General features: G+C 43.6%; 1 protein-coding gene across 2 annotated transcripts; it reads right to left on the reverse strand.

Annotated features, from left to right (window-relative positions):
• Positions 1-4,866: 4,866 nt before the first annotated feature.
• On the reverse strand, positions 4,867-102,584 carry CAMK4 (calcium/calmodulin dependent protein kinase IV). 2 transcript variants are annotated; one of them, XM_081930688.1, is made up of 13 exons: positions 102,431-102,584; positions 98,537-98,804; positions 59,969-60,047; positions 52,477-52,530; positions 49,566-49,628; positions 49,222-49,304; positions 37,492-37,564; positions 14,898-14,988; positions 14,280-14,354; positions 10,306-10,381; positions 7,275-7,401; positions 6,205-6,357; positions 4,867-5,291 (listed from the first exon to the last, which is right to left on the reverse strand). In XM_081930688.1, exons 2-13 carry the CDS (start codon positions 98,758-98,760, stop codon positions 5,064-5,066), a joined length of 1,326 nt encoding a protein of 441 aa, XP_081786814.1. In that variant the 5' UTR covers positions 98,761-98,804; positions 102,431-102,584; the 3' UTR covers positions 4,867-5,063. The 2 variants fall into 2 exon arrangements, with proteins under 2 accessions (XP_081786814.1, XP_081786815.1); XM_081930689.1 differs by lacking the exon at positions 52,477-52,530.
• Between the last annotated feature and the right edge of the window lie 10,495 nt (positions 102,585-113,079).

The raw sequence follows: 113,079 nt of genomic DNA on the forward strand, positions 1-113,079 counted from the left end.
TTGTGCAACATATCTTGGGTTAACCATAACCATTCACTGCTTTACCTGAAAGTGGTCCTAGGTGATAGTCCCACAAAAAGTGCACATATTTCATTAATGGGGGGAAAAGGAAGGTTTTTATCCTTAAGTGCCTTAGGCCACAATCTAACACAGTTAAGTGTGCTTAATCTCATTCATGTTAGTAGGTTTAAGGCTGCAATTTCTATATACCTTTGCATTAGTTCTGTTAACAGTGTTTACTTCTGAGTAGACATGCATAGGATTGTGCTGTTCTGTGTTGGGCGGTCTAGAAGTACACATCCCAATATTGTGCCCATCAAAATCCTGAGCAGGAGAGAATTCCTCTTCCTTCTTCAGTCAGAAGTAATATCAGCATTTATAGACTGTTTTCTATACACTGATATATAATTAGCACAGTAACTTTTACAACAGTCCTGTAAGGTAGGCCTATATCAGGAGCCTATATTGCACATGGTGCTGGAAAGTTAAGGTTCAGAGATGCCAAGGGTGCCAAAGGCCACCTAGAGAATTTGAGGCAACCTGTCTTGATGCAGCCACTACACTAACAGTGCCAAGCTTCTCTAATATGAGCCAATATTAGATGAGAACCCATAAACTACTTTATGGTTGTGCAAGGGATTGCAGCTGTGCAGCAAGCCATTCAATTTTTGCAACGACAATCCTGAAGTGCATTGCAAACTGTTTTTGAAAGTTTCATGGTGCAATTGAGACCTTCCATATCCATGCTTTTCAGACATACTAATAATGTCCTACCTGCATTAGAAATTGGTTATTAACAACCCAGTTCTCTTATACTAGACATGTATTCCATATTGCACACAAAGGCAAATGGGCTGCAGATGCATGATCATGGTTGGGTTTCTGCCATATTCCTTGAATCCCCGTTGTAAGAGTCAACCTTAGGCACTCCTAATCTGCTTCCAGGTCTGTGCAGTCTCTTTACCTGCTGTTCTCAATGGTCATGATGCATGCGGACCCCTGAAATCCTTTCTGCCAGGTTCTTTACTGACGATGCAAAAGAGACACCACAGTGACTGAGCAGTGGAAATTATGTACAGCTACTCACATGAAAATGCAGCACTAGGAGCAGCAGGATCAGTTGCTCTGCTTGAGGGAACCATATGTCCTCAAGGTCTGCAGGAGTACAAAAATATTTAGGGCAACCCCCCCCCCCAAGCCCATGGAGGGCTGGGCTTGCTCAATAGGCATGGGATGCTCTCTGGCTTTTAGAGAAAAAATGGGAAACCAGGTAGGAAGGGGGAATACAATAAAGTGGCTGGAAACTTGAGCAGGGGCAAGCCACACTGCAACATTTAATTGCATGTCCCCTTCACCCCCTATTATTAGCCTTGACATTATGCATTAACCATGGGTGTAGCCTGGCTGAACAGAGACTTAAAATCAGCTTACAGTAAGTCATTTGACTGATTTGTTTCTGTTCTGCAATCAGGAACAGTTGACATGGCGAAATAAGTTAGCACTCACGAGAAACATATTCTGTGAAATAATTTTATAATAGTACCTGCTATACGAGACCCTAATCTTCTCTCACCTATCAGAATAATAAAAATGCCAGTGTCTAATTAACTTTACCGATAGCATGCATTCAATGTTAGTCTACGCCTCATTTTCTTCCCCTGTCACAGTAAGCTGCTATCATACCATTATGTGAAATGGTAATGCTATTCCTTAGGCAACCACAGAATCAAAGTCGCATTTTAAGGCTGCAACCTTATGCACACTGATCCGGGAGAATGTCCCGCTGAATTCTCCAGAGCTTACTTTTGAGTAAGTATACGTAAGACTGAGCTGAAAGACTCTTATAAACTGGAATTTCCATGACCCATACAGAATCAGATATAACACACTCCCTTAATTTGCCCTGATGCTTATTATTAGAGCATATGGCAGAGATCAGAGAATCATAGAGTTGGAAGGGACCCTGAAGATCATGTGCTCCAACTCCTTGCAATGTGAGAATATGCAGCTATTCCATACAGGGATTAAACCTGCAGCCTTGGCATTATCAGCCCCATGCTCAATAACAAACTGAGCTATCTGCATCTGTGTGCACATTTAATACTGAGACTTGCAGAAGGGGAATTATTTCTAACACACTGAGCAGAAATCATAACAAGGATTTAGCAATCGGATCTGGTGAACAGCAACAGCTTCTGAACTGCACCATCGTCTATTAGCCATTACCCCATAACCTTGCATGGGTTTCGTATTCTGGGTGTCTTTCCAACATTTGATTACAGATCACAACCATAGAACTATTCCTATGACATAACGAACAGTAGTAATAAATCCTCCTTAACAAGCAAGGGTGAGATGTTTGTGTCAGGGGTGGCCAACCTGGTGCCCTTCACATGTAGGGGCTACAACTTGCAGCAGCTCAGCCAGCATGACCATTGGTCAAGGCCAGGGATGATGGGCGCCCATGGTCCAACACGATTGGAAAGGTGCCATGTGGACTATCCCTGCTCTAACAGTTTCATTGCCACAGAAAATGGGTAGCACCAATGCAGTGTGGAATCTTGGGTTTCCCAAGAGCACAGATCATTTTGACATACTTGATCAAGTGCTTGTCGTGATCAGATTTACACACCAAATCAAATGTATCTAGAATAAGTATAGCTGAAGGTTCTGGACCGAATTTTGAACCTTCAGGTGTTTTGATTGTCCCCAGACCTCACTGCTACCAAGATGCTGATTTTTAAAAATATATTTTGTGTGGTTCACAGCACGAGTAGCTTCCAGACTTCTGTTCATATGCTACCAGAGAGAGAGAGAGAGAGAGAGAGAGAGAGAGAGAGAGAGAGAGAGAGAGAGAGAGACAGAGACACTAGTTTTCTGGAAGGATTTACGAAGCAGTTGTATAAGAAGCTAGGAAATCACTGCATGTACCCTGTGTTTCCCGAATGGCTGGATTTAAAAACAATTCTGTTTTCCTGGCAGCAATAATCTGCTTCCAACTTCAGGCTCAGTACCCAGAACACATAATGCAAGTCACAGTGTGCAGCTGAGAAAACAGCCCTTGATTCATGTCAAGAAGATATGCAGCTGATTGTACCCAGAAGCTGTGATCTGGCACTTCTGATGTGTGCACAGAACTTCACAGGCAAAGGGGTCGCCAGCCCTCTTCTATATCAACTCATATTGCATGCAGTGGGCAATCTCCATGCAAGTCCAGAGCATTCCTCTTCACAGAAGAAAAAGAACTAGCCCCACCTGCGAACTGCTTTGGTTTGTGCTGTGCTTTTCTAGCTAAGCACTTCGAATTCTTCCTTTTGCCAGACAAGCAAAACACTTACCAAGAACAACATCTTGGAATCAGTTCGTGTGCTTGGGCACAATGATTCCATGTGCAAAACAAATATTTTTTCATGTAAGATCCACTTATTTATCCATTTATAAATGAGTTAAAACATTGTGGCAGCTTTCAAAAGTCATACAGGACACTTTCACTGCAAAAAACTAACTTAGTATTCTGTTTTGTCGTTATCAGAGTTGTTTTAATTTACCAAGTCTCGTTGAAATATTATTTAATTACCTTTCTAACTACAATAGAACAGAAGACACAAAACATGTGCCTCCTCTTGGTTTCTGTAGTTTAACTGGTTCTTGTTTCTCTGCAAGATAATACCGTTTCAAAGGCAAAGAAAAAAGAATGCAAGAAATAGCTAACGTATTGGGGTATTGGCTGTGTTCGTGAAAAGCAACAGAGACTGCAATACTACACCCACTTACCTGTGAGTAAGCTCCACTGATCTCTGTGGGGCATACGTACTTCTGAGTATAGGATTGCACTAAAAGTTAATTGTTGCATGCTAATTTATTTGGATCGTTTGTATCTATACGTTAAGAAATTCAGGTGCTACAAAATGTATTAGAAATGCTATCCATTCTGCTTATTTTCCAACTGGCATAGGTTACACCTGGCAGAGTAAAGATTGTAACAACTATTATACACAAGTGCCTGAATAGAACATTTTCTTTCTTTTTTGCAGTGACAGTGTCCTATCCTAACCTTAACCTGTTCTTTACGGCACACTTATACAGATCAAGTCTACGCTGACAGATCAAACAAAAAGAAACAACAACTGGTTACACAATTCTCATGTCTCTCTAATCATGCAAGCATTTCTATTGCTGCCCATGGCAAGTACCTTGACTGGTATCCTAAAGCAAAAGTATAATGCTGTTGAATATTCTTCTTGCAGGACATTAATTACAGAATCCCCCTCTGTACAAACAGGCGCACAGTTTCATAGTCATGACTAATTCCAATTGTACCTTAACAATGGCACACATACCTGCTCTGTTTGAGTACTATCCTTAACATTGTTTTGTACAAAGTAATACTAGATAGTAATGTGACAGAAGTCTGAAGATATTCTAGTTATCATCAAAATACTGTACAGAAATGGTTACTTATAGAGGTAAGGCATTCTTAAGGAACATAGTTTCATAGCCATTCGAATAAATCTTTCACAGGAATCAGTGGAATGTTTTTTTTTGCATATAAATATTTAAGTTCTCAATTGTAAACAGTTTGTAAATTATCACGGATGAATGCAAAATATTTCATATGCCATTTAAAAAACACTTGGCGGGTCTTAGCGCCCATTGATCTACTGGGTGATTATGAGTTTGAAAAGAAGCAGATTGAAGAAATGTCAAGATCTCTAGAAAATCTTGTATAATAAGCCATAATCATCATTCACTTCAGAGGTTATCTATAAGCACTCTACATGAGATATACATGTTGGTAATAAAGAGTGTTCCCTGCTCTCCACTTCATCTGTTGGTATTACTGTAAATATCACTTTATCCATGGCATGCCATTAAAAGACTGTGAACTATTTATTTTTTTCAGAAGCAGTCACATGCATTTTGAAGTTCAGGTCACCAGCTAGAGCATTTTCCATCCCAAGGCAAAGCCACTCAGAGTAGCCATGCTTGTAATTTGTTTCTGAATGGTATCTTGGCTGGTGCACGGAATGACAGAACTTGGCTGGAATAAGATACCCCAAGATTTAAGACTCCCCTTCAGTTGCTTCTTCGTGAGAGTCCTCTTCATGAGATTCAGTGAAGTTTGCTTCTTCTTCTGCTGCTGCTGCTACTACTACTTCTTCTTTCCCCTCCACGCTGTCCTCTCTTTCTGGGCGCAGAGACTGCCTTTGGCTGGGCTTATTGTTGTCGTGGGTGCTGTGGCAGCTTGCACTCCCAAGCCGAGTTGATGCAACAACAGCTTTCACTGCAGCCTGGGTTTCAATAAAAACAAACAAGAGTGGTTAGATTTCTTGGCACCTATGCTGTGGTTTCGTGGCACCCATCCCATCTGTCTCCACTGTGTACCAACCCAGGCAAGGCTATAATCACTCCCTAGTAGATTCTCTCCTACATAATGTATGAATTAACTCTATTTAGACTTGCAGGGGTTCAGACAGAATGTGTCTCCAAACTGAACAAATCAGTGTAGTCTAAAGAAGGAGAATATTTTGCTAAAAGCCGCAGTTACCAAGACACCAGCCTGTTTCTGCTAAGACTGGGTGATATGCAGCTGTGCATATATAGAGTAGGTTTAAAGGGAATAAGCATGTTTTATTCACACATTTCCACTTTTTTAGGTATTCTTTAGAGCAGCCCCTCCTTACCTTTTCCTAAGTGTGTCACTATGAGGGATGGGGGAGAAATTCAATTCACTTTAAAGTGGTACCTTGGGTTAAGAACTTAATTCATTCTGGAGGTCCATTCTTAACCTGAAACTGTTCTTAACCTGAGGTACCACTTTAGCTAATGGGGCCTTACACTGCCGCCGCGTGATTTCTGTTCACATTCTGAAGCAAAGTTCTTAACTTGAGGTACTATTTCTGGGTTAGCAGAGTCTGTAACCCGAGGTACCACTGTACATTTAAAGGAAAACCTACTTCTCACTCTCCAAAGCAATACACAAACCAAAAGATAGCCACACTTCTCTGAAGTTCTCCAGGCAGGTGATGTGTACAAAAATCCATGCACTTTGGTGACGCATGCATAAAAATACACACATCAGTGAAAATAGCATGCAAGTGTGGTGCTATGTAGAGGAGCCCTTGTGCTGTCTTCCGTTAACAAAGTGAGTTACTTGAAACCATCCAAAAGTAAACAATAACACCCAACCCCCCTGAAACGTACCTTAAGTTTACGTCGAGCATTGAATTCTTGGAGTTTCTTTTGGGCTGTATCCATATGAGCGAAATTGGCTGCCTTGCCTGTGACCCAAGGGTGTTGTAAGGCTTGAAATGTGGTGAGACGTTTCTTGGGGTCAAGCACAATTAACTTCTTAACCTGCATAATAAGATGATTTAAAAGTAAGGGGAGGAATGCATTCCTCAGAAACCTTGTAGGCTCCAACCTAAGGATATATGCACAATTTCATATGCTAGCAACTTGCTACCCAACCAATATCCACTTTTAGCATCAAACAACTGCTTAGAAGCACCTGGTGTGAGTGCTCCACACATATTATGATTAATTATTGCATTTATATCCCACTTTTATTTCTCCAAGGAGCTCAAGGTGGTGTATATATTCTTCTGCTCATCGTTCAAACTCCACAACAACCCTATGAGGTATGTTAGGCTAAGAGGCAGTGACTGGCTCAAAGTCACCCAAGGTAGCTGAGTGGGAATTGAACCCTGGTCTTCCAGGTCCTAGTCCAACACTCTAACCACTGGCTAGAAACATCCAGTGAATGCATGGATAGAAACTCTCAATGCACATTATCCCTCCCTCTCAAAAAAGGAAATGGAAAGGAGTCAGCCAAGCTTGTTGCCAGCTGAATCAGCATATGAACTGGGCCAGTAACGTGCTAAAAGTGCAACTGAACAGTATCAAGATTCAAAACTTTCAGGCTATAATTTTACTGGGTGAAATCCAATGTCACACTAGCAGATTTCTGCTGATGCAACAAGACTTCTCCTTGCTCTTCTGTCTCCTGCAGCCCCATGAATCCCACCTCTGAATCTGTTCCATAGGGTCCACCAACCCTCCACAGATTTTGACGGTGCGTGGGGGCTGCAGAGGTAAGGATAGGAAGGAGAAGTGCCATTGCATTGGTGGAGGTCTATTTTTCTCATGCACAGACACTTTGGGGATATAACCTATAATGAATATACATAAAGTAGATCCCACATGTATAGTACAATGCTGATTATCCTGATAAAATTATGCTGATGGCAAATGGCAGAATTAGCCGAACATACCAAATCCTTGGCGTTTAGAGACACATCATCCCACCAGGGGGAAACGAAATCATATTCACAGTTCAGGATCCTTTTGAACATGTACTGGTCTCCTCTTTCATCGTAGAACGGCTCAAAACCACAGAGTCTAGAGACAAGCAATAAACAAACTTGTTGCATCATTATCAGTGAGATAGCTCAGCCACGTTGATCAGCTTTAGCTTCCTTGACACAAAGAGCATGTTATGTCTGCAAAATATGGAGGAATGTGTAACCTCTGCAGTAATCTACCTTGCCCTGCATGTGCCCACTTGACAGCTTCAATCAGCGAAATTGGTACTGCTACGCATCACGCCACATAATATCTGTTCAGCGTTTGTAAGAACTCAATTGTGTAGTGTGGGAGCATCTACACTTTGGAACTCCTCGCCTATTGAGATCAAGCAGGCAGATTCACTGTACTCTTTTTGGCACCTGATAAAACTATACCTGCTTAGACAAACCCACCCAGATGCTTAGGAAGTTGAGGTAATTTTAAACTGCTTTAGCATTTTAACTTTTGTATGTTTTAAAGTAGGCTTGTAAATTTCTCTTGGTTTTACTGTTCTACGCTTTGTAAACTGCTCTGAGGGGTTGTTTGTTTTTACAATCAAGTGGTGTATTAATTTTAAGAAATAAATAATATTGGACGTAGAATTCATAGCATGTTTAAAAGTCTTCAGTACCAAGAGTCGAATGCAAGTGTGTACAGTAAGGAACATCAGATAGAATGGCCCTTCTCAGACTGTAGGGGGAGTAGTCACATGTTTATCTCCCCATAAAATTTCCCCATGCCTAAAAGAATAGAGGAATAAGTCCTAAACCAGCTTCTTCCTGCTACAGCAGCTTTCCACATATGTTCTTATGTGCTACTCTGTTCAGCCAATGGCTCACGGGATCAGGCCATAAGAGATTAACAGAGCACAAAGGATTTTGCAATAGGTATGAAGGATTTTTAATCTATTTATTTTTCTTCACAACATTTGGGAGGATTACCGTATTTTTCAGCCCATAGGGCGCACCGGCCCATAGGGCGCACCTTGTTTTTTCGGGGGGAAATAAAGAAAAAAAATTCCCCCCCAGGCGCGGGGCTGGGTCGGGGGAAGCCCGAGCTTCCCCCGACCCCAGCCCCCAGAACAGGCAGCTCTCCACAAGCCGTGGGAGAGCTACGCAACTTCGCGCAGCCCTCCCACGGCTTGCTGAGAGCTGCGCAAAGCTCAAAGCCTGGGGGGTGCTGAGCTCAGCGTGCCCTCAGGCTTCAGGGTGGAGGCAGCTCTCCACAAGCCGTGGGAGAGCTGCACGAAGTCGCACAACCCTCCCACGGCTTGCAGAGAGCTGCGCGAAGCCCAAAGCCTGGGGGGCGCTGAGCTCCCACGGCTTGCGGATAGTTTCCTGAAGCCTGGAGAGCGAGAGGGGTCGGTGCGCACCAACCCCTCTCGCTCTCCAGGCTTCAGCGAAAGCCTGCATTCGCCCCATAGGACGCACACACATTTCCTCTTCATTTTTGGAGGGGGGAAAGTGCGTCCTATAGGACGAAAAGTACGGTAAAAAGTATTTAGGCAATTTGAAACCTAAGTATATCTCATACTGGGCTGTAGGTGGAAGCAAAGTAGCATTAGAAATATTCTATTCTGAGGCTGACACAGCAGAAAACCTGATAGGTATCAAGGCTGCCATCTATTGGTTTCTCTGAAAAGTTTCTCTGACAGTTTCCCCATTGCTGTTCTAACGGCACGTCTAGGTTTACAAAATTGCAGCCATGAATACTAAAAGAAGGAGCACCATTGCTGCAATGGGGGTTGCCTTCTCTGTAGATAACAACTGGCTCTATCCAGTGCTATTTTTTTTAGAAAAAGAGGTGCCAGAACTCACCATGAACACCTCCCTCATTCTCTTGGAATGGCAATGGCATTGAGACTGAGTTCCATCAAATTCCGCCTGGAAAAAAGCCCTGGTTCTATCATAGTTAACCAGGCTGAGGGCCTTCTCGGCAGTGGCGCCCTCTCTGTGAAACACCCTCCCATCACCAGATATCAGGGAGATAAAGAATTACACAACTTTTAGAAAATATTTGAGGGTAGCCCTGTTCAGGGAAGTTATTAATGCCTGACATTTTATTATTTTTTATATTTTGCTGGAAAGCCACCCAGAGTGGCTGGGGGAACCCAGCCAGATGGGCGGGGTATAAACAATAAAATTGTTGTTGTTCAGATTTAACATAAGCAGCCACAATACAAATATCATCTCCACTACAATTAAAGACCCAATGCAAAAAGGGGTTTCCAAAAAATTGTTTAAGCTATCTTGAGGAACAGCCCCTCTTTTACTCTGGTGACCTAAACTCCTAGCTCTTTCTGAGGGGGCATTCCATTCAATAGGTTCCCTATTCTCCTGGGAGAGCGCTGGGAACTTACTTCTCAACTTCTCCCACAAACATGAGGCAAATTGGATGACACCCTCACCCTGTTTCCAACCCAAGGGAGTGACAATCTTTGATACTACACCTTCGTGGCTGCCTGTATTGGCTAAAGGACAATGTTGATACCAGAGCAGAGTATCATAAGAGTGGACAAGAGTGGCGTGTACTGCAATCGTACCCATGTTAATTTGGAAGTAAGTTTTTACTGTGTTTAATAAGGCTGTGTAAAGTGCATAAACTGCAGCCAAAAATTAAATCCCAATTGACTCATGATCAGTGTGAGGGAAGCCGCTGATTCCAGTTAAAGATCAGTGGCTATTCCAGTTAAATATAACGGCTATCTATGGGGGGGAAAGAGTAATTAGAAGGAGAAGCATGCCAAAAGACTGCAATTTTCAACAAATGAGGCGAAGTACAATTTTTTAAATGTACAGTTTGAACCATCTTCCAAACACATTTCAGAACACAAAATCTGGTGGCTAGAAAACAAACTAGTTCAGTAAGGCAAAAGATTTATACGATCTGAAGAGAAACCAAGCAAACTAATAAATGAATCACATTTGATTATATAGGGTAAAATTTAGCCAAACTCACAAGATGTAAGTGATTATTCCCAAGGACCACATGTCCACTTCTGGGCCATAGGCACAGCCTCGCAGTATTTCCGGTGCTGCAGATTATAAAAACCTTGTCAATAAAACAAAAATGTAATATAGAAAGAAATAACAGTGAAACAGAGCAGTGGCCAGCATGGATGGGCCCAATGCAGAGGCAGTGGTAAGAAAAAGCAAAATTCTAGAAACCTAGAATTCCTATGTGAGAGAGAGAAAAAGAAAGAAAATAAACAAAGCAGCTTAAGCTCAGCAAAGGTAGACCAATTTCTTTACTGAAATATGCGCATTAATTGTGCATTCATATGTCCTAGGAGAATATGTTTCAGGAAAGAGATATAGTGAAGCTATTCAGAATGAATATTATTAAACTATTATTCTTAGGTAATATTATTATCATATGAAGTGAAGCTTCTTCAGAAGAACAGAAGAAACCACAGCCCCCTCTCAAGCAATTGCCTCCTGCACTTCAATTGCTTGATGATACTGGCTTATATTGTGGGACCTTTTGTTACAACCCTTAATAATAATAAAAAGAAATCTGGACCATGAAATCTGACTCTACAGCTGTGTACTGTATATACTTTCTCTTTAAAGCACGTTCAAAGCACATCCTTTCCCTCAAAGAATTCTAGGTACTGTTGTTTGGTGAGGGTTGCTGAGAATTATAACTCTTTGTAATTACAACGTCCTGTTCGATTGTCTAGTTCCATGTTTGGCAAAAGGGAAAGAGCGAAAAACATTTGGTTCCAGACTCCAATGGAATGTCCCCCAAATAGGTTCAATTTATTTTTGTCAAGGGATAAGGCTCCTTAAAAAAACAAAACACAACTAGCAGCAACCCCTTTTTCTTTTCCCCTCATTCAGGATGCAGTCCTACACACTCTTGCTGGTAAGTACCGTATTTTTTGCTCCATAGGACACACTTTTTCCTTCTTAAAAACTAAGGGGGAAAGTCTGTGCGTCCTATGAAGCGAATGCAGGGGGGAGGCAGGCAGGAAAAGCCCCCAAGAGCTGCACACAAGCTTTGCATGGCTCTTGTGGGCTTTCCCCCAGGAGGGAGAAGGGTCTGACGTAGCCAGTCAGTCCTTTCTCCCTCCTCGTAGAAAAGCCCGCAGGAGCCGCGCGCTCCTTAAAGGGTGTGCAGCTCCTGTGGGCTTTTGCGGGAGGTGGGGGAATTGCCATAGCCACGCACAGCCTCTCCAGCCGGGAGAGGCTGCACAAGGCTAAAGAGGAAGCCAAGGCAGAGAGTGGGATGGATTGCGCTCACTGCCTTGGCTTCTTTAGCCACGCTTCTTTAGCCATGCTGGAGAGGTTTAGCTCCCGGCTGGAGAGGTTGCATGGCTATGGCAGAAGCCAAGATAGCCAGCGGGGTGGATCCCACTCGCTTTCTTGGCTTCTTTGCTCTTTGGGGCTGGGGGGGAAACCCGGGCTTCCCCCACTGCCCAGAGAAGTTCTGGGAGAAGCTTCTCTTTGGGGCTGGGGGGAATATTTTTTTCTTGATTTCCCCCTCTAAAAACTAGGTGTGTCTTGTGGTCCGGTGCGCCCTATAGAGCAAAAAATACGGTAAGTGCCAGGAAGCTCAATGGGACTTAGTTTTGAGTAGGGATGCATAGGATCCCACTGTTAATTATTCATACTTTTAATTTCCTTTCAGATTCTGAAAAGTGAGTTTGTATTCCTTGCATGTCTTAATCAGTGCATTATCTGAGATGTCAGACCTTGGCTCGTTACACATAATGTGCTCAAAAAGTGATAATCTATTATTTCCATTTAGTGGTTGACTTGCCTTGCTACCCTCAGGCAATGCATGACTATTCTCGGAAGTTAATTATTCATGGGCAAGTAACACCACCATTTCTCACTGCATGTGGTTGTTTCAAATTTTCCCATTTGGAATCCTGCTTTTGTCTGGACATTATTTTGCTGTGTTTCTAATTTCTGAATCCCTTACCCTTTATTTACATCTATTATTAAAAGCCCAAGGCTGGTGGTGTGTCGAAACAAACAGATTTATTTCTTCCTATCAAAATGCAACATAATCTAAGCTAATGTTTTAAATATTTACAGGGCAATCTTAAGATTGGGAAGAGAGGAGGATGACTCCAAGGTGGAAAAACCACCACTTCTTAAGCTGGCAGTGGCCAGAGCAGAAAGTAAGTGTGGATGGATTTTCTAGAGACATCCGCCCCAATTTGACTTTTTAAATTCCTCTTCTCACTGATACTGACGGCAGGGGAAATAACTAGCTCCAGGGCTGCTTTACATCTTCCAGCTTTTCTGGGGTGTCAAAGGAACAAAGAGACTTTGGATCCTGTGGATTCGAAGCTCTTCTGATACCCTTCCAGAACATTCCGTTTGGGGGCCGCTACCTACAGAACACTGCCATTGTCACTGCTAGAGCGACGGCAGAGGAGCTTTCCAGTGCCCTAACTGGAGAGCCTCCACCGAGGGCTCAAGACATTTTGCTGCCTGAAGCAGAGCAGCAAACGGCACCCTTTTCAGTCAAGGTGCATACTACTTAAAAGCCAGTCAAGATATTTTGGCATCTTGAGGCAGAAAATACCACAGGGAAGAGGCGATGAGTTCTGCTCAACATGGGGGGGGGTCTTGTCATGTGGAGGGGAGGCCCAGCAGGGCTCAGCCCCTCAAGATTAGGGGGGCCGTCAGCCCCAGCCCCATATACTTTGTGGGGACTGAGCTGTCCTCAGCCTCATAGAGCACATATAACACAGGCACCTCTTAATCTCCTTTGCAGGGGGAAAAAAACAGCAATAAGAAATGAATTAACTAGTCATTTGCTGTCATTTCATGACACTCAGAACCAGCTGCCTGACCATAGCTGTCAAGTGTCCCTTATTTGAAGGGACAGTCCCTTATTCCAGCGCCATGTCCCGCCGCTGTCCCTTATTGATAGATGTCCCTTAAATGATGTCCCTTAAATTTCAAAGGAAGCAGCTCCTCTCCCTCCCTCCCTGCCAGCCAGGGAGGAGGGAGGCTCCAACTGTGTTGCTTGGCTGTGTTGCTCACCCAATAAGAAGTCTAAGAAAGACTGGGGGAGTGGAGCTTGCATGCCTTGTGTGTGGCTAGTTAATGCAAGCTGAGGAGGTTTTTGAATGTTGGACGCCATTTTGTTGCACGTGCTGCTGCAAACTTTGCAGTGCAAAGCCAGGCCGGGGAGCCATCTTAAGTTGAGGCTGCATAGGCCTTGTGGTGCATGTGATTCAGATTCTATTCAGTTGAACCTCTGGTTACAAAGTTGGTTGGACAGTGTTCTCGAAGCTACCAGCATGAGTTTGACCAGACTGCAGGAGGACAGGAAGACTGGAGTGCCTGGAACAGGTGAGGCTGCAGGTCCCTTATTTTGGCTGCTGGTCCCTTATTTTCAAGGCTACTGGTCCCTTATTTTCAAATCTGTAAGTTGACAGCTATGTGCGTGACTTGGCTGCCTCACCCTGCCTGATAGTAAGGCCACAGCTTCCAGTGGCCTTCATTTGGGACTTTAGGAATGCTCACTTAACGTTACCTCAAACAGAAATACCATTAATTTTCCTAAAATGCCTTGTCCTTTGTACTTAACGCCACCTTCTACACTTTACCATTTGTGCATTTAACAGCCTTAAATGTGTCTTTAACACTGTTCACTCCATGTTAGTAGTATTCATTTTGTGATTTATGTTGACAGAAGTTGTGATAAAGAAAATGCAGTACAGAATAGTAATATTCTTGTTCCTCAGTCATAATGTGTATCAGTCATAAATGACGCCCCAAATGGAGGGAAATATCCAAAACCCTTTACAGAGCCCCCTATCAACTGTGCCTTTTTAAAGTGATGCTACAAGTTATTTAATGGGTCTAATCTGACTAAAACTTAGGTGACTACCACCCTAAGCATTTAAGGCAACTGAATACAAATAAATAGATACCTAACATACTGTAAGAAATAAAGGAACATACCACAGTACCCTGGAGTCCCACAGACTGTTTTCATGGTCACTTGATCTGCAACAATCTTGGAAAGTCCAAAATCAGCTGTTACATATAAACCAGAAAGGATTCATTATTTGTTATTATCATTATTTTATATTTCTTGCGTGATACCATGGAATGAAATGAACATAATATTTCGTCATTTGGAAACGTTATATTAATCAACTAACAATCAAACACTAATCAAATTACCGTATTTTTCACTCTATAAGACGCATCAGACCACAAGACGCACCTAGTTTTTGGAGGAGGAAAACAAGAAAAAAAATATTCTGAATCTCAGAAGCCAGAACAGCAAGAGGGATCGCTGCGCAATGAAAGCAGCAATCCCTCTTGCTGTTCTGGCTTCTGGGATAGCTGCGCAGCCTGCATTCCCTCCATAAGACGCACACACATTTCCCCTTACTTTTTAGGAGGGAAAAAGTGAGTCTTATAGAGCAAAAAATACGGTACTCCTCATGTAAGGTACAGGAGTGAAACTTTCTGGTGGGTGAATACATCCAATCCTAAATTCATGGAATGTAAAGTTGTTGCACTAGAACACCAACACGCAAACCAAAACTGGTACAGAAGAACAGTATTTACCTATTTTTAAAGATGCATCTGGAGCTGGTGTTGCATACAGTAGATTTTCTGGTTTCAAATCACGGTGAACAATTCCATTGGCATGTAGATACTTGGAAGGAATAAGTGGAAACGCACAATTTTAAACTTGCATTTGTGATGAGTATTTCTCCCATACCCTCCATAACACTGTGCATTTAGTTACAGATAGGTAGCCGTGTTGGTCTGCCATAGTCAAAACAAAAAAAATTCCTTCCAGTAGCACCTTAAAGACCAACTAAGTTAGTTCTTGGTATGAGCTTTCGTGTGTATCTGAAGAAGTGTGCATGCACACGAAAGCTCATACCAAGAACTAACTTAGTTGGTCTTTAAGGTGCTACTGGAAGGAATTTTTTTTGTTTTGACTGTGCATTTAGAGTACTACAATTCCAACAGCAAACGAACCAATTATTTGAAAAAGAAAATTCTATCTCAAGACATTTGAATGCAAATTGTAACCTCAAGAGGAAACGGAAAATAATCACTTTTTATACAGCAAAAATGTATCAGGTGTGTTGTTGTTTTTTTAAAGTTCTTTTAGAAATTACAATGGTAAATGGTAGCCATAGTTTTCTGTGTCTGCACAAGATGTAGCTACAGTAGCGGCCACAATTGTGGAAACTTTTTGGGAAAAGTGTATTTCCGAGGTTTGATGGCTCGTAACATCTGATTGGCTCTCTAAACACTCATGCTCATTGGCTACATTCAAGTGAAGGAAAGTTACTCCATATCAACCTAAGCAAGTTGTGCTTCCTTTTTCTGGTTATTTGGCTATAACTTTTGTTAGAATACAGATAATTGAACAAACTTTGTTGCTTTACATTCTTCATTAAATTATCTTTCCATTGATATATAATTTTATGGTATTACTCCCCCCAAAAGTGGTGTTATGAGCCATCAAACTTCAGAAATACACATTTCCCAAAAGGTTTCCACAATTTTGGCCACTGGTGTACATTTCTAGCCTTGGTAATGGACTAGATGAGAGCCAATGAACTGAAGCTCAATCCAGGTAAGACTGAAGCAGTGTTAGGAGGTAGTTCCCTATACCAGATGGATGGGAGGTGGCCTGCTCTTGATGGAGTTACACTCCCTCTGAAGGAGCAGGTACAGAGATTGTGGGTACTCCTGCCTCTATTGCTGTTGCTTTAGGCTCAAGTGGCCTTGGTGGCATGGATTGACTTCCATGAACTTCAGCTGGTGACCCAGCTGCACCCCTATCAGAACAGGGATGGTCTAACTTTTGCTATCTATGCTCTGGTAACCTCTAGGTTAGATTACTGCAACATGTTATATGTTGGGCTGTCTCTGAGGACAGTTCAGAAACTTTAGCTGATGCAGAATTCAGCGGTCAGGTTACTCACCGGAGCAAGAAGGTTTGATCAAAATAAAATGAAGAAATATCTAGCCTATTCCTGCATTCAGATCTCATGATAAATCATGATATATCACTATGGGAATGAGATGTAGTGAGTCTTGGGGCCATGTGCTTCACCCTTCTCCAGCGTGGGTGCAAGAAAGGCTTCAGAAAGTTTTGCTTCCATTTTTTAATTAACTGCAGCTCATCATTTTGTCGGTACCCAACAAACTGGGGTTAATTTTAACGTGGTTTGTTTGAAACTTCAAATAATGGTGTGTTTCAAATCTTGGATCGTTTCAAGAAATGATAAGTTAGGATTAACTGTAGTTCAGGGTTTCACAATAATGCTGAACCGTGATTAGTAAAAATAACAACCAGAAATGAAAAACTCCAATCTCCCCACCAAAAAAGGAGAGGCGTTGGTGGGGGCAGGGAAGTTTGAAACATGCAAACCTCAGACATGTTGCTGCTTGATCCTGTGGTTTATTGACATTTGAACAAGCATGATTGCTCTGTGCAAAAATACAATTAGATTTTCTCATTTCAGAAGCTCCTGATGATTTACAATCATTGTTTATTTAAGCTGCAGTCACAAACCCAATTACCTGTTAATAAATTCTAGCAATAACTTGGCTGTAATAACTATGTGTTTCATAGGGAGTTTTGATGTAATGGCTTCATGAACTGCAACCAAAATGAACACAGTAACATTATAAAAAAAATACAAGAAAGTAGATCAAAATATATTCTATTATAAAAAACCAAGATATATTTTAGCGTAATTATTTTATGACTACAAAGGTCAGGCTTGAGGAGATTTATTACATTGATCTTGCTTTCCAACCATTCCTCTGTCATCTGCTATATATTTTGGAAAGTGACTTGTCAATTTGTCCATCCTTCTGTTCTCTATGGTGTTTCTAAAAGAGCACATTCCCCAATATCAACGATCTCAGACCATTATGATCAGCAGGTGAAGCCTTGGTGGTGACTCATGACAACAACGCCTTTTCAGTGGCAGATACTGACTGTGGAATGCCTTTCTTTCTGATGTGTGTCTATCTTTCTCATTATTGATTTTTCAGGAAGACCTTCAAAAACGTTCCTGTTTACTTAGGCATTTGATGGCTGAAAGTCACTGTTCTTGGCAAAACTCAGATCGCCAGCTGAGAAAATGTTTTAACTGTTTTTAGAAGGAACTGTTTTTATGTTTTAAATTGTGGTGTGTTTTTTAGTGCCTTAATTTATGTTACTTATTATTGATGTGCCACCTTGGGCTTATTCAGGAGGACTGAATAAATAATTAAAATCAATCCCCCCCTTTTTTGAAAATTAAATGAATAAATAATAAGTAAATATTATTTGCACTGTTAACACTATAAATCACTGTCTTTACTCCATGACTCTAAAAACATTTAAGCATGGCAGATTTGTCTAATCTAGTATTCAATGTCTAATCTAGTATTCAATGAATGGTACCTTTCCATGGTAGTTAACTGCATTACATTTATAAAAAAAACTAGTTTATTCTGTAATATGAACTTTTAAAAATGTGTGCATACCATACATATGAATGATTGGAATAAAGCAAAATCTTCAGCTGGAAAAGAAATTAATTTACCAGACTTACATCAAGTCCTAAATATATTACTTGGAATTAAGTTGCACACATTTTCAACGTAGGTTACATTGAAGTAATACAATGCAAGTTAAGAATTGCTTCCATTATGAAAATGAGGTAAAAAAAAAACCAGAAGCTACAGGTTTAGTCTCTCTATAATAGATGTAACCTGCTTTGGAAGGGAAGGGGGAAGTGGAATCTAAAATGACACATGAATAAAATGATGTGTTTTCTGCTAGTGAATGCTAGGTGATTTCTGACTGCTTCTGAATGCAAGGGAATAATTCACATCACACCAAGTGTTAGCAAATTTGACAGCCTTATTAAAGTCCTCTGGTTTTTTTGGATGACTAATGCTACAAGGTTAGAATTTTAAGTAGTTGTGAACCTAGAATACTAACTATAAGAAGATGTTGACTTTTTTGGATGTGGATTTCTGCTGGACCTATGAACATGTCACATGACGTTGATCAAGATAATTTAATAAAACACCTATGCTTATTTATTCAAGGCAAGCGTATGCATGCATTGATGTTTCTCTCTGTTGAACCTCACAAAGCAGTTCACATTTAAAAGACTTAATAAGCATCAATAAAATGTATATAAAGGGGGGAAGCATGGTATTCAACTGAGCTTTAATCAAAGTACCATATTTTTCTGTGTATAAGGCACCCCCATGTATAAGACGCCTCCTATTTTGGGGGACTCCAAATTAAGAAAACACCCCTCAGCGCTACCCATGTATAAGACGAGCCCCAATTTTAAACCAAATTTTTTGGTTAAAAAACCTGTAGTCTTATACACGGAAAAATACGGTAAACCTTTTGAAAATAGCAGACCTAACTTAGGCTGTGTACACACTATACCTTTAAAGCACATTTGAAGCACATTGTTTCCCTCAAAAAAAATCTGGGTACTGTAGCTCAAACCTCACAGGATCACAACTCCCAGCAATGCTTAACAAACTACAATGCCCATTATTCTTGTGGGAGAGACAAAAGGAATGAAGGGGGTTATCTCCACCTGAAAAGAAGTGGGAAGGTGAAATATCTGCCTAAAAGAAGCAGTATGTCATTCTATTTCCACCCCATTTTTAACATAGCTTCTGTTAATACTGTTTCTTGCTTCTTCTGACCTTTCACTTAATCTCTGCATTTGGATGTGAGGGTGGTCTGACTGTGACATCTGTCACCCCATTTTTTTAGGGGGGGTTATTAAAGATTTTGTTGACTTACAAAAGTGTGCAATATCTCTCGTGGTTTTTTTCCCATGTAACATTTTTACAAATCAGTTTCATTTGTTGAGACATTGGGAAGAAAAGGGGGAAAGAGGTGGAGGCCAACCCCAATCTGTCACCCCATTGATTGCCAGGGTTGATTCAACTGATCTGGCCGGCTAGGTGGGTGTCCCCTCCCTCTCTCACCGGTTCATGTGCGTCCCTCCCGAAGCTGCGTGCTTGGTGGAAGAGGACGACCATCCCAGATAGAAGGAGTGTACAGTGGTACCTCGGGTTAAGTACTTAATTCGTTCCGGAGGTCTGTACTTAACCTGAAACTGTTCTTAACCTGAAGCACCACTTTAGCTAATGGGGCCTCCTGCTGCTGCCGCACCGCCGGAGCCTGATTTCTGTTCTCTTCCTGAAGCAAAGTTCTTAACCTGAAGCACTATTTCTAGGTTAGCGGAGTCTGTAACCTGAAGCGTATGTAACCTGAAGCATATGTAACCTGAGGCGTATGTAACCCGAGGTACCACTGTACCGTTCTTCGACCAAGTCTCTACATTTACTTGAGTTAGCCCTGCCCCTAATTTCCACCCTGTCTTGCTTTTCCTGTTGTCTGATCTTTTCTCTCTTTTGCTTTCATTTTAACCTACAACATAACACTCTTCTTGACTCTGCCCCTTACCCCTCCACTAAAGCCCACTGCTCCCACCATTCATCTCTTTTATCTATAATCTCTATCTTCTGTCACTAAGGTGCATCTGAGTTTCCATTGGGCAAATGAACTTTCTTCACGAAACATGACTGATGTACCCAAAGGAAATTAACGACTTGCTGAGCACTTCGCCACACAAAGCTTTTACTTCTCGCTACTGCAAAGAGCCACTTTTATAGATCTGTAGAGAGTCCTCCTCTCTGCTTTTGACAGTTGCATCTTCTCTGATTTCTTGATGCATCATGATGGTTGAACTGCAAATGCTTCTTAAGAATGAAAAGTATCATATTTCAATTTCTTGCAGTTTTTCCAGAGGTACTGTCAGGGCAGAATGCTTGGGACTTAATGGCCCTTTAATTCCCTTGTCACTAGCTTAATGTAATCAACTAGGCAAGCAAACATCCCATTTTCCACTTGCAAATCACTGCAATACTAATCTGGCAGGGTTGATGGAAATCTCAGTTTTGCCTCACTTCTCTCATGTTAGCGAAAGATTTCTTAGAAGGCACAATTTTTTTAAAAAAAAATCTTTATCAATTCACCAATGTCATTATGCAGCTTTCAAACACTCCATTTTATAGTGCAGTGAGTGAATTAAATTAGAGGATCCAAAATAAGGATGAAGAAGGCAGACATTATAAAGTATGGCGAAACTGCTGCATTCAGACTTTGTTTCCAGGGCAGTCAGAATGGCTGTCTTCATTCTAATATAGCATTGGTTATTTGATTTCATGATAGGATTCCATTCATCAAACCATACTTTTGAATTACAGATATATTCCCCTAAGGTGGGAGGCAGATTTGAAATATAAATTAGGACAGCATTATTTAATCACTGTAATCACAATTAGAGTGCAGGTTACCTAGAAGCAGAAGCTAGCCTTTGGGAAGTTAACGGGGCTAAGGTTAAAATGATATTTTAATTCTGAGATGCCTATTTTCAAGGAAGAATCTTGCAAGAATATTTGAAAAGCAGCAGGTTGTGGACTGCTAATTGTGGGAAATGAATCCACTAATAAATTATGTAAGGAGCACACCTTGTATCCATGGGGAATATGCCTCTGGATGAAAACACGGCTGTTAAAAGTAGCCCTCGTTTTTCAAAACAGAACCTACTATGACTGCGTCATTTCAAAAACAGCAGCTAGAAATCTAATTACTCTGTACTGTTAGACACACAACACACACACACTTGTCCTGCTGAGCAGCACAGCATGGCAGTTTGCTGAAAACCAAGGATTGTATTCAAGTAAGTTTTACTTAGAGTAGACCCATTGAGATTAGTAAACACAGCAAAGTTAGGTCCATAATTTCAGTGGGTAAAACTTACTTGAATACCACCCTAAATGAAGGGAGAATATGCAGTATATTCTTATGGATTTGTGGGTGCTAGATATTTGTAAATTCCTGCAAGCAGTAAGTGATAGAATTTAATCAAGGTTCAGTGTGTTAAAACTCTGGGTGTCAGACCTGTGTGTATTAGGCTGTGTGCTGGACATGTCTAATCCTATAATTAAGCCAAGTGTTAAAAGCTAATTAAGCTAGGCTAAGCTTCTTGTGTTGAAGTGATAGCCTAGGGATGGGCTATTAACAACAAATGATCAAGGGACTCTGTCTGAGACGCAAATGGATGGGCCTCCTCTCTCCCAACAAATAAAGCCAAAGCTTAGAGAGGTTAGAAGGAGGTGTTATGTGACTGGGTGACACAAAGCAGCAAGCAGAGCACAATGTGGGATCTTTGTTGGATCCTAGGCTACACCTATGGAGGAAGCAAGACGCTCTTGGAGTGCTAATGCTATGAACCCCTCCATCGTAGGTTCAGGCAGTATATATGTGTACATAAGCCATATATCATAAAGACACCACTGTCTCCGCTATGCCTCATTTCCAAAAGGAAACAGGGACCCTGGGCAAGTGTGCCTGGAGCTCCTGCAATCTCATATCACAGTGGCAACAATATATTGAGAGAGGTGCATGCAACATGGATAAAATATAACACACATACATCCCAATGGAGTTTTACAATAAATGTCTAGTTGTCAAAGTCAAGTATTGGGCTTCAGTTACATTTTTTAACAGTTTGTTTAGAGCTGTCATACATCCGGATTTTCCCAGATAACTGGGATTTCAAAGGCAGAATTGATATCCATGGGGAATTTCTGAAAGGCAGCGCTTCGTCCTGGATCTCAGGCAAGTTGAGCGAGAAATTGTGGGTTGATTGGCATTTTTGTAAAAACAACAACAGCAACAACACTTTGGTTTGTCTATAAAAAAAAATCTGAAAAACTTGGGGGTTTTCCTTTAAAAAACTCAAAAGTTTTGGTGGTTTCCTTAAAAAAAAAAGTTCAACAGGACATTAGTGCAAGCTCCTGGTTTTTACTTTTTGAAATATGGCAACCCTAAGTTTGTTTATTTAACATATTTGATGAGCTACTGTAGGTCTTGTCTTATGAAACTGCAAGAGGTAGTTGAATCAATGGTAGGAATAAAGAGCTGGATTCAAGGAACATCAAAATAAGCACATAACCAGTCAGGGAGCCAAAGCATCATCAGGGTATGGCTTTTAACATAAGCTGCTTATTTATATTTTGGAATTTGTAATCTAGACCACTGCAACTTTCTCCTAGGGGGTTTTACAGTGTATCTGCTGTATCTCTGCTCTGCTGTTGAATCAGAACATTACGGCTACAGTCAGCTGTCCTCTTCACCCCTGTTTACAAATTTCACCTCTATATATTCCAACGCTTGTGATACAAGTCACTTTCTCATGGCAAAATATCCAGGCCTGGACATGTAAAATTAGTGTTAGTGCTGTCTTACATGGACTGCTGCACAGTTGCACTCCTCATTTGTCATTCATTTCATGCACAGAAGCAAGTGAGAGGATGAGTTTCGCTGGGAATTTAAAATGATCGTAGGCAAATAGCCCTGAAACCTAATCTGACAGGACTGGGTTGTCCAAACAGCTTTCATTCTGCTTCTTCCTCTGCAGGAGTCAAGAATCCTTTAATATTAGTGTCCCACTTGTAAACAATGAAAGCTTCGTACATTTTGGTCTGTATGTTAGCAATAGCTGTGAGAAGAGGTGAAGGTAGTTTGACAGACCCTCCATTGCCCTGGATGTATTTTCTACTCTAAAAACAAAGTTTCCTTATTTCAGATCAGATTATTTCCTTCCCTAGCCTGGGATGAGGAATCCTTTCGGCTCCACAAACAAGATTCTTATCAGGACCAGCCTTGTGGCCACGTTTGGCAGGTGCGCTGGGTGCAGATCTGGGAGGGCAGGCACAAAAATCATGCCTTTCCACTCTGATTTGGAGTGGCTAGGAACTTGCCCACCAGTGTGTGCACTCCCTTTTAGACTTTCAAGTCCATGGTATCTCCCAGTATAGCTCCTTGCCAAGGGTGTAAGGGATGGAGGAGAGGGTCAATACAACTCCTTCTCAGGGGCGCAAGGGAGCCTAGGTACACCTCTACACATGCACAAAAATACATTGATGCATTTTCCTCTACCCTGTTGCATTCGTATTTTTGCAGATTAATATACTAAGCTGGAGAGCAATGGAGTTTGTTATACAAAGCAATAAGGCACCAATATTTCTCTGAAATTGCCAGTGGTTTCTTGCTCTTTATGAGAATGGCAGGCTTTAATTTAGCTTGTACACAATGGCTCCAAATTACCAAAAGTACTAGTACAAAAGAAAATGGCCGAAAGAAAGGAAAGAGTAATTTAAAATATATAACCATTAATAAAACATTGTATCTGAGTTGAATAACTCATAAATATAAAGCAGCTTTTTTGGAATACCAAGTCAAGTGCACTGAACTCAAAGGGTTTCAGAACTGCAGTCTTTGCTTTCACAGATGAAAGGCTTCCTGAGGATATGACAGTATCTGCAGTGTTACAAAGGATGTTCATTTAAAATCGATTTGATGCTGGCTCATATCTAAAGGCAGACCACAACAGAGCTGGCACAATGCTGTCTGCAGCAGGATGTAGAGTCAACAGAACTTGAGATTTAACCTTGCATGTCTATAGTTAGAGCACAAAGTCCTAGCTTATTTGAGAATGCTGGTGAAATCAGCATTACTGATTTTTCAGCTGCATAAAGGTACCCTTTTTGGTATATTTGTATGTTGGCAAGGTTAGTTTTCCTTACTGTGTAGGTGTGCTTCATTTTCAAGTGGACCCACAGAAAATACCTGTATAATTTCCTCAAAACAGAAATGGTTCTAACGCTGTTAACAATTCCACATGTTTTGTGTATTTTAGTGCCTATCAACTTTTGTCAAATTCAGCCAGGAAATTCTCACTGGGCAGAGCAGCAATGGCATTACTACTAGCTGTTCCCGCTGACTAGAGCTCAAGTAATCCCTGGGCACCACAGAGAGCTCCATAAGCTGAAACATCAAGGATGACAACTAAAGTGCAGGTAGAGAAATAATTGGGCAAAAATAACTAAGCAGGTCTAGATTCCGCTTTTGAGCATACTGAGCAGTCATGGTGGTACGATCAATGAAATGATTATGGTTCTTCACTGTTGCATCAATGAAATGTTGGTCATTGGAGCTTTTCTGGGTAATTCTGAGTCTTAGGATATCTGGGGACAATGGAACTAGTACATAGCCATCATGGTCAATGGCTACTAATGCTGGCTGTGTACTGCCTCTGAATACTACGGGCGAGTCCTTTAAAAGAGGCCCTGTGGTTACAGAGTACACATGTTCCACGGGGCCTCTTTTAAAAGACTCACCCTGTATTTGCTGGGGATTGCAGCTGGGAGAGTACTATTGCACCCACGTCCTGCATCTGGTTGTCCACTGTGAGAAGAGAATGCTGGACTACATGGGTTTTTTGTCCAGCAGGGCTCTTCTTAGGTTCTTATGGACTACTCAGCTGAGTGATTACTCAGTGATCTGTTGTAACATGTTAACTAAACACTTTGTGAATAAAATTTATTGCATCCTGCTTTGAACAGCCTGCTGGTTGCAGAGCAGTTTAGTGAAGTGTCATGGGCCTTGTATTAGCACAATTGCTTCGATATGTTTTGTTTGCTATGGACACATTCCAGAAGGTATTAGGTTGATGACCTACACACTCTAAAACTTTGTCCATCATGCCTAATTATAGCTTGCCAGAAGAGAATGGCCAGCTCTGGTAATAGGCCTCTCTGTGAAGACCCTTGGCTTCTCAGTTCTTCCCAACTTCCTAATTCTCCAGCGTCTTTTGTAGCACCCAGTTCCTCCAACCTTAGGTCTTGAGTTCTGCTCTTCCTCTGTGCCAAACTGATCTTCCAGTTTCCTTAAACACAGTTGCAAAGTTTGCAACTGACCTTTGTTTTACAGATGGGAAAAATAAATGGATATTTGGAAGTTGCAATGAAATAAAGTTTCATATTCGACAGTAAGTTGGTTGTCATTCAACTGTATTTCATGTCTGACAGCGTTTGATAGACAACATGCAATGATAATTAGTAGTTGACGGCTTCATGAGATTTCGCATGTTTTGATTTTGACAGGTTTCAGTCAGGAAAATCTGTTAAGGCTAAAAGCATTTTGATTCAAATTGCTGAGGTAAGTGTTTCACATTCAAAAATGAATCTGGATTCTCCATTCAAAATCTGGATAGATATATTGGAAGGTTCATTTTTTAAATCCTAAAATTAATTTTAATGTTTGGTTCGGACCTAATTTTAACAGTTGATATATTTGAGGAGCTGCCTTTATTTGAGCTGGACTTAGGGTCTACAATCCAGTACTGTTTTCCCTAACTGGCAGTATCCTTTAAAGGGGTGAGCTACTTCAGCTGGAGAAACTAGTCATGAACCTGAGACCTTATACATGTGCACTACCACAAAAAATTGCCTCCTCCCTGTTCTAGTGTATAGTTAGCACAAAAAACTATTTGTCTATTTCATTATTATTATTATTATTAAAGCAAGCTAAGATGTGTGTGTTTAAAGTATTCATACGATATAGGTGACCCAACTCTATGATTCTATTACAGTTCAGGAAAAACCAAATTAAGACTACATACTTTGCAATGTTTATGTGCTAATCGTCCATACTAATATTTATGTCCATACTTCGTCATAGAATAAAAGCAAAGGCAAAACAAATCAAAATTGACTCCTGACAATAAATTAATGACCAGAGCACTCAATATTTCATGAAACAAACACTGCCAAAAGTTCAATTTCTGAATGGACACTGAATAATTGCCCAATTTTTCTCATGAATTTAAAACCACTGGAAGAAGGCAGAGTTCTAGGAACCCTACTTCGGTTCCCCAAGTTGATGAATGTGAGTTCTCCTTTTATAGTTTACTTCATTTATCAGTTTTTGAAAGGGGTTCTTAATAGACACAAACAACAGAAAAATAAAAGCCCTTCTATTTAAACTTCGTCCTAAAGGTAAACTTTTGAGTAATGTTTTTACGGAGGATGACGTGTACTGTTTTCCTATACATTTGCTAAAGGACATGAAATAATCATCCAGATCCTTTAAAAAAGTGGTTAGAAGAAGAAAGCGTGGTTTGTTTAACATAGGTAGGCTTTGTTTATTTCCACATAAAAGCGCAATGCACATAACACAGCATTGTGACTGGGCCTTATTTTACCCTAGAACTTCTAATTATATGAATTGTTATATGAATCCCAGGCTCAATCATCATCCTGGATCATATCTACTGTAGAAAATTATGTCCCACAAATCATTTTAACTAGGGTTTAGGTAGGGTGACATGCTAATCCATTCCTGCCAGCTGTGTGATACATCTAGAAAAGCTCACTGTGTGGAATTACCTGCCAAGGAGACTCCTGGATATTCTATAACCTGGATGTTCAACTTGGGAGTCAGGTGCACTGGCAGAACATGGAAATGAGAATAACTCTTACCGACATAAAAGACATGCACATAAGCATGATGAGCTACAGGGAACTGGGGCATGCAGCCAAAGCAGAATTGAACTTCACCTACTGCCCGTCAGCTGTCACCCACCCATTGGAAGAATGTCAGCTGATTGACAGTGGGCGTGGGAGTTTTTTTGGGGGGGGGTGCCCTCAAGAACTAAACTGAGACTCCTGGTGAGCAAGGACTGGCCCGTGGGATGTTGGTTCCCAATCGCCTAAGCCCCAGTGAGGGCTCTGGGGTCCAAGAACCCTAAGTCAGATCTTTCAGAGCCTGCACTCCTGATGAACCAATCACCTCCACATGGACACATATACCCAGGCTGATCTACCAACGTATGTAGTAACACATCTTGAGGGAACTTCTAGGCTCCAAGCCATGTCTGCCCTGGTAGAACAAAAACCTTAAATCCTCTCTTTGTTGGAGCCACTTGCTCACTTATAGCACTCCCAGGGGCTGCAACTACCAGCATGCCTTGTTCCACAATACTGCATTGGTTCCTTGGTTTAAGGTCAGACAAAAACACCCAGCAAACTTCATGTTGAGTGAGAATTTGAACTTCTGCCTCAGTCTTAGTCTTGCATCCTAGCTTTTCCTTGTACTGTGACATTTATTCTAACAAAATACAAATTAACCTTTCGCTAACTTTTTCTTACATGGCTACAAACACGAAGTAAAGGAAGTCAGTCAGAAGCCGTCAAGTATCAGTTCAGTAGTCCTGTGTGAGTCATCGTATTTAAACTAGCATATCATGAACAGGATTCTAATGAACTTCATTGAAAGAGCAACAGAAGATCAATTAGTTCTGAAATTCCTCAGTTCTTACAGAATGGAACAGAATATTCTGGCACTTCATGACCTGACATTTGTAGTATAAACAGCCATATAACCAAGGCAATGGAATTAAAATGAGACACAATGCCTCACTTTTTTTCTCTTTAGTTAAATGAAACATAATCTCTGGTGAATTCCCCCACACTCCACACACACACACACATTTTGGGGCAATTTATTTCAAAGTCTTCCTGTAACAGCCTCTTATCCCTCTGGACATTTTTAATTTCATGTGTTTCCAAGTTAATGTTTTTAAAATAGAATTGTACATACTGAGGCACATGGATAATAAGACTTGAATTCACTGCACAATAAAGGCAAAGGGAGTAGTGGTGGAATATTCCTGAGGTGCAAACCACTGTGGTGATTAAAATAGTTTCTTTAACTTGCAAGGATTTAGCATCCTGCATGCAGCCAATGTATGTGCAGAGATGATGCTGACATGACAATGAATGGGGAAGCATGTCATGACCCTTTATACAGAAACAGACTTGGAAAAACTCTTATAGATGAGGAGAAGCTTGAAGAAGCCATGCTGGTGGGAGTGAACACACAGAAGGAACTCATGACAAACTCTTCTTGTTACTGGATAGCACTCCTTGCTTATTCCTCCACCAAAGAGGAGAAATAATAATAATATATTTATACCCTGCCCATCTGGCTGGGTTTCCCCAGCCACTCTGGGTGGCTTCCAACAAAAGATTAAAAATAAATTAAAACATCAGTCATTAAAAACTTCCCTAAACAGGGCTGCCTTCAGATGTCTTCTAAAAGTCAGATAGTTGTTTATTCCTTTGACATCTGATGGGAGGGCATTCCACAGGGCGGGCGCCACCACCGAGAAGGCCCTCTGCCTGATCCCCTGTAGTTTCGCTTCTCGCAGTGAGGGAACCACCAGCAGGCCCTCGGTGCTGGACCTCAATGTCTGGGCAGAACGAAGTGGGTGGAGATGCTCCTTCAGGTATCAATAAATGACATCTCACCCCCTATTTATGAATTCCCAGGTGTTTCTTCTAGCGTCCTCAGGTGCATCCTCTACAGCCCCCATCCTATCTTCAATCCCAAGGCCAGCTCTTCACATCTCTTGCCACTACAGTGTGTGGTCTGGGCTGATGTTGCTTTGATGGAGAGGTGGCCATTTAAAGAGAGCCTAGCTTGAGCCATAGCTCCCTTTAGCAGTATTTCAGAGCACAGTAGCCCCCAATAATCTCTGAGCTGGAGAAACAATTAAAGCTCTTTTCAGATTTAGTCCTGCACTTTGCTCTCCTGTCCTCTGCCGAAGAACATCATGCCTCACCTATAATTCTGACCACTGAACTGGTGTTTACTCAGATCCTGCTTTCTACTGCAGACACCTCAATGTGACTACTTCCTAGGTGAGATTAAACTGAAGGTACTCTCCACTGCAGCAGCAGCTCCTCCGTGGGCACTTTAAAATGTCACGCTTTTGTTGAAAGTTGTAGTTTACAGCCACAGAAGAAATCTGGTTGTTTCCTGCATCTTTCCTTTGTGTTTGATTATGTGACTCATTCAACTGGGTGGCAGCAGCCTTCATCCACTTTCTGACTGAGTTTAAGATTTGTACACACACCAATCTACTTTACAGATATCTGAGAAGGCCAACACTGTTTGAAAGATCCCTCCAACTCCAAGCTGAAATCGGTATGGGGATGAAGCAGAGCCTTCCTAGTTATTGCCCCAATCATTTAGAAGATAACATACAACCTGATACTTATATTACTAGGCAATATGATAGATGCTGTCAGGGTTTCTGGGAGAGAGGAGGAGATGACAGAGGAGACGGAGAGCGAGTGGGAGGAGGGGCAGAAGGATGAGGAAGAAGATGACGGAATTCTGAGGGAATCCACGAGTCTGAGCAGCGAGTCAGAGGATTCTCAAAAGGGGGTTACCTTAATCAAGCAAAAGGGAGGAGAAGGGAGAAGCGGAGAGGAGCCCAGTGGAAGACAGACGCAGCAAGAGGCGTCTCAGCCGGAACGGAGTAAAGGGGGTGGAGTCGTCAGCCTCTCGGAGGGAGCAGGATTAGGAGAGAACAGAGAAAGGGGGTTGGAGCAAGGTGTTCAGCCGGAAAGGGTGGAGAGCAGAACAAGGGGTGGTGTAGCGGTCGAAAGAAAGGTCAGCAGCAACGTACGCGCGCCAAGTTCAAACGTAGAGGCGCGCGGAAGTGGAGAGAGCTCAGGGGAGGAGCCCGGCCCTAAAGCCAGAAGGAGGGGGGAAGAGGCGGCAGAGGATTCAGCCTCAGGCGAGTCACGGAGAGAGGGAACCCAGGGGGGCAGGAAGACCCTGCGGAAAAGAAAGGAGAGGAAGAGGTGGTCTAGAGCCAGGCTATTAAGTTGGTGTGGAAGAGGGGAGGAGTCAGAGGGGACTTCAGCGGTCTAACGTGACAGACGTACGGCCACGATGCTGAACTGTACGAGAAGCAGAAATCTTCAATAAACTTTTCCTGTAAATAAACTGCAACGGAGTGAGGTCTCTTGTGAGCTGGGACCCGTCCTGGGTGGCCGTGACAGTAAGTCCCCTCACAGAAAGCAAAAATTTTTTTTTGCGAAGCTCACGAACGGGAGCAGCCATGAGCGCTGAGGAGCAGCTGGTTGCACTGCGGAATCAGGTTACCGCTCTCACATCGGCAGTCATTGCTTCGCAGAAGAAGAATGACGACTTGGAGAAGACGTGCCAGGATTTGCAGGCAAGGTGGGAACACGCGGACAGGGCGGGGGCCCCAGGTTCCAGAGCGGAGGGCATTGCGCTTGGACGGAGGGGGGGTGCCCTGGTTCCGCATTTTAATGGCAACTTGCAAGACTATCCCAATTTCAGAGCGGACGTCGTATATGCACTGCATTTACTCCGTCACGATTTTAAAGATGAGGAGGAGAAAGTGGGGTTCATTGTTTCGCACCTGCATGGGGAGGCCAGGGCTTGGCTACGCAATCTGTGGCGCGAAGATGGACCGGCCCGTCGCAATTCAACTGCGTTCATCAAAGCGATGGATTCTTGTTTTCAATCCTCTGTGGATGTGGACATTGCGCGCCGTCAAATGCACGGGCTGAGGCAGGGGAAAGCGACTGTGCGCCAATACCACTCTAAATTTTTTGCATTGCTCACCGCCTTAGATTGGCCAAAGGACAGTAAGCCGGTCAGAGATCTTTTTTGGGAGGGATTGAGCCCCCCCATCAAGGATGAGATCGCTAGGGGGGACAGACCCCAGACCCTAGAAGACGTGGTGCAACGGGCTTTAGCTATTGGAATTCGACATGAGGGACGTCCGTGGCACGAGGAGGACGGGCCCCAAGCGCGTGCGCAAGCGAGGACTCTCCCTTTTGTGCACAGGGATTTCAGCCGTGCGCACCCCTCGCCAATGGGGAAGGACAGCGAGGAGCCAATGGAGATTGGTGGTGCTAGGGCTCAGAAGCCATCCCAGAGCCCTGTCCCTGGTGCAGCCAAAGCGAAGCCTCCTAGAGGAACCAGGAAGTGTTACATCTGTGACAGTGCGCACCATATGGCGAAAGAGTGCCCCCAGAGGCTCCAGAAGCACACTGCAGCACTGGCAACTGTAACAGCAGAGGTGCAACCAGGGGAGCAGTTTCAGGGAAACGACAGTGCCTGGCTGGAAGCAGAGCTACTGGGGCTCAGCCAGGCGGATCTGTAGACAAGCCCCCAGCATCACTGCAGAGCGTGGACCCTTTGCCTCCCAGACCGGCAGTTCTGCTCACAGCAACACTCCAGTTGCCTGATGGGAGACTCCTCGAGGTTCCAATAACGATCGATTCGGGAAGCAACGCCGACTTCGTGGGACTGCAGTTCGTTAAGCAGCACAACATGGCGCTCCTGCCTGCAACGACGCCTCTAAACGTGGTCACGGTAGACGGCAGGAAGTTGCTGGGGGGGCAAGTGGTGCAGCAAACCCCTCCCATGATGATGCAGATTGGCAACCATCGAGAACTTATTAGTTTCAATGTCACCCACTTATCGGACACACCCGTCGTGTTAGGCATGAGTTGGCTGGAGAGGCACAGTCCCGCGGTTGCGTGGTACCAGCGGCAGATCACCTTTTGTTCATCGTATTGTGCTCAGCATTGCTTTCAGACCGATCAGGGAGGAGAAGCCGAGCAGCAGTTGCATCTGGGTATGGTGCAAACAGTGCCTCACAAGTACCAGAACTTCTTGGAGGTTTTCTGTGAGAAGGAAGCTGACAAGTTGCCGCCTCACAGACCTTACGACTGCGCGATTGATTTAGTGCCAGGGGCGCAACTGCCTGCTGCCAAGCTGTACTCCATGTCGGAAGACGAGATGCAAGAGCTTCGGGAGTTCATAGACCATAACCTCAAGCGAGGTTTCATCCAGGAATCTAAAGCAGCGGGTGGCAGCCCTGTGTTCTTTGTGAAGAAGAAAAACACGCCCCAAAAAAGGCTTATAGTGGATTACAGGTTCATAAACAGCTTGACTAAGCCCAAAGCTTTCCCCATGCCCAAGATTGACGACCTTTTAGCGACCGTCAGGAGGGGCAAGATTTTCACCAAGCTGGACCTACGTGGAGCTTACAATCTCATCCGCATCCGGAAAGGAGATGAGTGGAAGACCGCCATGTTCACCCCTCTGGGCACATACGAATACAGAGTCATGCCTTTCGGTCTCCAAAATGGCAGCCACGTTTTTCAAGCATTTATGCACCACGTGCTAGCAGGTCTCCTCTACAAAAAGTGTGTCTGCTTTCTCGACGATATCCTGATTTTCTCGGAATCGCCGGAGGATCACGATAAGGACGTGAGGGAGGTCCTGCAGAGGCTGAAGGACCACAGGCTGTACGCCAAGTTGGAAAAATGCCAGTTTGATGTCAGAGAGGTTGATTTCCTTGGCTACAAGTTGTCCGACGAGGGACTGGCCATGGACAGGGCTAAGGTTCAAGCGCTGTTGGACTGGAAAAGCCCTCGAAATCGGAAAGAGGTCCAGAGGTTCATCGGCTTTGCCAATTTTTACCGCAAGTTTATTAAAGGTTTTGCGAACGCGACGGCGGCTATCACTGACACCCTCAGTTCCAAGAAGAAGAAGTTCGTCTGGACCGAACAAGCGGAGCGGTCCTTCCGGACGCTTAAAGGTCTTTTCGCCTCCGAAGAGCAGCTGCTCCACGTGAATCCCGGCAGACCCATGCGGGTAGAGACCGATGCGTCAGACAGAGCGGTTGGGGCCGTTCTTTTGCAAGAGGATTCACAAGGCAACTGGAGACCGGGTGCGTTCTACTCCCGGAAGCTCAGCAAGACGGAGCGCAATTATACCATATGGGACAGGGAGTTGTTGGCCATTCATGCAGCTTTCAAAGCGTGGCGACACTTCTTAATAGGAGCCAAGCACACGGTGCAAGTCCGCACGGATCACAAGAACTTAGAGTATTGGCGGACGGCTAAGTTACAGACCCAGCGACACATGCGCTGGGCGGAGTTCTTTGCGGATTTCGACTTCAAAATAGAATACATCCCAGGAGACTCCAATGTTATTGCAGACGCGCTGTCCCGAAAGCCGCAATACTTGGAGGAAGCAGCTCCAATCGCAGCAAAGCACATTTTCGCACCGCAGGCGTGGACGTGCGCTACCATCGCAGTCGACCTGGACGCGGTGCGACGCGCGTTGCAAAGGGATCAGTTTGCACAGTCCAAGATGGAGGAGCTACGCGGAGGGTCGCGAGACAACGATGAATTCCAATTGCAAGATGGACTTTTGACTCGTAAGGGTGCCCTTTACGTGCCCACCGACGATCTTCGAGCCAAGGTTCTGCAACAATTGCATGACGCCCCTAGTGCAGGCCATTTCGGCAAAGAGAAGACGATGGAGTTGGTGGCTAGAGACTTTTGGTGGCCCCAGATGAGAGGAGAGGTGGCGGACTACGTCGCCAGGTGTGATATCTGCCAGAGGTCCAAACCAGTGCACCAGAAGCAGGCGGGATTGCTAGAACCGCTGGAGACACCGCAGCAACCGTGGGAGAGGGTAGCGTTGGACTTTGTTACGGACCTGCCCAGCTCCAGAGGTAAGACGGCGGTGTTAGTGGTGGTGGACTTGTTCACCAAGATGGCGCATTTCATCCCTTGTGCCAAGGTGGCGACGGCAGAACAGACCGCAAAGCTCTTCATCGATCACGTCTTCAGAGTGCATGGACTTCCACAGTCCGTCTTGTCCGACAGGGGGCGCCAGTTTGTTTCCACTTTCTGGCGAAAGCTTCTGGGCATCTTGCACGTCAAAATCAACCTGACATCGGCGAGACATCCACAAACCAACGGTCAAGCGGAGAGGGTCAACGCGATCATGCAGCAGTACCTGCGGTGCTACGCCAACCAGCGACCTGCGGCGTGGGTGGACTATCTACCGATGGCTGAATTCGCCTACAACAACACGAAACACGCATCCACCGGGGTGACGCCTTTCTTTGCGAACAATGGCCGTCATCCCAGAACCTTCCCGAGATTTGCGGCACCAGGAGGGGGGGGGCCTCAAGATGCCGACCAGTTTGCAGCGGAGTTGCAAGAGGTGCACGAGGAGCTGCGGAGACATTTGGAGCTGGCAAAACAGGCGTATAAGGTGCAGGCCGATAAGCACAGGAGGGCGGGAGAGGACATCCAGATTGGGGACTGGGTGTGGTTAGCAGCCCACGCGATGCCGGCCAGGTCATTGGCCAAGAAGAAGTTAGGACACAGGCAGCTAGGGCCATATCAAGTTGAGGCTAAGATCAATCCGGTGGCTTTTCGCCTAGCCCTTCCGGAGGGTTCCAGGGTGCACCCGGTCTTTCATAGGTCGGTGCTCACTCCCTACAAAACCCCACACAGGTTTCAAGAGTCAGGAGCACTCCCAGAGCCACGTAGAAGGGCGCCTGAGGGGGGGGAATCGCCAAGACCAGAACCTCTTAACGAGGTCACAGAGATACTGGACTCGAGATGGGGGGAGGAGGGAGTTGAATATTTTCTAGCCAGGGAAGGCACTCCGGCCTCTGCCAATAGCTGGGTGCCGGGTTACGCGTTGGACGAACCCCTGTTGAAGGAGGAGTTCCATGCACTTTTTCCGCACAAGCCCATGCCCGAGGAGTATTTTGATGATTGGCTTTTCACGCCCACTTTGTCAGACAGCACGTTCGAGGGTTTCTCCTCACCCGAGGGCCATACGCCCGAAACAAGCCCGACCAGGGATCCGAGATTGGGGGGGGAGGAGACAGGCCCTTGTTGGTGGGTGGATCAGCCAAGGGAGGCATGGAGTCAGAGATGGATGGTAGGTCCTTGGCAGGCAGCGCCAGGAGAAGCAGTGATGGAGGAAGAGACTGTGAGGTCTGTGGGTGGGGAACCCGAGTTCGAACACACATATACGGAGATGACAGAGGAGAACGTTGAAGTGGACAACTTGTATCCTGAACCGACCCCGGAAGAACCACGTTTTCCTCAACCTGCACCCGGCGAGCGGGAGGGGGGAAGGGGGGGCTTCGAGGGGGGGATGGATGTCAGGGTTTCTGGGAGAGAGGAGGAGATGACAGAGGAGACGGAGAGCGAGTGGGAGGAGGGGCAGAAGGATGAGGAAGAAGATGACGGAATTCTGAGGGAATCCACGAGTCTGAGCAGCGAGTCAGAGGATTCTCAAAAGGGGGTTACCTTAATCAAGCAAAAGGGAGGAGAAGGGAGAAGCGGAGAGGAGCCCAGTGGAAGACAGACGCAGCAAGAGGCGTCTCAGCCGGAACGGAGTAAAGGGGGTGGAGTCGTCAGCCTCTCGGAGGGAGCAGGATTAGGAGAGAACAGAGAAAGGGGGTTGGAGCAAGGTGTTCAGCCGGAAAGGGTGGAGAGCAGAACAAGGGGTGGTGTAGCGGTCGAAAGAAAGGTCAGCAGCAACGTACGCGCGCCAAGTTCAAACGTAGAGGCGCGCGGAAGTGGAGAGAGCTCAGGGGAGGAGCCCGGCCCTAAAGCCAGAAGGAGGGGGGAAGAGGCGGCAGAGGATTCAGCCTCAGGCGAGTCACGGAGAGAGGGAACCCAGGGGGGCAGGAAGACCCTGCGGAAAAGAAAGGAGAGGAAGAGGTGGTCTAGAGCCAGGCTATTAAGTTGGTGTGGAAGAGGGGAGGAGTCAGAGGGGACTTCAGCGGTCTAACGTGACAGACGTACGGCCACGATGCTGAACTGTACGAGAAGCAGAAATCTTCAATAAACTTTTCCTGTAAATAAACTGCAACGGAGTGAGGTCTCTTGTGAGCTGGGACCCGTCCTGGGTGGCCGTGACAGATGCTAAAAAAACAACCCATTTGCTCATGGTTTGGATCAGCAGTGGAATGCAGTGGACCTATTTAAATATGGCGACTCACACAGGACTACTGAACTGATACTTGATGGTTTCTGCCTTCCTTTACTTCGTGTTTGTAGCCATGTAAGAAAAAGTTAACGAAAAGTTAATTTGTATTTTGTTAGAATAAATGTCACAGAATAAGGAAAAGCTGCTCACCTGACCTCCTTCCAGCTGTGTTGCTGCTGCATAAGGTAAAGTTACTCCTGCCCGTACGGGCCAGTCTTGACAGACTCTGGGGTTGTGCGCCCATCTCACTTAAGAGGCCAGGGGCCAGCGCTGTCCGGAGACACTTCCGGGTCACGTGGCCAGCATGACATCGCTGCTCTGGCGAGCCAGAGCTGCACACGGAAACGCCGTTTACCTTCCCGCTAGTAAGCGGTCCCTATTTATCTACTTGCACCCGGGGGTGCTTTCGAACTGCTAGGTTGGTAGGCGCTGGGACTGAGCAACGGGAGCGCACCCCGCCGCGGGGATTCGAACCGCCGACCTTCCGATCGGCAAGCCCTAAGCGCTGAGGCTTTTACCCACAGCGCCACCTGCGTCCCACGTTGCTGCTGCATACTGGGAAGGAAAGGGGAGGGGGAGGCAGCAGAGAGGTCAGCGCGGTGCAAACACATTGGAAGTAGTGCCAGATTGGCTCCACATTGTGTCTGTGTTACCCTTATGTCATTGCTGCATTGCCTGCCCCCCTCCAGAAGCAATGGCGATAGAGGGAGGTCAGGTAAGCAAAGCAGCCCCAATGTGCTGGTTTAGTTTCCACAATGCAATGATCTGCTCCAAGCTTAACCCAACCCTCTGGAGCAGATTTTTGAGGGTGCACAGTGGGCTGCAAGAGGGACAGAGGAAGGTGATGCCCTGTTGCACAAGCAGAAGTCTGTTTCACTTATGCACAGAGAGCATTGGATCACAACCCAATGAATGCAAGGTCCTGGCCTGCAGATTGCTTGGATTGTATAATTACTTCTCAAGCCCACACTGGCAATGGCTCAGGTATGAACACAGGCTAAGCTTTCAGTTTGGGATGAAGCAATCTCTAACTGCTTCACCACATGCCCAGCAAAATGAATCATGTGGATATTAAAACATTGTCCATCAAATGGTAACCAGGGAAGTTGGTGTAGAATGCTATCTGGCCTCACATTCTCCATTTGAGTACAAAACTCAATGCTGCCCTTGAACATCTGCTGTTATTTTGTTAACTCTCTACACAGTAAGAAACATACACCCCAAACTGCCTAAATATAAAAGCAATATTCTAAAGATGCTTTACCAGAACAAACGGATAGCTATTGGCACACAGAATATTGACACAGAAAGTGTCGCTGTCAAAGCTGCCTCCTCATTCTTGATATAAATGACCAAGAGTGAAAATAAATAGGTTTCACAGAAAGTGAGCTGTCATAACAATCATTCAGGTATGCAGCATGAAAGATGACGCTGTCGCAAGATCACTTTTGCCTCAAAGATGCCGCTGATTTAGACAGGTAAGCAGAAAAACAACCCAAGAACTGTAGGCAAGAGCTGTCACACCTATATGTATACTGATTACATAAATTGCTCCATGTAAGTGAAAGATTATTCTGCAAGACTAGTAATGCTTACAGCAACTGCCTCCAGGATTTGTTTGACAGCATCAGCAGCATCTCGTTCACTGTAATATCCTTTTTCCACAATCCTATAAAGAAACAGAAGATTTATTTATTCATAATAAATTTGCATGCTGCCCTTAGCATAAACATACAAACCATACGAAACACAGCATAAACATACAAAGCACATAATAAAAGCAAGAACAAAAGTGAAACACACCCATAACCCCTCCCCCCAACACATTTAAAATGACAAAGATTGCAAATCAGCCCAAGGCCTGGCTGAAGAGGAATGTTTTCACTTGGCACGAAATTTCACTTCGGACTCAACGGTTACAAAGAAAGCACAGTCCTAGGTAAATGTGCAATTAAAAATTAATCACACAGTAATCAGAGCAGACACATCTTATAGTCTAGGAAGAATACTCTTCTGCAGAATAAAAAAAGCCACTTGCTCATGGCTAAAAATAGATTTACCAAGTATACAGCCGCTCTGATTCTCAGCTAATAACAAAAAGATTGTTTTTCAAGACATCAGCTTAGGTGCTATGGGAATGAAATGAATTTGTGCTAATAAATGCAGTATCCTTAAAAGGCTACCGTAAAAAAAAAAAACCTTCATACTTATGAACTCCAGAATTAAAGGGCAGATACACAAACTCCATACTCTTAGTCAGGAATAAGCCCTTCTGAGTCCAATGCTATTTATTTCTGACACTGTGTAAAGGACTAAAGTCATGGCTTGCAAGCTTAACCAAGCTACAATGAAATAAAAGTGATATATAGGAAAAGGCAGGAATAGGTAAGGCCATAATATGCCTTCTATTTTGTGTATATATACACTAGTTTCATTCATTCTGTGATACAGCTTTCAGGTCTAAGTGCTGTTCCGTAGTGCCTTACTTTTACAGAATGGGAGTCTCAGTGTTGCCATTGATAACTACTGAAAAGCTGGGCCACACGGTTGGCTTCCCAAACAACAAAACCATGAACCAGGCTCTATGGATATAGCTGAAACTATTCCCATGGCTGTGTTGGCTGGACATGCATATGGCTGAGAGATTGGCCATACTCCTGGCATGTATTTGGTAACAGTGATTTTATGATTTAGCCTTAAGTAAACCATCTAGCCCTAGGGCAGGTGAGGCAACTGCATACTAAGGCTAACAAAGCAGCAGGGTTTCCTAGAGGTTGTGCAGGGTGCTACTTGCATTCATAACTTTTTAGGAGCTTTTGATTACACTGCAACTGCTAAAAGCTGCAGCATAGGACCAAGCATTCACATTGCCATAGCTCCATTGCGCAGAAGATCATTTTAGAGTAGGGGTAGGCAACCTAAGGCCCAGGGCCCGGATGTGGCCCAATCGCCTTCTCAATCCGGCCTGCAGATGGTCCGGGAATCAGTGTGTTTTTACATGAGTACAATGTGTACTTTTATTTAAAATGCATCTCTGGGTTACTGTATTTGTGGGACATAGGAATTCGTTCATTATTATTTTTCAAAATATAGTCCGGCCCACCAAATGGTCTGAGGGACGGTGGACCGGCCCACAGCTGAAAAAGGTTGCTGACCCCTGTTTTAGAGGAATAATCCTCATACCTTTTACTCTGTGGCAGTTGCAGTGAAATCAATGGATCTACTCCAGAATAAATGATTTGAAGACTGCAGAAATAATCTGTTGTCTCCTGTACAGAAGCAGCATTTTGTTTTCAGGCTGTTCACTGACTGAAGGCTCCGTGAACTAAAATGTGATCACAGCACAGCTGCTTAGAAAAGAAGATTGCTTCCATGCTATAGTAATAACCACAGTACAATGAAAATAATACAGCAAAATAACCTTGAACAATCAATTATTGCAAAGTGCTTCTGAGTTGGAAATAGAAAGAAAGAAAGTTGGTATATTTTGAGGAACTGAGGCATTCGACAGCCGACCTTTCCCACAGACTCACTTTTATTACTCTATTGATCCGAAAGAGAGAGAAAAAGATTAATATGGCTCAGCTCAGAAAAAAAAATAACCACAGAAATATTGTTTTGTACAGGGTTCCCAGCTTTAAATTTAAGAAATATTGGCCACCTGAGTCCATGGGGAGAATCAGAGGACGCCAGAAATGGCGCTTGGCAGGGTATGAGGTAAAATATCATTGCCTGGGCTTTCTCTGCTATTTACTGGGTTTTTAAAGATATTGATTCTAGTTACTTCCCAGAACATTGTTTTACTAATAATAATGGATAGTTTGGCAATGCTGCTTCAGCAGTTCATTAGACAACTGAGACACATGTGAGTATATGGGACACTGAAGAAGTACACTATCTTGTCAGAGGCTACACACACACACACACCCCACACACACAAAAGAACACGTCTAGATCATTTATCAGTGCTCTCACCTTCAATTGTCAGCTCATGCTTTTCTAAGTGCTAAATTATCTGATTTATTGATGTCAAAAAATATCTCAACAATGCAAAAGTTTATGCTATTATTCATCCCCCTACTCCTCAGTTTTAATGAACTAAGAAGGCAAATATAACTTCTCTGTATGTTCAGCAAGGGTTCTCCCTCTCCTTCCACTGAGACATGGCCAATGCAACCCCCCCCAAAAAAACCCAAAACTTATTTCTTTCTGCTCATATGAGGACCTGATAATTATCACTTTGCCTTTTAACCGCCCACACTCAGAATAATTTTTCATGGGGAAGCAGACAATTCAGTGGGTTGTATCCAGTGGTGGCTTTGCCTCACACAAGTCAGGGCATTTGATTTTTTGCCAATCTGCCATGCCCACTTAAGTCCCCCAATCACCCTGGAAACTGGTTATGAGAACTAGTGGGACACCCCCACAAAAAATAAACACATAATGGGATATGGCTCAGAGATCTGCAATAGGTAAAAGGGAAAGCACGATGTCACAACATGCATGAAACATTTCCACTAAGGCAAAATCACATTTGGATTCAATGCAGCATTTTAGATTGCTAAATGACTGGTCCAAAATCACTTAGGACTCAGCTACATTAGTAAAGAAAAACCATTTTATATGCATTATAACACTATGACACCAGATGGCGCTGTGGAGTCCCATCTTTTGTCAACATGATTTTCCTTTATAAAGCTTACAACGCATTTAACTGAAACGCTTCTTTGATGTGTCTAGATCCAGCCTGGGTTATATGAACTTTAAAAAAAACTTTTAAAAAAACAACAAACTGATTTCCCAGGGACAGAAATCAAACATTACTTTTCTGGATCAAATTTTAATAATAAAATACATTATGGTTTAGAGCTGACAGCTATGCGAATCACCACGGAACACACTGAATGACAGCTTTTGCTTTCTTTAAACTTTTGCAGCTTCCATAGTATTTCAAAATTCCATTGAGGCACCATCTAGAGCTGTGGAGTTTGTTGTCATCAATACGCCTAGGACACTAAATTTATATTTAATTAACTTAACATCCAGAACAGCTATCTCAGCTTGAAACCAATGTCTGGAAGCAATGGATGTGGTAAGAAGCAATGAAAAAAGAAAACCCCAGGTGTTTAATCCAAAGAAGATGGAGGTGATGCTGGTGTATAACTTCAAGGATCTTGAAGGACTTGTTAGGAAAGATGGTAATAAAGGTAAAGGACCCTTGGAATGTTAAGTCCAGTTAAAGGTGACTACAGCGTTGCAACGCTCATCTTGCTTTCAGGCTGAGGGAGCTGCCATTTATTCATAGACAGCTTTCAGGGTCATGCGGCCAGCATGACTAAACTGCTGCAGTGCAATGGGACGAGTGCCAGAGCATACAGAAATGATGTTTACCTTCCCGCCACAGTGGTACCTATTTATCTACTTGCACTGGCGTGCTTTCAAAACTGCTAGGTTGGCAGGAGCTGTGACAGAGTAACGGGAGCTCACCCCGTTGCAGGGATTCGAACCGTTGACCTTCTGATTGGCAAGCCCAAGAGGCTCAGTGGTTTAGACCACAGTGCCACCACCGTCCCTAGGAGAGATGGTATCCCATATCAGAAACACTGGGGGATGGGGAAACACAAACTCTTGAGAGTCCCATGGACTGCTAGAAGATCAAACCTATCCATTCTTAAGGAAATCAGCCCTGAGTGCTCACTGGAAGGACAAATCCTGAAGCTGAGGCTCCAATACTTTGGCCACCTCATGAGAAGAGAAGACTCCCTGGAAAAGACCCTGATGTTTTGGAAAGCAGAAGGAGACAACAGAGGATGAGATGATTGGACAGTGTTCTCGAAGCTACCAACTTGAGTTTGACCAAACTGCGGGAGGCAGTGGAAGACAGAAATGCCTGGCGTGCTCTGGTCCATGGGGTCATGAAGAGTCGGACACGACTAAACGACTAAACAACAAATGTGAAGAATTCGGCACTTAATTGAATAAATATTTCTTCTACTCTCCTATTTTAAATCACTTACATTATTTCATTTTTCTAACATTGTATAATAGCTAGATGATTGTCTAAAGCAGAGACTGATGCACAGATTAAACTTGCTACAAAGCAATGCTTTTAAAATTACCGGTATCTTGGGGTTTTTTCTTTTCTTTTGCAGAATGAAACTGTTGAAAAGTTTTTAAAATATTTAAAACAAAATGGGATCTCTTTATTCCGCTAAGAAATCTGACAGCATATGGAAGGCTTCCCCCAGTGCCTGCCATCAGCATTGATGCAGTTCCAGTTTCTTGTTGCCAAGGTATCTTTAGATAGTTACAAAGTGATGTGTCTTTGAAAATGAATTCAGTGCGCTAGTTTTGCACTTACTTCAGAAATTTTAGCAAATGTCAGCTAGCTAGCCTTGTAAGAGATCATATTCTGACTTGTCTAGCTGTCATGAAGGAACTGTGCTTGGCAATGGTGCTTTCTCCTGCTTCTGACACTGCCTACACAGCGTGACGCTGTCTCGAGATCTGGCCATATAGCAAAGATGAACATGAAATTATGTTGCAGTTATATAACCCCAAAGGCCTGGAAACAGTGTTATGTGTTCTGTATACCTCACCGTCATCATGTGAATAACAGTTTACAGCAGGGATGGTGAACCTCTGTCAGGCCCTAGATTGCCATTGCTTACCAGTCATACAACCACTACCACCCAAGCCTTTCAGACTGAAATGTCTGCAAAAATGCACTCAGGCTTTGTCTCTGAACTTCACTGATTGCCATTTCTGCCTTATTCAGCAATGTTTTCCTGCTCAATATTCTTGATTAGAAACTCTTCAGTGCGAGCCTTGAAAACAGATCTTTTTATTTTATTCTTAATCCAGTTTATGGCTCCACACTTAAGAAACAGCCTGTCATTCCTCTGCACCCTTCACAACTCCTTCCTGCACCAGTTTATTAATTTATTTGGGGTGGGGAGTGGGGAGTCAGCTACAGACTAAGCCAAGATAACTCCATTCCATTTTTTTTTTAATATAATTTTTATTAAGATTTTCCAAATTAAAAACAAATTAGATCCAATTCATACACTTTCTTCCAAAACCAAAGCCAGGACTTCCCCTTCCCGCCCCCAATTGCGTTCCAAATCTTCCGAATAAGCAATTAAATTCAACAAGTTTTTATCCCATGACTCACTTAACATCAATAACCCAATTTTTCCAAATTCCCATCCCCTAAGATCGATTTTTTCCCTTCCACGAGTTCCCCCTTTCAAAATTTTATAAAAAAAGAAAAAAAGATATAAAGATAAAAAAAATAATTTTACAACCTTTGGATTCCAAATTTCCCTCCCCCCTTTCTCTGTTGTGTTCCTTCTATCCCTTCATCCTAATGTCTTCCTGAAGTTCCTACCCACTTAATCCATATCCCTCTAGTAGTTTGCCAGTCATATTTAATTACAAATGTCCAATCTTGGAAGGAATCTGTCTCAAAAAGGGGCCCATTTTTTCTATCCAGATTTTTATATCCAGGAGTAAGAAACTCCCATTTAATTTCCATAAGCTTGTCAAATCTGGATGTCCCAAATGTTCCCAATTCTGTCCAGTTCATGATGTTTCCATATTCTTGTCATTCTCTCTCCTCCTTCTGTTTCTCTGTTTTCCCGCAAAAATGTTCTTTTTCCATGACCTTCTTATTTTCTGCAGAGGCTTGTTATTCAGAAGCAAAACATTATGTCATGTCCCTTTCGTTTTCCAACTAAAGAATCCATTGTTTCCTGTAGTTTGTAGCCCTCTGTAGACAAAACAATGTTCCATTTCTGCAGTTCCCAAGAGATTAAAAGTTACAACTGTTCAGGTTTCCTAAGAAAAACACATGCAATGTCGCTCAGCTCCTCTAGGTGGATCGCAGTAACTAAGTTCCCTTCCAGATCAAATCCATTAGTCCAAATAGTTTGTAAATCCTTATTTGAAACAATTTGTATACAATTTAAAACAAATGTAACCGGCAAAGTCCTCAAAGCAAAGTCCCTGCTTTATTCTTCCGTTTTGACAGCCTTTGACAGCTGTCAAAACTCCCGATGCTCTTCCCCAGGTAGTTTCGCGGATCACTCCAGGGATTCCGGGGGGGGGGGGTTGTTTTTTTAATACAAATTCCACTTTTCTCCTCCAGCACAGTCTTATAATTTTCCCTCGCAAAGTTGCTAATTCATGAAGATAGAGATACGCTCGATCTTAGTCGTTAAGTCCTTTGTTTTGGCTCTTCTACAATTAAGGGGTAGGCTGACTTCCTTTTTTCCACCTCCCCCGTTCGCTCCAGATTTTAAAAATTTATCCCTCTTTTTTAATCCATAATCCAATTACTCACGGGTTCTTCTTTTAGGTCCAAATTTTCAATAGAAGAAGTCAGCGCTCTCCGCCGGATGGCATGCGGCTGCGCTCGGCAGGGATAGCAGAGAACTCAAAGCACCACGCTTCTCCCCGGCGCCCGATCCGTAGCCTTTAAAAAGGCTCCTTCACGAGCCGGGAGGGCGCTAACGGTGCCAGCCGAGTCTCCATGTCCACGGCCTCACTCTGGCCGTGGTTTTTGAGGGTCCCCGCATCGCCGGTGCGGTAGGACCCAGCCCCTGCCGAGCAGGCTCCCTCCGGAGCTCGGAGGGAGCCCGCCATTCGGCGATGGCGCCGACCCGGAAGTCCAAGATAACTCCATTCCAGGACCATTCGGAAGGAGGGTGTTTAAGGCAGGGTGGTCCAAAATCATGCACTCTTCTTCTTCTCAGGCTGTGTTTATTTACAGACTTTGCAAGAGACTCAACTGGTTTTGAACATTCTGAAATCTTCTTCTTCTTCTTCTTCTTCTTCTTCTTCTTCTTCTTCTTCTTCCTCCTCCTCCTCCTCCTCCTCCTCCTCCTCCTCCCCTGCCTTTTATCCTGACAGGAACTCAACGCGTGCTTTCGTTAACAATGCAGACAAGCAGTGGGATGTCTGAGTTAGACAATTCTTCACCGATTGACCGATGTCCGCCTTAAGGTTAGTGGTTGACATTCGCAGGCAACTCTCAAATGAATGATCTACCAGGTTGTTTTGAGTTTGGGACTTTATGAAGTTCATGTTTGAAAATGATTGTTCACAGTTCACCCACCCACCCTCTCTGGCACTAAAGTTCCCTTCTCTCCCCCACTAATTGGTGCACCCCAAAGCTCAAACTTCTCTGCATTGCAAAAAACAGAAAGAAAGCAAAGTCTCTCTCTCTCACACACACACACACACATACACCCACACCCACACCATGCTTCTTCTCTGCACCAGTGGGTCATAGAGCACAGCCTATTGGCTGCACAGAAAGCCTCTCCTCCTCACAGAGGAGGCAGAGGGTGTTTCAGCCCCTGCCCAGCTGCTCCAGCTGTCGCACCACACCTCCAGGTGGCCAGCCAATTGGGTGGTGGCTTGGGGGCGGGGTTTAACCGCTCAAATGTGGCAGTGGCAGCACTTCCCAGCCATTGTGCTGCTGGTTTTTGCCTACCTCGTAGCAAATCGTCACAACATTTGGGTATTGGCGGTTAGCCATTGGAATATGGTTGTGTATTGGAGGGCAGGGTGTGGCCATCGCCTACCCCTCCATTTTATGGGTATTCCGGTAAAGGAATCCGGCGGTCGTGAATCCTGTCCAACGCCCTTGCTGGTGGCTAGGGCCATGCCACGACCCCCAGTGACATCAGGGGAAGATTTCAGTTGTATTTGCATCAACAGGCTCCTCCCACTGGTGGTTAACCCTTGATAGACTCACCCTTCCCTGAGGGGGTGGAGTCACGCTCTGTTGTTTTATCCAATGCTAAGCCAATACCTCTCACATGCTGTAATCAATAAAGTTGTGGCCTTTTTTAGCCCATTAACCTAATATACTGCGTCCATGTGTCTTTCTTATCCTCAAGCGGGTGGCGGGTCCTTGAATCACAACTCCTGCAGCAACAGGAGAGGAGGAGGAGGAACAGCAGCAGTAGCCTACCTTTGGCTGCGGCCACCATCTTCACCAGCCCGATTGTGCTGCCCCGGGTGAGGTACAGGGTGAGGAGCTGGAGGGCCACAAAAAACAGCTGCAAGGGCCACATGTGGCCCACGGGATGCGTGTCAGACCACCCTGGCCCAGGTGAAAGCCATATGAAAGAATCCATGTAATGTGCTCTCTACAGCCAATCATCCATAGGAACCTGCATTAGGAAATTCTCAAAGTTCGCAGATATAAGCAGATAAGAAAAACAGGGCCTGCTTGGTTAAATAAGGTTTAGCACAGAAAAATGGACCTAATTACTATGAGTCTGTCTTACCTCTAGGATCACGCAGCGCTGCCGTCCGAAGGAAAAAACGCAAGAATGGGAAAGTGTTCAAAGTGGTCTGATTTTTACAACTCATTACGATGATACAAATCTTGATGATGGGTTATTTTATCCTCCGCTTCCTGGTCCTATTAAATGCCCATCTGTTTCTTGTATACTTTTGCCTGACCTGCAGATCTGACCACATGCATTTGCTGGCAATTTGCCCACATTCGCCTTCTGAAACTCTCACTGTTCATTACTCTCCTCTGCTCTGTTGACCTTCTATAAATAATAAACCTGTTTGACATACTGATGTGACCAGCATGTTCATGATACACACTGTTTACTTTTGTCAGGGTATTGGAGCATAAGAGGTATGAAACTTCTTCTCTGTGATTTGTGGTATAAAATGTTGTCTTTGAAAGGCTGCCTGGGTGAGAATATCCCTGTGTGTGTGTGTATGTATGTATGGCATTTTTATCTCAGCTTTTATCCAAGGAACTCAAGGCAGTACACATGGTTCCTCGCACCCTATTCTATACCCAACTCTATGAGATAGTTACAGGTAGGTAGCCGTGTTGGTCTGCCATAGTAAAAAAAAAAAAATTCCTTCCAGTAGCACCTTAAAGACCAACTAAGTTAGTTCTTGGTATGAGCTTTTGTGTGTATGCACACTTCTTCAGATACACTGAAACAGAAGTTACCAGACCCTTCTATATAGAGGTACCACTTTAGCTAATGGGGCCTCCCGCTGCTGCCGCCGCCGCCACATGATTTCTGTTCTCAGAGCCAGTGTGGTGTAGTGGTTAAGAGTGGTAGATTCGTAATCTGGTGAACCGGGTTCACATCTCCGCTCCTCCACATGCAGCTGCTGGGTGACCTTGGGCCAGTCACACTTCTTTGAAGTCTCTCAGCCTCACTCACCTCACAGAGTGTTTGTTGTGGGGGATGAAGGGAAAGGAGAATGTTAGCTGCTTTGAGATTCCTTCGGGTAGTGATAAAGCGGGATATCAAATCCAAACTCTTCTTCTTCTCTTCTTCTCATCCTGAAGCAAAGTTCTTAACCTGAGGTACTATTTCTGGGTTAACGGAGTCTATAACCTGAAGCGTCTGTAACCTGAAGCGTCTGTAACCTGAGGTACCACTGTATATAGTTTAAGTGACCCTTGTAATGTCACCCTTCCCAAATTGTCCACCAAGAAACAGAGACACCAAACAAGAGTAGCTGAAAAATGAATCCACTTTTAGTGCTCAGTTCCTCTCACTGGCACTTTTCTTGTAGTTGACACTGCTGCCAACTTTGCCTGGTAACAGAATCCTTTCCCCTTCTATTCAAAGTTGCAGCTCAAGCTGGATTTGAAAACTTAAAGGAAACACTGATGAATTTTTGCTTTGCAAATGTTTCCACTGTTGGGCGCTGGAGTGGTTTTGGTTAGTGAGTGGAATGATTTCTGGGAATGTGTCTCCTTTCAAATTGGGCAGCTTTTGAAGGAAAAACTCATTATGCATGAGTTCGAACTGAGATTCTGTTCCTGACAGTCATTGCAATTAACATATGAAACTACTTAAGTGTGCATTAGTCAAATCAGTCTTTCAATACCCACCTAGCAGAAGAAGAGCGTAGAGAGGGGTCCGATGTAAGGAATGCTTACTTAAACCAATTGCCGGTTGGGGAAAGAAAAATAAAAGGCATGGTTGCAGAGGAAAGGAGTGCAATTTAAGAAACAAAAAGCTGCAAAATAGTGTGGGTGTTTCTTTCCTGGCAGAATGGAAAGAGGGAGCAGTTGTTTGATGACAGCTCTCACTCTCACAGCCGACCAGTGGAAAGGGAAATGGTGGCATGGTGAGGCAATGCCAGTAACTAGGTGCTGCAAACACTTAAGTGATGTTAAGAGGAGGGGCAAAAGAGAGTTAGAAGCCAGATGGGATGAAAGGGTGAAACAAACCAGAATTACTTTGATAATTTGCAGTTCATCCTTTGGTTTAAACAAGGTTCATTGACTTGCTTAAATAAACCATTGTTTAATAGTTTAATGTGACAATAATAATAATAATTTATTAATTATACCCTGCCCATCTGGCTGGGTTTCCCCAGCCACTCAGGGCGGCTTCCAACAAAATATTAAAATACAGTAGTCCATCAAACATTAAAAGCTTCCCTAAACAGGGCTGCCTTCAGATGTCTTCTAAAAGTCTGGTAGTTGTTGTTCTCTTTGACATGTTGTGGGAGGGTGTTCCACAGGACGGGTGCCACTACCGAGAAGGCCCTCTGCCTGGTTCCCTGTAACTTGGCTTCTCGCAATGAGGGAAACGCCAGAAGACCCTCAGGGCTGGACCTCAGTGTCTGGGCAGAATGATGGGGGTGGAGACGCTCCTTCAGGCATACTGGACCAAGGCCATTTGGGGCTTTAAAGGTCAGCACTAACACTTTGAATTGTGCTCGGAAATGTGATGTGTGAACCACACCACTGCTGTGACAAAAACAGGCTTCAACCTTATTCATATTGACCAGGTACCAGAAATGTCAGCAGGGATACCATGTGATGTGCAATGCAGCCACAGTTCTTGTTAAGAAACCTAGGAGGGAAAACATTAGAAACAGGCTGCTTCCAGTTGCTTCTTTTGTGATTGCAGATCTGGCCATGATGCCCTGAGGCATTTAAAGTACTGCCTGCAACCTTTCTCTAGCTTAGATCCCCAGATGTTGGTGGACTACAGCTCCCATTATCCCTAGCTAGCAGGACCAATGGTCAGGGATGATGGGAGTCCACCAACATCTGGAGATCCAGGGTTGAGAAAGGCTGCCTTAGGGGCTTAGCTGAGAAGGGACCTGAGGCCTGTTCCTCTTACACCCTAACAGGGTGGTCCTTGAGAAAGACATTTGCTTTGAAGTCTGCCCTGTGAGCCAGAGGTGAGCAAGATCACAGCAGTTTTCAGGGCAGGACAGTGGAAAACTAGTCCCCATTCAATAGTAACTCTTCATTATAACAACATTCCTGGAAGAGATATGGAATAACTTTCACACATCACCTACCTGTCAAACAGTTCTCCTCCCGTGACCAGCTCCAAGACAAGGCTGATTTCTGTGGGGGTTTCAAATATCTCCTTCAGTCTTATCTGAGAAAGGCACAAAATAAGGAATTTTTTCAATTTCAGAGAAAGTATGTATATATTTCGAAGGTCAACAGCAAGGAAGTTACAGTGAAGGATGAATGTCTCATTTATCCCATTAACTTGGTCTTGGGGTTTGTTTGAACTTATTCTTGTTTTTAATTACTTCTTAAAACCTCTGCTTTTCATTCTGCCTAAAGGTTCCACAATAAAACATCTGTATCACAAGCAAACAAAAAAATGTGTTGTAAAAAATACCCAACTTACAATATTTGGATGTGAAAGTCGAAGTAGAACGCCTATTTCTGTTCGGACAATCTTCTTGTCTACCTAGTTAAAGGGGGGGATGCATAATAAGTTTTTGGTATTCATCTTAGACATTTTTAACTATTACTATGCAATCCTAAACACATGTTCTAGGAAGTGAGTCCTACTGAAGTCACTGGGACTTACTTGCATGCTAATATATTTAGGATAAGGCTGCAGGTTAAGAAATAGATATCTGAGCAAATATACCAGCATTCTTAAAGAAAATTCAAAGATTTCAGTAACGTTTCTTACAAAATTATGGTGGAAATTTGATCAGCACCCATTGTTTCAGCTGACAGGAAGTTCCACTGGATCAAAAAGTTTTCTATCTGCAGACGGCACAACCTGCTACAACCACCTGTCTCATTCAGCAAGGCTACTTTTTAAAATATTGCATTACCATTCAAGCATCCTATATATTTACACAATATATTAGAAACACATTATTATTCTGAAACCTGCCTTGTGTCCAATTACCTTCTGAGCACAGTTCCAGCGACATCAGTGTGACTGCAAAAACCAATATAAGAAAATATGCCTTCCTTTCTTGAGTTTAATGTCTACATAAAAAGACAGTATGTTGTTCGAAGACTAGTGGTGCAGCAATAAAACTGCTAGCACGTTTGCAAAGCTAAGCAGGGTCCGGCATGGTTTCAAAGTGGATGGGAGACCGTATGTTGAGATTCCTGCATTGCAGGGGGTTTGGGGTAGATGACCCTCAGTGTCTCAACTCTATAATTCTGTGAAGTGGAAGGCAAGTAGGCTCAGGGGGTGGAGAGGATGGTGGAGGGAATCTTGCTAATACCAGTGAGAGGAGAAAATGCTCCAGGCACCGAGGTCAACATCACTGAAACCTATATAATGAAAAGAAATCATAAAAATAAAATTAATAGTAGATGTGATCCGGGGCACAAAGAGGTCTGAAGTCTGAAACAAAGATGATCAGCTCTTTTGGACAGATTTGAGAATACCGCAAGATACTGAGGAGACAAGAGAAATAAGTTGACACTAAGTCTGAGGGGGGGGAAATATGTTCAAGAAGCAGAAGCAAGGTGTACATGAAGCAAGACTTCCCTTTGTTTTATTAGGTTAGTAAGCACTCCCTGCTGGCGAATATCTGTGCCCCCAAGCTACTTCTGTGTGAGGCAGCAGTGACCCTCTAGTGCCAACATGTCACAGAGGATTCTCTTTTTACAACTCTACAAAGTTAATTTTAGAAATGTGCTCAAAGACAGAATTTTATATCACTTGTTTACACATTTGGGAGAGGGGAAAGGTTTCCTCTGTGCTCTGAAAAGACCCAGCAAGCTAGCTGAAACAAGAGGGTAAGGAATAAGTGCCTAGAGGGTAAACAAGAACGGAAGAAAGGAACAATGGGGGGGGGGGGGGAGAGAATCTTACTGTTTTGTAAGCTCCAGTAGTTTTTCTGACTGCCTCTCCACTTAAGATGAATGTTGCATGTTTCAGCAGAACTCATCACTCAGCTTTATAAAATAAAACATTAATTACTCAGTCCTTCAGTGCACTCTGTGCACCCAGCAGATTTTTGTTTTTGTTTGTTTCCAGTTTCCAGTTCATGCAATGCTCAGAAATTCCATTTGGCAGTTTCCATCCCTGATTTGCCAGTATGATATCTACACATGTTCATACCACAGAGTAATAGTTGGCATTTATTATTGTCCCACTTTAACATTTTGAAGTCTCAGGATGGAATTACAAGGTTCCATCTGCAAGCATATTTGCTTGCCAGATGGAACATTCCCCTCTCTGTATGTGCTGTTCTGGGGTTTTTCCTGACCCCCTCAAATGCAATTTCAGGGCAGGGGGCATGTGGGGAGGGGAGGGAAGAAATGAAGAAGTTCCATTCCACAAGTGGAAACCCTTGCACAAAGCTTCTGCTGGCAGGGTTCATTAGGTGAATCCCGTCTTTAATGTTTGTTCAAAATCGTTACATAGAATTCATGACCAAGAGTTGCAGTAAATGCCATCTACCAAGCAACAGCTGCTGCACACATGTTACTTATTTCCTTGCAGAATGAATGCTGTGCATTTAGCTGAATGTGCAGCATAAATACTAGGCGAAATGCACTCTTTACCATTACAACAAACAGTCCGCTGTCCAGGTTCAAGGGACAATGTTATTCTTATTGCTCCTCCTTACTATATAGTCCAAGTAACAAGGCTACTGACTGATTAGCAATAATTTATTTACATGAATGGCATTTACCTAAGGCTGCTTTAAACACAAGGCTTCGAATGTGCGATTCAGTGTGTGTACAGACATTGAATTCCTGCATGAATTAGCCTTTCACTTCCCATGGAGCAGGCAGCCCAACATCAATGAAAAGAATGGAAAATTTCCTCTGCAAGCAGATCTTTTGCTGCATGGGATTACTAAACTGGGCGGGTATATTTTTGCAGTTCTAGTTTTTCTGAAGCCACTTAATACTCTCTTCCTATTATCAAATATGGGACGCGGGTGGCGCTGTGGGTAAAACCTCAGTGCCTAGGACTTGCCGATCGTATGGTCAGCGGTTCGAATCCCCGTGGCGGGGTGAGCTCCCATCTTTCGGTCCCAGCTCCTGCCCACCTAGCAGTTCGAAAGCACCCTTAAGTGCAAGTAGATAAATAGGTACCGCTTTATAGCGGGAAGGTAAACTGCGTTTCCGTGTGCTGCTCTGGTGCTGGCTCGCCAGAGCAGCTTCGTCACGCTGGCCACGTGACCCGGAAGTGTCTCCGGACAGCGCTGGCCCCCGGCCTCTTAAGCGAGATGGGCGCACAACCCTAGAGTCGGACACGACTGGCCCGTACAGGCAGGGGTACCTTTACCTTTACCTTTATTATCAAATAAATATAAACATAGCAATACCTTTTCTTGAAACAACTTCTTTAGAGTTGCACAGAGCTCTTCAGCAGGCAACATCTGAAATAACATGTTCGTTTACAGATTACTATAACAGCTTTACGCCCAGTTTAGCCTTGGCCCAATGGATACATTGGAGCTCGTGGTACAAAAAATAGTATATCCTTACACAGTGCTATTTTTCTAGAAAAAGAGGTGCCGGAACTCACCATGAACGCCTCCCTTGTTCTCTTACAACGGCAATGGCGCCCAGCTGAGAGTTGCCGGAACTGTGTTCTGCCGAGTTCTAGCTGGGGAAAAAAGCCTGTATTCCCTAGGTCTTGCTAAAAATGTACCGAATCTCTAAACTTTGCTATGAATACACATGTGAATTAATGTTTATGAAGCATACTACCTATGCTTACCCTTAAAATGTTTTAGCAGCCACTACCATGGCATTAGTGAGCTTTTCGTGTCATGACAACAACAGGTTAATGTTTATGAGGATGCTCACTGGTATTTCACACTGCAGAGTTTCTGTGTCTCAACACTGAAGGCCACATTTATTTGATACTTATCATTTGTTATATAATTTATAAATGATAAAGTATGCATCATCATTAACAGTCCAAATGTTTAGGATAAAACCTTGGGGGGGGGGGCGGGCAAACCAATAATCTGGATAAAGTGATAACCATTCTAGTGCTTACAAGCCTATTACCAAGCCCTACTCTGGCACTAGTCTGTGTTCATAGAAACAAGACTCAGCTGCACATTACCTGGCTTAGTTCCAACAGTCTGGTCAACAGATGGTACAGCGAAATATTGCTGGCTGTTTCTTGCTTTACTAACCTTGAGCTTCAGGATTCAAGCTGTGTTTGGAACCCTACGGAGTGCGTGCAGCTTATATATGAGGGAAGTAGCAATTTGCGGCACAGGAAAGGGTTAAATAACTCTGCTCTCCACTAAAGCTGCTGTTATTGAGAAAGAGAGCTGGTGCGACAGCTTCTTTGCACGCATTTTTGCAAGATGGGTAGTTAGCCCTGCCAAAAATAGAGGGTCTGCATCTCAGTAGTTCAGCCACTGCTTGGCATGCGGAAGGTCTCTGGTTCAGACCCCATCATCTCCAGTCCAAAGGGTCAGTGCTAAGTTGCTGTGGTCAAAACCACTGAGCCTCTTGGGCTTGCCAATCAGAAGGTTGGTGGTTCGAATCCCCATGATGGGGTGAGTTCTTGTTGCTCTGTCCCAGCTCCTGTCAACCTAGCAGTTCAGTAAACGGTGTTTTTGTGCGCTCTGCACTTGTCACAGTGTCCCGTTGCATCAGACGCGGTTTGGTCATGCTGGCCACATGATCCAGAAACAAACAAACGCCAGCCCCCTCAGCCTGAAAGCAAGATGAGCACTGCAACCCCATAGTCACCTTTGACTGGATTTAACCATCCAGGGACTTTTACCTTTACCCTTTTTACCGCTTTTACACTTTAAAAAGCACTGCTGTGTAATTACTTAGGTGGTGAATGAACAGATAAATGCAGAAACATTCTTGCATTTCAAGTTTAAGCAACAAAGGCCAAACAGAATGTGGAGAGCAAGAGTGATGGCTGGACTAGCTAAAAGTTTGCTGGTGTGCACATGGAAGCAGCAGTTGATTGTAAATGAGCAGAAGATTTGATCAAAGAGGGGTGAACAAGTTGGCAGAATTGGAATGAAAGTTGACATGACAGTTAAATGGTTCTTCCTGGGGGCTAAGATTTGTGACAGCACACAATCCTATGTATGCCCACTCACTTTTGAGGAGGACTTACTTTTTCCTATTTAGTTCAATTGTGCTTACTTTCAGGTAAATGGGTGCAGGACTTCAGCCCGGTGCAATTTCACTTTAGTGTCTCTAAAGCCTGAGCAGATCCCTCAATCTTTGAAGACATTCAGTTAAAACTGCCTCACGTAACCTCAACTGCTGCTGGTAGGGAAGATTTATTTTTGAGAGACAAGTAGACTTGGCTCCATCTCTGGATATTTTATCCGCTGGAATGTAAGCTAAAATTGCCACAGTTGCTGTAAAAACTGTTGCCAGTTTGGGTCGTGATCAGGAATAAAACATATCTTTTTCCTCTTCTCTGGGAAGATTAGTACAATGATTTTCTCAATAATCATCCCTGAGGGACTCCCTTTAATATGACTACTTTAGAATGCTTCCATGTCCCTCAGGGGATCTGTTTTAATTTATAAATGACACCACTTTATCCCAAAGGTGCTCTCTATCACATCACACTTTTCATTCGAGTTTCAAGAGAGGAAGTTGGAGTCAACCAACAACTAGGGAAGGGGAGGGGAGCCGTTTTTTATATTGCCCTTTTTAATTTTTTGATAACAAGACACCTTTAATCTATTTCCTTCCAGAGTGTTCATCTTAACAGCCCCATCTTCATTTCTTTAGCTTATTGGAGACTCTAAACAAAACATGGAGATTAAGGACAAGCTGTTCTCAAATAAAAGTCACCTATCAATGAACTCCCTTTTTCAGAAGGGTAAGCAAGCTTTGCGACCTGTATATACCTTGATCTTAAATGAAATTAAATGAAATAAAACTCAAAGAGGAAATTTTTCCCCCCATAGGATCCACTGAAAAATAATTGTTAACATAAATGGGCCCGCAGAGCTGTGTATGCCAAATTTTGCCTTAATCTATTTCTTTCATAATGTTCTACTTGGTCCTCTTAAACTAAACCCTCAAAATGGAAGAGACCATTATAAATTTATTTAACCAATGTTTCCTGTAGCTGTTGGTTGGATATGCTGAATAACCATGCCTGTCATTCAAGAAAGCACCCATCCGAAAGCACTTACTGACTTCTTTCCTAAGATGATGGGCCTTAATCTGGATTTTTTCCATATAGAAAACGTCCCATACCCCTGATAATTAATTTGCTGCTTTTTTCAAATTAACCAATTTGCCCATCTTTTAAAGATGAGGGGGCTAGAACTATGCATATTAACTCCAGACACACAGATAGTTGCAACATGGTCACATAGCTCCATTGCACTGTGTTTACACTTTCAGCAGTGGTGTCAAGATATTTTACTGCAGAGCGACGAGCTACATCTGGGGCTGAAAATGAGAATTAGGTCTCAAATAGGAACATCTGCACTGTACTAAATTTTCAGCTTGCAACTCTAGTATTTCAAGCCCCTTCAGCGAGAAAACAATAAAACAATCTTATATTAGGACTCATTAAATTTATTGTCAGAACATTTTAAAATTTGGAGGAGCTACTGTTGAAGATAAGTCTAAACTCCATGGAAGATGGTGCGTAAGTAATGCTTAAACCTCCCCTGGTGAAATAAGAGGAATAGAAATAACAGTCCTTTCATTTGGTGGAGCAAGCGGCCTACAGTGATACAGTTGGTACAGACGTGCTATTCCACCTACAGAAGAGCTCTTTCCATTTGCAGAAGGGAGTTGGATCTCCACTGATACAAATCTCATTCTTCTCTACTGAATGCCTCCGCTCACTTACCCACTGAAACCACTGTCAATATGGCCACTGGTGGAGGAAGAGGGGAGTGGGGGGAGCACACTGCCCCCAGCAGTGCAATCCCAGTGGGGTTCCATCACAGCTGGCCCCCCCATTCCTGCTGGGTGCCTTGCTCCCGCAGGCAGCACACCCCGCCCCCTTGGTGTCCTATTGGGAAGACCCAGTTTTCTGAGTGCATGTTCTGGAAGTTGGGCAATAGGGGCAGTACAGGATTCCTTTTGGTGTACCGACCTCCCCGCTGCACCAAGGATTCCCTGCCCGAGCTGCTTCAGGTCGTGGCGGATGTTCTCCTGGAGACACCCAGCTTGGTCGTCCTAGGGGATTTTAACATCCATGCCGACACGACCTTACAAGGGGCAGCTCGGGACTTCGTGGAAAGCATGGCCTCCATGGGGCTGTCCCTGAATAAGTCTGGCCCAACCCATAGCCGCGGACATGCCTTGGACCTGGTGTTTACCTCTATGGATGTTGGTGATCTGACACTAAGTAAAAGTGAAACAAAAGAAGTGCCATGGTCAGATCACTTCCTGGTGCAACTGGACTTCTCTGCGACCCATCCCCTCTGCAGGGAGGTGGGACCAATTCGGATGGTCCGCCCCCGCCACCTAATGGATCCAAATGGTTTCCAGAGAGTGGTAGGGGATGCTTTATCCCATGTTGATGGCCTTTCAGCCGATTCCCTGGTGGCCCGCTGGAATGTGGAGTTAACCAGGGCTATTGACTGTTTGGCTCCGAAGCGCCCTCTCCGATTGCATGGAGCCCGGAGAGCCCCGTGGTTTTCCACGGATCTGAGGGCAATGAAACAATCGTTGAGACGGCTAGAGCGCCGGTGGCGGATAACTCATTCCGAATCTGACCGGACACAGGTTAGAGCTCAACGTCGAGCCTACCAAGTGGCGATAGCGACGGCGAAGAAGAATTTCTTCACCGCCTCTATTGCATCTGCAGAAAACAGCAGCAGGAGACTTTTTCAGGTGGTTCACAATTTAGCGGAACCACCTGTAACATCGGGGCCCAGTACGGGCCACATATTCTCCTGCAATGATTTTGCAAAGTTTTTTGCAGATAAAATCGCTCAGATTCGGGAAGAAGTAGACTCCACCATGGGAGCAGGGCCAGGGCGGGAGAGTGCTAGAGTTCTGTCTAGTCAAGTTGAGTGGGATCAATTCCAATCTGTTACCTCCGAGGATGTGGACAGGCTGCTTGGACGAGTGAAACCAACCACCTGTCTCCTGGATCCTTGCCCATCCTGGCTTATAAAAGCTAGCCGGGAAGGACTGGTCGATGGGCTTCGTGGGGTGGTGAATGCTTCCCTCCGTGAGGGAGCCTTCCCAGACCCACTGAAAGAGGCGGTTATTAAACCGCTTCTTAAAAAACCATCTTTAGATGCGGCCACAATGGCCAACTATCGCCCAGTCTCAAATCTTCCATTCTTGGGCAAGGTGATAGAGTGAGCGGTTGCTGAACAACTCCAGGCACGCCTGGAAGAAGCGGACCATTTGGATCCCTTCCAGTCGGGATTCAGGCCTCATCATGGGACTGAAACTGCCTTGGTCGCACTGGTTGATGATCTCCGGCGGGCTAGGGACAAAGGTGAGAGCTGTTTCCTAGTTCTGCTGGATCTCTCAGCGGCGTTTGATACTATCGACCATAACATCCTTCTGGACCGTCTTGAGGGGCTGGGAGCTGGGGGCACTGCCCTACAGTGGTTCCGCTCCTTCCTCCTGGGCCGTGTTCAGAAAGTGGTGGGGGGGGTGAGTGTTCAGACCCCTGGGCTCTCACTTGTGGGGTGCCTCAGGGTTCTGTCCTCTCCCCCATGCTTTTCAACATCTACATGCAGCCACTGGGAGAGATCATCAGGAGGTTTGGGCTGGGTGTTCATCAGTATGCAGATGATACCCAGCTCTACCTCTCTTTTAAATCAGAACCAGTGAGGGCAGTGAAGGTCCTGTGTGAGTGTCTGGAGGCGGTTGGAGGATGGATGGCGGCTAACAGATTGAGGTTGAATCCTGACAAGACAGAAGTACTGTTTCTGGGGGACAGGAGGCGGGCAGGTGTGGAGGATTCCCTGGTCCTGAATGGGGTAACTGTGCCCCTGAAGGACCAGGTGTGCAGCCTGGGAGTCATTTTGGACTCACAGCTGTCCATGGAGGCACAGGTTAAATCTGTGTCCAGGGCAGCTGTTTACCAGCTCCATCTGGTACGTAGGCTGAGACCCTATCTGCCTGCGGACTGTCTCGCCAGAGTGGTGCATGCTCTGGTTATCTCCCGCTTGGACTACTGCAATGCGCTCTACGTGGGGCTACCTTTGAAGGTGACTCGGAAACTACAACTAATCCAGAATGCGGCAGCTAGACTGGTGACTGGGAGCGGCCACCGAGACCATATAACACCGGTCTTGAAAGACCTACATTGGCTCCCAGTATGTTTCCGAGCACAATTCAAAGTGTTGGTGCTGACCTTTAAAGCCCTAAACGGCCTCGGTCCAGTATACCTGAAGGAGCGTCTCCACCCCCATCATTCTGCCCGGACGCTGAGGTCCAGCGCCGAGGGCCTTCTGGCGGTTCCCTCATTGCGAGAAGCAAAGCTACAGGGAACCAGGCAGAGGGCCTTCTCGGTAGTGGCGCCCACCCTGTGGAACGCCCTTCCAGCAGATGTCAAAGCAATAAACAACTACCTGACATTCAGAAGACATCTTAAGGCAGCCCTGTTCAGGGAAGTTTTTAACGTGTGATTTTACTGTATTTTTGGTTTTTATGGAAGCCGCCCAGAGTGGCTGGGGAGGCCCAGCCAGATGGGTGGGGTATAAATAATAAATTATTATTATTATTATTATTATTATTATTATTATTATTATTGGGCGGCGCCCCCAGTGCCAGAGCATGAAGCTCCGCCACTGAATATGGCTGGATCATAAAACTGTTGTTGTAAAGGAAATGCATCTAGCTTGGCCACCCCCTCTGTCCCCCGCACTCCTGTATCCAAATTCTCTCCCCTCACCCCACCGTTCTGCTTAATAATTTGAGAAATCCATAACTTATATGAAGTTCGGCCTCAAAGCTAAATACAATGCTCGAATAATAGCAACTCTTTTGAGAGAGTTGCAGGTGCTTATGTAATAACCAGCTCTTAGATGAATCTCCTGACTGTACTTCTTCTGAATTTTTTAATCCTAATGCTATTTTTATAATACCATGAAACCTTCAGCACTCAGAGAACATGCCACGATGCAGAGTTCTCAAAGTACGGCATGCTAGCAAAGTTGAAGCAGCACCTGCCATTAACCTACTTACAGTAGAAATTAGCAATTCTCTAGGAACACATAAACAGTTTTACTCTTGTTTTAAACCTCTCTCTCCCCCGCAATCCCTCTCCTGAGGGCTGCATTGAGGGCTGGCCACCCCCTGAGTCAGAACTATTGCTCAGGTACAACTGCAGCATGAAACAAAAGGTAAGGTTGCTTCCTTCACAAAAACAAGAACTGTTGTGTTCTTTTTGGCATGTAGTCTTGAGGTGATAATCTCTTTCTTCTTCCCATACCCTCATGCCTGTGCAGAAGATTCTGCTTTCCAGAGAAGGCGGAGTTCAAATCACGAAGTCATACAATATATAATATGGGTTAGTTTGCAGAACCTCTTATATTTTTTTATGTCCTTTCCATGGCTTCCTGCTGCTTTGTTCTCATCAGGAATTCATGCACTTGGTGTTTTCTAAGTATACATTTTCTACTAACCATTTTACAATATGCAGATAGAATAGTAATATACAAAAAGATGAGTAAATGCATAGCATGTCTTCGGGAATAATTTCCTCCGAAGGCTGCTGGTGCGCACATCATGAATTTAAATCAAACCAAGCTGGAACGTCCTCATTGGTCAGACTGTGCAATTAAAGCCTAAACACATTTGCAATGGATCCTCTGAAGAAAACCTCTGTAAGAAAAATTTGAGAAGGGTTGGTGGCGGTGGTGGAATGAAACTCACAGTTTTCTTCAAGATTTTGACAGCAAATGGCTTTTGTGTTCCTTTCTGCCTGCATCTGTAGACAATAGATGTTGCACCCCTGAAAAAAAAACAGAATATAAAGTTACATTCAGATATGTAGAATATATTCTATTCTATTCTATTCTATTCTATTCTATTCTATTCTATTCTATTCTATTCTATTCTATAAAACATAATTTCTCTGAAAACTGAGCTTGCTTTAAAATTTGAAATTTAATTCTTGGAAATTAAAATAAGTTATGATTTTTCACTGTACGGTTTTGATTTTCAGTTTTGATCAAGTACTTGCTTGTAATTTATTTTGGCTATATTCCTCAGCAATGTAACACCTACACAAAGTAATTCTGCTCATTATTCCATTCCCATTGCCCAGGGATATTTAACTACAGTACAGTACTAGGGAATCGTGAAGAATAAACAAATAAATAAAATCCAATGCTAGCGACATTGTAACACTCCTGCAGAACAGAAAACTGTTTCATTTGTAGCTCTTTCTGTTCCACGGGAGAGTTGTCATTTCACTGCTGGAATGACTTTGGCACATTGGAAAATGCAATCTTCAGCTGTCAGTCTTGAAAATTTCTTTGCTCTTTTCAGTACTGTATTCAACTTTTCATACATCCCCAATTCCTTTGAAAAAGCCAAAAAACAAACAAACCCAACAACGACAGAATTAGGTGATGTGTTTTCTTATATGGAATATTTATACTGCAGTTTTAGAAGTGTTGTTTGGTAGAACTCTTTGAACATTAATTTTTAAAAAACAGACGCATCCACCATTTCCCTAATGCAAAATGTGTTGCTTTGAAAAATATTTTAGCAAGACCTTCCAGTTGCCATTTGTGTGTTCACACAAACTTCTTATCTACATGTTAAGAAGTGAGGGAAAGTGATGTATGAATTTGCATCTATCCTGAGCACATCTTCACTGAACGAAGAGCATCCATTTCTAATTAATATATTTGTAGTATATATTCTAGAGAAGGAAGGGAAGTTAAAATAATAGAAAATGCAATTAATGTCAAGTAGCACAGGTGGCGCTGTGGGTTAAAGCCTCAGCGCCTAGGACTTGCTGATCGAAAGGTCGGTGGTTCGAATCCCTGCGGCGGGGTGCGCTCCCGCTGCTCGGTCCCAGCGCCTGCCAACCTAGCAGTTCGAAAGCACCTCCGGGTACAAGTAGATAAATAGGGACCGCTTACCAGCGGGAAGGTAAACGGCGTTTCCGTGTGCAGCTCTGGCTTGCCAGAGCAGCGATGTCACGCTGGCCACGTGACCCGGAAGTGTCTCCGGACAGCGCTGGCCCCTGGCCTCTTAAGTGAGATGGGCGCACAACCCCAGAGTCTGTCAAGACTGGCCCGTACGGGCAGGGGTACCTTTACCTTTACCTTTAGACCTGACCCAGCAGCATACTCAGAACATTTTAAAGTTGTGGCACAAGGCAGATGTGGAAGACACAAAACGAGAAAGAAAAAAAGATCTCTGAGTCACGGTCCTTTCAATAAAGATGAAAGAGCCAATAATTCTGGGGCTGCTCAAGAAACTGTCAGAATTCCAGTTGAGAAGAATCCTGTTATTATGGCTGAACTTTCTCTCATTCCCATCAGCAACCCTTCCTTCTTCTGGGCATTGCTTGACAGACAAAATTACTGCCTCAAATGTTTCCATGGGACATAACTGTCTCTTTGTTCACTTTTTTTCCAGATTCTCTGAGAAGGGTGAGCAGGGAGTGGAGTGAGGTAGTGCCAGATTTAAAAGGGGAATGGATTTGGGAACTATGGTACATGCAAGGTCTACATCATGGGTAGGCCAACTAAGGCCCGGGGGCTGGATCCGGCCCAATCGCCTTCTAAATCCGGCCCACGGACAGTCTGGGAATCTGGGAATCAGCGTGTTTTTACATGAGTAGAATGTGTGCTTTTATTTAAAATGCATCTCTGGGTTATTTGTGGGGCATAGGAATTCGTTCATTTATTTTTTCTTCAAAATATAGTCCGTCCACCCACCCCAAGGTCTGAGGGACAGTGGACCGGCCCTCTGCTGAAAAGGTTTGCTGACCCCTGGCCTGCGTGAACCATTTGCAAAACAGTACGCAACCACAATGCAGGCATGCATGCATAATGCTAAATAAAATGGCAACTCGACTGCCCATCATTTCCCCCTCTCCATCCTTCAGTCAGGCTGTGTACATTTTTATTTTTAAAAGCACCACATGATGCATTTCTGTGCTCATTCATTATTAATATTTTATACACTTTTTAATTTATTTATTTAAGTGCAAGACTGCTCCAAAGTTTGAGGAACCAGAGAAGTTTTTCTTCTTGGTATGAAGCCAGCCAATGAGCACCATGCACAGCTGGTTTCTGCAGAAGATTTACAAAACCTCTTTTGTTCGAGTTCAACAACAGAAGGGAAATGTGGATCAAATGTAGTAAAGGAGTTTCCAGAGTTGCTCCACTGTTCCAAAATGTCACATTTGTCTTTGCTCTATGTTTCACAAAGCAGCTGCAGCACATTCAGAAGGAAAAGAAATGTTTTGCTTAATAAAGCTAGTAAAGGTAATGGGACCCCTGCCCATTAGGTCCAGTCGTGGCCGACTCTGGGGTTGCAGCGCTCATCTCACTTTATTGGCCGAGGGAGCCAGCATACAGCTTCCGGGTCATGTGGTCAGCATGACTAAGCCACTTCTGCTGAACCAGAGCAGCGCACGGAAATGCCGTTTACCTTCCCACCAGAGTGGTATCTATTTATCTACTTGCACTTTGATGTGCTTTTGAACTTCTAGGTTGGCAGGAGCAGGGACCAAGCAACGGGAGCTCACCCCGTCGCGGGGATTCAAACCGCCAACCTTCTGATTGACAAGTCCTAGCCTCTGTGGTTTAACCCACAGCGCCAGGTGCATCCCTAGCTAATAAAGCTACAATTGCACTATGTATCTTTGAAAAAAGAATCAGATCAGCCCTGTGCTGCATTTCAAATACAATAATCACCACCACCACAAATCCAATCCTGCCTAAATTTCAACTGGATAAATTATTCAAGTCTTAAACAGATTTGTGTGAGTATATTTTCAAAATCCAATTTCTATTTTATCTAATCGGAGAATTGCTACCCAAATCAAAATAAAAGGTTGTAAAATGATGAAATGAACACGGGTAAATGCTTTGCATGAAACGGTTCTGATAAGGTACTGGATCCGATACTATAAAAGCTAACTTTTTCTACATGCACAAGAGATTAGATGTGTAATTTTGTAGGATCACACAAAATTGGTAGTCTGCACTCCACAGTAGTCAAAATTTTGTATAGGTAATGATTCAGAGAATGTTATAGTCTCAGAAACCTTGTGTGTGCATGTGCAACTCCCCCCTCCATTTATTTAATGTCCCTGTGATTATCCAGAAATAATGTGTGGGGAAGGCAGCAAGGTTCCCCCCCCCCCCCACTTAAGAATCCTTGGCAAGTTGGAAAATCTGGCTTTGGGCACACTTATTTCTGGTTATTGTTTCAGAATTTGACTCTGCTCCTTTCCCCTTTTTGATCCATCCCCTTCCCTGCCTTTAATTATTATACGTTCCATTTCCCCTATTTCTTCTCAGGACAAAGTAGAGATTTATTTTATCATTTAATATTCCATCCATATCTCACATTTCCTCCAAGGTGGCATAGTTCCAGTGCTTTCTTCCTGGGTGTACTCAAGGGTACAGTGGTACCTTGGGTAAAGTACTTATGGAAATTCATTCCGGAGGTCCGGTCTTAACCTGAAACTTTAGCCAATGGGGCCTCCTTCTGCCACTGCGCCGCTGGAGTACAATTTCTGTTCTCATCCTGAAGCAAAGTTCTTAACCCAAGGTACTATTTCTGGGTTAGCAGAGTCTGTATCCTGAAGCGTATGTAACCTGAAATGTATGTAACCCGAGGTACCACTGTACACAGTACTGACACCTTTTTATGATGTTAAAAGTGTGGCACTCACTGTAATAACTTTGTGGTGAGTACTGGCACCTTTTCTTCTTAAAAGAAAGAGAGAGCACTGCATAGTTCTCCCCCTCCTGTTCAATCCCAGCAACAAAGCTCTGAGGTAGATTAGTAGCCCAAAGTCACCTCGTGAACTTCATGACTGTGGAGGGATTTGAACCCCCATCTCGTAGGTCCTAGCCAAACACACTGGCCGCTATACCACATCAGCTCAATGACATGAGAGAGCCAGGAAAATTATCTCCTGCATGTTTGTTCTCTTGATAGCAGCTGTGGAGGAACAGGGCCAACCCAAAACATTTGTCTGACTGAAGCAAAGGACAAGATAGTGTCTCCCCCAAAGGATGGCAGAGAATAAAGAACATGACTGCAGGAGGGAGGGAGGCGTTAACCTTTCCCACATGCCATTTTGCTGATTGAAATCACACACCCTGCTAACATCTGCAAAACCCTGCAAATAAAATTTTGCTAGCGTTTTTTTCTGCTTTCATTTTTCCAAGAAAGAACATCAGTGCACTTCTAGATTTTGGATCTGTCTTTTAGCTCCCAAATGGATGTTTGTTGGCTTGTTTTACTATTGGGTCTGACAAGTGAACCTATCAACAACACTAGTTTATTGTGCACTACTTTTCCATCATTGTGGGATGCGGGTGGCGCTGTGGGTTAAACCACAGAGCCTAGGACTTGCTGATCAGAAGGTCGGCGGTTCAAATCCCCACAACAGAGTGAGCTCCCGTTGCTCCATCCCTACTCCTGCCAACCTAGCAGTTCGAAAGCATGTCAAAGTGCAAGTAGATAAATAGGTACCGCTCTGGCGGGAAGGTAAACGGCGTTTCCGTGCACTGCTCTGGTTCGCCAGAAGCGGCTTAGTCATGCTGGCCACATGACCTGGAAGCTGTACACTGGCTCCCTCGGCCAATAAAGTGAGATGAGCGCCGCAACCCCAGATTCGGTTATGATTGGACCTAATGGTCAGGGGTCCCTTTACCTTTACCTTACTTTTCCATCATAAGCCATGCCCAAAGGAGCTCACCATAATTAAAAGTCTACTCTAATCTTGGGGTCACCAGGGGGCGCATTGGAAGATGGCCGACAATAACATCTCTCCGACCCACACGAGGTAATTAAGAGGCTGTTATGGGAGTATGCAGCCTCCCTTGCCCCCCCCAGGGAATGGGGGGATTGCCTTGCCTGCTGTGCCCATAATTCACCCCCAGATTCGAAAGAATGGGGTGAGGGCACTAGGCACAAAGCCCTTAGGTGGAGTCGGCACTCCTGGACGCTGTCTCTGAATCGCGCACTGGTTTGCATCAGCTCGAAATATATAATTGGAAATAGAAGCAAATGCACATACTTCAAGTGAAGATCGGGAGTAAAGACTGCTGATTAATGAGATCTCTGTGAGCGGAGCGACGGGCTGGACAATAAATCAAGTGAAGACTCATCATTAAAAGATCAGTATGTCGGAGCGAAACAGAAAGGAGGGGGGGAGGAAAAACTTTTCTTTTTTTGTCTTATGTGAGTGCCCAATAATCCTCCCTCCCAGAGAGAAATAATCGTTGCAAATTACTAATCACAAGCAGTTCTTAGTGTGGAAATAAATTACTGATCAAAGAGAGGACTGGTAGGAACGTCTGATGGAAGGAAAGCTTTGTGACGCAGTTTCAAATGGAGATTCGTTAAGACAGGCCTGCCCACAGGAGGACGAGGGGGAGGAGGACCATGGTCATTGGAATGTGAATGTATGGTTATTGGAATGTGGATTTGACCTGGCAGGGCCCCCTGAGATACAGTTTCGCAGACCTGTGGAAATCAACGGACAGACTGTGGGAAAGTTCTTTGTGGAAGTGTGGAAATGGCGTCTGTCCTTTATGTGATATGGCTCTTGGCGAGTGTAAAATCCACACAGGATATGTTTGTTTTCAACCCGCTTGTGAAGATTATCAGGGATCACAAAGAAAGGAATATATGATAACAACAAGAAGATGAGGAAAATAACAAAGAGACTTTCTGGACAGAACTGGACAGAACTGTGTGATTAAAGCAGCAAAAAGAGCGATGTTTGGATCCCTTTCGGAGCTCGAAGTATGGGTACCCCCAATAAGTTTTTTTTAAATCTGGCAGTATAATTTGGAACTAATGTGATTTGGAATTAATGTGATTTGATTGGCCTGTTAATCAAAATTATTTGAAAAAAATAAATAAAAGTCTACTCTAATCTGTGTAGGCTTACAAACAATAAAGGGAAAATGTTCTGAATCGTCTGCACATCAAGAAACCATGGCTGGAAAGCAGTAAGTACAAAACTGTTGAGCAAAACACTCACTTCCCACTTCTCCTATCTCCTTGCAGTTAAGACAGCATCATCTCTAAAACATGTCACAAAATATAACCAAATTGGCATAGTTCATTTTTTTCCTTTGCTTCTGCAAATCAAATACTTCACCAAGCCAGCTATTTCATCATTAGCCTAATGATAGCAAATTTATTGCCAGGCTCTAAAAAGTATCCAGGCTTTTCCTAGCCCAGTGGAAAGTTTGTTTATTTTTCTGCCTTGAATAGCTTCCTACCCTACTTGCTGCCACTGTGCCACATTGTGAACTGCTTTTGAAATGCTGTTTCAGTATTTGTTTGCCATACAGCATAGGTAGTCCCTCGCCAAGACAGCCTCTTCCTCTGCTTCTGACATGTTCTGCACTCGCCCCTCTGCCTTGGACTGCTCTGACCTGTCTTCATAGAATCATAGAGTTGGAAGAGACCAAAAGGGCCATCGAGTCCAACCCCCTGCCAAGCAGGAAACACCATCAGAGCACTCCTGACATATGGTTGTCAAGCCTCTGCTTAAAGACCTCCAAAGAAGGAGACTCCACCACACTCCTTGGCAGCAAATTCCACTGTCGAACAGCTCTTACTGTCAGGAAGTTCTTCCTAATGTTTAGGTGGAATCTTCTTTCTTGTAGTTTGGATCCATTGCTCCGCGTCCGCTTCTCTGGAGCAGCAGAAAACAACCTTTCTCCCTCCTCTATGTGACATCCTTTTATATATTTGAACATGGCTATCATATCACCCTTAACCTCCTCTTCTCCAGGCTAAACATGCCCAGCTCCCTTAGCCGTTCCTCATAAGGCATCGTTTCCAGGCCTTTGACCATTTTGGTTATTATCTTCTTTCCCCCTCCCTGACTCTTGCCTCACGCGGACACCAAACCCCATAAATCATTGGTCTGCTCTCCAGTGTCAGCAGCCCCCAACCCTCTGCCTCCACAACTCACTCATCAGAGCCCCACCAGTCCCTGACAATCATCCCTCAAAATCTGCAGTTCTCCAAATTTTGCAGTGCAGTTCTCCAGCCAAGAAATATGTAAATACTAATACTAAGAACAATAATGCACAGACTAGGGTAAAGTGTGCATAAGACATCTGAAGGCAGCCCTGTTTAGGGAAGCTTTTAATGTTTAACAGACCATTGTATTTTAATATTTTGTTGGAAGCCACCCAGAGTGGCTGGGGAAACCCAGCCAGATGGGTGGGGTATAAATAATAAATTATATTATTATTATAAAATGATATTTTACTGAAAACAACATACAAAAATGTTATTTTTGTTTTTTTGAAAAATTGTTTTTGCAATTATTTTGCAGAAATGTTTATATTAGGTAAATTTGCATGCATTAGGAAAAATTCACATGGAAATGCTGACAAATGCGCTTATTTCTACATATGCACATTTTGCCAAGAAGCCCACTACAGTGGTACCTTGGATTATGAACCATCCTACTTATGAACACTTCGCATTACGAACTCCACAAACCCAGAAGTAGGTGCTCCGGGTTGCAAATTTTGCCCCGGGATAAGAACATAATCCACTTCCAGGGCCATGGATGCCTTTGTAGGGAATGCGTGCCTCAGGTTAAGAACACTTTGGGTTAAGAACTGACTTCTGGAATGCATTAAGTTCATAACCCGAGGCACCACTGTACCGCAAATGAGGAAAGCAGACACTTGCTGTTTGAAAAACTGAGGCAATGCAGGGGGGGGGTGAGAAAAGGGGCGCTTGAATGAATGAATTTTATTATTACGGTCACAGACCAGTTCCGGCTCACTTACAATATCAGGGAAATCATAAAACACAACAGGAATACATTGAATTGCAATTGGATATAACAGAGACAATTCAGATATAGTGGCAGTTAAAAATATATATTAAATCTTGATCACTAAAATATAAACTAAAATTGTCACTTAAAACCTTAATCATTTTGGTAGTACAGCTTTAAAAGGGGCACTTTATCTATATCCCTTCCTCACTTTGTGACCCTCTCTCCCTGTGGCACATTCTGATCCAGTTGGGCTTTCGATTCGTTGTGGCAAGGGAGTCTATATGACAATCATTGTGCATAAGGGTGTGGTGCTGCATACGAAATGAGAGCCAGCTGCTTAGCAATTCACATGGGTCAATATAGATATAGATGTATATATATGGCTGTGAATATATAATCACAAGGAAAAAGAAAACCTATTCCTGTTGGGTGGCTTGCTTCCTTTTACTCTCCCCCCTCCCCACTTTTCTGCAGAATCTTTAACATATTGAAAAAACTAGATATAGAACAATAGCATCTAATTAATAATATTTAATTGGGGGAAAAAATCACATGGTGAAATAATAAAGGTGCAGGTCAGGCAGATGTGGTCATTTATAAAAACGAGCAGAGGTCATCTGCACAATTCTCAGATAATAACAGAGCAAGCATTGAACAGAAGGGTAATGTCAAGTCTACACATGCAAATTATGATAGTTATGTATATGGGCCTCTGGCTATAGATGTAAGCGCTGTATTCTAAATCACACTTCCACAATCCTCCAATGAATCATATTTCACCAGTGGGGGGTGGAGGGATGTTCTATAGAACTACACAAGTAGAAATATCTACTGTCGATTATTTAATCTACATCAGCAGCAGAAAGCCTAGTAGATTTTGTGACAAAGGACAAAACGGGTCTATAGTAAACGTGAGTAACATTAAGTGAGCATAAGCACACACACACACACACACACACACACAAACCTACAGATAAAGCCAGAGATGTGGCAAATAGAGCAATTCAAACAATAGGAAGCCAGCAGAACTTATGCTAGAGTCAGGGCTGGGGTTTATGCCAGCTGAGCCAGGATGGGGGATTTATACTGGCTTAGTATTGGAGAGCCAGTGTGGTGTAGTGGTTAAGAGCAGTGGACCCGTAATCTGGTGAACCGGGTTCGCTTCCCTGCTCCTCCACATGCAGCTGCTGGGTGACCTTGGGCTAGTCACACTTCTCTGAAGTCTCACTCACCTCACAGAGTGTTTGTTGTTGGGGAGGAAGGGAAAGGAGAATGTTAGTCGCTTTGAGACTCCTTAGGTTAGTGATAAAGTGGGATATCAAATCCAAACTCCAACTCCTCCTCTTCTTCTTCTTCTTCTTCTTCTTCGCCCAAGCTCAGCTGGCAAAGCCCAAGATCTGCTGCATACAAACTTCTCCACAGGTGGAGCTGAGATTTGGATTGTGCAGGAAATTGGCAAAGCTGCCAGCCCCCCCCCCCAAACCCCTAAAACCTCTCACACACCTGAGTTTGGGATCTCTTCGACCATATCATATTCTTGCATTCCATGATGTGGAGACGTTTTCATTTCTAAAAACTCATTGTTAATCCAAACCAGGCAATTTGGGTCAACCTGGGATTTGTCTAGAGCAGGTCAAGGCAGCTCCAGGTCTGCATCTTGTTGAGCCCGCCCAGAGCAGTCCAGGGCTGCTAAAAGCAGGGTGCTCAGGCAACCACATGTTTAATCAGGATTTTAAACACTAATTAAAGATAGGGTTGGTGGAGGGGGGGAGAGATGACATAGGCAAAGACTCTCTTGTCCTTCCTTCCTTCTTCCCCTCTTCACTGCCAACTAGATGTTTAATTAGGGTTTAAATCCTTGATTAAACATGTAATCAGGTGCAGGGAGAAGGAGATGGACACATCAAACATTTAAAAACTTCCCAATACAGGGCTGCCTTCAGATGTCTTCTAAAAGTTTGTAGTTCTTTATCTCCTTGCCATCTGAATGGGGGGGGGCATTTCACAGGGAGGCCACCACTGCCAAAAAGGCCCTCTGCCTTCTACTTTCCCTTTCACTGCCAGCCAAATGTTTAATTAGGAGTTAAAAGCCTAATTAAATAATGAGGACTGTACAAGGCCCCTCCGTCTCTCTGTATATGAATATGTGTATCTATATCTGTATCAGCTGTATATCCGCATTTGACTGAAAGCAAGGAACAAAACTTGATCCAATTCCAGGGTGGTGGCAGTGATAAATGCTGTAAATGTGTAACAACTGAGAAACAGATCTGTAATCAAACTAGTGTAGTCAGTCTCATTTCTTAAGGTAGTAACAAACTTCAGCTTCTGTTTGATCGCAGGCAGACAGATATTCCACAGCATTCATAATATTTATGCTACAATCTCATGATTTTACATCCTTCATTACAGAAATGGAACACACTCCCTTTATATATATATGTATATAAAAGGGGGGAGTAGAAAACCAAAATGACTGGTGGAAGATAGTTGCAAAAACTGACAAAGCCTGCAACAATTTGATTTGTCTGTCATCAGGAAACTTTCCAAAAGCTACAAAAGGATAGACACAGACAAACAGAACAGTTTCCCCCATCTTTTGATGTCTAGAGTACAGGCTTGTTTCTCCTGCATACTTCAACTTTGTATCGAAAAGGTTGTGTTCTCCTCTACCAGCTTCCGGAAGAATGAGGAGGCACCCTACAGCTGCGTGGAATATCTATGATAACACTGCCTCCCAGCATCTGTTGCCCATTCCTTTGTCCTGTCAAGTCATGGCTTAGTGATGGGGCAGTGCTTTCTGATCAATGGTAGTACTTTTGTGATTTCCCTATGCCTGTTGGCTGCAGCAAAGACAATGCCAGAGAAGTTTAAAGCGTATTTGCTCCCTTGTCCTGAAATGATGCTAGTGCTCATATCCTATGAGAGAAGGGGGCAAAACCATCACTGCATGGGGCTTTCCTGCACTGACAGATATACAGTGGTACCTCGGGTTAAGTACTTAATTTGTTCCGGAGGTCCGTTCTTAACCTGAAACTGTTCTTAACCTGAAGCACCACTTTAGCTAATGGGGCCTCCCGCTGCCGCCATGCCGCCGGAGCACGATTTCTGTTCTCATCCTGAATCAAAGTTCTTAACCTGAAGCACTATTACTGGGTCTGTAACCTCGAGCGTATGTAACCCGAGGTACCACTGTACTATGGAATATGCATATAACTGGGTGGTTTGGATTGTTCAAATGACACTTTTGCCTCTCATTCTGCAGAACTGCGTCCTAACACACGGTCCTATAATCAATTTTTTTTCTTTTAAAAAAAAAATCAGATTATGGAAGCATGTTACAAAAACCATTGCAATGGCGAAACAGAAGTACAAAAAGGTTGGCAACAGTCACATCTACTTCATGTCTAGTACAAAGTTTTTCATCTTTATCACTGAATTATTTTGCTCCCGTTTTTGTCACAATACTGTATGTGTACTGATAATTAATTTGGCTATCCTTTCATTGTGTTGCACCACGTCCTCAGACATGTTCACATTGAATAAGTCCCACTGAACACAGTGGGACTTATGTCTGAGTAAACATGCAAAGGAGTGTCTTGTTAGGCGTCATTCACATAACAGATGTTAGTTCCAACAGTAAAACCATTGGGAAAGAGAAAATATTCATTATTAAGGTATAAACACTTTCTCCCCCAACATGAATGGAATACATATTAAGGCTGTTTAATGCAACACTGCACTGCATTAATTTCCATGTAGAGAAAAATGTATACAACAAGATGTGTGAAAACTGCAGGCTGTTATATTTTGATGCATACAAACACCTAGAAGGAACTGGTTTCTTAATCTCACGTACACATAACAAAATAAACTATGGCATGATTTTCACACATCATAATGGGCTGTATATCTTTTTTCCCTTCTCTATTTAGGAAAAATCTTATGCATAGGGTTTTAATTAAAAGATATTTGGAGATAACATAATTTTTGTGTGTGTTTTTCAGGCTGAGTGATTCAAGTAACAGAAGTTGTCAAGAATGAATGACTTAACCTGGATAATTGCCAGCCGTGAGAAACCCATTCCATGTTGCAGCAGCTTCCCTTAGACAAGTGATATGATTAGCAAGGAGAAGAGTGACTCCCGAGTGTTATTTTCTCTCGGATGGGAGAGAAGGAGAACTCTCTGAAAAGAAACAAATTACTGTAGAGGAGTCAAGGTTGCGCCAAGAAAAAAAGAAAGCTTTCGCCATTGACTGCCCACCAGCTTTTTCATAAGTAACCTGGGCATATGGAGAAGGCCACATGCGGGGGCGGGGAGGGGGGAGCGAAGTGACCTTGCCATATGGAAGCAGTCTCCATAGAGGAAAAAGTTGGAAGACAACATCCGAAAAGGTTACTTTGACACAGAACAGCGGCGTGTCTCCATCTGATTTATCTGGGTCATAAAACAGCTGCTGGCTTGTATTGTTTGATTGCTCTCAGTGGGCAAGCAGGTGTGAATGGCAGGTATGATGCATCTGCACATGGAAAGGAATAGCCCAAGAGAGGGAGGGATGGTCAAAGTTAATAATTTTGCTTTGAATTGCCATAGAAAGGTTAGGAAAGCTATTGTTGTATAGACTTTCAGTAACGGGGGAGATAAAACAAGAGATAATTAGCATGTTCTGCATTATAAACACACACACACAGAGAGCCGCTTTTTAGGTGTCAAACGCTTGTCCCATAAATTATTTATTTATATTTTTAAAAAGTAATATTTAATTATTAATAATAGTAATATTTACTGCGAGTAAATAATATTCAGCATACTCGTAAGGCAATTTCTAGCTCACCTTTCACCATATGATTCCACAGCAGGTCGCAATACAGTAAATAGTAGAACAGTGTTGCAGTTAAACTGAATTTAGTACCATTTATAAAAGCAGATAAAATCCCACAAGGAGCCACAAACCAAACTCCTAGCTTGTGGCAGGGTCAGAACTCCTGATTAGTTATAAAAAGCCAAGGTGAACACAAGAGTTTTCACACGGTGTCAAATGACAAAAGTGTTGTAGCCACTTGTGCCTCTAGGGAGAGGACATTCGGGGGGCCCTTTTGCAGGGCGCAAAGGGCTCCATCGGGCCCCTTTATGCCCTGTAATGTCAAGCGCTCGCCGTGTCAGGTATCACACACATGCGTGGGGCACCCCCAATGGGTGGGGGCAGAACTCTGCACGCCTGCTGCTATTCTTTTTTATTAAGACCCCCCCACACATATCAGCATGCAAGGGTAATCAGTCGCTTCCTCATAGATTCACATATCAAGATACTACAGTGGTACCTCGGGTTACATACGCTTCATGTTACAGACGCTTCAGGTTAGACTCCGCTAACCCAGAAATAGTGATCAGGTTAAGAACTTTGCTTCAGGGTGAGAACAGGAACCGTGCTCCGGTGGCGCAGCAGCAGCAGGAGGCCCCATTAGCTAAAGTGGTGCTTCAGGTTAAGAACAGTTTCAGGTTAAGTACAGACCTCCGGAACGAATTAAGTACTTAACCTGAGGTACCACTGTAATGCTCTCTTTCCTATACAGTGGTACCTCGGGTTGCATACACTTCAGGTTACAGATGCTTCAGGTTACAGACTCCACTAACCCAGAAATAGTACCTCGGGTTAAGAACTTTGCTTCAGGATGAGAACAGAAATCATGCTCCGGTGGCACAGCGGCAGCAGGAGGCCCCATTAGCGAAAGTGGTGCTTCAGGTTAAATACAGTTTCAGGTTAAAAACAGACCTCCAGAACGAATTAAGTTCTTAACCCGAGGTATCACTGTATATTCCTCCAAAGCTTCAAATAGAGTCAGCAGCCAATAAATATGGCTTGTTTAACTGTCCATCTTTATGCCAGAGCTACATTAGTGCAAAGTGCTGCAGTGGAGCAGTGCCCGTTCTTATTTAACTCAATCAAATATTAAAGCACTCTAGTTCCCCCACCACCACCCCCGCCACAGACTTTTGACCCCAAGCATTTCAAAATATGCTAAAGTGAGGGCAGATTGTGCTCATAGTACCATGACCTAGATTATAATTTTCAAGAACTCACACATGCTTCATCTATTGATTCCAATGTGCAATTCATATATTACTTTGAAAAGTGAGGTTATGAATCTTACTATGACTCAAAGAGCTGAGATTTAAGGTAATTAGTGATATTATATGGGTCAACCTTTGACATATCAGCTTGCAGCAAAATCCTATGTGTGTCTACTCAGAAGTCAGTTCCATTTTATTATGTGGAATTCAATCTTAGGTAAGTTTGCATAGGACTATGCCTGTTTTTGTTGTTGTTTAGTCGTTTAGTCATGTCCGACTCTTCGTGACCCCATGGACCAGAGCACACCAGGCATTCCTGTCTTCCACTGCCTCCCGCAGTTTGGTCAAACTCATGCTGGTAGCTTCGAGAACACTATCCAACCATCTCGTCCTCTATCGCCCCCTTCTCCTTGTGCCCTCCATCTTTCCCAACATCAGGGTCTTTTCCAGGGAGTCTTCTCTTCTCATGAGGTGGCCAAAGTATTGGAGTCTCAGCTTCAGGATCTGTCCTTCCAGTGAGCGCTCAGGGCTGATTTCCTTAAGAATGGAGAGGTCTGGTCTTCTTGCAGTCCATGGGACTCTCGAGAGACTCCTCCAGCACCATAATTCAAAAGCATCAATTCTTCAGCAATCAGCCTTCTTTATGGTCCAGCTTTCACTTCCATACATCACTACTGGGAAAACCATAGCTTTTACTATATGGACCTTTGTTGGCAAGGTGATGTCTCTGCTTTTTAAACTATGCCTGTTAGTGACTAGAATTAGCCATGTGGTAAGAATTGCGCATATCTCATTGTGGAGCCACATCAATGATGTTTCGTGGGTTTTAGGGTTCATCACATTCTCCCTAATTTGTATGTTAGAATCTTAATAACTATACTGTAAGAAGTATCGAAAGGTTAGGTGAGCACACTCACATAGCCTTCCAACATTATAATCATATAAACTCACATATCCTTACAACAGTATTAGCATTATTTTATAAATAAATATCTTTATTTTGTTTTGTAACATTTAACCGTTCCATGAAAATCCACTTTAATACAAATAGTCTGGGATTACATCAGATGACTTTCTGTCAAGAAGTGTATCTTCTTCACAGCTTTTGTTCTTGGTCTTAAGCAAAATCTTTGAGGAAGAAAAATGACTTATACTCTTAACGTTGGAAGCATTAAGATAAATTCAACAGTGTAAACAAGTTTTGATGGATGCAATAATGGATTACTGAATGGTTTAGTTTATGTAAAATATGCAGGGATTTATATATGCAAAATGAACCATGGAAAGAGAAGAATTAAAGTCATTGACATTTTAAGGTTGTTTAAATGAATATTCCAAATTGTAAAACGGAAAATTTAATAAAAAAATATGCACAACAAATGATTTATACTCTTTAGACATAAAAGACAAAAGGATTAAATCTGGAGAAGATTCTCTTTGTATTTCTGGTGGAAAACTGGAAATGCTGTCTATTATACTCAATTTCTTCCCTTCCTTTTTAGTTTATATTCAGTAGCAATTCAATTATTATGAACAGATGGTTAGCATGGCCTTTATTTAATGCATGTGATTTCCTGGTACCCCTTTCTGCTTGTGTTTCATGATCAAAATGGATTTCCTTGCATATTAAATTTTAGTCTCTGTGCCACGTGCATGTTCAATGAAATTCTCACCATGTCATGTTTACAGGCATAAATTCCCATTGCATCACTTTATTAATATTACAGTATACGATTTGTTTGGTCAGCTTTAATTGACCCAGGCATTGTAATTGTGATTGTGTGTGTGTGTGTGCGCGCATGCGTGCTGTAACAATGATGTTCCAGTATGTTTTATGCTGTTGCTTCTGATTGGTTGTAAACCCTCTGGGGATTCGCATGAATATGAAGTGCTATAGAGATAAAACAAATGAGTAAATAATTAATCAAACCAGAAACTAAAATGCTAAATGGCAAAACCGAGTGGCTACCTGCTACAAACCACTGTTCTTTCCACAGTTCTGAATGTTCCCTAATGCTTATTATTCCTCCTGGAAAATCAAATATTTAAACAATATCCCTTTGCCAAGAATTATTGCCAGGTTTTACAAGGGCTGGTGTTGTAATACTGGGACAGATGGCCTTTTTTTCTTTTTCTTTTTCTTCTTTTTGGAGCTCAAGTTCTAAAGCACTACAGTGGTACCTCAGGTTAAGTACTTAATTCGTTCCGGAGGTCCGTTCTTAACCTGAAGCACCACTTTAGCTAATGGGGCCTCCCGCTGCCGCTGCACCGCTGCAGCACAATTTCTGTTCTCATCCTGAAGCAAAGTTCTTAACCCGAGGTACTATTTCTGGGTTAGCGGAGTCTGTAACCTGAAGCGTATGTAACCTGAAGCGTATGTAACCCGTGGTACCACTGTATTGATGTATATACACTGCCACTCCTTCACAAACAGAAACCTTTTAAAACTTTAAAATGGTCACATCTCGACTTGAAGATAAAAGGTTCTTGCATAACTTGAGATGAGTTTAACTCCTGCTTAGCATTTGTTCACATCAGCAGCTTAAAATGCGGCATGGTGACCCTCATATTTCCAACCGCATTTGCAGGGTGCTCACATCAGATAAGGGGTGAGGAGGCCTTCACCTGATGCTCAGGACACTTTGGATTTCCCGATCCTGCAACCCCCTTAGAAGTTCTACTCATGAAGCTGTCATCTGTGCATGGGCACTGGCAGAGCAACAGAGGGTGGGGGGAGCACACCGCCCCTGGCACCATCGGGGAGGGGGGTACCATCGCAGCCGCCACCGGACAGGCACCGCACACCCCCCAACATACCAGGAGCCACGCCTCCAGGATGCATGCCACACCCCATGGGGCGACATGCCATGCCCCCAGGACACGCACCATAGCCCCGGGACGTGCAGCAGCCACGCCCCCGCCTGCTCTGTGCCCCCAGTGCCGGAGCATGCAGCTTCGCCACTGTGCATGGGTGCTCATCTGCACATGCACAGCGGCTGTTAAGATATGTTCACATTAGCTCTAACTTCAAATCCAGTTTTCTAGTTGGATTGAAGCTCGTTGGAGGAAAAAAAATCACATCCAACAGCAGTGCTGGTCAAGAAAAGGGAGAATCTATATGGATTATGGCTAACGTCATGTGCGAGTGCACTGAAAGCATAGTCCATGGTAATGTGAATATACTCCTAGTCAAAACAAAATTAAAAAAAATTCCTTCCAGTAGCACCTTAAAGACCAACTATGTTAGTTCTTGGTATGAGCTTTCGTGTGCATGCACACTTCTTCAGATACACTGAAACAGAAGTCACCAGACCCTTCTATATAGTGAGAAGGTGGGGAGGGGTATTACTCAGAAGGGTGGTGGGAATGGGTGATTGGCAGATAGCTGTGATGAGCCTGTTGACGACTCTTAACGACTGCAATAGGTCTTACAGGAAAAAGCAAGGGGTGAGAAGGTGAAAAATATCTTTGTCATGTATAATGAGATAAGAATCCAATGTCTTTGTTCAGACCAGGTCTCTCCATGGTTTTAAGTTTGGTATTAAGTTGCAATTCCGCAGCTTCTCTTTCCAGTCTATTTCTGAAATTCCTTTGTAGTAGAACAGCTACTTTGAGATCTTGTATAGAATGTCCTGGGAGATTGAAGTGTTCTCCTACTGGTTTCTCTGTCTTGTGATTCCTGATGTCAGATTTATGTCCGTTTATTCTTTGGCGTAAGGTTTGGCCTGTTTGTCCAATATAGAGGACCCTTCTGAGTAATACCCCTCCCCACCTTCTCACTATATAGAAGGGTCTGGTGACTTCTGTTTCAGTGTATCTGAAGAAGTGTGCATGCACACGAAAGCTCATACCAAGAACTAACTTAGTTGGTCTTTAAGGTGCTACTGGAAGGAATTTTTTTATTTTGTTTTGACTATGACAGACCAACACGGCTACCTATCTGTAACTGATACTCCTAGTCAGTTCATCTTCCTCAAATTAAATTGGCAGGTGACGTTGTGGAGAGCTAGGTGGCTTAAACTTTTACATTTCATCACCTAGCCTCGACTTTATCAGGAACGGTTGCCCTGGTGCTTATCTTGTCATTGAAATTCTACTCAGTGTTGACCCAGAGCAGATTCGAACGTATAGTTAGCAGAGTAACAACTTAAATGTGTTGCAGGATTCCCAAAAAATAGACCAGAAGCAATTGGTATATTTCATTCAGCAGAGCTCTACTGCTACTGAAGGCAAATCCAATACATTCACAACTGGCACTGTCCAAAAGAAATCCAGTTGCAGCAGACTTAACTTAAACTTACAATAACTTATAATAAGATTAACCCTTAACACTAAGCATACTACGTACAGACCACCACACCAGAAGGAAAGGAGATAGAAAAAGAAACTTGAAACCCAGGCTCCTTCTGGTCCTACTTTTATAGTCGGCATGACCTTGAAGAAGAGATAAAAGAACCAGTTTAAGCCAGTTGTACTCAGCTTCTCTGAAGGAATAACCCAAACACCATGAACCTTCTGCTTGTTTCTTTCACAAAGAGAAGCTTCCAGAACCCTCTTGAATTAATTAGAATAGGAAAGCTCTCTATACATTGGATGTGTATTTTCTGCACTAAGAAATGCAGACTGACATATCTACCTCACCAGTTAGCATCACTTCATAAACACCTGCTTGGCTGACGAAGGTTTCAAGGCTAGGGGAAAAAATATATTCTCTTACCTACCCCATCCTATAACCTCCCTGTTCCCACCATCTCATGAGCCCTAAACATTACTGCAAGGCTCCTGTACCAGGTTTATGTAATCTGCATTGGCAATTGGCGATGTGTTTTGAAGATTATCTCAGGAATGAGAAGATTTAAAAGTTCAAACACCTTATGTAGTCATTCTTTATTAAAAGAAAGATGTGGGCACACCCACCAGTGGGCTACATGGGCATGTTTCTAAGTATAGCAGAAGGATGAGGGTTTTGAATGACAGGTAAATAAATACTGCTACACTTCACAGTATGCAATTCCTAGACCTTTATTGCTACCCAGCCTACTCAAAACCACCTCCATGAAACTATTTTAAAGAATTTATCTGCTTTCTGCACCACACACCTGCAGGTCCTCTAACTTCACTGCCTATTTAAAAATGCTTGTGTTTAAATAGCAATTCTTACCAATTTATCTTTCATCTTAGAAAAATAAAAGCAGAAGCACACAGCAGAACTATAAAATCAGCAAAAGCACTGATAAACACTACTGAAAATTGCAGTTGGCTCTCTTTTCACACGAGGCTTGTGCATATTCAGAAATCAAAACCATCCATTAGTATAATATCGTTTTCTTAGTACACATTACTTTCAAGGCTGAAACGGTGCTTCCACAATAGAAGCTCACCGAGAAATTGCTGTGGTTTGTTCACTCACTTTTTGCAAGACATCCATACAACACCATCATGCAATTACAGCCTTTCTGAATTTCCTCTGTGGTTCTTCTATCTTCTCTCAGGCCACAGAAACGCTGACATTTTTTTAGAAGGATGGAAGAGTTTTGCAGTCTCCATTGGTATAAATGCTGTTAGCACTACTATATTTTTAATGACATGTGGTTTTGAGATGGGCAGTGATTAATAAAAAACAAAGTGCAAGGGTTTGGACATCACACTACGTCAAGGCTCATGGTTTGTTGCTCCTTGCTCGACAAAAGAAAGAGCAAAATAAGAGCATTTGAGCTGTGTGATTGTGCACATTGTGGGTTAAACAAACCACGCAACTTGGCTTAGCTTTATGTGTGAATGTGGCCATTGTGTCAGTTATTTAAAAATAATAATACATAAAGTAAATGTAATTGAGTGGTGATTTCTACACATCATACAAGCCTGTGCTGTTGGTGAAAGTCTTTTTGAGCCTGACTGGTTATTTTCAAATGCAATAAACTGTTTACTTACAATGAAATGTTCTTATTAACATATGGTCTACCTAACAGTTGCAATGCTGGGCACAGAAGGGTTTGTTCTGATTTAAATATAGCATGTTATATATAAATAATAATAATACCAACAGTAGCAATTACAAGAGATACCCGTTTAACTCACCAGCAAAAAAGAGGATGCTAACAAAAGTGTATTTTCAGTTTTTTGGAAACACACATAAAACAAAAAGACACTAGAAGAACTGGGATAGGCCAGTCGGTAGAGCATGAGGTTCTTAATCTCAGGGGTCATGTGTTCAAGGGTTGCCCATGTTGGGCAAAAGATTCCTGCATTGCAGGGGGTTGGACTAGAAGGGGGTTGGACTAGATGACCCTTGTGGTCCCTTCCAACTCTATGATTCTAAGTATCATGCTGGACCACACAAAAAAGGATAATGTGAGACAGAACTAAATATCTCACATGGCCATTGAGATGCCCCAGGGAAGATTACAAAGATTGCACAACAGAGATAGTCTCATGGACCATAGTGTGCTACAAGGGTTATTGGAATGTGCCTTGAAAAAGTACACCATGTTACACACATCCACTATTCTCTCTCTCTCTTACATACAAAATCTTACACATACAAAATCTTAAATAACGCAGGAAAAATAGGCTGCATTTGCAATCTTATACAGACTTACCTGGAAGTCCAATTGGGATTGACTTCTTAGTAGATATGTACTGACAGAGACTTACCATAGTTCATGTCATCATCATAAATCAACTTCATACCATAGAATCAATCCATTTAACTGGGTTCTTGAATTGTGCCATATTTTGGATGTGGTTGGATGGTGGACGTTCTGATTTCAGTACATGTAGCGTCCTTCAAGTATATTCAAGGTATACCAGTAATGACTTACAAAGCCCTAAACAACTTGACACCTGCATTTTCGAAGGAGCATTCCTCCAGCATGAATCTGTCCATGTGCTAAGTTCAGCGGCTGATGCCCTGAATTCTGGTTGTCCCACAACATAGGGAAATCTGAAATTCAGCAACCAAATGGCCTATTCTGCGGGGGTATGTGGAATGTCCTCTCCCATAATTTACCACTGGCGTGATGATAAGCTTTCAGCATCTCTTGAAGACTCATTTGGTTCAGTAGGATCTTATGGTCCACAAATGCCTGCCTAAGTTTTGGTACTATCACGTTTGCCCAATTTATTTTGCTGGCTGAGGCAGAGCAACCGATGAAGACTCCCTTTGCAAGTCAAGGTGCATGGTAGGAAGGCCCATAGCTCAAAGACAGAACATCTGCCTTGGATGCCGAAGGTTCCCAGTTCAATCCCCAGTCGGAAAAGACTCCTTCATGAAACCCTGGACAGTTGCTGCCAGTTTATGCAATAATGAGCTAGAATAGACCAAAGCTCCTCCTCAGCATAAGGCATTTTCCTATGTTTTCTACTGTTTATTGCAATAATTTTTAGGCCACATAGTACAATGGTTTAAAAAGGTAAAGGTACCCCTGCCCGTACGGGCCAGTCGTGTCTGACTCTAGGGCTGCGTGCTCATCTCGCTCAAGAGGCCGTGAGCCAGCGCTGTCCGAAGACACTTCCGGGTCACGTGGCCAGCGTGACGAAGCTGCTCTGGCGAGCCAGCACCAGTGCAGCACAAGGAAACACCGTTTACCTTCCCGCTATAAAGCGGTACCTATTTATCTACTTGCACTTAAGGGTGCTTTCGAACTGCTAGGTGGGCAGGAGCTGGGACCGAACGATGGGAGCTCACCCCACCGTGCGGATTCAAACCGCCAACCTTACGATCAGCAAGTCCTAGGCACTGAGGTTTTACCCACAGCGCCACCCGCATCCCTAGTACAATGGTTTAGATGCATTTTTATTTCATTTATCCATTTAATAAGAACGCTTTTAGGTTGCCCTTCATCCTCACAGATACAACAAGTGTATATGTTTTTTAACCATGAGTGCAATAAAACAGTAAGACCGAACTGTCATTAAATCTTATGAATAACTTTGGAAACCTAACTTATTTTCCTAGTTGCAAATTATATGGGAAAAGGAAAAATCCATTCTTGAAAAACAAAAACATCCACGTCAACCAGTCTCATGTTTGTCACTTCAATATTTTCTAGCTCTTCTTGATTCTTTTAAACTTTCCTGTCTTTTATTCACTTTTGCACGCCATGCTTTGAATCTAGCGGTATCCCCCACTCACCCCTGATCACCCCTGCTCCTTGTTTGCATTTCTTTTCCACTGTCTGTTCATTTCTATTTTTTCTAGTTTTGGCTGTACAGTATTTCCGAAGTCTACCTCCCCCTTTCCTTTCCTGTTCTTTTCTTCAACCAAGAGAACTTGGTCTTATTTTGTTATATTTTCTTCTTCTCAGATTTCACCATTTCCTAACTTTCACTGTGTTCACTTGTCAAATATTGCTAACATTTGCTCTTTTCTTTCTGTTTATTCTGCCCACACTTTGGCTCATTCTCTTATTTTATCCTGATTGGATAATTGTTATGCTCTTTTAATTGCTTTTTCCTTATGCTCACCTTAAGCTTTTTGTTTGTGTTTTGCATTCCATTACCTACGCTTTTTTATATAATGATCATGAATTCACTTTCATTCTCTAGTTCTGACTTAACTTTGATTTTTAGTTTCACTTTGCTAAATGCTGTATCCTTCCCACCACTTCATGCTTCTTCCTTCCTCTCATCTATGGAATGCTTTTACCGGCTAATTTACTCACTTAATTAGTCTCTTAACATTTCTTTAAATGTTCCTTATCATTCCTTAATGGGAAAAAAAAATCTTTATGTCAGCTAGCTTATGCCTAATTATTTCTGTTCATCTGTTCCTCCTCCAGTTTTCAGTCTCTTAGTTATACTTATAGTTTTAGTTTTGCCTAATTAGAATGAAAGCCCAATGGACATGGTCTGTCTATTGATATGCACTGCATCAGGCCTAGATTCTTTAGACATTTCACAATTATATTGTTACAATATCACTTGCAACAAAATATTGCTGTGTATCATAAGGTGGCTACATGTGTATCACCAAAAAAGTATTTTTTAGGATAAGTGCACTGAGTTCAAGGGTTGGGTAAGAGTGTTGAGTTACAGCTCAACCCACTGGGGCAGCAGAAAGCAAATGTGTTCCAACATCTATGTGACAGTTCTTCAAATACATTTGTACCTTGGATCCCAAACGCCTTGGTACTCGGACGTTTTGGCTTCCGAACGCCGCAAACCCGGAAGTGAGTGTTCTGGTTCGAGAACGTTCTTTGGAACCCGAATGTCAGACTGGGCTTCCACAACTTCCTGTAGCCAATCAGAAGTCATGCTTTGGTTTCCGAACATTTTGAAAGTCAAACTGGCTTCCAGAACAGATTCCGTTCAACTTCCAAGGTATGACTGTATTTGAAAATGGTCATCATATCACCTCTTAATCATGTCCTCTCCAGATTGCACATACCCAACTTCTTCAATATTTAAATATTCAAACATTCCAAGATTTTATTCCCCACAACTGGGACAAATCGTGCTACATTTACCTTTTGCTTATCTAGCTTTCTTTCACAATACTAATAGCTATGCACACTTGCCTTCACAGCCCCCACCCCACCCCCAATTCAGGAATGAAGACTGCCATTCCATGGGGAAGTGGGTGTTAGGGGGGGAAACTCTCAAAGATTTCACTGCACTTGAACTAAAATCCTTCCGACAAAACACCTGCCTTTTCAGGTTGCCATCCTGTTTGAAAGGGCTTCCTTCCACATGAGCAATTCCTTAACATTGCTCACATAGGAGTTTCCCTTTCAGAGAGTCCAGACACTGCCTTTAATGAGTGGGCACAGTCAGAAGCCACAGGATCACTTGGTGTCTGAATCATCTACACAGCCTTTGATAGCATGTGGCTTTCTCCTTTATCAATAGAGCAGAAGATGATTTGGTAGCATCCTTTCTAGCTACAGCTGCTGTTAAGAAAGACCTCTTTCCTATGGGCTGAAGGTTCGTGCTTATAAATGAGCATGTGCGTAAGAAAAACGAAGTGCATTGATTGTAGAGCTGGACATCTGGTGGAGAGCATTTTGCTAGAATGTGGGTTTCCTTGGGTAATTGTTTAGAACCTCAGAACTTCAGCAGGACTCTTCAATAACATATGTGCTTTGAGTCAGTGATGTTTTATCATGCACTGAAAGGATTCAGAGGGGAAGTCAGTTCAGAAGAAGCTTTCTTATGCTACATGTTCATCTAGCCCAGCCTAGTATTGTCTAAGGACCACCTGACTTCTTATGCTTCACCTGTATTGCTAAGGTCTTCCAATGGGGCATTTTCAGCAGTCCCACATACTCCTGAAGTTTGGCTGGCCTTTACCAGGGACTGACAAGCCCTGCTCTGTGGAGCTCCTTGCCAACGGAGGTTTGGCGAGAGTCATCCCCGCTTTCTTTCAGACGTCTTTTAAAAACTGTATTATTCAGTCTGGCCGTTCAAACCTGAGGGTTTTGCTTAGTTTTGTTTTGCTATCCAGCTTTTACTGGTGTGTTTGACATTTGTGGGACACAGGTGGCGCTGTGGGTTAAAGCCTCAGCGCCTAGGACTTGCCGATCGAAAGGTCGGCGGTTCGAATCCCTGCGGTGGGGTGCGCTCCCGCTGCTCGGTCCCAGCGCCTGCCAACCTAGCAGTTCGAAAGCACCTCCGGGTGCAAGTAGATAAATAGGGACCGCTTACCAGCGGGAAGGTAAACGGCGTTTCCGTGTGCGGCTCTGGCTCGCCAGAGCAGCGATGTCACGCTGGCCACGTGACCTGGAAGTGTCTTCGGACAGCGCTGGCCCCTGGCCTCTTAAGTGAGATGGGCGCACAACCCCAGAGTCTGTCAAGACTGGCCCGTACGGGCAGGGGTACCTTTACCTTTACCTTTACCTTGACATTTTTATTATGTTTACTGTAATATTGCATTTTTAGGTAGTACACTACCTTGCAATGTTTCATATGAAAGTGTGGTCTATAAATATTTAAACAAATAACATAATGACTGAAAGTAGTGTATTTTTCTCTGTATAAGACTAGGTTTCCCCCCAATAAATAATGTAAAAAATAAGGGGGCGTCTTATACACGGATAGTGCCAAGGCCACTTTCTTAAATCTGAGTCCCCCAAAATTGGGGGCGTCTTATAGATGGAAAAATACAGTAAGTTCATTTGAGTCTTCCCTGTCTTTTTGTTACCTAATACTTTAAATTGGGGAGGAGAGGGCCTGAACTTGGGACTGAGTTTGTGGGTGACAGTCTCCCCCATGTCATGAGCTTCTGGATGCCACACACTGAACCCCTGGATTCAGCAAATGTTAAAACATAAGCCAGGCCAGTTTCCTGATAAGGAAATCACCTGGGGTGAAGGTGAGGAGGGGCTCTGTGTCAGACAGCATGCGCCCCCTCAACTCATGGTTAGTTTTTGAAGACAAAGGCAGAGTTGGAAGAAGGGTTTTAGAGTTGGAGGTTATGTGACTAGGAGAAGCAATGCAGCAAGCAGGAGAGTCAGAGAGATGTTAGAGAGCAATGGTTGAGGTCTGTTTGGATCCAAGGCTGTGGCTATGGGAGAAACAAGTCCCTCTAGGGGTGCCAATGCTGGGAACTACACTATAGGCTCAGGTGATATATGTGTGTTGCTGTCGTTGGCATCCATCTGTCTCAAGAGACAATGGAGTGCACCTCCTTCAGTGGTAAAGTCAAACCACTGTGTTAGCAGCACCAAAATGACTTCCCTGGGGCACAAGTCTGAGCAGCGTATATGGAGATGACAAGACCCCCCCTCTTGGCCTCGCTGATGTGGTCCAAAGGAGAGCAGAACAATACGTTTGGCACCAGCTTAGTGGCCAGGAGTTGCCAGAAGGAGGCACACAAAGCATAAACCATAGGTCATAAATACACCACAGTCTCCACTGTGCCTCATTTCCAAAAGAGAGCATGAACCCTGCATAAAGCACCTGGAACCCCCTGGAATCTCACACTGCTCAGAGATTAGGGGTGATGTGCAAACAGGACCCTACTGCATGTACAGCATACACTCAACTTCTATGGTCTCTCTCCACTTCAAAAGAAAGGTTTTCTCAGCAGGTAGCAAAATTCAGTATGGTGTAGTGGTTAAGAGCAGTAGTCTTGTAATCTGGGGAACCGGGTTCGTGTCTCCGCTCCTCCACATGCAGCTCCTGGGTGACCTTGGGCTAGTCACACTTCTTTGAAGTCTCTCAGCCCCACTCACCCCACAGAGTGTTTGTTGTGGGGGAGGAAGGGAAAGGAGAATGTTAGCCGCTTTGAGACTCCTTAAAGAGAGTGAAAGGCGGGATATCAAATCCAAACTCTTCTCCTCTTCTTCTTCTTCAGAGCCACATGCACAAAGGTACACAATGCACATTTAGGCTGAGCAAATAAGTGTCTTGTGGCACCATAAAGACTAAATTGTTGCACTGCAGATTGTTGCTCAATCTAATAAGAGTTAAGGATAGCCCATTAACATCCATTTAGCATTGCATTTCATGCTGATCAATCTCTAAGGGCTTGTTCATTCACTTTTTAATATATTGCAAGATTTATGGTTCCCCAGATAGCACTGGCCCAGTTTCACAGCCTCCTTCAAGAGGTACTGGAAATCTTGTACAAGCTGGAAGCACAGTATGATAAAACAGCGACAATGACTACAGCTATTCTTATCTTATGGCCATTCAAATTCTTTCTTTTATAGCTGCACTGTGCACCATGGGTAGGAAAAATCAAGAATTTTTTAACTATGGCACCCACCAAGGTATTGAAATATATGCATGGAAGATATCTAACTTGAACTCAGCAGAAAAACAGGCAGTAACTCACATGGAAGTGAGAGAACCGCCTCTGATATACTAATGGTGTCTTGGAACAATTGTACTTCGCCTTCCATTTTCCTTCTAATGCTTTTTACAAACTGTTCAGTGCTGCTTCATTTTTAGAAACCCAGATTAGAGACCCAGATACTCAGAGGTAACACACGAAAGGGAATGAATACCTGACAACTAAAAGGAAATTAATTAGTTGTTGAATTGCTGCAATGATGGCACCGGAGGTATCCTAGTTTACAGGAAAAACTTCTAATCTTGAGAATTTGCATTAAGTCTAGAAAAGGTAGAGACCTTCTTTGAAGTGGATGGTGTTAGCTTTGGCCATGATCCAAAAGACTGAGTGTTTGAAAGATGATTTACATGTGTCCTTTGAAAGCAGCTCTTTGCCATTTCATAATCAACTGCAGAAGCACTGTGGCTTTCCTAAACTGTATTAAGACAAGACTGAGGCTGGATCTACATAGGTTAGCAGAATGAAGTGATGGATTCCTAAAGTGGTAGGCTATACATTAGATATTGTAACCCAGCCTTCTCATGTGGTTCTTTTTTAACATTTGAGATCATTAAAAATTGTTTTTGGCACCCCCTACCTCCACACTTGATACAATTCTCTCCCCCCCACCTCATTCTGCTGCACTTGAGGCTAATTCACACAATATTTGCTACATGTATAGTAAGCATTATGACAAGACTTCCAAGTATACAAGCTTCACTTAACTTGTATGAACTCATTCAAACCAAAGAACCACGCACAAGCTGAAGCCAAGTTGCCTTTGTTTTTAGCACACGTGTAATGAATCAGGTCAAGTGCATGCATCTGTGTGGGAATGAGATGAATGAATGAAATGAGACACTGCAATACAGGGAGCTGGTTAGCACAGGAATTGTGTAGGAAAAGATTATTGCTCCTGAACAAAACACTATATTGCATTGTGTTGCTGCTCTCAAATTAGGAATTATTAGAGCTTTGTGTTTTCCCCAAACACGGATGTATGCAAAGGGTGCTGTAATATAGAGTCATGGATAATTTTTTGCAAAAAAAATAATAACAGAAAAAGGTCTCAATTTGTCAGAAGGCTCATCCTGAAAAATGAACAATAATTACCTATCCAGCCAGGTTGTGTATATATCTTTTATATTCTAGTGACTGGCTATTGTCAAGCAAAAGAGTTTAAATTCTAAATTAAGCTATAAAGGGGTGGGGAAACATAGTTGAGACGCTTCCATTGCCATGAAACAAACCAGACTTGTCCTATAATAATACTTATTTACTTACTACACCAAACCTTTATTAGGCATTACAAATATAGGCCATCATAAAACATCCAGGTATAAATTTTTAAAAATATATACAAATAAACAGCCATGTAAAAATATGTAATAACGAGGGTTTTCATTGGAGTTTCTTCCCACTAAATAGTGCCATTCACCACTCTTAGAGATACTATTGATAAAAACTCAGCCACCTTTGCAGTTAATTCTGTGTTAATGTCAGACAGATAGAATCTGATATTTTCATTGTGCTGTGATGTTAGACTATCCCAAAAAAGAGGATAGCATGAGTGGGCGTAGCTGGTTGAGGCGGATACAAGAGAAACAATTCAACTTGCACTTGGCCATTATTATCAGTTCAGCAGAACATTAAAAATATGCATAAATAACATATACAACAAAACAAGCCTCTTAAAAAGCAAAACAGTTTAAAAATCAATTAAAGCAATTAGATCAGGAAGTTCCGAGATCAGGGGAACGCTTGTCCAAACAAGGATGTCTTTCAGAGCTGGCAGAATGCCACTACTAAAGGGAGCCTCTCATAATTCAGCAGGGAAGGGATTCCACAACATAGCACAACATAGGCCATTGTCCATACTGGCTTGGGTTGATGGGAGTTGGACTGCAACAACATGTGGCAGGCACATTTGCTATACCTACTGTAGGTAAAGATAAAGGAACCCCTGAGCATTAGGTCCAGTCGTGACCGACTCTGGGGTTACGGCGCTCATCTCGCTTTATTGGCCGAGGGAGCCGGTGTACAGCTTCGGGGTCATGTGGTCAGTGTGACTAAGCCACTTCTGGCAAACCAGAGCAGTGCACGGAAATGCCATTTACCTTCCCACCGGAGCGGTATCTATTTATCTACTTGCACTTTGACATGCTTTCGAACTGCTAGGTTGGCAGGAGCAGGGACCGAGCAACAGGAGCTCACCCCGTCATGGGGATTTGAACCTCCGACCTTCTGATCGGCAAGTCCTAGGCTCTGTGGTTTAACCCACAGCACCACCTGATCTATTATATCTTGCCTTTATCCATGAAAGAGAACCAAAGCTACCCAGATAACTCACATACCTTCTAGCTTTACTTCAGCTGAATATCTAGTAAATGAAAGCTTTTGCTTGGCTGAGATCCTGGGAAAGTTCTCATTATCTCTTTCACTCTCTCACATATGCTCTTATCTTTCTGGGGCATCAGAGGCCACAATGGAAGGATGAAAGTGAATTATAGTGCAATCTTGTACATATCAGAGGTAATCCTCACTTCATCCCAGGTAAACGTTATGCATCCTTACATGTGAATAAGATTTCTAAAATACTTCCTGAGTCAATTGCAACTTTTTTGTTTTGTTTTCAGGCAAATATTCTTACCGGAGAACACAATGTTGTTGTTATTGCCTACTTTTGCTACTTTGTGATCTGATGTGTGCAGCATTGATGTGTTGATGGTCGTGTTTTGTGACCAGAGTTGGGGGGGGGAATAGCATTTTGGTCCTTCAAACACAACTGGTGACACCAATAATAAACCATACTAGAGCTTCTACTAAGATCATAAGAATAGCTGCATCAGGCCAGCACCCTATTCTCATAGTAATCACCCAAATACCCACAGGACTCAAATACAACAACACTCACTCTCGGTCAGTAGGGTTAAAATGGGAGGGGGGGGAACAGAAGGGGGGGAGGGAGTTCCAGAAATGTAGGTTTCCTTAGAAGCAAATTGCATTCTCATGTATAAAACAACTTACATTTCAATAAAACCTTGCTTGGGATTGTTCAACTCAACTCTGATATGACTGGCTTAACAATAAGCTCCAGTGGCGTAGCGTGGGTTGTCAGCACCCGGGGCAAGGCAAGTAATTTGCGCCCCCTAACCCGGGGATTTGCGCCCCCTAACCCTAACCCCCAGATGTTGTGCCTGGTGCGGCCGGGCCCCCCTGCACCCCCCACGCTACGCCACTGATAAGCTCCAAAGCAAAATAAATCAGAACTTTTTATGTATCTGGCGTTTCTATAATATATTGCTAAAGTGTTTTGCAAAAGGAGATTTTGCTAGCAAGAAATAACTTCATCATAACTGTGTGAGATAGATGTACACTCTAATGTCTTCACCACTGTTCCCAGAAGTCTGTGTGCTTTAAATATTAACACCATATTACAGATATATACGACTAAATTATGAATCCATGTAAAACATTAAAATATGAGCTATAGAGCTTTGAAACTTCACCCATGAAAGTTTAATACCTTCTGGAATGAATAAGTCAAGTAACTGTGCCAGTTCAGATTTAGTATGGCACAAATTTTTTACTGTCAGATTATTTAGAGGGAGAAAGAGTAGAACTGTTTTATAAGCACTCTCCTTGATATAAAACACTTTTATATTTTCATACGTAGGCATTTTTTATTTTTTATTATTATTTTAAGAGAATGATTAAGATAAATACAAAACAAGAAGGGGGGATAATTCATTATTTACAAAAACAAATTCCCTTTGGGGAAGAGTGAATGCTCTCAAAATGAATATTATTCCCAGATTCATTTATATCCTGAGAGGACTTCCAGTTTTTATATCTGAATCATATTTTCAAAAGATAAACTCATTGTTTAGGAAATGCCTTTGGGGATCAGCAACACCAAGAATATCCTTGCAGAGAATGCAAGGTGGTTTTGGAATCCCAAATTTGGAATTATATCACTAAGCTTACAAACAGTCAAGTACTAAATATTGGAATCCCACTGTTGGCTCTAATTTTCTGATGCGGGCAACCCTACAATATATGTACATAGCACCTTTGGTTGGTTGGACAATACTAGGACTGCAAAATTTGAAGTCTCAAGTGACTCTGGGGAAAAATTAATATGGAATATATTGGCTAATAAAAACAAATTTGACTCATTTTCACATGTTAAACTTACTCTGTTGCGAAACCCCACACTAAGAACTGCAAAAAAAAGATGGTGATATGGAAAAATTGGATGAAAGCAGATGTTTTGACATTGGGCCAACTGATAGATGGGGAAGATGAATTTTATACTTTTGCTATTTTAAGACAAAAATATCATCTATCAGATGCAGCCCAATGGCAATATCTTAAATTACAACATCTCCTACCCAAGTGTGTTTGGTCCATCAGCCCTTTCAGCTTCCAAGATACCTGAGATATTGGAGCAATTGGACAACTCATTCAAAAATAAAAAGGCAGCAATTGCTTTTTATAGATATATATTAACAATACAAAAGTTCAATACACAGACAGTAAGGGATGATTGGAATAAAGAGTTAGAACTTCCATTATCACCCAGACAGTGGGAAAATGTATTTAAACAAAAGCAACATTGGACTAAGTCCCAGTGCAATCCACACCACTTATTTCATGGTACATATTATTTGCCTCCAAAAATCATATGCCTTCTTAAACTTCTGCCACAAATGAGGTTAGTGCGCACTGGTGCCAGAAAACTTTCAATGTTAGATACTACCATAGCAACAATTTATAATGAGTTTCCCATATTACAAGACTTTAATACAGATGCGACCAAATACCTGGTCTTAAATTTATTTTCCCCTTCATGGATCACTGCCTTGCCGTGGCGAAGGGGCTTGAAGAACTCAGAGAAGCTATGAACTATGCCGAGCAGGGCACCCAAGATGAACAGGTCATAGTGGAGAGTTTTTACCAAACGTGATCCACCTGGAGGAGGAACCGGCAAGCCACTCCAGTATCCCTGCCAAGAAAACTCCATGGACAAAGACAACAGGCATATAAAAGATATGACACTGGAAGATGAGCCCCTCAGGTCGGAAGGCGTCCAACATGCTACTGGGGAAGAGCGGAGGGCAAGTACAAGTAGATCCAGAGCTGATGAAGCGGCTGGGCCAAAGCCGAAAGGACGCTCAGTTGCGGATATGCCTGGAAGCGAAAGGAAAGTCCAATGCTGTAAAGAAAAATATTGCATAGGAACCTGGAATGTAAGAACCATGAACCTGGGTAAGTTGGAGGTGGTCAAAAATGAGATGGCAAGAATAAATATTGACATCCTGGGCATCAGTGAACTAAAATGGACGGGAATGGGTGAATTCAGTTCGGATGACCATCATATCTACTACTGTGGGCAAGAAACCCGTAAAAGAAATGGAGTGGCCCTCATAGTCAACAAAAGAGTGGCGAAAGCTGTACTGGGATGCAATCTCAAAAATGATAGAATGATCTCGATACGAATCCAAGGCAGACCTTTTAACATCACAGTAATCCAAGTTTATGCACCAACTACTTGTGCTGAAGAAACTGAAATTGACCAATTCTATGAAGACTTACAAGACCTTATAGAAGTGACACCAAAGAAGGATGTTCTTCTCATTATAGGGGATTGGAATGCTAAAGTAGGGAGTCAAGAGATAAAAGGAACAACTGGCAAGTTTGGCCTTGGAGACCAAAACGAAGCAGGGCAAAGGCTAATAGAGTTCTGTCAAGAGAACAAGCTGGTCATCACAAACACACTTTTCCAACAACACAAGAGACGACTCTACACATGGACATCACCAGATGGGCAGCATCGAAATCAGATTGATTATATTCTCTGCAGCCAAAGATGGAGAAGCTCTATACAGTCAGCAAAAACAAGACCTGGAGCTGACTGTGGCTCAGATCATCAGCTTCTTATAGCAAAATTCAAGCTTAAACTGAAGAAAGTAGGAAAAACCACTGGGCCGGTAAGATACAATCTAAGTCAAATCCCTTATGAATACACAGTGGAAGTGAGGAACAGGTTTAAGGATTTAGATTTGGTGGACAGAATGCCTGAAGAACTATGGATGGAGGCTCGTAACATTATACAGGAGGCAGCAACGAAAACCATCCCAATGAAAAGGAAATGCAAGAAAGCAAAGTGGCTGTCCAATGAGGCCTTACAAATAGCGGGGGAGAGAAGGCAAGCAAAATGCGAGGGAGATGGTGAAAGATACAGGAAATTGAATGCAGATTTCCAAAGAATAGCAAGGAGAGACAAGAAGACCTTCTTAAACGAGCAGTGCAAAGAAATAGAGGAAAGCAATAGAATGGGAAGAACCAGAGATCTGTTCAAGAAAATTGGAGATATGAAAGGAACATTTCGTACAAAGATTTCCATAATAAAGGACAAAAGTGGAAAGGACCTAACAGAAGCAGAAGACATCAAGAAGAGGTGGCAAGAATACACAGAGGAATTATACCAGAAAGAAATGGATGTCTCGTATACCCCAGGTAGTGTGGTTGCTGACCTTGAGCCAGACATCCTGGAAAGTGAAGTCAAATGGGCCTTAGAAAGCACTGCAAATAACAAGGCCAGTGGAAGTGATGGTATTCCAGCTGAACTATTTAAAATTTTAAAAGATGATGCTGTTAAGGTGCTACACTCAATATGCCAGCAAGTTTGGAAAACTCAGCAGTGGCCAGAAGATTGGAGAAGATCAGTCTACATCCCAATCCCAAAGAAGGGCAGTGCCAAAGAATGCTCCAACTACCGCACAATTGCACTCATTTCACACGCTAGCAAGGTTATGCTTAAAATTCTACAAGGAAGGCTCAAGCAGTATGTGGACCGAGAACTCCCAGAAGTGCAAGCTGGATTTAGAAGAGGCAGAGGAACCAGAGACCAAATTGCAAACATGCGCTGGATTATGGAGAAAGCTAGAGAGTTCCAGAAAGACATCTACTTCTGCTTCATTGACTATGCAAAAGCCTTTGACTGTGTCGACCACGGCAAACTATGGCAAGTTCTTAAAGAAATGGGAGTGCCAGATCACCTCATCTGTCTCCTGAGAAACCTCTATGTGGGACAAGAAGCTACAGTTAGAACTGGATATGGAACAACTGATTGGTTCAAAATTGGGAAAGGAGTACGACAAGGCTGTATTTTGTCTCCCTGCTTATTTAACTTATATGCAGAATTCATCATGCGAAAGGCTGGGCTGGATGAATCCCTAGCCGGAATTAAGATTGCCGGAAGAAATATCAACAACCTCAGATATGCAGATGACACAACCTTGATGGCAGAAAGTGAGGAGGAATTAAAGAACCTTTTAATGAGGGTGAAAGAGGAGAGCGCAAAATATGGTCTGAAGCTCAACATCAAAAAAACGAAGATCATGGCCACTGGTCCCATCACCTCCTGGCAAATAGAAGGGGAAGAAATGGAGGTAGTGAGAGCTTTTACTTTCTTGGGCTCAATGATCACTGCAGATGGTGACAGCAGCCACGAAATTAAAAGACGCCTGCTTCTTGGGAGAAGGGCAATGACAGGCCTAGACAGCATCTTGAGAAGTAGAGACATCACCTTGCCAACAAAGGTTCGTATAGTTAAAGCTATGGTTTTCCCAGTAGTGATGTATGGAAGTGAGAGCTGGACCATAAAGAAGGCTGATCGCCGAAGAATTGATGCTTTTGAATTATGGTGCTGGAGGAGACTCTTGAGAGTCCCATGGACTGCAAGAAGATCAAACCTCTCCATACTGAAGGAAATCAACCCTGAGTGCTCACTGGAAGGACAGATTGTGAAGCTGAGGCTCCAGTACTTTGGCCACCTCATGCGAAGAGAAGACTCCCTGGAGAAGACCCTGATGTTGGGAAAGATGGAGGGCACAAGGAGAAGGGGACGGCAGAGGACGAGATGGTTGGATAGTGTTTTCGAGGTTACCAGCATGAGTTTGACCAAACTGCGGGAGGCAGTGGAGGACAGAGGTGCCTGGCGTTCTCTGGTCCATGGGGTCACGAAGAGTCGGACACGACTAAACGACTAAACAACAACAACAACAACAAATTTATTTTATTCCATGTTTTTAACTGTTTATATGGAATCAAAGTGTGTTTCTGCTCTCCATCTTGGCTGTGAATCCTGGTCTGGGAGAGTGGGACTATGACTGACTCCAGCTGAACTGCTGAACTGCTGAAACTGCTGAACAGATTCAGGTTGGGGGTATTGTTTAGAGGATTTTATTGCTGCTATTGATATTAAATTTGTATGATATTATTTTGTATCTTTATTATGATTTATGTGGAAAGTGTTCAGTTTGGCTGTGTGCTTTTTTGATGTTTTATTTATTGTTTACGACTACTTTTGTTATGTTTGAATTGTTTTGTTTCTATCTTGTAAGCCGCCTTCAGCATGGTTTTAAATAAAATGATGTATGTTTGCAGGTATGTCCTCTCTCCCACATAAAAAGGGAAGCTTAAAGTTTATTTTAACCTACACATAGTCCAATATCGTAATGTAACTATTTCATGCACTTCTAAAATAGGTTATAAAAAGGCACCAGTCAATATAAGCCACTGAGAATGGGAATTGCCCCATGATGTGGTTTTGTATTTAGATATGATTGACTTTATGCTTTAGCAAAGTCTAGTTAATATATATATATTTGTGGATGCTTACCTATTCCCCCCCCCCACTCTGCTCATCCAGGCTTTTTCTACCTTGTTCAACTCCACTGGCTCCTACCCAGTGACTTCTGTTCTCCCAGTTCTGCTTCTGCCATTGCTCCTACTTCCCTGTGTCTGCAGATGCCAGTCAGCCATCATAGTGCTACTTTCATTAGAATCTAATTCTGCAGCAAAAAGAGGAAGGCAGTCCTTCATAGCACTGAGATGCCATGAGACACGTTTCAGGAGTACGGATGGGATGGGATATAGGTGCAGTTTGTCAAATGGCAACTCACTGAAGGGTCTTTGCTCTTCACCCCATATTGAATAAGAAAGTTAGAAATTGCATTGATGACTAAAGCTGCAATCCTATACAGTGGACGCTCGGGTTGCGAATGTGATCCATGCGGGAGGCACGTTCACAACCCACAGCGTTCGCAACCTGCAGCACCATGTCTGCGCACGCGCAGGTTGCAATTTGGCGCTTCTGCACGTGCACAAAGTGCAATTTAGCACTTTCTGCGCATAGGTGAGCACTGAAACCCAGAAGTAACCTGTTCCAGTACTTCTGGATTCGGCACGGTGCAAAACCCGAAAATGCGCAACCCAAAGCGTCTGTAACCCAAGGTATGACTGTATAAACTTATGAGGAAGTAAGTTTCACTGCACACAGTGGAACCTATTTCTGAGTAAGCATACACAGGGTCGCGCTGTTAATGGAGTTTTGGCGACTTGATTTCGTGATGACTGTGAAGTGTCAGGTACCAATGGAACACGGCTGTATTATAATAATGCCTATTGTATACCACCCTGGTGTCTGAAAAGATGGCGGGTAGTTTTAAAATATTTTAATTGTAAAATACATAAATGTTTTCAGCTGAGATTTCCAGTTGCATATTACCAAATCTACCCGTGGATTATTCAGCACTGGAACAAGCTATTAATTGATCTTTTTCTTTTCCCCTTCATTGACTTCCCTGATGTTCTTACCCCACCTTATTTGGCCTTTACAGACAAGGCGCTGAAAACTCCTTTTACACTTGTATCAATGTGTGTGGAAAGGGCTGTCACATGACAGCACCATCCACCTCATAGATCTGAGTGGGAAGCTGCTGCACTCACTTATCGCCCCACCATTAGCCAACTAAAATACTGGCCCACCAGCTAAACCAAAGGTTGGTGTTTTCACAAACTCTCCACAATTAAAGAAAATATTGCTTCAGGAGGAAGCTACTTTCAGATGAGATGGAGAAGGTTAGATAAATGTTCTAAACATTTTTCGCCTGTAAAAAAAATTCAACTTGAATCTTTCGACTTAAAATGAATTCTGTTTTCCAAAAGAAAACCCTGTGGGTTTCTCTACCTTTCTCCCATCCTGTTTAGATTGCAGGTTGACACACATACCCCCATAGAATTTTTGGAAATGCTTTATCCGCGCAAACACAAATGTTCTGTCAAGTCATAAGTATGCAACAGCTGTTACCATTAAATAATTATCCAGAATAATAATGCTCTTGAGATGGTATTTGCAAAACATTTCTTCATGTTTCAGAAGACGACGCTGCGAGCTTAGCCTCTTCCCAGATAATTAGTGCTAGGCTGTTCATTTCTTTGAACCAGGGCATCACTTTATTATTCTTCCTTTCAACTGCTTTAAATGATTCATTCCCACTCTCTAGTACCTACTGACAGAACCACAAATCCAAACTAGTATTTAAATTCCATTTTCAGTGTCACTTGCCTCCATACGATAACAATAAGTTTAACATGGATAAAATAATGACGCTGATTACCCAAATCTGTATGTGGGTTTAAAAAAAGAAAAAGAAAAGAGATTTTCCATCTCCTATTAGAGCACTACAGATGGCGCATCTTTCAATACTGCCTCCTACACATGTGAAACAAGGGGCAACAGCGCGATCCGTTTACAGCTTTCTTCCCTCAATATAAGAGGGTTGGTGGGCGGGAGGGAAGGAAGGAGGGGAGACTTGTGGGGAAGAGGAAGAAATCTTTGGCGGTGTGTGGCTGCTGAGCAGAAGCGCTGAGGCACCAGCCCAGCACACTCGCCCCCAGTCTGACCCCTGCTCCCCGACACCTGCCAAGAGAAAGACGCCAAGCAGTTGCCCCTCTTCCATAAGTGGCCACTCTCTCCTCTCCAACTTGCCCCCTCTCCCGCAAAGGGACGGGATGCCCCTCTGCCTTCCGGGATCAAGCCCTGTATCTGCCACATCGCTTTCTCCTTCCTAACCAGGGGTGTGTCAACTTGAATTAAAAAAAAGGGGGGGGGAGATAAGCCTCACCCTGCATAACTGATCACAAGACACACACTATTTGAATAGCAATGCTCATCAACTCCGCAGACCCTTCATTTATTGGGAGGATCGAAGGGATCCTCGGCCCCTAGGAGTTGGCTCCTGTGGTCCTAACTCTCCAGTCGCCAGCGCCACCTGGCCGTCTTTCCCCTCCCCATCCCCGCTCTAAAGCGAGACTGCTGGCCGCCCACACGGCTGTCTAGGAATGTCTCCTCTCTGCGGAACCACGATCTCCTCTCTCTCTGCCTGGACCGCTCCGCGCACCCCCACAATCCCTTGCACCGCGCAGGACTTCGCTGGCCCTGCTGTGCCCCCCGCATTGCCTCGCCTGGCGACAAGCGCCCCGGCTGCTGCTCCTGCTGCTGCACCACCAGCTCCTCCTCCCCTCCCTTGGCCGCCGCCCGCCCCGCTTTGTCCAGGAACGCCTCCCTCAGCCTGGGTACCCCAGCGCCACCCTGCCTAGTGATAAGGGGGCAGCCGCCGCCGCCGCCGCCGCCACCCTGACGCGCCAGCAGCAGCAGCCGCCAGGATGTCGCCCTCCCCGAACCGCTCCAGAGCCCTGCACGGCTTCCCTCCCCTCACGCCCCGCCACCTCCTCTGCCCCGGCGGCGCCCGCGCAAATCTCCCGCCTCCTCACCGTCCCAGCTCCGACTCCAGGTCGTAATAGTCGGCCAAGGTGTCTCTGTTGGAGCCGTCGATCCAGTAGTCCGGGACGACGGTGGGGCCGGCGGCGGCAGGGGCGCCCCCAGCCCGGCCCGAGGTCGGGGCAGAGGCGGCGGCGGGGGCGGCGGTGGACGAGGTGGGGGCGGAGGAGGGCGACGACGAAGACGACGACGACGAGGGCATGGTGACTTTCAGCATGCTGCGGCGCGCGGCAACGGCGCGGGCGTCCGGCTCTTCAGGGGCTGAGGGGGAGCGAGAGGAACAAAGCGGCGGCTAAGCGAGAGAGGCGGGCTCGGCGGCGGCGGCGGCGGCTCCGAGAGAGCGGCGCTGCTTGCTGGCGCTGCCGGCGGCGGCTGCCTGAGGAGCCGGAGCTGCCGGCCAAACTTCGAGGCGGGCGCAGCAGCAGCAACAGAGGCGCTCGGAGACTGGCGGAACGGAAAGGGAGCTGGGGAGGAGCGCGCGCGTGCCACCTCTAGCGCGCGCGCGCCCGGACACACAGAGAGTGTGTGTGTGTGGAGAGGGGGGGGGGCGTCGCCCCGAAGAGAAGCGGCTCTGGCCGAGCAGAAGCCCACCCTTCCCTGACGAGGAGGGCAAGTTGAGCGCAGCGCGCAACGTGAGGGAAGGCGAGAGGGCGCGCGCGCCTCTATCTCTGCGCGTATGAGTGAATGCGCGCGCGCGCGTGTGTGCCAAGTGGACGGATGGTGGAGGGAGCCGGGCGGGCTTCAGAGGTTCCTTTCGTCGAATGAGGGGGTTGCCGCCGCCGCTGCCATCGCAACACACGAAGGCAGCAGCGGCTGGCAGCCGACCCGGGCTCGGCTCAGCGCAGCCGCTGCCCTGCCTGCCAGCCACTCTCGGCGCGCGCGGGCGGGGTGTGTAGGCGAGACCCAGACAAGCCGGGCAGAGGGACCCCGCTTGGGGCGCTTTCCTGCCTTCCTCGCCCCGGTGGAAGGAGGCGGCTCGCGCTCCACCCACCTCCGCTCCACTCTTGGGCGCTTCAGCAATGGAAGCAAATTAGAGAGAGACCCCTCGCTATCCTCGTCCTCCTTTCTCTACGAGGGTCAGGTTGCAAAGCCATCAGTCCCGCGCAAAAGGCGGTTTCCTTTGGATTCGAAACAGGAGTGCCAACGAAATATTGGGGTGGCTGGGTGTCAAGGAAGCTCCACCCTGCACAATCGATTACAAGATCCAGCACACAAACACACACAGTCACGCTGCTTTTGAATGGCGATGCCCATAAATATGGGGGGCAGGCCCCCTCAAATATTTTATTGAGGGGGAGGCAAAGGGATCTCTGCCCCTAGGAGTTGGCTCCTAGGATACAAGAGGATGATTTGGGGTTCTGGACCTAAGTATCAACCAACCGCATTGGTCGAGTATCACATGCTTTTACTAGGTTCAGAATGGGCAGTTTCACATACTAGGCAAAGGCCAACCCAGGTTGCCTACAAAACTTCCACGCAACCCATCACAACTCCCTAAGGAGTGTGCCATGTCATATGATGCACATATTTGCAAATGTGCATTTGTCCTATCATATTCATCCTACTTTTTTTAAGACAAAGCTTTCGTAGGCTAGAGTCTGCTTCACATGCAAGGAGTGTTATCCTCCATTGGAGAACGTGCAGACATATATACAGTATCAGGGGTATTGTGAGCCCAATGGCTCGTGCATAATAACCAGCCACTGCACCCATTTACTGTGGGAATATGTGCCCACAGTCTGACCGTTCTTATAATGAATTACCAGTTGTTTCGCACTTTAGCTGTTGAACTCACGTCACCTCTAATACATATATTATTAGAGAGCCAGTGTGGTGTAGTGGTTAAGAGCGGTAGTCTCGTAATCTGGGGAACCGGGTTCAATTACCCGCTCCTCCACCTGCAGTTGCGGGGTGACCTTGGGCCAGTCACACTTCTTTGAAGTCTCTCAGCCCCACTCACCTCACAGAGTGTTTGTTGTGGGGGAGGAAGGGAAAGGAGATGGTTAGCCGCTTTGAGACTCCTTAAAGGGAGTGAAAGGCAGGATATCAAATCCAAACTCTTCTCTTCTTCATATACATGTCTACACATGTGTAGAGAAGAAGGGATGGAAACAGTGGGGTCTAAGGACAATGAAATGTAAATAATACAGGATATGGCAATCTTAAGTAAAATGCATGCAAAGTGACCATGCATGAGAGCAGGGACTGGTGAGACTGTCATCCCTTGGATTGATGGATGAATTGACACCTCTGGTGGGACAGGAAACCATTATCTTAGTTCAAGATAATGAACTTGATATATTCAATATTTCCTGATGAGTTCCAGTTCAGCAATTTCATGCTGCAGTCCCCTTTGAAATCATTTAGTTGGAGAACAGTGGAGTATCCTGGGAGACTAATATTCTCTTCCTTTGGTTTCTTAATGTTGCCATTTCCGATACGAGACATGTGTCCACCTATTTGTTTGCACAGCAACTGACCTGATGGTTCTATGTAGAAAGCTGCAGCTGAAAATACTTGGAAGGTAAGTACACTTTGACATGTTTAGGTGTACTGTTAAAACATCTAAACCATATATAGGGTCCTTACATAGATTAATGCATTGTCAGTAAGCATTAGAAATAATGAAATTTAAGTGAAGAAGAGTGTAAAGCAAAAGCTAGCCCAGGTGACCTTTGGAGTAAGGTAGGTTGGAAATAAAAGGGTAAAACATGGTGTCATACACCTGAGAAGTGATGCATTCTGTGGTGGCATGGAACTGCTGTACTCAGAAATTATCTGTAGATTGATGTCCACAATTATGAACTATTGAAATCATAGTATAAAAATCGGGGCGGGGGGGTAGAATAAGGTGGTGCAGGTTTAAATACAGCGGTACCTCAGGTTACAGATGCTTCAGGTTACAGACTCCGCCATCCCAGAAATAGTTCCATGGGTTAAGAACTTTGCTTCAGGATGAGAACAGAAATCGTGGCGCAGCGGGAGACCCCATTAGCTAAAGTGGTACCTCAGGTTAAGAACAGTTTCAGGTTAAGAACAAACCTCCAGAACAAATTAAGTTCTTTACCCAAGGTACCACTGTATTACGTGTTTTTCTGGCCACACCACAGAGGCTTCCTTGCTTTTTAAGGATTTGAACAGATTATCAAGCTCTCTCTATAGTCAGTGAAGATTGCATCTGGCATTACCAAAAGGCATTAACTGCAATCTTGTATGCCAAATGTGTGTAGTTCTGCTGCTGGTCTAGTAGTAACTTTGATCAGGGCATTACATGTGCCATGTGGGACATTTTTTAGCCCAAAGGCCAAATTGCTTATCCGTGATCAGTTCCATCCCTGCTGCCGGAGCCAACTCCCTTTCTTTCCTGCTAAAAGGTACCTGGTGAAGGCAGCAAGAATGGTACAGGCTGCAGCTGTGGCTTTCGTCCATCACTTCAGCAGCGTTTGAGCACCAAGACCTTACAAAGGGGCAATAAACCCTGGGAGATTATAATTCTCATGGATCCTGGTGTCCAATCCACTGTTCCTCCAACATTCCAGGGTAAGGGATGGGGAATCTGCAGCTCTCCCAATTCTGTTGGATTACAAATTCAACCACCCCAGAAACATTGGCTTGGGGCTGATGGTTGGAATTCAACAATATCTGGAGGGCCACAGGTTTCTCATACCTGTCCTAGGTCTTAGTCAATGTTGCTACTGCAAATCGTCATTTTCATTGTCAGTACCATAGGTTTGTGGGGAGGATGAGAAGGGGGTGGCTTAAGAGAGCTCCAGGTGGACTTGCTCTTGAAATGAGCTAATTTGGGCTCGGCCTAAACCAAGTCCTAATTTTAAGCAAGCCTGGGAAAGCTCACCCATCACTTGTTAAAGGATTCCTGCTATACTCACCACGGTGTTGTTTTCATCGGTCTTGTTGGATTGTGAGGCCTTTGTTCTCTTAAGACACCCAGTTTACGCATGCATGCCTCCTCCTTGATGTCCCGCTTGCTGTTTCTTTCTGCCCAGCCTGGAACTTTTCTTGGCTCCTGCACTGCACTTCCTGTTGCTAGGTGACATGCTACTTGATTTTGTGACACGTGGTTATTTTGTGAGAGCAGAGATAAAGAAATATCAAACAGTCGCCAATGACTGCAATGCATTAGCAAACTGCATGCTCTATAAATAAATAAATAACCCCAGCACTCGTAACATTATAGTCCGCTGTATAGTTTCAGCAAGGCAACATTAATATTCCGTTACTAGTATTTAGGCATTCCTTCGTATTGATGAGGCGATTTATCGTTATAGCCCCAGAATTCCAGATAAGCTGAGACACATTTATGTTGGAGAGGTCAGCTGCCACCCCCAGTGTGAGGTGCCGTCACCTTGTACGTCGTAGACATACAGAGCCACGTGTCACAAAATCAAACAGGGAGAGGGTTCTGAATTTAAATGGTGCCCACAATCTGCTGTGAGATTAAAGGCAACAGTGACCACAGTGCTGACAAATCCATCATATATATAAATGGGCGATCGCAGATCATGAACCTGAGTTTCCTCCATTCTTCCTCCAACTTTCAAACCAAAACTGCAGAAAAATGCTTTCAGGTTTAAAAGTGGCATATTAAGTCAGGTTTACTAAGGCAAAACTAAACTTAGTAAGTGTGAAGAAATGTGGGCTTCTGGATAGATTATGGCCACTTTTCCTACTGCACTGAGCTGAGACATAGTTTGGCTTACTATATCACCTGAATCTGGACTCGTGTTTTTGCATTCCCAGACAAACCATGTGCAATAAGCCATAGCACAAACCACGTTACAGCTTGTAGTTTGTTTGGAGTGAGACACTTCCATATGCAGGCTGAAGAGAGCAGGAGAGTTTTCCAATTGCTTCTCCACCCCATAGCCGATTGTTCCACCTGAAAAGCTGCTCTGGTGAATCTCCAGGACACCCATAAAATGTGGTCCTGGAGGGTGCAGAGGGAATTGCCTCAGACTCTATTTTCATTTCATTTTTTAAAAATAAATATTTCTAACCCACTCCAAATCCCTCTTGTGGGTTCACACTTTAAAACCACATAACAACAACAAACAGTGGGGATGGTTCAGCGATACTAATCCGCATTACGCACAGTGGATAGGAATAAAAAGATTCGTAAGTTCTCCCATAATGGCAGAACACAAAGATACACCACCAGAGGAAACCCGTGCTGCTGAACTGGCAGGCAATGACACCAGTACTTAATTACCACTGGTGGAGCAATATCAGCACAATCAGTAAGAAGTGAGCATTGCAGGTGAATCTCCAATAGCCCATGTGGAGTATTATTAAGAGTGGAGAACTGACAAAGGCATACAGAATGGAGGAGTATATGGATGGTGGCACCAGTTCACATAGTGAATAAGCACCCAATCACAACTCTTTATTTTCCATTCTTCTCACACTCGGTCCTGTGTCGCCGCCACAAGAACCCATCAGAGCTTGGCATCTGCATGTTGCCCATGGCTTTGCCATGAGGAACAAGCAAAGTTGGGGTAAGGGACCATAGCTCACTGTCTTCAGACTCTGCTCATGGCTACTACTGGTGTATTAAACCAAGCACAGGTCTACATTAACCAAACTGATACTAACAACAACAACAAAAAAAATGAGAGGCACAAATACAAGATGGGTGACACCTGGCTTGAGAGCAGTACATGTGAAAAGGATCTAGGAGTCTTGGTTGACCACAAACTTGACATGAGCCAACAGTGTGACGCAGCAGCTAAAAAAGCCAATGCAATTCTGGGCTGCATCAATAGGAGTATAGCATCTAGATCAAGGGAAGTAATAGTGCCACTGTATTCTGCTCTGGTCAGACCTCACCTGGAGTACTGTGTCCAGTTCTGGGCACCACAGTTCAAGAAGGACACTGACAAACTGGAACGTGTCCAGAGGAGAGCAACCAAAATGGTCAAAGGCCTGGAAATGATGCCTTATGAGGAACTGCTAAGGGAGCTGGGCATGTTTAGCCTGGAGAAGAGGAGGTTAAGGGGTGATATGATAGCCATGTTCAAATATATAAAAGGATGTCACATAGAGGAGGGAGAAAGGTTGTTTTCTGCTGCTCCAGAGAAGCGGACACGGAGCAATGGATCCAAACTACAAGAAAGAAGATTCCACCTAAAAATTAGGAAGAACTTCCTGACAGTAAGAGCTGTTCGACAGTGGAATTTGCTGCCAAGGAGTGTGGTGGAGTCTCCTTCTTTGGAGGTCTTTAAGCAGAGGCTTGACTACCATATGTCTGCAGTGCTCTGATGGTGTTTCCTGCTTGGCAGGGGGTTGGACTCGATGGCCCTTGTGGTCTCTTCCAACTCTATGATTCTGTGGAAAAACCCCAAATGAAACAAATGTGAAGTTGATGGGATGAAGGAGGCAGTAGCAAAACAAAAGGCATTCTAGGAAATGGTTGGTTCTGTTACCTGAAATAATAGAATTGTAGAGTTGGAAGTGGACCACACGGGTCATCTGTTCCAACCTCCTGCAATGTAGGAATCTTTTGTTCAACGTGGGGCTCAGACCCACAGCCCTGAGATTTAAGAGTCTCATGCACAGGCTATTGGTCCTTGAACGACTCCCTATGATGGCAACACTGTGGGCTTAATGGCTATGCAAGAGCCTACCACTCACCCCAAGCAGTAGCAGCCATTGTCACCCGTCTTCTCTGTATGATTACCCAGGAGCAGTTAACTTTGGACAAAAGTTTCCCCAAATTTGCCATCTTTAAACTGCATCAACTATTCACTGCCAGCAACAGAATGGCCTTGTTCTGCACTATTATGTTCCCTGAACTGAAGGCTGTATGAAATAAAGCTGTGAGGAGACCAGCTTTCTCAAAGGTCCAATGTTTATTTCCTATATAATCACAATCACAACAACGGAATTAGAGCGATTAAAAGAGATTAAACATCTCCTGGTAATAGCATCACACCGATGGCTTAAACACTGGCAAATGGAGTGTGCTATCAGTTGTAGCTAGCCTGGTGTGTAAGGGACAAATAACAAACTGCTTTTATAAACCATGAAATGGTATTGTTTGTGTTTTGACACATTGAGGTCAAGCTGGAATATAAGCATGAAGTAGCTAATAGATACTTCAGCTCTTTGGAAATTATATAAAGCAGAGGTGTCAAACACATTAGCAGGAAGGCTATTTTCCCCATGCTGATACAGACATAAAATCTTCATTCGCAAAAGGCAAATGTCTCATTCCAGTTGAATTTTCAAGCACAGCAAAGCTAAAGAAACTATTACCGTGTCTTCATGCGCAGCAACTATTTGTCTGAATTTTCTCCCCCATTGCCTGTGACCCTACTCATTTTTTATTACTATTCATTGCCTTGCATTGCAAACTTAAATATATAACTTGGAAGCATATCTCATGAGTTTCATTGGGGCAAACTTCCAAGTAATGGGCTGCAACCAACACTCCCATTCTGCTGGTGCAAGAGACATGGGCTAATAGAACCAAATTTTCCTTTTCTTTCCCTTTTAGTCCTATATGTATACATTTATTAGTAATTTGTATTAATGGATTTATGGTCTATTTTTGTGATATTTGCTGCTGTTCTAATTTTATGTACACTGCTGAGAGATAGGGTGTAGAAATGGCCTAAACAAATAAAACAATGCATTTGTGCCTGGAAAGGAAAATGAAATGTTTCGTCCTGTATGAAAACCTCAGAATGGCACTACCTTGGCTAAATATCCATAGCTCATCGATCCTTGCAGAACCTGAGCCAGTACAGTGATCTAAAGCAACTCCTCATGTAGGATGGAAGAGTATTGGCTTATCCAACCAGGGAATCCTCTATGCATGTCGTTCAGCAGTTGTTCATAGAGATTTTTGAAAGGACAAGACCGGCGCAGGGCAGAAGAGCTTCAGGCCACACAATCCTGGGCTCATTTACCCAGAAGTCAGTCCCACTGTGTACAATGAAGCTTGCAGCTTGGTCAGCTTAGAGTTGCAGCTTTCACTCTTTTGCAGCTTGGGCTACAAAGAATAATCACCACTTCCGTTGATTTATGCAGAAGTCATGTTTGGTTCTTGCGCCAATAGCTTAACAACTGACTGTGGATCAAGAGGTAAACCACTTCCATCTTGCACCTGCCCTATTATTTTCCTGTTGAAAGTCCTGATTCCCCCTTTGGGGAGAATATACAATTATCCATACTTTCTTCCTTTTAAAATCCTCATCATTCTTGCGATCTTGCACTACTGAAAAGATGGGGGAAATTTTTTTTCTGGCTTATCAGTGAAACAAAACCCACCCATTTATTTTCAAAATAGACTACTTTTAAATAATTTAAATGCAAATTATTTCTTTTTCAAAACCAGAGCTTATAAAATATGCAGTATCTTTTCCTGGGCTTATTATGCATAATGGCAGAGAACAGATAAAAATACTGCAATTTTTAGTGTTGGCTTCTAATGATTTTGGTAAATGACTTTAATTGTATTTGTGTAATGCATCGAAAACCATTGCTAAAAGCCACTTAAATATATATTACATCAAGCCAATATTTATTTCTTCAATTTATTTCCTGTCTTTCTTCAGTTTTAAAGGAACCTATTTTTATAAAGGGGGTGTGTTAATTTCTATACAGTCACATGATATCATATCAGGGTGGTGTACAACAATAAAATACAAATCTCATATGTGCACCCCACCGAAGAATTAGTTATTTTGTTGCATGATATAATTGTTCGTATGTTTTGAGGAAAGGGACATGGGTGGCACTGTGGGTTAAACCACATAGCCTAGGGCTTGCTGATCAGAAGGTTGGCAGTTCAAATCCCCACGACGGGGTGAGCTCCCATTGCTCGGTCCCTGCACCTGCCAACCTAGCAGTTCGAAAGCACGTCAAAGTGCTAGTACGGTATTTTTCGCTCTATAGGATGCACTTTCCCCCCTCCAAAAATTAAGGGGAAATGTGTGTGTGTCCTATGGAGCGAATGCAGGGAGTGCTCCCTCCACGCTCCTTGGCTTCACGTTGCTTTCGCTCAAGCCTGGAGAGCGAGAGGGGTTGGTGCGCACCAACCCCTCTCGCTCTCCTGGCTTCAGGGATAGCTGCCTGAAGCCTTCAGAGCGCAGCGCAAGTTCCTGCTGTGCTCCACAGGCTTCAAGTTCCTTTCGCTGAAGCCAGGAGAGTCTTGCTCTCCCGGCTTCAGCAAAAGGAACCCGAAGCCTGCAGAGCGCAGTGGGAACTTGCGCTGCGCTCCATAGGCTTCAGGAATAGCCGCACGCAGCCAAATCCATGCATGGCTTCCTCTTTAGCCGTGCACAACCTCTCCAGCTGGGAGAGGCTGCACGGGGCTAAAGAAGCCATAGCCGCGCGCAGCCTATTCCTGCCAGAGGGGCTGCGAGCGGCTAAAGAAGCCAAGACAGCGAGCGGCTCCAGCCCCAGCAGCTCTGGGAGAAGCGGACAAGATTTTTTTTTCTTGATTTCCCTGTCTAAAAACTCGGTGTGCCTTATGGTTCGGTGCGCCTTATGGAGTGAAAAATACAGTAGATAAATAGGTACCGCTCTGGCAGGAAGGTAAACGGCATTTCCGTGCGCTGCTCTGGTTCACCAGAAGCAGCTTAGTTATGCTGGCCACATGACCCAGAAGCTGTACGCTGCCTCCCACTTGGGGGCAGTGGTGTATGGTTTGCTTCTTATCTTCCTTTCTAGTGCACATACAAAATTAACAAGAAGAAGAAGAGGAGGAGGAGGAGGAGGAGGAGGAGGAGGAGGAGGAGGAGGAGGAGGAGGAGGAGGAAAGTGAAGTGAATCCTTAGTTTCAGTGCTTGTATCACATGGTCAAAACACACAGCTGTGAGCGCTGTTTTGCATGCTACTACAATGGCATATGTAGAGCAACAGCAATTCAGTCGACCAGATAGGGTTGAGGACAACAACAGGCCATGATCTAGCAAATATGACTTTGGGGAGAAGGGTATGACAAAAAAAGTTGGGGAAAGGCATCGGGTGGGGAGAAGTCAGCTGATGGAAACAAAGGAAGAGTTGGTTATGTTGTTGTTGAGCAGTGGCGAGCTGAACTATTTTGCTGAATCAGCACCTCATTCCAGTCGAAGGAACGCCAAGGAAAACTGACCCGAACTTCAACAACTCGAGATTTCTAGCCAATTTCCCCATCTGTCCTGTTTCATTTGATTTTTTTTCTTTTTAAATGAATAGCTGCACATTTCTGTTTTAAATTTATTGCAAAACAGCCTTTCCAAGTCAGAATCATCTTTATTTAAAACTAAAATCAGAAGAATATTCTCTTTTCTTGAAAACTAGCTTTGGCAGAACCCTCATTTGGCTAAGCTCTGCATGTTCTGCCTTTCTGAACGACACATATTAATAAACGCTGGGTTTTAAAATCTTGGCTTGGACAGAGAGTAAATAGAGAATAAGGGAGAATCCAAGAACAGCATTTACTAACCGCTGGGTTGTTTGCTTGCTAGGCCGTCTTCCGAACAAGATTTATTCATTCAGGTCAAACCTAATAAATTAAATACATATATGAAGAAGCAAGAATAGTTCAAATATTTGAAGTACAGGCAGATCTGGCTTTTCCATTAAAGTCATTTTCAGGCTCCTGAAACTGAGTCATTGATACTGAAGAGGGGAGAGCTATGTAATAGTGGGGAATGTATTATCAATGTATGTACAAGTGGTATCAAAAAATATTTCAAAGTCAGAAACTGTGGGAATGAAAAAATTGTGGGAATGAAAAAAATACTATTCACATAACAGCTCCATATTAATTTGCTATTCTATATGCTGCGATTAAACCTTTTGGTAAATTATTACCATTCTGGCTTCCTGGTTTCCTCCTGCCCAGCTAGGCTGGAAAAAGGAGTGTACAAGCCAGAGGTCCATTCCTGTAGCACTAAACTATGGTTTTAGCACATCATACAAATGCAGACCACGGTGTTTAAGGAAAAAGCCTATATCATTCTATGTCCCTTTAATGTTTGTTTTCATTTTGACATCTTGACTGGCACTCTCACATTGTGTCAGCAGGAAGAACTAAATCCATAAAAGATGCAGTCGAGTAAAACAATAGCAGTAGTCGTACCTCGGCTCCCAAACGCATTGGAAGTCGAACGTTTTGGCTCCCAAACAATTGGAAACCGGAAGTGAGTGTTCCGGTTTCCAAACTTTTTTTGGAAGCCGAATGTCCGACACGGCTTCCACTATTGTTTCCAGCGCGCCTGCACAATTGGAAGCTGCGCCTTGGTTTCTGAACTTTTCAGAAGTCGAATGGGCTTCTGGAACGGATTCTGTTCAACTTCTGAGGTGTTGTTGTTTAGTCGGTTAGTCGAGTCTGACTCATAGTGACCCCATGGACCAGAGCACACCAGGCACTCCTGTCTTCCACTGCCTCCCACAGTTTGGTCAAACTCATGCTGGTAGCTTCGAGAACACTGTCCAACCACCTCGTCCTCTGTCGTCCCCTTCTTCTTGTGCCCTCCGTCTGTACTTAACTGACCAATCACGTTGGTTCTGCCCCCCCAAAAAAATCCTGGTTACGCCCATGCAGTGAAGGCTGTTAATCAACCCCTACCTTGCTCAATCAACTGGGAATGGGAACAAAGTCGATTTACGGAATCAAGTCAAAATGGAAGATTGGGTCTATGTGTGTACCACATGCCTTAAGAACGTATATCTCAACTCATTTAAACAAATTGTGCCCTTTTTGCATTTGCCCACTGGCTACACTCTCTTGAGCAATGAATGGACAGCCTGTTCAGCCCTCCTTCCTTCTGATTCATCAGGTCCTGACCACACCTTTCAAGTTTTTGTTTTGTTTTGTTAAAGGACTGATTCCAAGAGTCCTGAATTCTATGCCAGACACCCCTTCTGTGCTTTCATGGTCCAACCACATTACTGTGGAACAAACCTGGTCCTAGCAACCGCTTTCAAGGAGAGCTACTTGGATACCAAATGCAACCAACTTCAAATTCAGCACATGACCCCGCTATTTTAACAAAGATACTACTTGCTGTCATATTTGGCGAGATGGGTTATCACTTTATTCACAAATTAGTACCCATTTTAAAAAGCACTGTTTGGAACATTCCCTTCCCCTCCTAATTGCCTATTCAGTTCCATAATGGCATTCACAAAGAGATTCCTTTGAAGCCCAGATAAAGATCTTGTCACCATGATACTCATTTTCACTCAGTGATGAGAGCACTATAGTCAGCCTTCACTTTTAGGATATAATGGAAATTTAATTTCCATATCCATTTAGTGTGTGGCCTTTCCCTAAAGACTACTCAGAAAAGTATTTTTTGATGTCCTGAGGGAAGAGCTCTTAAAGCTCTTATTCTCAACTCTGCACTTCTGTACCGCTCAATTTGTACTTTTATTGCAGAATAGCGGGCACCTTTCCAGAGCCAAGGAAAGACAAAGGAGAGCTAACAGTACACAAGGGTTAGAAATTCTTAGTAGCCGCAGTGGAAGAGACTCAAATCATTCAGTTTGGAAAGAAACTGCTCAGGGGGTTGACATATGAAGTATGCTAATACTTTGCTTTTCCCTCGATGAGCAGGCTTTTCTGCTTTCTCTAGTCTTTAATTGACCACGCTTCAAAGATTCCTTTTGTTCGATGGCGGTGCATTCTGGGATTCAGGGCAACGTTTTGTTTAGATTTATATTCCACCTTTCATCTTTTGTGATCCCAGAGTGGGTAACCATTTTAAAAGCTATAGCTAAAGGAAATAATTTACCATTAAGAGACATAAAGTAATACAGCAGCCAATGACAAAAGTATCTCCAGCAACATTACTCCCCACAACAATAAAAATGTTTTTAACTGGCATCAAAAGAGGGCCAAAGATTATGCCAATCATATTTTAGAACCCTCCATTACACATTATGGCTAAAGAGCAGAAAGAAAGTGAAGCCCAGAGACAGCAGCCATTTAAAATGCCCAAATCAATTGCTAGGTAAAACCAAATCACAAATTATTTCATTTTCTACATGGTTGGTAGAATTTTCAGATTTTTACACCAACTGCTTCACCCATCATGCAACACCAAACCATCGCTAAGCATGCAGGCTCCAAGAGAGACCATTGTGGCCACTTTGCTCCTTTCTCAATTGTGCTACTGATGTGCTGCACTAAATCAAAGTATGGCTTAGTGTGTGGACTAAATCTGGGTTCACGGCTACAGCTCACAATTAGTCTGGAGAGAGCTGAACCACAAGGTGGTCTTTGGAGAGACCTCTTTGGAGGTCTTTAAGCAGAGGCTTGACAACCATATGTCAGGAGTGCTCTGATGGTGTTTCCTGCTTGGCGAGGGGTTGGACTCGATGGCCCTTGTGGTCTCTTCCAACTCTATGACTCTATGATTCTAGGTTGGGCTAGAGTGAAACACTAAGCCAAGTGATGCAGGGCTATCCATCCCACCCCCAAAAAACATATACTGATGCCAGACATGTTATTTTTATATTCAAAAGTCACTCTGGGCATGCCAACCTATGCCTTGAGATGATCAGGCTGTCTTTCAGGATTTACAAATGTTTTTGCATCCCTGCCTAGACACAGTATTATGAACTGGCAACCAAGTGAAAAAAACAACAACCAAAATATTATTTCCCTTCAGGGGAATACCACATTATGGTTTTTATAAATACCATATTAGGTTCATATCTGGTTAACTGCAATAGCAATTTCCCCCCTTTTTGTAATGTATACATTATCCTTTCGTTTGTTCTATTTTGGTTTCTACCTGGCTACTATTTCTTGTTTCTTCTTCTTTGTGTTCTCATACTGTGCACTTGCAATTTTGTACTTTTTATAAAGAATATAAAATTAAAAAACCAAAATATCATTTTCCCGAGCCATTCATCCCTCAGACAAGATTTCACATATTTCTTCATAAAATGTTGAGTAGGACCACCAACACGCGTTGAGCATTGAAGCTGCTGTGCTCCTGATATTTATCACTGACATATAGTTGAACACAGGACACTGAACCAAAATTGTAGCTAAAAGGATAGTCTAAGGAAGTCTTGCCCCTTCAACTGTAACAAAATGACACAAAATGTAACAATTTCTAGTTACAAGTTTCACAAAGGCCTATTTCCAAGTTACTATTCTGAAGGTAAAGTATTAAAATAATGGCCCTCACCAAGTACTTCCTATAACAAGTGCCTAAATATGATTAAAGTTTATTCAAAGAATTATGCACAAGTTTTTCTTCTTCTTTGTTCAACATTTGTCTTATCAGCTTACTACAATTTGTAACCATTGGCTTAGATCCAAACTTGGTCCAGTTTAGAAAACAGCCCTTGAAATTAAGCCTTGACTAACAAGACCCATTTATTTCCAGGTTCTATTCACAAGCATGACAATCCAATTTGTTAGGTGCAAAAAGATCTAAAGACATTTGATCAAAGTTTGTGGCTACTCTAATCCGGTTAGTATTGGCCCTGCCTGAGAAGGCTCTTCCCATGGTGTCTGGATTATAATCAGTGCTTTGACTTAAACTTAGGGAAAATGCTCTGGGCTCCA

This window comes from Podarcis melisellensis, assembly GCF_964234715.1.
Source record: "Podarcis melisellensis genome assembly, chromosome: 11".
Taxonomy (NCBI): domain Eukaryota; kingdom Metazoa; phylum Chordata; class Lepidosauria; order Squamata; family Lacertidae; genus Podarcis; species Podarcis melisellensis.

Coding starts and splice junctions, on each gene's coding strand:
- CAMK4 (XM_081930688.1), bottom strand. CDS start 98,760: ATGCTGAAAGTCACCATGCCCTCGTCGTCGTCGTCTTCGTCGTCGCCC. Junction 60,048..98,536: donor CTGGAGTCGGAGCTGGGACG/GTGAGGAGGCGG, acceptor TTTTTTTTTCAG/GGGTGCAACATCTATTGTCT. Junction 14,989..37,491: donor AAATCCTGGAGGCAGTTGCT/GTAAGCATTACT, acceptor ATTCCTTCCAAG/TATCTACATGCCAATGGAAT.